Source organism: Crassostrea angulata, chromosome 7 (assembly GCF_025612915.1).
Source record: "Crassostrea angulata isolate pt1a10 chromosome 7, ASM2561291v2, whole genome shotgun sequence".
NCBI lineage: Eukaryota > Metazoa > Mollusca > Bivalvia > Ostreida > Ostreidae > Magallana > Magallana angulata.
In genome coordinates this window covers 38,281,799-38,407,340 of record NC_069117.1, presented here as the reverse complement: position 1 = coordinate 38,407,340, position 125,542 = coordinate 38,281,799, and the positions used below count along the sequence as shown (strand labels likewise).

Sequence of the window (125,542 nt, the reverse complement as noted above, 5' to 3'; positions counted from 1 at the left end):
CTTGCAGTATGAAATTGATTAATTGTTAAAACTAAGTTTGTTGATACATGTTTTTAAGGAATAAGGAATCAATCTTTGAGTATTATCACGTGATCATAATGGTCGAAACGTGATCAAATCCAATAAAGTTCGAAGGGGACTTGAACACGCCAAGACCGTATATTGATCATCCCATAATATTAAAAGGATGGTTCTTTATTACTTATATTTATATAGTTTTTAACAAATGCATGATTGAATATTAAATTAATGGGATTTTTACATTATTTTCATTTCGTATAGTTAGGCAAACCCTGATTGAGCCCCTACGTTATGGATGGATTCATTATTATACTATACTATTTAATACTATACGTTACAAATTTAATCCATGTCGTTAACTGGAAGATGTAAACGAATCCATTTAAACACTTCAATAGCTTTCAACAAATGAAAAGTTTACTGTAACTTGAGTTTTTGACTTTTTACTGTAGTATGACTTTCAAACTGCTGTTGTGTCTAACTGGTAAATAAAAATCTAATATTACTCGGCTCTAAATTGTAATTCATCTATTAGAGAATTCTACTGTAAATCGATTGCTAGACTTCTGCTGTAACTCGATGGCTAGACTTCTGCTGTAAATCGATGGCTAGACTTCTGTTGTAAATCGATGGCTAGACTACTGCTGTAAATCGATGGCAAGACTTCCACTGTAAATCGATGGCTAGACTTCTGCTGTAAATCAATTGCTAGACTTCTGCTGTAAATTGATGGCTAGACTTTTGCTGTAACTCGATGGCTAGACTTCTGCTGTAAATCGATGGCTAGACTTCTGCTGTAACTAGATGGCTAGACTTCTGCTGTAACTCGATGGCTAGACTTCTGCTGTAAATCGATGGCTAGACTTCTGCTGTAACTAGATGGCTAGACTTCTGCTGTAAATCGATGGCTAGACTTCTGTTGTAAATCGATGGCAAGACTTCCACTGTAAATCGATGGCTAGACTTCTGCTGTAAATCGATGGCTAGACTTCTGCTGTAAATCGATTGCTAGACTTCTGCTGTAAATTGATGGCTAGACTTTTGCTGTAACTCGATGGCTAGACTTCTGCTGTAAATCGATGGCTAGACTTCTGCTGTAACTAGATGGCTAGACTTCTGCTGTAACTCGATGGCTAGACTTCTGCTGTAAATCGATGGCTAGACTTCTGCTGTAACTAGATGGCTAGACTTCTGCTGTAACTAGATGGCTAGAACTCTACTTTAGCCAGACGAATACATTTCTACTGTGATTCGACCACAAGACATCTAATGTAATTTGGCTGATGTGCTTTTAGACATCCATACGTATACATATACTATTCTAAACTTCTACTGTACATGTAATCGACTGCTAGACTTTTACTGTAACTCGACTATTATACTCTAACATGTCTTCTAGACTTCAACTGTAACTCGACTGCTAGACTTCAACTGTAACTCTACTGTTACACTGTTATTCGACTGATAGACTTCTGCTGTAACTCAACTGGTAGACATCTACTGTAACTCGACTGTTATACTGTACCTTAACTGCTAGACTTCAACTATAACTCGACTGATAGACTTCAACTGTACCTCGACTGCTAGACTGTAACTTGACTGTTATACTTTAACTCGACTGCAAGACTTCTACCGTAACTCAAATGTTATACTGTAACCTGACTGTTAAACTGTAACTCGACTGCTAGACTTCTACTGTAACTCGGCTGTTATACTTTAACTTGACTTCTAGACTTCTACCTAAACTTGACTGCTAGACTTCTACTGTAATTCGACTGCTAGAATTCTACTGTAACTAGACAGTTATACTGTAACTTGACTGCTAGACACTTACTTTAACTCGACTGCTAGACTTTTACAGTAACTCCACTGCTAGACTTCTACTGTAACTCGACTACTTAACTTTTACTGTAACTCGACTGTTAAACTGTAACTTGACTGCTAGACTTCTAATGTAACTCGACTGCTAGACTTCTACTTTAACTCGACTCCTAGACTGCTACTGTAACTCGACTGTTATACTGTTACTTGACCTCTAGACTTCTACTGTAACTTGACAGTTAGACGTCTACTGTAACTTGACTGTTAGACTTCAGTTGTAACTCGACTGCTATATCTACATGTTACTTGATTGCTAGACGTCAACCGTGACTTCACTGATATTCTCTAAATTGACAGCTATATACTTTTACTGTAACTCGATGGCTATACTTCTACTGTAACTCAACTACTAGAATTCTACCGTAACAAAACTCTAATGCTTCCAATTTATCTCAGCTTTCCTGCTTTTATTGTAGGGGAAATGCATGTGATCAGATCAACCTTATAAAAATATGATTCTTCTAACGAATGCTATTTTGTGGTAACTTTAATGTTCTCAGATTTCTACTCAAACAAAACCCCCAAAACCTCAACTGTGACTAATGCATGGTAGGTTAGTATAAATAAACTGTAACGGTTTAATTTAACCTAAGTATAATATAGAAATTTACCTTCAGATTTCGGTTACACAACCAAAATAATATTACGGCATTTTCTTCCGCAAGTCTCTTACCTTGTACATGTAATTACTGTTATTTGACTCATTGATTTTTAACCTGATTAACTTGACTCTCAAGGTTATGATTGTATAATTTTACCATTTTTTATATTTGGTTACTTGAATTTGGATATTTCTTATTTATATAACGCGATTTTCTCTACTTTGACCGATCGGTTTAAAAATCGGTCAGTGGCCCTTTTTATAACTAAAGAGCCCTGACATGCATTTTATCAACCGTATTTGTTGATATTAGAAATCTTGGTTTCGCTACTCATGTCCTTGAACGTAACAGATATAATAGGTCAACCTATGTATTCAGGCCTTGAAGGAGGTGGGCCATATGATATGATTTTTAAAAATGTGAAATTATAAAAAGAAATATTTTATATAGGAATTTTTTGTAAAATGTAATATTCTTTTTCCGGACTCAATTAGTTCAGATGTATGATGTGCAATTTGTGAGAAGGTATATATTGTGTTACCAAAATCATATAAATATCATTATAAGATATACGTGTATTGAATTTTTTTGGGGGCCTGATTGTGACACCAAAAGAAAAAAAACCTCGGTTCAAAATTGGTCCAATATCCAGACATTCGACACGTGGACAATATACATGTATGTATGTGGGTTTTTAGGTCAGGGTAATTTCACATTTCTATTAACAACAATGTTATCCGGGATAGTTTTATCTGGAATTGTCCAATATTGACAATGATTGAACGGCGTACTCCATCTTAATCCGCTCGTACTTTTATGAGAATCAAGACTTTGTGTCTGCCAAATTTATTAAGGAAAATATCTAAGTTTTCGACAGCAGATAAATCTGCTTTGAGTAAAAGGGATCAAAAGTTTAAAGCGAGTATCAGTTTTAAACAATGACATGTTTTTGCAATCTCAATGGATGTACATTTGTATCTTTGAGGAGACATGTTCCATCTCCCTAATTTTTTACTTCGCAATTCTTAAAATTAAAGTTAGGGGTTTGTTTTTTTTTGTAACAATTTTGAATAAGTCGTATCTAAACGTAATACGAAATGTTCACGATGTTAGATATATACACGTATTATCTTTATGGTGTTTTATGAAATATAGTAATATAAAATAAATTGTTTAAAATACCTTGAAGCGTGCATTGATATGTTCGTCGAATTAGTATTTTCTGTGTTATATTTTTGCAATTAACATCTTATTACATTCAGTGCCTGATATTTTTACTTTTTTCAGATTTCAGATTTTCTGTCTTGTCATTCTATTTTAGCGAAAAGTATTTTTGTTTTATACGTACGTACTTTGTAAAATATGAACAAATAATGTAGATAACTAGATTTTCTTTGGGAAAAAAACACTAATGTACAAATTGCCACAATTATTTATTATTGGAAGTTTTAAAGATATATCAGACATAACACACGCGATCACTAAGGTATTTTATGTAAACTGAACAAACAGAAAATATGGACAAACAAAAAATAAAATTAAATTCGTCTTCTATAAAGTTTTTTATTTCATTTTAAAAAACCGTTTCATTTTGTTCCCGTGTATTTTATTTTCTAGATACCATTACTAAATGATTTTTTGTGTTCATTAAATACTGAGGATAAAAATCCATCAGTTAAAGTAATATGAGCTGTATTTTTTGGAATTTTTTTTTGTTGTTGCAAAAACCTGCTATTATGATAAGTCTGCATGAAACGTAAACTGTTATGATAAAATAAGATTTGAAAAATCATTAATTTTTGTCAGAAGAAAGATTTCTCTTCTTAAGAATAAATAGCAGATCAATTTTTGTACAGGGCGACAATAATTAAATTTTGCTTAAATTAATGCTTTTTAACGGCTTTTCCCATAAAAATATGGCTTACATAAATTTAAAAACCATATTATATTTATTGCCATTTTAGTAGAAAATATTCTAAATAACATTTTCGGGAAAAAAAAATTCAGCATGATAATTGCAGCTCATATCGCTTTAAATATTTTAAAAAGTACATATATAAACAATTATTTCTGTGATATCTCTATTTTAACAAATGTAACGTGTTTGGCCAGATCTGAAATTCTTTGTTTGCTGGGTTTTGAACCAGTGAAATTTTATAAACTGAAGTTCACATATAATTCAAACGTGTGGGATGGCAAAACAAAGAAAGAAGTTAGAATTTAATACAATACCCCAACGAAACGATGTCGAGGCACGTTTTACAATTAATACATGTATATTCTTTTTGTTTAGTGCAAAAGTACCGTTGGTGTCGACCCTTTACATGCAGATCTTTCACCTTGTTCACCCTAATGTTTATCTGGTTCATCTGGGTCAATAACGTGCATGACCATATTTCACACATCATGGAGCTTGCTCACTTGTGGTACTCCGATTCCTCAAGATGCTGTGTTGTTTACGTGATATCGATAAAGTCTTTTATCAGCTGTTTATGTAAATGCAATAGATATTGTGAATCAAACATGATCAGTAAAAACTTCGAATATAACTTCTCTCTCTCTCTCTCTCTCTCTCTCTCTCTCTCTCTCTCTCTCTCTCTCTCTCTCTCTCTCTCTGAATTTGTGGACGCTAACGATCTTATTAGAGAAATAAGTGGTGAATGTTTAAACCCAATCTTTGTCACTCAAAATCCTTTGATATGAAAATGCTACGGATTTGAGAAGAGTATTATGGTAACAGCATGTCAGAAGGTCAACATGCCGTTAAGAATGGGTAGATTTATCTTTGAGATCCCAGGTTCTACATCATGATGTGATTCAATAAATCTCCACAAAGAAAATACGTTAGCATGATAAGTGACACAGCTCCGATAAAACATTAAATCGTGACAATTTCTATAAAAATTATTTATTTACAATCATGAAAAGTCATTAAAGTTTTGCGCTTTTTCCCTACTTTCCTTTGGAAGATTTTTGCAACACTTTTTTTAACTATGATATATCATCTCTCTCTCTCTCTCTCTCTCTCTCTCTCTCTCTCTCTCTCTCTCTCTCTCTCTCTCTCTCTCTCTCTCTCTCTCTCTGATGCATACTGATCGGGTTCGGCATTCAAACTATTCATTATACTCTGGCGGCGAGGGGTGAATGTACTTTCACACATCTTTATTTTAATTATTTTTCATCGAATATTAGGTATTGTGACCCTAGTAAAGGTAATTGCTGTAAATGGGTACTTATATATAATTTTATAATGCCCGACACAGTTAGGTTTAACATAGATTATTGCATAAACATATTTATTGTCTTATGCTTGTAGAGATACTCTTTGTCGGTTAAAATTAGATTGAGAATATTAAGGTGCCTCACTACACCTTGAAAAAGTTTCTCAAATCAGCAGAAAATTACTTGATTATGATAGAAAGCATGATGGATAAGAAGTATATATGTCAAATAGGCGAAAAAATGTGCAACTTTAGTTAAAAAATGATATTTTCAAAAAATTCATTCAGTAAACATAAACAAAAGCCCCAGGTGGATTCGAACTCATGACCTGCGGTTCACATGCCTGATACTTTAACCACTGAGCTATGACGATATACATCTGAATCGATTGATACAAACAGTTTAACAAAACATTTAAATCGCCATCTTGTGACGTAGTGTCTTAAAAAGTATAAGTCTCGGTGTAGTGAAGTACCTTAATTATTTTAAAGTTTTGAATGGTTTAAAATTTCATATCAAGTTTTATAATCACAATTTTCCATCGAATCATTCATATTTAAGTTAAGCTAGTTTCAAATTATATAGTATAACGTGAGAGTCAATGTCTCCAATTTAAATCTTGTTCATAATACTAATATGTCTATACATTAGCAATGCTAAATAACAGCAGCAAATGCAACCTTACATAGATTTCTGCACATCAAACCTTTAAACGGTATCCTTTATTTCAGCGTATTTATGCTTAAAAACATTTAATTATTGCATACACAAGTTAATTTCAAAATTGTGAACACGTTTATCTCGAATACAATGGATATGTCGTAGTAATATGTAAGTCCCTACCACTTATTCTTTAAGTATTTTACCCTTAATATCTCAAAAACGAATATCTTAAAGTTTTAAACAGCCCCATCTAGTTCGAAATAACGCACTTTGACTGTACTGCTATATTACGTGCAGATAGCTGGGTTAGATTCATGTATATTTCTAAAGTCGGCTGAATTTTTCTGATCAAGCTACAAAACATTTAAAGTTATAAATAAGTACCCCTTTACACACAAAGCTACTTTAAAGGGTTATCTTGATACAAATTTATAGCAAGATGATTATTCTATTTGGCAATTCACAGCTTTTCATACGACTGTTTGTGTAACTAAACAAGTATTGGAAGGTCATGTTTCAAACATAAGTGATTTTTTTCCAGTGTCTCGAGTTAGAATTGGAGAAAAATGGTGGAATTTAGTGAGAAATTTAAAATACTGTACAAATTTTTGTATTTTATGAATTTTGGTGTCCTGCAGGGATTTGGTAAAAAAAAAAACATACATTTTGCATACTGCCGATACATATTTTATTATTGATTATTTTGAATTTAAGTAATACCATATTATACAATGAACTTGTACATTTATGAATAGAGAAAGAAATTAAATATATTTAATAAACCAGGACATGAAAACTATATATTGTTTTAGTGGTTGTTAGATATATATGTAGTATGCATTATGGTACATGTATTTTGTTTTATTTCATAAGGAAAATTTTAAGTATGTATAAAAAGATCTATATATTTATCAGATATCTCTAATACCTGATTAAGAAAAAAAGTTTGCTATTCAACATGCGCATCTTCAAATGCCATCTATAAAGGGAATTTCATTGTAAAAATGGTATATTGAGACAGAATATCTTTATCAAAATACATAATATTATTTAATTTTCTACAGAGTTCATGGACGTTGAAGATAGTAAGTCCACTTTGTTGCACCTCACCCAGTCAGGGGAGGATGTGGAAATGCAGATCAAGGAGGAGGGGTCAGTGAGTGACAGTGGGGGGAAGTACTCCATTGACTGGAAAAAACGGGTCAAATCAGAGTTTATGAGGATAAAGCATTTGAAGAAGTACAAAAAGACAGACGAATTAAAGGTATGAGGTTCAGCAGGCTTTCTAACGTAGGAGAATTCTGTACAAAGCTTTTAATTTTACCCTTCTTTATTGTACTTTTCGTAAAGCATTAAAGGAAAATTTGGATTCATTTCAGCTTAGGGTCTTGCACTCCATTTTGATACAGATTAGGACACAAATTTTGGGGAATATTGAGAAAACCAAATTTTTTTACTCTTCCTATTTTGGGGCTTCTGCATGTTTTGTTGTGAACTTAAAACATGTATATGTTTTGTTATTTAAAAATGAAAAAAAAAAAGATTGGGTAGCAAGTTTAAATGTGTTATATCCATATATATATGATCTTTTTTTTTTGAGGGGACAAGGATAATGAACTAACACATTTATTGGAGAGTAAAAAGGTACATTTTTTAAGGCAATGGCCCGATTGATAGACAATCAAAAGCCCTGCATCTTCAGGTGTTGCTTGCATTGAACTATGCTAATTTAAAGGAAGATTTGATAATGATTTACTTTTTCTCCAGGCAGCTTTTGCAGCAAACAGAAAAACCATCAACGAGCAACTGACCAATCAGAAGGAGTTTCTGGATTCCCAGCCGTCCTATACCCTCCCTCCCCCCGAGACCCTCAGTCACATTCCTGTCACAAAGAAGGTACATTACCAGGTCTTCATAAGAACATAACCCCAGAAAAATGATTTCTCAGAGCCTTATATAGCTAGCAAGATTTAGTCTTTTGGAATGATGTATAAACTATCGAGCTCACTCATCAAAACAAATTAAAAATGATGCTGACCAATTAGTGAAATACACTGATTACATACCTACAGCTTAGAATTGCATGAACTTTGTTTTTGTTTTTAATGAGTCATGAATACTGTAATTGATAATGAAACATCACATTACTGTTTGAAACAACTTCTCAAAGTCCATGGTCTTATTAAAATAGCTGTGTGATAAGTCAGTAAATGTGTGATAAGTCAGTAAATTAATTTGCTTACCAAGGTAAATTAAAACACTCCATAGTCTTGCTGTTCAGTAATTGTAATTAAGTTGTGTTTTTTGTTGTGTATAATAGGCCGCTTAGTTTGTTTATAATGTCTTGCTGTTGTTGTAGTGTGATGTAAAAAGTAACTTAATGCCAGTCCAGACAACTCTTCTGCGAGTTTTAAACAGCCTTCAGTCCATTCCAACCATGTACTGTTGGGCAGGGCTCCAGCAAAACTTTATGGTAATCACACTTTTGAATTAACATGCTACTTGCTAAAAAAAACTTGTGTCAGATAGAGCTGTATTTGTGGTAGAAAAAATTCAGCAAACTTTATGATGACTCAATCTTTATTCAAAAGTTTAAGTCATTGGAACAGTTAAGAATTGCTGAGATCAACTGTTAAAAAATAATTTGAATATTTTTCTATTACACTCCATTGGCTGTATGAAAATCACAAAATCAATCCTGTTGGATTGTCCGTGCATGACAATGAAGAAGAAATATGTAACACTTGAACCAGTTTATATTTTATTTTGCCTCTTTTACAAAGGTGGAAGATGAAACTGTACTGCATAATATTCCATATATGGGGGACGATGTCCTTGACAAAGACGTAACCTTCATCGAGGAACTGCTGAAGAACTACGACGGCAAAGTCCACGGAGAGAAGCACTGCAACGTGATGGACAACGACACGTTTGTCGAGCTCGTCAACTCTCTCTGGCTCAACTACCCTGATCCTGATGTGGATGGGGGTATGTGTATTGGGCTAACTTAAAAACTTTAAAACTGTTAGCTTGCTTTATTCTCTAATGACGGCAACAACAAAAATCACAACTTTGATATTTTTATTCATATTTTAAGCAAATTCTTCTTTAATTTTTTCCAAAATGAAGTAGTTTGCAGATTCATGCATGTATTTTGTTTCATAGCAAGATTGCTCATTTAAATTTTATATTCACTTCAATGAAATCTTGGTAATGTGTGTCACTGTATGATTAAGCAGATGGAAGATAGGTATTCTATGTGTTCCTCATACTTTTCTTCATACTAATAATTTCAAGTATCTGTTGACACAGAGGAGGGCATTGAACACTGTAACCAAGACGAACAGAAGTCACCATTCCCCAGTGATGCCATATTCGAAGCCATTTCTGCAGAATTCCCAGAAAAAGGGTCAGGGGACGATCTAAAAGAAAAGTATGAGCATATCAAATTATTTCTGCTGATTAACAATATTTATTTATTTAAAAGTGTTCAATCTGTAATAAAATTTAAAAGTTTAAAAGGTTGATTTCATAGGTAAAAAAGGAATTCTATTACGCTTACCACAGTCCTGATTATATTTACTCATAATATTCAGCAAATTCTATGACATTTGTGTTCCTCATTTTAAAAGTCAGCCTATACTTTTGCAGGTACAAGGATCTGATAGAAGTAAAAGAAACCACTGGTAACATGCCCCCTGAGTGTACCCCCAATATCGATGGAGCGGGCGCCCAGTCCGTGCCTCGTGACCAGACCATGCACTCATTTCACACGCTGTTCTGTCGACGCTGCTTCAAGTACGACTGCTTCCTACATCGTAAGTTATTACATATAATACTGGTTTATATTAAAATGTGAATATTCACCTTGAAGGGTTCTTTTGCACTTCATGTACTATGTTATTATTTATCAATTTAATAGGAAGATTTTTTAAAGTTACATTTTATCAGTTAAAAAAAGATTTTATATTTCTCCCATTTTATACTGATTCTAGTACATGATAAAGTCAACCTTAAAGGATTTTTGCTCTTCAAGTTTTTCCCATTTTTAATCACTGAAAGAGCTATAATGCCATTTTAGTGAAATGTTGGAATTTTTTGTAGCCTATCACCCCACTCCAAGTATGTTGACCAGAAAAATGCCAGAAACCAAACAGGAAACAGAGCCTTGTGGACCACACTGTTATTTACATTTGGTAATGTTACTAAATAGCTGAAAGTTGGTATTACACATTATAGTATATTTTAAAGGGGCATGGTCACGATTTTGGTCAAAAATTACTTTTCTGATTAATGTTTACAATGCTTTAGCAAGGCATTTTTAAGAGGCAACCAAAAATTTGAGTGTCGTTTGTTGGGTTATAAGCGAGTTACAGAGCTTACAATTCTTTGCTATGTAAACAAAGCTTTTGTTAACATTTTGAATTTTGAAGTGAAAATTCCAAATTTAGACCTAAAATGAATGTGTTAAACGTTAGGAACTGATTATTTATGCTTCAAATTGATAAGAAGATAAACAAATCAGCCTGAAAAAGAATTTACTTTATTGAACCTATGGAAACAAAAACAGGGCACGAGCTTTGTTACATGACAAAGAATTGTAAGCTCTGTATCTTGCTTTTAACTTAACGACTGACCCTCAAATATCATTTAATCATTAGAAATGCATTCCTCAAGCATTGTAAGTAATAAAAACAGAAAAGTAGAATTTGACTAAAATCGAAATTCATGTACATAATCATTATTGTCTTAGTCCAATTTATTGATAATTTTGTAAGATATGTATTTTTCATGAATTTTATTTGCAGATGATATTTCACTTGTTGAATTTGAGAGCACTGTTGGTGATTTATGGTTGACATAATGACATCAATGTGTTGATTATTTAAGGTTGGTCTACCAGATGAAAAGGGGGAGCACTGTGAAGTGAAAAAAGAAGAAAAGATAGAACCTAGTAAGTATACTGATGTTTTAATACAGATACAACACAGTGTGAATGTGCACTATACTACACACAACATACCATCACAGGATGCAGGGTTTGGTTTGGGAATTGGGGAAGGTTTAAGTCTTGTATGCTCAAGATATAAATGAATTTGAGGGAAAAAAAATTAAGTTGACTGAGGGAATTTTTTTATGAATTGAACATGCATTGTTTTGGATTTCATCGTGTATACAAATCAGAATTATAAGCCATTCAATAATTAAAAAAATTCCGAAATACATTATGTATCTTTAGCTAATCAACCTTGATATTCATAAGATAAAGAAAAGACAGGGCTTGGTTGAAAGGATTTAAAGTGCATTCACATACAAAAAAAGATGGACATTTATAAGTGTATTTATGATAATTGTGGACATTTAAATTAATGGATTTTGTGTTGTAAGTAGTTGCAGCTGTTGCTTGTCTTATTTCAGGTAAAAAATGTAAAACTAGATTGCAAAATAAGCGCAAAAGTAAGTACAGTCTCAAAAAAAATTAGACACACATCGTTCATAGTTTTTTTAAAAAACATTTTCATTCATATCTTTTTCAGACATCAGAAATAGTCATTTTAGAAGATACACATTCTCTAGCTCCATATTCATGGTGCATGAAAGTCAGAAATTTTGCTTTATTGACTTTTCAGTTTCATTTGCTTCCATTTACATGTAATCCTTATTGTGTTTTTTCTTATTGAAATTTTATATTTATGATTTATATACATATCATATACATGTACCTTTCATGAATTGTTTTGGTGTGAGCTTTGCATGATATTCATAAATTTGATCTCCACCCAATTCTTTTGACTTTTAAATTGGTATTTTTATTGAATTCAAACTGACAATAAGTAATATTATCATAATTTTGAAAGCCCAAAAATACATTCATAAATAAATTTCCTATTTTTTTTCTTCAAGAATTGCACTCAAGTCATGTGTATAAAAATATGAATAATTATTTAATTTTCTTGGTAAAGATATTTATATTTGATAGGGTGACGATTTATGCATCTACTACATGCATACGTGTATGTAGAAAGTGCAGATGTTAAAATTGTACTTGGTACGTTGAATGTAGTGCCAGATTGAATGCTGCTTAAAAATATGGGAGACTTATTCAAATGAAAGTCCCACTTTTAATCTATGTACAAAAAGTTTTAAGATACTTATGATATATACCATTTATATTGATAGAAATATACAATATAACCATGTTTCATAAGTATTGTAATTATACCCGCACTTTCTAAAGAAAGTTCGGGTATATTGTTGTTACCCTGTTCCGTCCGTCCGTCCGTCTGTCCGTCCATCCGTCCGTCCGTCTGTCACGTTTTACTTTCTCAAACTGCTCTTACATCTTATAAACCAGCAAACTGAACTCTTGGAGTTTGATTTGGGGTATCATGTTGTTTTGTAAAAAGGTTTCAAAAATTCTCTGTTAGTCCTGGGGGTCAAATAATTGGTAAAAAATGACGTTTTTTCACAAAAAACCTTCTTCCTTGAACTCCTCCTACATTTTCAAAAGTAGACAAATCATCTTTTGGAATATGTTTTAGGGTATCCTATAGATGCGCAATAAGGTTTCGGAATTTTCAATTTTGTCCTGGGGGTCATTTAATGGCTAAAAAATGACGTTTTTTTACAAAAAAACTGGTTTAAAAAACGTCATTTTTTTTAAGCAGTAGCCAAATGATCTTCTAGAATATGATTGGGGGTGTCATATTGAGGCATGATCATGTTCCAGAATTTTTTTTTTAATTAAGGGGATCAGTGGGCAACAAAAAATGACGTTTTTTGGCAAAAAAAATATGGTTCCCAGAACTCCTCTTACAACTTTTGGAGTAGCTACGTCATCTCTTGGGATATAATTGGGGCTGTCCTATAGATGTGCAATAAGGTTTTAAAAATTTAAATTTCATCCTGGGAGTCAAATAGTAGCAGAAAATTGACGTTTATCACTAAAAAAACAAACATTGATCCAAGAACTCCTCTTATGATTTAATGGATAGACAATCATATCTTGGGATATGATAGGGACTGTTCTATAGATGTGCAGTAAGGTTTTCAAAATTTAAATTTCATCCAGGGAGTCAAAATGTAGCAGAAAATTGACGTTTATCACTTAAAAAAACATAGATCCTAGAACTCCTTTTATGATTTAATGGATAGACACATCATATCTTGGGATATGAAAGGAACTGTTCCATAGATGTGCATTACGGTTTTGAAAAATTAAATTTAACCCTGAGGCCCATTACCTACCGGTACATACCTTTTGATGCCCTTTAAGGATCAAGAATATATATGGTTAAGGGGTGGGGATCTCAACCGTTTTCGAGATATTCGTGCACTTCCTGTTCAAGGGGGGTCATGACCACCCCCGGGGCCCATGACCTACATACCGTTTGATGCCCCTTGACACAAGGAACAAGAATATATATGGTGTAAGGGTGGGGATCTCAACTGTTTTGAAGATATTAAGGGACTTGCTGTTTGAGGGCGTCAGGACCACCCACAGGGCCCATGACCTACATAACATTTGATGCCCCTTGACATCAGAAACATGAATATATATGGTTTAGGGGTCATGATTATAACAGTTTCTGAGATATATGGTAATTTCAAATTCCTGGGGGGTGGGGATGACCCCAGGGGTCAGATCTAATAAACCCTATATATTGCCAGTAACAGCCAATATATGATTATGAAAACCCTATATTATTATCTTTGTCCGTTTTCAAGTTACCATTTACAATAGAGTCTATGATTCTTCCTACAAGGTTCAATGTTAGACCCCACACCCTTTTGACACCCCCCTCCCCCCCCCCCCTCCCCCAAAAAGTGGTTGTCTAACCTAAAATGAGAAAAATCAAACCAGGGTGCACAACTAGATTTGCAGGCCTATCATATCCTAGAGTTTTGTACAATTATGTTCAGCCATCTCTGAGAAACAAGTTCAGAGCGGGAAAGAAGAAAAAGAAGACGAAGAATATATACATGTATTAAGAACCGTACAAAAACAGTAAGTCTCCAAACTTCATTCAGGAGACTTAATAATTAATAAAGATTAAATAGAGATAGGATCATCAAACATCAATAATTTAAAGATAATTGACAATTTCTGATTCTAAGGGGGCCAGGATGACCCCTTAGGGTCATGACTTACATGCCATAATGATCTGATGCGCCTGCATGACCTAAGGAGGAATAATATCTTTGGATTAAGGTGGGGATCTCAATGGTTTTTATGATATTTGATAATTTCAGGAAGAGCACTTGGGATCATGACCTACATACCATCTTAAATGCCTTGAACAAAGAAACAATAATATAATATGTACATGATATATGATTCAATTTGAGAACCCAGATATAGATCAATCATCTGTTTTGTAATACTTCCTATGTATATATACATGTACATGTATTAGTTTGTGTTATGTTCTATACTATTCATGTTCATGACTGTAGTATGGCTTAGTCTTATTTTAAATTACATTAATATATGACTTGGAACCCCCACTCCCAAACAAACTCAAATATAAACTGTTCTCTCTCCCCCCCCCCCCCACCCCCCCCCCCCCCTTCCTTGTCGAATAATCTATTAAAATCAAAATATAATTTGGGTGTCTAAAAACTTTTATAAACTGGTAAAAAATGTTATTCTTAAAAAAAATTACATTACACCTTGCATAATTGACAAATGATCTATTGAGATACGATCAGAGGTCATATTTCTACCTTGGGATCAATAAGTAGTATTCATTGACAAGTTAAAATTAATTAATAACAATAAATGATTCAAATTATAAATGTTTATACTCCACATTCATCCCCCCCCCCAATCTAACCTGCTTATAAAGATTCAGTCTTCTTAATACATTCTTGCATGTGTACAGTAGCAAATTTTAAATCATTTCTTGACTGCTTTTTCTCTCGTGATTCACATTAACATTTTGGAAATTGCTTAATTCAATTTTTAAGATCTATAAACAAAATGTTATATGCATCACTGCCATGTGTATTCACCTATTTGGGGCAATTGTAAAGTCTCCTAAACAAAGCAGTGACATCATTAGGCTAGGAATTACCCACATGGATCAAACACTACTGTATAACATATGAATAAGATAAAATACATTATTATTTCTAGTTCTAAAATGTCAGGGTGTCTCCAAGGGGGCATAATCTTACAATACAATTTTACGCGCAATGACACAAAGAGCAAAAATAAATTAAACGGTTTAGGGATGAGGATCTCAGATCTCAGAAGTTAACAAAATATACAGTGTATCATATCATTTCCTATTTCATAAAGGCGGGGGGGATGGGGGGGGGGGGGGGTTTAAAGACAACACCTGGGGGTCATTAATGTACTTTACACCAGTTGATGCATCATAATGACTTTAGAAGATATTTTGTATTTTCCTGTTTCGTGGGGTCAGAACAGTCCCATTAGGTCATGACCTACATTGTATTTGATGCATTATAATACATTAAGAAAGAAATACTCCTTCCTTCCTATTATTACTCATATAAAAAATATAAGTGTCTACACTTACTTACATATGTAATACACAAATTTAATAAGAAATTGTTTATACAGGGTCAATATGGGGTCAACTCAACAGTGCATGCAGTCTGACAAATGAAAAAAATAACTTTTGCAACTAAAATGACAGAAACTTTACAAATGCGATAGGATAGGTAACAATGATAAGCTTATTTAAATATTAAAAGATGATGATACAGTATGCTGTCAAAGAGAGATTACATTTAGAAAGTGAAAGTAGAACTTATATACATGTGTATGTATGCTGGCAGGAATCCCATGCTGGCATCTTATTATATTGTGCTACTGCTACTACATGTATTATGCTTACCTAAATTGGTCAACATCATAATGATAATCCAATTAAAACACAATAATGAATTCCTTTAGCTGATCTTAACTACCGTAATCCTTTTCTGCATACGGAAAACACAGACATGTACATGTATGTATGGGTGTTGCTAAAACGCGGAACGGAAAACGGAACGGAATGGAAAATATCATCACGTTTATCGCTTAAAAAGGGTATAGACTGGCCAGAAACGATTTACTTTGTACCTTTTATTTATATCTAATGAATGATTATCAACATGTTGCTATCTTATTAATATTCATATGAATGTCTCTCAATTATAGCATTGTATTCATTCGGCTTTAGTTGAGTACGAAACGGAAAAATCAAATGTATACGAATTGTGAAACATTAACATGATTAAACGAGCAAATTAGCTATAACTTTTTACTTATTTCTCTTATTATAGCATTGAATGATTTATTTTTGACGTCGTCGTGTCAATAACTGCCGTCAGGTGAGCAGACAAATTGAATAACGCGCGTTAGCGCGTTATGATAATTTGTCTGCTCACCTGACGGCAGTTATTGACACGACGACGTCAAAAATAAATCATTTAATGCTTATATTTACATTCCCTTACTGATGAAATTAATTATTTACTTAAATAAATCGATATAAATTGCAGATAACGGAGGGAGTAAATTAGTAACAGCAAGAACAGCTGTTTATAAAACCGGTTTAAACTGGTTATCTAAAAGACTGTTGTGATGAGATCGACGAGCATGAAAATATTATCCATGAAAAATAACTCTTAAAATTTTGCTTTTAATAAAAAAGTCAATTTTTTTAAGAATAACTGTAAAACATGATGTTTTTGACAACATTTATAAAATGTATTTTACACCGATAACATAGAAATCACTGTTTGAGAACTACTTATGTAAATTACTTGTAAATTCATACGTAGTGAATAGGTGTTGCATTTAGAGGCATTTAAACGTCACTGAATTTAATGGAAAAATAAAGTAGAATGTAAATATATGGTATTGCTGGCATATTAGCGTAATTAACGTACTCAGTTAGTGAAAGCGTTTTATGCGTGTTTTGAGTATTTTTATACTATTTTCAAATATGATGTACATGTATATACTTACATCAAAATTGAATTTTCGGTGTTCTAGACGATCTTTTATCATACAGACGATACAGTATCATTGAGATGGAAGAAAAAAACTGTAGGACTGACGACATTAAAAAATTAAAATACAGTAAACATTAAAATACCCGGTAATTTGCGAAACTAGTAATTTGTGAAACTAGTATTTTTAGCAATGCAATTTTGTTTATGTTTGCATTACAAAGCATGCAGTTGTTTATTCCAGCAGCTATATACATATGATCCAAATAGAGAGCTCTAGACGTGGCCTGGTTTGATTTTCCGATTATATATTGGGACTATAGTCTGTCGATCCCAAAATATTCATGCAGCACATTTGGACGATTTATAATGGAAAATGTTGACTTCTTTTCTCCATTTGGAAGTCACTCAGAAGACCTTGCACAATTTTTCAACACTATCATCCGGGTCTGTTAAAATGCAAAACCCCGTAGACTTCTTTATTTTTAGCCGTGTATTTATACCAGCTGATAAGCTAGAGAGGACGTTTTAAAGAAAGAATAATGAGAATGTTAAATGCTTCTAAAAGAGAATCGCTTGAACCCTGAGGTATGTATAAATATACAGCAAAAAGTGAATCGAGGATATTTTGGGACAGAATATAGTGGTCAATGCATGTACTGTTAATTTTGAGGAAATAAATATTCTTGAATAAATAATCTAATATTGCTAATCTTTCAAAAAAAATTAAAAAGGTACATAAAGTATATCGTTTTAGCATACTTAACAAATCTATGAGGTAAATAACATTAGAAAAGATTTTCCGTTTTCCTTCCGTTCCGTTTTCCGTTCCGCGTTTTAGCAACACCCATGTATGTATACACGTGAACCCATCTAATCGAAGAGCTGGGTAAAACTAGTACCCGCTAATGAGATATGCAGACCTGTGTTGTGTACGTAACTTCAGACAAAGATCAGTCATTTGTAACATGCATGTATTTTTATGACCTATTCTTCAAATCCACTTGCACTATTTTATTAGGCTTTAAGGTGGTGCAGGACACCTGCATATTGTGATGTACATGTATACATGTACTTCCTATTGAGATTGTTACCTAACATTGAAGCGCAATGGGTTAGAGCGTTTACATGTCTGTAAGAGCATTGGGGTCCAAGGTGTATTTTTGGTAATTTACGAATTTTCATGGGGAGGGGGGGTCTGGACCCCTCACCCCTTCTCTAAATCTGTGCACACGATGATGTTCATGTAGGCACACAGAAGCAAATCTAAAACCGGCAACCGCCACGGGGAGGGGGCATAATTTAATTTTTAATTTTGTTTGTAATAATTATATAGACCATTATACTTCCTATGACATAAAATGTTAAGATTATTGATTAACTGAAAATTCACTGCAAACAGTTCTACCCCAAATTGCACATAAAGTGCTGCTCATGTCACGATGTGTATTATCATATGGGCAGGGATCTCATCCTTCAGTTATGAAAATTATAATTTTTAAATGTATTACCGGAGTTTGCATGTAGCCTTCATTTTTAATTAAACTGGTACAAAACAGTGTTATTTAGGGGCAAACACATGGTGCGGGTATTACTGTCTAATGACAGCATCTAGTTTTACTATGTATCTGTTTTGCACTTGAGTTGATTAAGTTTTTGTATACGTAGTCTACTCAGATATAACGCCTTTTATTAAATTTAAGACTGGGCGAATTTCAATGTCTCAATTATTTTTTAAAAACACAACTGTGTATGGGTGAATTCAAGACGGGGCAAAACTTTGCAATTGTAGAAGGGGGGGAATTACATGGGGCAAAATAACCCTGTATACAGTAGTTCATGGGATAGAAAAAACTGCATCACTTATCATTAAATAAAGACAGCCAATACAGAATGGAATATTATAAGGGGCTTGTTGAATAATCGTATTGTACATGATATATGTTAAAATGGTATGACAATTTGGTCTTTACATGAGCAACGGGGGTTTATACTGTATAAACTTAATTACATAGCCCAGTGTCATTCGTTGTTTGAATCTAAAATAACAACCCAAGCAAAATTTTTTAGATTGTTTTTCTCAAGGAAATGGGCTTTCTTTGCATCTTTTCATATGTATACCAGCATCCATCAGTGAAAATCAATTTTAAAAAAGACAAATTAAACTAACTTTTAAACTTTTTACTAATTTAGTGTCCCATTTTTGATAATGTTGGTTTTAATAATTGAAGAATCATTTCTTTTATGGGAAAAGGGGTTAAAAAGTGAAATGATAACTGCTTTATACGATCGTCACAGAATCTGTCACAGACGTGAAGCAGGAGAAGACGAGGATAGACGACTGGATGCCGGGGGAGGAGTCGTTGTTCAGGGTGATACAGGACATGCACCGCACCAACTACTGCGCCATGGCCAAGCTGATCAAAACCAAGACCTGTGTTCAGGTACACTGTCATTCTAAATTTATCATTATCACTGCATTAAATTGTCTCCAGGTACACTGTCATTGTGTCTGGTGATATATGTATCATCACTGTAAAAATGTGTCCAGGTACACTGTCATTGTGTCTGGTGATATATGTATCATCACTGTAAAAATGTGTCCAGGCACACTGTCATTTTGTCTAGTGATATATTTATCAACACTGTAAAAATGTGTTCAGGCACACTGTCATTTTGTCTGGGGATACATGTTTGTGTGATCATCACTGTAAAAGGTGCTCAGGTACTCTTCAGTTCTTCTGACCAATGTCACTGTGAAGTGTGTGTGTGGTAGCATCTGGTATGTCTGTGTAAGTGTGCAATGACATCCGCCATAAATGTGTGCACAAACATCAACTGGGTACTAAAGTATGTTTAGTTGTTTACTTTGAAGGATTTGTGCACATAAATATGACTTTTCTGTTGTATAAACAGTCTTTTGGGAAGAATATTAATGTATGATGAACATCTGTAATGTGTCTGAATATTTATACATGTATCTATACATTCACTTTGAAATATACATGTCTCTATATGTTCTTTAGATTTTAGAAATGTGTGTATACTTGAATTCAATATTACCTCTAGGATGAGAGCTCTCATTATAGAAGAGCACAACTTTTCTTATGTGGTTAGTGTTCATTGGTTATTTTTGTTTTTAGGTGTATAGTTTTGCACTTAAAGAGGCAGCCCACATTCCAGACATCACAGAGGATAAGAAGCTGACTCCACCCAGAAAGAAGGCCAAGAAAAAGCACAAGTAAGGGGTTTGTTACTCAGGTGGCAAGGCAGTTAGAACAGAGACTGCCGCTTAACAGAACAGAAACTGCCGTTAAATTACATTATATCATATTCCCATAATGACATAAAAAAAAAATCATTTCAAATGAAATACATGTATGCAACAAGGCCATTTTCATATCTTTTTAATTACATTTACTAGATTTTTAAATGTATGACAGCAGTTGGACAAAATCTGGTGTTAAAACACAGTTAATGTACCTAACAAATATAAAACTTTGTTATTATAGTAAAAATAAAATGAATACATGTTTTTTAATTAAAAGAATTGGTAGTCTGGTGCATGCAATTTAAATTATCTTTGACATGGGTAATAATTCCAATTCTATGAGGTTCACACCTTTGACATGTAACTAACTGACTTGTTTTTATTGACAGGTTGTGGTCCATGCACTGCCGTAAGATTCAGCTGAAGAAAGACAACAACAGCAGTAAGATGGTGCACAATTACCAGCCGTGCGACCACCCGGGGCTACGGTGTGACGAGAACTGTCCCTGTATCATGTCCCAGAACTTCTGTGAAAAGTTCTGCCAGTGCAGTGGCGATTGTATGTATATACCAAACTTGCTTGTTTTAAATACAAATTCATCAATTTTTTTATAAAAGTATGTTACACACTTGTTGGGTGAAATTAAGTCTCATTGAAATGCAAGAAATGCTAATTTGCTGAATATTCTTTGCATTTTTTTTAATATACATGTGCTTTTAAAACCAACCATCACAATTTAAAAAAAAACATCTTCAGAATGAACCTCTTACATGTAATCCTCAATTTTTCATACACATTTAGAACATGTACTAATTTATTGGTATCTGTTTATACCAGTACTTGTTCATAAATGCTGCAGAATAATATATTCATGATCAGTAAAAAGACATGAGCGTAGTACACATATTGTAATAGTCTTGGTAAAACAATTAAGACAAGCTTTCCAGTGACAGAGAATTGCAGCATATGATGTTCTTGGATATGGGCCTGATTGTCAGTGATTACACCCTAACTATCTGATGCTGCACATACATGTAATGAATGCTCCATTTTCCTTTAGGGATGATCTGCCTTGTATAGACCTTATTTTTTGACCTATGATTTGTTTGTTTGCAGGTGAGAACAGGTTCCCTGGGTGTCGGTGTAAGGCCCAGTGTAACACCAAACAGTGTCCATGTTTCCTGGCAGTGCGCGAATGTGACCCTGACCTTTGTCAGATGTGTGGGGCAGGTAAGTGACCGACCATTTATATACTGTATAACACTCTTAAAGCATGTTACCAAAGACTAACAATTCTGATTCTTCAGTTTTGAAAATTATTTGTTTTATACTCAAATTTCAAGACCTTGGAAAATAAAATTGACATTGCTGTAAGCATAAATTCATAAAAAGCATGTTGACTATAATTGTGTCTAACTGTATCTGTGATTTGCTCACTTACAAATGAGTAAAAGGAAAATGGTTTTCATGAAATTTTATTTTGTTTGGGTTTATTACAGATCAGTTTACGACTGACAAAATTTCCTGCAAGAATGTCAGTGTCCAAAGAGGAATGAAAAAGGTATGTCAAGATTTATGGATCAACTTAAAAAATATTAGAGCAGATATTTAGATTTTTGATGTGACATTGTAACAGTGTAATAAACTTTGAGTTTTCTTTTTTTAGCATCTCCTTCTAGCACCCTCGGATATTGCAGGATGGGGAATTTTTCTCAAAGTACCAGCAGAGAAAAATGAGTTCATATCAGAATATTGTGGAGAGGTAAATTTCCAGAAGTTGCCTTTATTAAAAATAATGGATGTTCATGTATAAAATTTTCAAATTGATAAATGTTGTTCAGATAGTTTTATTGTAAACAATTTGATATTCTTACACTATAGATAATATCACAAGATGAAGCAGACAGGAGAGGGAAAGTATATGACAAATACATGTGTAGCTTCCTTTTTAATCTCAACAATGGTAAGTTGGCTTCCAAATATTTAAATCCATTGATAGATATTGTGAATCAGAAATAATTCATCTGTTAATCTTTAAAAGAATTAATTCAAAATTTACACACTTGCATTTATAAACCTTAAAAAATTGTATGTTTAAAGCGATTTTGTTTGTATCGTTCAGATTTTGTTGTGGATGCCACAAGGAAAGGGAACAAAATTCGCTTTGCCAACCACTCTGTTAATCCCAACTGTTACGCCAAAGTCATGATGGTAAACGGGGACCACAGGATTGGGATATTTGCCAAGCGACCTATACAGGCAGGAGAGGAGCTCTTCTTTGATTATCGGTGAGTACTGTGCTTGTTGTTTTTATTGATGTACACATACAAGTGTGGAACTTATCAGAAATCTTGAAGACAGCCTAAGTCACTTCAGACTGTGTTTTGAATGAGATTCACAAATGAATTTCATTCAAACGTTTGGAATAAATTATCTGCACTGGCAGATCGATACCTGTAACCTGATAAATAAATTTTGTTAATTTTTAGTGTATTTTTGGTCATACATGTGTATATACTAAAATCAAAGTTCCTAACATCATATATATCAAGTGTAAATTTTATGAATTCTTTTTCTCAAATGATATTGAACTTATATGATACTCTGAGATAATCATGTGTAATAATGGATACAGACTACTATTAGGTAAAATACTGACCAAACTTGAGAATTTAACCAGTAAATACAATAATTATCATTGTATTTAGTCAATAATTTAAGAATATTTTGTGATTTTAATTTCTGTGGATTTTTCATACCCGTAAAATAAGGCAGAAAATAAACATTATATGGTATATCAATGACATGCAATATCAGCCAGTATGCTTGGAAGATATTTGAATTTGGTGTTAATTATTTTTTCAGTTATGGTCCAACAGAACAATTGAGATTTGTGGGCATTGAGAGAGACACTGAAATGATTTGATCTGAGAGGAAGTAGCAAGCTTAACTGATGTGAAATTTTCCAGGTGCTTAAAGTAATATTCTTTTCTTCACTGTGCAATATCTTCAATTTTACAATCTCAAAGCAAATCAACAGGATAATTCAGATCAGGAGACTCAAAACAGAACTGAAGAGTTTTGTAAGTTTATTAAGAGTTTTACAGTACAAAAACAAAATAATGCAAAACCTTTTGTTCCGCTTGATTTTAATCAACTTTATGAACAATATTGAACACCAACACCAAATTGAGTTTTTATTCATGTTGTTGTAAATTTGTATGTACATTTTCTATTAAAACATTTCTTATGTCAAAGTTTGTTACTTGTTGAATTCATGTATTGTCAAATGTTGAAGACTTAAGTCCATTAGGTTAGTAGATTTTTCTTCTGCATTTAAACTTGAATATCCTTTTAGAGTGTACCAGTTTATAAGTAACTTTAACAACCATAAAACTGATTTTCAAGCTGTTATGGATACTTTGAATTTAATCAGAGTGTAAAATGGGCAAACAATGCTGTATAACTTTGAACAATGCACTAGACAGATGTTCACGACGTCTGTTGTAGTCCCATATGTTTGAGCTGTTCAGCAGTCAGCACCTCAGCAGCATGTTCCGCCTGCCAGGCTGCCACGTTAGCTTTCCCTAACTCTGCGTGAAGTTTTGCAAGTTTCTGCTCTGATTTTGCCACCTCTGTGTTCATTCTGATAACAACAAACAATAGTTTATAATATTTCAGTGCAAAACCTATAGATATCAAATTCCAATATTTTCTGTACCGGTATATATTAAATATTTATATACAAATATAGAAAAGCAAACATACCTCCTACTCTCAGTCATTGCTCGAGAAAAGAAGTCCAATGCTCTTTTGTCATCAATCTCCTCAGTTGCATCCATTTTGCCATCTTTCTGTATAATGTATTTAAACATCCCATTGCATTGTTGAAAACCATTTTACATATATTATACTTAAAAAACCTCAGAGAAACCAAAACATTTCAATAAATTATTTTTTAACTCTTTAATCCGACAGATTTTTAAGGACAGGTAATTTTATGTTTCTTCTGACTACAGTAAAAACAGTTCAAAGAATATTTCAAGAGTGTGTCTTATGTATATAGTTCTGCAGAACGGAGAAAGATTGAGGTATTAAAAGTATGCTTACAGATGAAAGGCATAAATTGTATTTCTGTATTAGAACATTTTGACAGCCATGCTTTCAAACTAAATATTAAGGTATCCGATCCATAATTGCCTCAGATTCAATGAATCTGGGTGCATAACAGATATGTAAGGGCTTAATACTCAGTATACTTGGACATAATTTTCCTGCAAGTGCACAGGGGCTCGTCACGAAGTTTTTTCAATCTTTTATATATACCACCTCTATACTATAAAATACACAAGGGAGGAATCAAAACTCGAAAAAATCGCTACCTCCCGATTTCAGTCGCCTCGTATTAATTCTTCTCGGACGTTAAACCCTGCACTCTAGGTATCATTAGATCGGGAAAGGACCATAGTTTTTAGGAATACCTGCAAAATTTAAACATCGGCAACAATTTTAGAAGTTTTCACGCATTTTCTTCCAGTTTACTCTCCGGTGACACTTTCTTCGATCAGATGTCGCGCACCAAATTTATTCATGCGCTCTCATTGGTTAATTTTGTTGATCAAGATAAATCGTACGTTGACTCGTATTTTAGAGGGATATTCAAATGATGAGTGAAGAAGTTCTTATTACGTGGTGAGTATATGTATTAATTTTCATATTTATGTAGAAATATTTTAACTATACTTCGGACATTCGGTAGGACGTGACTATGTATTTCTAGCATCAAAGCAAGTTTGAATATCGTTTGAAAATCCTTCTAAAATACAAGTCCGCGTACGAGTTATCTTGAGCAACATTGAATTGACCAATGAGAGCGCGACATCTGATCGAAGAAAGTGTCACCGGAGAGTAAACTGGAAGAAAATGCGTGAAAACTTCTAAAATTGTTGCCGATGTTTAAATTTTGCAGGTATTCCTAAAAACTATGGTGTATTTTATAGTATAGAGGTGGTATATATAAAAGATTGAAAAAACTTCGTGACGAGCCCCTGTGGCAAGTGTGGAATGTGTCCTAATTAATGAAATCGAATATCTATGCAAAAAAAAAAGTCGGGAAAGTATGAGTAAATAAACTCTCTACCTTTTGTTTGTTGTAATGTTCGGTTACAAAATCCTCTAAACTTTTCGCAGGTTCGTTTCCTTCTCCTTTATCGTGATCCTTTGGTTCGTCCGCCATTTGTAAACAACACAAATTTTTCAATAAAGAGCTAGCACCAGTCTTATTTTCGAATTAAAGATTGAGAAGTAATGTGTACACTAGCGTGCTTAAAAATATCTTATTTAAAGAGAATAAATAAATATATTAAAAAGGAAAGTTTATCATTTTACAAGGATTATTTAGGTTTTAACCATATTTTCTGTTTTTGCGTTGTCATGGAGCTGTATACATAGTTTTTCGGAATACCTCATAAATGTTCATGTAATGTCTGCATGATATTAGAGAGGTTCCGACTCAGCAGGTGCCCGTTGTAAATTATACTTGGTAACGGTAGGAATTAACTTATTAATCCGTTTAACGGGTTTATCGTGCAGTAATCCAAGTATATACATATTAATTAATTATGCCACGAAGAGGAGGAAGTGACAATGGTTCAGAAAACCAGGAACTGGTGGGAACATTCGAAACACTTCGTGATGAGGGCGAGCACTTTGTCCATGTCAAGCTATGGCAAAAAGCAATTGACAGCTTCACACGGGTATATTTTATGTAATATTTTGTTAATTGCAACGGATTACCCTAATACTAATCTCTTTAAAATCAGCTGACTTATTGAATAAAAGAGATTACGGTATCAGGAAAGTTATCAAAATGTTTTTCTTGACTTATAATCTCGATATGTACATGTAGAAATATCCTTATTGAAATTAGTCTGTAACACAAATGTAAAATCCCAAAATATGACAGGAGAACAATTTAAATAAGTAATTTTTAGATATTCATTTAATTGATACCTTTAATATAGGCCATTGAAATGAGCCCGGAGGAGAAGAAGTGCTTTGTCACAAGATCAAAGTGTTGGTTACAACTAGGCAATGCTGAGAATGCACTCACTGATGCAGAGGAAGCTCTCAGACTTGACAAAGAATATATTCCTGTAAGTGGCATTTAAAAAAAATCCCTTATTTACTATTAAACTTGATTTTTAATTTAATCTATGGTGTATTAATTGTGTGATTCTGTACATGTAGTTATTATATATCATACTTGTTTTTTTGCAAGATGTTTTTTTATATTTTGTAATGTCTTGTAAACAGTTTTTAAATCATATTTAAACATCACATAATAATATTAAATAATATCACAAGATGAACCATCTTGTGATATTATTATGTGATGTTTAACGGAAAGGTCTGGAAAGATGACTAAAAGACAGAGCTATGCCATTCAGTCATCTTTTAGTTACCTCTTAGTCACATTCAGGTGACTGAATAACAGAAATTCATCCTAGCTGTGTTTTATACATATCAATGTTATCAATTGATTAAAGATTTTTTTAATTTTTTCAGGGATTGTATCAGAAAGCTGAAGCAATGTACCAGTTAGGGGATTTTGAAACAGCACTGGTATTCTTCCACAGAGGGCACAAGCTAAGACCAGAGCTCCAGGAATTCCGACTGGGTATACAGAAAGCCCAGGAGGCCATCAATAACAGTATCGGAAGTAAGTGTTCTTGTAAATCCAGAATCTAGCTCTGCATCTTGGCTAGTTAAAAGTTTTTGTTCCACTCCGATCCTCATGACGCAGAGTGTCCAGTGGACTAATTGAAAAAAATATAGGTTGCCGTTGGAATAATTTAAATTAGTCTAATTATGAATGATTAATCCACTTTAATCATTATTTTTTTTATGAAGTAAGATTCAGATAACAAATATGTCAGTTTATAAGCTAGCTATCAGTCTACCTTATGACTTTGATTCATTTTTTCTCTTCAACACAGAGCCTGATTCTGTCAAACTGACTGCAGAGGGAGACCTTACTTACTTCTACAAACAGGAAGAGGTAAACAACTCATCAAAATCTCACATTTCTCGTTTTTATCTGTTGTTTTTTTTTTTCTCCTGAGCATGAATACATTTTGCTAGAATTTTTCTGAAGATCTTTTTATATACTGTGAAAATATATATGTAAACAGATGAATTTGCTTCAATGTTATTGTACTTGATATCAATACAGAAACTTGTTTCCGAAAGTTTGTTGATCAAAGGAAATTTTTCCAGAACTTTTAAATTGCAATTATCATTTTTTGGATGGTCATTAGTACCCATATTTGACAGAAATTCATTATGATTTTCAATTCTCTTAATTTTATTGAATAAAGTAAATTATAGATATTTGAATGAGTTTCTATATTCATACATATGAAATTAAATTTCAACAGTTATTTCCAGTGGTAAATAATTTTAATATTACATTGGAGAAGGGGACTTGAAATTAATGAATGTTCTTTCATCGCAAATATCTTTTTTCTTGAGGCAAAAAAAAATGTCCAATAAACTCATCAAAGTTTTTGTAATATGAAATGATAAATAAAATTTATTAAAAATGCTGTGAAAGAACATGGATATAATTATAATGATCAATGACTAAATGACTTGCTGTGAAACAATACAGTATATGTGTGAATATTTATGATCTTAAAAAATGGAATCAAAGTACTGACACAACTTAAAGTTATATTATATCATTATTGATGCATGGGAATCCAATAGCCAAAATCTTATGCTGCTTATTGTTAGATATTGAATGCACCATTGTAATGCAATGCATAGTCAGTCATGCATAGATATTTGATTCACTAATGCCCCTGCAATATAAAACCCCATTTTTTAATAATTTTTTTCATATTTTGCATGTACCGTAATCCGGTGAATATAATACGCACTTTTTTCCCACGATTTTTTACCATGAGAAAGGGGTGCGTATTATACATCCCTATAGGATTTTGACATATTTTTTCCCTAGATGAAGCACGGAGTATCATACTACCGTATTACCTATGCTGTTCACAGGCAGGACCGATACCCCGCTATACATCGTAACATTACTTCATTATCACATTTATATTATTATTTAACCCTTAGGAAATGATTGTCATAGTATAAAAGAAAATGTATACTTAAAGTCTGTTAATAAATAAACTGTTTCAAAATGGCCTTTAAAAATTAATTTGAACTGCCTATTTTTTTATCTCCGTGTACGCCGCCATTACAGCTGCTATTAATAGAATGCGGGCTTGGATGGCCACGTGCTATTTGTAACCGATCTTTGAAAACAGCTTACACATCATTTTGCTCATTTTTAACCATTTTCATGTAATGCTAAATGATTTATTGCAAATAATTATGAATATAAATAATTCTATAATCTATTCCGTTAATTGTAGCCATTGTTGTGCTCCCCTCCGCTAACACTTGACACCTTGGGTATCTCAGACACTCCCCTTAGGCTATGTGTACTATACACAACACAACTATTTGTGCACATATTTTATTATGTTCAAGGCCTCTAATTGATCACTTTGATCGGCGTCAAATAAGAATTTAATTAGGTCCGTTATCTATATACCTGTACACCGTCCGTTTTTCACTACACAGGGGTTGTAATGACTAAACAATTATATAACACTTTTTAAAAGTAGCTGATTTTATTTACGGTAGAATATTTAATTCTAGGTCTATTTAAAACATTGATTAGGAAATAAAGATATTACCGCGATGTATTAGTTACGATAAATCCGTATCTAAGAAAATATTGTGTTTTTCTTATTTCCGGTTGCGTATTCCCGTGATGATGTTGAGCGTGCATACAAAGTATAACTGCTTTGTTGATACTCAAGATTACCGTTTGGTGAATTTTTTTGATGCGTATTATACATCCCAACAAGTTTTTTTTCACAACTTTCAGGCCCAAAGTGGGGGGTGCGTATTGTACACTACTGCGTATTATATTCACCGGATTACGGTATATATGTGTGAATATTAGATATAAGGAATTTTAGCAATATATACATGTATAAAGACTTGCTGTGTTTCACAGGAATTGCTTTTACATATATACTTATTTACTTCCATCATTACAAATACAGTATAAAGATACGACATCTATTTGCTTGCATGTTGTATTGCTGTTTGTGTGTTCGTTTGCATGTTGTTTGCATTACGTATATATACAGAAGTATACATATAACCATGTATGTATTGTATAGGATGAGAAGGCCAAGGTAAACCACCTGTATTTCGTAGAAGTTCATACCAAAATTTTTAAATATACTATTCTGCTTCCTCATCATTTCTGCAAAATCTATTATATTATTATAGATATATAGCTGTAATCTGTATTCTTTTATAGATTTAGACTCAATATTTCAACCCAACCCCCCCCCCCCCCAAAAAAAAAAAAAAAAAATTTTTTTTTTACTTAATATTGATAAAAAACCACATTATCCATGTTCATGTACTATACCATATTTCAATTTTTTGTACATATACATTTACACATAGATGTTTATTTCATAAATGATACACTTCATGACAATAATATTAAAAGCTAGATGTATATACAGGCAAAATAGTGTATAAATACCGGTGATAACATTTTAATTTACACTAGTTGTGTATATGTAAAATCAAGTTTATTCAGAGAGCCAGAATGGGGTAATTCCTATCAGGAAGGCAAGAAAATGGTCACACGAAATCTGTATGTGATATTTTTATTTGATTTTGAAGCTGTTGCTTGAGATTTTTTTTTCAGTTACTTGTTTTATTTGAAAGCAAACGATTTCTTAAATCTGTTCATATTCTGCAATTTTAATTTTAGGATTTTTTTTAAAATTATTTTTAACCACTGTTAGTATTTTTGTAATACCTTTAGATTAACAGAGTGATTTTTATTTCTAATTATAAAATGATTATATTTCCTATGGTAGATTTATCAAATTTAGTTCAGACCTGTTTTGGAAAATTTTATATTTATTTAGTAAACTTGTTGAAATATTCTAACTTGCAATAAACTTTTATCAATGTTAGGTAACTATGATCTTTAAGAATTTGAAATTTCACGTTGTCCAGCATGATTTTCATAGCCAAACATCGGCATCATTTCAGTCACAAGAAGAATTATCTTTTTTTCCATGCATCTTGTTATTATTGTATAACTTTTTGAGATTGTCTTATTCTTTCTTTTTCCTCACAGGCCAAGAAGGTACATTATATTTCTCAATTCTAGACACATAGGTGGATTTTGGGTGTACTTTTCATAATTTTAATTTAGTCTGGTTATCCCAGATAAGTATTCATCATTAATCACTAAAATACAGTTGTACATCAATATGTTGGACATTGTGGACATTTGGAATGAAGTAAGCTGGGAGGTAAACAAATTAACCATTGGATCTACCTTAAACTTTTTATGTATGATTTGTTAAGCTATAAACTATAATCAAGAAAAGAAAAATTCCATAAATTTAATATACAATTTAATTTTCAATATTATTTTATATCTTTATATAGAGCTCTTCTTCTATTAAAGAAGATCAATACAGTCTAAAAATGGCCACAACCACCCAGCCCTTTTAATTAAATCCCAAATCTGGTTCTTTTTATATTTTGAACTCTAAATTAATATATTTATATATATACACACCAGTATATATCTCGAATTTTTGAATAACTTAATTAAAGTTGTAGGTTTTTTTTTAAAGTTCAATCAAGTCTGAGATATATATTGAGGTTTGACTATTGCACCAGACTGAATTAAAATTGAGAGTACCTGTAGATGATCCCCTTGGTTCACTCAGTTCTTTACCTCTGTTGGTGATTTGGTTTTATCCGGTTCTATCCGGTGCTTGTTTCAGGAGCATGGTGGTCAAGTTATTGAACCTTTATTTCAGTTACAGATTTGTAGCTCCATGAAATTCACAAATCACACATTTTTGTTTGTTTGTTGGTTTGTTCATTTATGGTATCTAATTATTGACACTTATTCCCCAAATTTGCACATTTTAATCCCACATGGTATTCATTTTAACTTTTTGGTTGTGTTTTGAGGTATATAATTATATATTTGTTCAAAATGTCAACAACAAAAGTATGCACTATTTCACTGATTAATTGATATGCACTTTTAACATAGGTTTTGTAGTAAAATAATGGTTATACCCGTATAATACAATGTAATGATATAGAGAAAGCCTGATATAGGTGCTTGTGCCTATGACTATATAGTTTTAGATATGTAGGGATTTGTATAGAGAAATACTCACAGCATTATGATGCCAATTATAAGCAAATTTTTTTTTTACTCTAAATAGAATATATTTCACAATTATTCCATATAGCTATACAATGCAATATATGTACTCTTGCACATATGATACATGTATCTTTGTTGAAAGAGAGGAAATGAGAGAGAACTGAGATAATGCCTGTTTATCTTGAACATTGAAGGCAAAAGCAAAGAAGACAGGAGGAACCTATGGAAAACCAGGGGCTAAGAAAGAGGCTGCCAAGGAGAGACAGAAGCCCCAGGCTAGCGGGGACCAGAAGACCATCAAACAGCTCCTTGGGGAACTCTACGGGGACAAAGACTTCCTGGAAAAACTCCTCAGTGAGGACAGTACGTATTCAGTGGTCTATTTTATGCTTCATCCCTTTTGGTTGGTCGAAGTCATGCAGTCATGTGCTTTTTTACTTATTTTTGCGAAAGACAAGAAAAAAATCATTTCATTTATTTCATTTCTTATTTATTGTGTTATGAATAATTGTAGTATTAGCTGAAAGAAGGATTGAATAGAAAAAGCAGAAGACAAAGTAATTCATCAACATGTGCTTTAGTTATAAAAAAAAAAGCAAACAAATTAACTCAGACACTGTAAAAGGGTTGTAATAATTACTTTACAAAATAACATCTCAATTCAGACCCCAAAATCTGAGTTTTGAATATAATCATTTCCACCATTTTTTGAGACTTAGTAAATATTGATTGACAGGTATGACAAGTGACAACAACCCAACAAACAAAGACATCCGAGAGAAGATCTACGACGGACTGGAGTACCTTCACTCCCGAGCGGACTTCTGGAGGCAGCAGAAGCCGATGTATGCACGGAAACGGGACAAGGCTAAACAGAGACAGAGCGCCAAGGCCAGGAACCAGGACCCGACCAGCTACCTGCTTCGCTGTCTGGAGGACATTGATGATGGTGAGAACCAGTTTATGGATGCCTAATTTAGCTAGCTCTGATTATGTATATGATAACACTCACTCATTGTTGATTTTGATTGTTGATAAGACAACAATGCTGTTGTTTTTTTGGTTTCAAACATCTACTCTTCTACTAAAAAACAGTTGGTTTGACAGTGTTGATAGAGATAAGTGCTTCAAACCACTGCAATCCTTCAGAATATTTTTCAGGTCAAAAATTACACTGAAAAAAAGAGGGGTCCTTGAAGAATTAAAATGAGGATGAGTTTTATTCATTTATGACACTGGTGTGAATTATTTTTTTTTATATTGATTTTTGACTTATAGCCCAGGTAAGTCTGTTTTCTCAGCTTATGAGCTGGGCTTATATACTGTGGAATCATTAAAATTCGTGGTGGCTCAATTTTCGTGGTATTCGTGGGTAGCCCTTGGCCACGAATTTACATCCTCAACAAAATTTAATAATAAAAGAATAAGTCTACCATCTGAAACTAAAAACTGATGCATCCACGAAATTACACCCCCACGAATATGCAAAAAAACACACAATCCACAAAAATTGGCCCCCACGGAATTAAATGACTCCACAGTAGTAGTAAAATAACATACTTTTGCAGATCAATCCAAGGAGAGATATGAAGAAAGTTTACAGAAAGCCAAGAAAACACTGAAGACAGTTGAAAACATGAACGAAGACCAGCTCCAAAACAAAGCCGAGATCCTGGCCAACATTCACAGCCAGATAGGAAACGCCTACCTCGAACTCGGCAAATACAACGACTCTCTCAAACATCACGAAGAGGACCTCAAAATCTCCAAAGAAAAGTACCTATGTTTATCCATTTTTCTAATATTATGTAAAAACATTTGTTGTGTAAGATATTTAGAAAGTATGATTTGTATGTTCTGTGTTTGTAGTGGTTTGGAAGATGCCAGATCAAGAGCCCTGGATAACCTCGGAAGAGTTCATGCTCGTAAAGGAAACTACGATAAGGCCATCTCAGTGTAAGTAGTAAATAATTAGAGTAACAGACATATCTGCAGCATACATTTTACCCATTTTTGAGAATCTCCATTTTAAATATTGAATAACTTTGACAGAAATTTGATAATGTTCATGTTTAGTAGTGGTAAACCATTCTGCTTTTGTTGTAGTATTCTTGAAGCGTGGGTAAAATAAGCATGATCTAAAACTACAATATTATATGAGCGAGTGTACGAAAACTTTTTAAAAAATGACCAATTATTAGCTCATGTTCCCTGTGACTTCCAGTAGACCATAATGACCTTGACAGTCATTTTTGACACAGAATGTGAACAAAATTCTTATTTAATGTTTGTAATGAAATATGTAATTGTTTGAATAAAGGTATTTTTATTAAAAGAAATTACCAATTTAAATACTTTAATGCATATTTACACCTTGTTATCATAATACCTTGCTGCACGTTTGAATCGTTTCTGAAAAAAAAGTTCAGAAATCTTAATTTATATCAGTTTTAAATGTCAGAAATACATATTTTAGATATCACTTCATTTCTCTACTTAATTTTGACAGAGATACATGTAGTCAATATATTCCTTTCAATTTTATAGCTGGGCTTTTTTTTTTCCTCCGTTAGTTTTTATGCAGCCAAATGCAAAAGCCTGGTTTTCTATGAGACAGTACATGTACATGTTTGAGATGAATTATGAATGGTCCCTTATATGTGTCTATCCATTTGTGTATCCATTGGTAATGATGTTGGAATCTGTGATATCAGATTATTCATCTGCTCTGGTTTAGTCCTTTCTTGTTTATGCAGATTTAAAATCATCATTTTTTTAATTTCTGCACTGAGTTGAAGAGTTGAATTATGAAGGGTTTTCGTATACTCTAATGAGAGATGCATGTTACATAAAATATTAAGTAATTTACTTAATATCCTGATAGTTAAAAAAATGATGAAATAACGGGTAATAGTCATGCAAAACATTAACTAAAAATTCCCAAAGATAAATATTCCATTAATAATAGAAACTATATATATAATATATACAAATTCATATTTAATATTTAACTCAAGCTTTATTCATCAACACAATAAGCTCTGTGTATGTCCACAATATGTCTTGCAATAATATACTCTTGAATTTCTTGTTTTTCTTTAATGCTTTAAAACAATTAGAAAAATTATTCAATTTTAAGAATTTCATTCTATAATTAAAAAAATTCCCTTTTTTGAAAATAAATACAGTATACTTAACAGAATTTACTGTCAATTTATAGATGGGAGGAGAAACTTCCAATGAGCAAGTCTCCGCTAGAAAGCACCTGGTTATACCATGAGATTGGTCGCTGTTACCTGGAGTTACAGAGATACCAAGACGCCAGAGACTTTGGGGAGAAGGCGATACAGGCAGCAAAGGAAGCAGAGGATGATGGGTGGCAGCTACACGCTAGCGTCCTTGTCGCCCAATCAGAGGGTAAGAGTTCCTATAGAGTTAAACTTAACGAAATCCTCACTTTGCAAAAGTATACTCAGAGAGAAGGTGTGTATTTGGCAATTAGTACTCTTTTGTAAAGATTTTATTCAGAAAGGTAGAATAGATGTGTATTAGACTATCTTAGGCTTTATGATAGAATGTAACATCACAATTATTGTACAGACGGACTTTTATTTCTATACAAATTGTTCTCTTCAATTCCACAATTTTCCAGAAAAAAAGGTTATTCAACATGTGTATTGTCTGTACACACTTAATTGTTTGTGTGGACATTAAAAATAACGATTAAATAGAAATGTTGGAATGATCCGTTAAACTATCACATGTATACACATAGTTATAATATTGTTTTAAACATAATAAATAATTAATTTTGATTGAAACATAAATTATACCTGATATTCTTCGCTTTTGATATTGTGCATAATTATTAGGAAAAAGATGTTGATATATTTAATATAATTGTTACAGTTAAACTAGGAGATTTACAATCAGCATCAGAATCCTTCGAAAGATCATTAGATATAGCCAAAAAACTGAACGATGGACCAGCAGAGGCAGCTATTAAAAAAGCCATGGAGGAGGTGAACAACCGGATAGTGCAGGGGGTGAAAGAAGGGGATGGAAAAGACGACGACGACAGAGAATCCGTGAAGTCCGACAAAGACAGGAAGGGGGCCACCAGTCAAGCATCAGGTAACCAGTTTCTTTAATTTCTTCAGTTTAAATTTTGCAAGTCAGCTATTTAGAATTTTTTAGGCCAAGCAAAAAATAATTAGGTAAACTAGAATTAAATGATGTAAATTATATTAGGTATTCAATTTCACCAGAACCATATTTTTGTTCATTGAAAAACTTTAAGATATGTACAGTTTTAACTTAAAATTGAATTACATGATTATCATTGCATTGCCCAAGTTGTTTGCACAATACATGTAATAGAAGGTGCAGGTCTGAGGAGGAAATCATTTTACAATTAGTTGTAAACATTGCTTGTTTTAAAATTATTAAGACAAGGGAAACCAAAGTGATCAGGAAGACAAGAGAAGTCGACATAGCAATGAGGGGGAAGATAAAGGTATAAGACAGGGGGCGGTTCTATATCCCACTTTGTGTTGTTCTTGCATGTACCACATACTCCTCTCTTTGTTACTTGGTACCATTGATCTATGGATCACTATTTATTTCTATCTTACTTTTGCACTGGAATGCATTTATATATATAGTATTATACAAGGATGTCTGATAATGGAAGGGGAAAATCTTGCTTGAAATTTATATATCTGCTTATATATAGCACAATTTTTGATGTGGTAAAAGGTTTTGTATTTTTTATATTTCTTTGTATGAATTCATGTACATATATAATTCATATATAATATATGCGTATAACTTGAAATTAACTTTTGGTCAAAAGTATATAAATTAAAGAATCTAACCAATTTCCTATGTTATGAATACCATTTGAATTTAATACAATCAAATTAGGGAAATTTATTACAGTTAATTGAGTATATATTTTTCAGATATAGTTCTGAAAATAGATATTGCGCAAGCATTCTAAACCATTTTATAAAAAAAATTCATTAAAAGGGATAATGCCATTTTATTAACATTTCTGATATTATCAAACTGCAAAAATTACCCTTTCTAATTGTTGTTATATTGTGTTTACTACATATTATTGTTTACTTTGAATGGTTTACATATATAAGCTTAATCTATAATATCTTTGAGTCTTCAGACAAACGTACCTGAATGTGATCACCATTTTCATATTACATCATAAATAAGAAGAGAAAATCACTCATACTACATGATTTTATTGATGTTGCTTGCATTGGTTGTCAAAAGAATCAGTTTATTACAATTGTTACAATCAAACCTTGCATCGCATTTTACGTCAATGACCGTTGTCCTCATTTTAATCAAGACAACAGATACGATGATTATCCGGACGACTTTGAACAGGACCAGCAAGGTGAACTTTCATGTTGTAGCTCTGTTGTTCTCTTTTATTTCATTATTTCTTTCATTTTTACATTTTTATCATTAATAAATGGGTGCATTATTTGGTTTCATTTTTTCAATAACCAGAAAATTGATTATTTCTTTAGAGGAAACTTCTTCTATGTATATCAGCTCAACAGAAAACAGATACCATTAGATTTTATTACTTTAATTTTCTGTGGTTGGTTGGTCTTTTTCATAAACTTTATTCCAATATGGCATTAGAAAAAGGTAGTAAGCAAGGGTCAAGGCCAAATTCTCAACCTGAAGAGGTTTCAAAGAAGGAGAGCAATGAATCCAAGCCAAGGGACAGTCCAAGTAAAGATGCAGAAGAAAGTACAGACAAACCAACAAAGTCACCAAGTCCCGCACAGCCACAGTCTCCTTCAACGGTCAAGGCCACAACTAGTACAGGAAAGGATAGCAAGAAAGGATCAGAAAGTAGGAAAACAAGCAAAGAGTCTCAGAAGTCAACTAAAAGTGTCCAAGGTACCAAGAGTGAGCAGCAGAAGAAGACATCAAAGACTTCCAGTAAAGGAAAGTCCAGTCCTCCAATGAAGAGAAAATCGACTCAAGAAAAGAAACAGTCAAGTGAAAAGAAACAGTCAGTTGGGAAGAAGGAGACAGAGGAGAAGAAACAGTCAGGAGGGAAGAAAGATTCTACAGACAGCAAGGGCATGGGTGAGGGATCAAAGAAAGCAGAAGAGACCGATGATGAAAATGATGAAATAAGAAAGGTTTCAGAGGCAAACTCCAAAGTAGACATGTTTGAAAAAGATGAAGATAAGAAAGAGGACAAAAGAGAGGAATCTGAAACCAAACCATCTAAACCACAGAAGAAGTCTTCAGGAGAAGGTCCAACTAAAAAGAAGTCATCTCAGAGTCCTTATGTTAAGACTACTAAAAAGGCATCTAACAGTAGTATAAAAAGCAAGACCTCGACTACCAGCAGTGGTAAAGGGGAGGAGAAATCTAAACAGGAGAAGGATAGCAGAGAAGATCAATCCAGTAGCAAAGATGAGGTAAAGGTTGAGGACCAAGAGAAAAAAGAAAATCAGAATACAGAACAGAAAAAATCAAGTGATGATGATATAGAAGAAAAACCTGCAGAGAAGAGAGACTCTTTAGAGGAAACTGAACAAAATGAAAGCAACGCTGTGGAGACACAACAAAATGAAAGTGATACCAAAGAGACTCAACAAAATGAAAGTAAAAGCGATACCAAAGGGACTCAACAAAATGAAAGTAAAACAAAGACAGAAAATAAGAACATCTCACAAGATGGTGAGTCCCAGCACCCACAAGCATGGGATGTTGTGACTCCGGAGCATGCCTGTTCTAGTAGATTAGTATGTGTTGTGGACATCACATGAATGCACAGTGTTTAGATGGCTGTTTACATTGGTTTGGCCAGTTCTTGTTATTGGTATCATTTAGCATGCCCAGTTTCAGTGCCCTCTTGTATTAGATTATATACAGTATTACAAGTAGCGTAAATGTTTTGGTTTTTTATTCTTTGTTGTAAACTGTCCATTACTAGGTGTAGCAAACAGATATAGATAGAAATTTCACGTTAATCAAAAATAAGGGGTTGATTATTGTTTAGAATATTAAGAAATGTGGAATACAATAAACAAAGGTTTCTTATGTGTTTAAAAAATTCCTTATTAGCGGTAGACTTCAAGCTGAGCACTGCCAATCGGTCAAGCCCAAGACCTGTGGCCAAAAGTCCCCGCCCCCGCTCTGTCAGCATCAGGGACCCCAGGGACTCAGCAGGGGGCTCCAAGGGAGGGCAGGGTGAAACAGGATCCAGGGGCACCGGTGATGGTCACTTGTCTCCAGCCATGAAGAAGAAAACCCCCTCCCCTAAGGCCAGAAAAGAAGCAGCTCCAGGATATATGGAGACCATCAGTCCATCTGCCAGTGCTAAGGGCAGTGCCAAGGGCAGTAAAGCGGGATCAGAGAACAGCAAAACTGAAGGTCCAATATGAAGTGTGATCTAACCAGCCATTGGCTCACTCCTTTAATAAATCTGTTGTTGTGGTTGACTTAACAGCAAACAGTTGAATGATTTGATGAATGAATGTGGTTGTATAACAGGCATGATGTTTGATTTCTTTACTCTAGCATTTGGTTATAGGCAGTGATGCCAAGAACAGTCCTAGAACCAATAATTGCATGGACATCATTTCTTTTAAGTTTTCTATTAACCGCTGTTGTCTGGCTTATATAAATCATATTGCTCTTTGTATACTGCTCTCTGTTAATAGTAATGTTAAATATGAAGTTTTTCAGATCTAATATTTGTCATCATTTGAAGTCTTTTTGCATGTGAATTTTTCTTAATAATATTAATATTCATATGTTTCATGTATTTAGGTATTCCATATAATACTTCTTTTATAAACTTGTTACTAAATTTATGTATAGAGACAAATGTACAAATGGTTAGTGAGGAGGATTCGGCCGTGCCTCTAGAGACAACAGAGAAGGACTCTAAAGTAGAGGTTGAACCTTATGATACAGAAGCCGCAGAGAAAGGTCCATATAGTACCCATTGTCTTATCTCTCTGTATCGCTGCATGATCTGAACCAAGCCCTGTTTAAAACAGCTGAAATCAGAGAATGTCCATTTCATATATATCCCTGGCTGTTCTGTCTCTGTGTAGCGGCGCATGATATAAGTGTAGTCCCAAACAGAAAATTGTCAAGCATATCCCTGTACTTTGTCTCTGTCTTCAGTATCAATGCATGATATGACTTTAAGAAAAACGCTAATCAGAGAATGATCAGATATATCCCTTCTCCTTGTCTCTGTAATGATGCATGTTATGCACCTGTATATTGGTGTCCAATAAGAGAATTCTGGATATATTCCTTGTCCATCTTTATCTTGATGCATGATATGTATGCCAGAACTATATCTAAGAAAAAAGGTTCAACATTTTCCTGTAGTATACTGTATTGTCTGTGCTGCCTCTCAGTGTATCAGTGGTTAATTTACCTTGCTCTCCCTACTTTCCTGTATCAATTTATGATCCAAATTATTTAACCAAGAAAAGAGCAAAAAAGCCTACAATGATGTCGCTTCTGTGTACCCTTCTGTTATATTGTGCTTTAAAGTAAAAGAATATCGTACATCAGATATTGATATTGCCAATAGTTTAACTATGTACAAGATTATAAACTTTTTTAACTGCATTAACTATATTTTAAAGTACTTCAGATATAAAATAATATTTCCGGAATGAACTCTACAAACCAACAAATAATGGAATTTATTCTTATTGAGTGTTCATGTATTAATAAATATTAATACAATTGTACCACAACAATATCATTTTAACTAATGATTTACAGATATAATAGTGTGAATGGTTTAACGAAAATGTGTTTGCTACATCAACAACTATACAATGAAATTTAATTGATATGTTGTTCTATCTGCATATGACTTTTCTCAAGTTGATCACAGAAGTTTATGAACATTTATACATGTATTCAATCACATGACTTTTGTATGACTTTGTATTGGTTTATCTTTTCCAGGATTAGGTTACAACCACCCATTTGAAATCAAGAGTTAGTTGGGTTCATTATGTATCTGCATGAATAATTCATAGCAAAGCATGGCAAAATAAATACTTAACTGGTTCAAAAATCCAATAAAACAGGGCAATCATTTTAATATGTTAACCCAATTTACTTGTGAATATCCAACAAAGGCAATACTCAAACAAAGTGTATACAATCCCCACTTCTTCATTGCAGAGTAACATATATAGATACATGTTACTTGTATTCAGTAACAAAAAAAATCATATACATTGTACACATTCTTAATTATTTCTCCTCTGTGCTTTTTTGTTGCAGATTATACTACGCTTTTATTGACAGAATCAAATCTTTCATCTTAAGCATAACATTCTGTATCAATATTGACCATGAGTAACATGACTTAAAGTTATGACTTAAAGTTAAAGACATGAAGTATAAGTTACCTTTGATAAAAAAAAAGGCAAATATTTGCTGAAATATCACTTTATTATCAAATTCTGAAATATTACATGTAGTTAATGTTAACAAGATATATCTAGTTGAATGTACATTACATTTCTTTTGTAATAAAATGTTGATGTGGATGTTGTTACATGTGTTATAACAATGGTTTGTGTAATTACAGGAAAAGAAAAAGAGGAGGAGGGACAGAAATCATGAAGCCATTACTGACTGTAAACAAAGTGAATTGAACATCAAACTACTCAGCTGTATGATGATACATATAATGAACAATTTTTTATCAAACTACGCATGTTTTGGCCCAATGACAAATCTTTATTGCTTTATATTGGACCCTAGGCTTGTTTAGATACTGTATGCAGCAAGTACTTTCAGTACTTTGATTCGATGAAGCGCATGTCTAACGTGCTAATTCAGCAACTGTTTTAAATTGTATACTCTCATTTTATATATTTATAATTATACATATACATTTTACATATATGTTTAAGAAGTTATTGATATATTTTGTACTGAACTAGACCAAGTGCGCACAAGTCTACGCAAAATGTTAATAAACTGGACTAATTTTTCTCTTTTTCCTTTTTGATGTCTGCAAATCTGTTAGTAAAACCTCGGAATTCTCTGTTTTTGTGGACACTGGTTTGGAGGGATTTTCTCAAACAATGTTTGACTTCCATCTGAAATGGAAATTCAGACAAATCCGAATTACTTAGATCTGCTGATATTATACAGTATTATGCACTAGAGATATTCATTCGCAAGATTCCAGAAGTTTCATGGACTGCTACTTTTTTCTAAACTCTTCAGTATTTTCAGCAATCGATTCAACGTTTGAATTAATAAAATTAAATATTTTTAACTAAAAAACTTACACCACTGAGATCCGTAATACACGGGACAGATCCCAACTTGAGCCTTGATTTCGGCAAACACAACGTTACCCTGGGGTTAAAAACAGCAACATTGTTTTAATAAACCACATGTACACTATATCAATTTAGAATTAATAAGAACGGATGAATTAAAGAATAGGGAAAACGCCATTCATTTCATAAAGCGTTTTTAATATAACGATTGAATACTTAGTACTTACCTTAGTTACTGGTATCTTGATCCTGGACATGGGGAACACTAGCTCACCACCTACCGTAGGGTCCGTAAACTGTTGGGAATAAGAATGGTGAGGTCGGAGTTTGGAAATTTTGCGTCCAATTTCAGATATCACTACTATTCGTAACGTGTTCACGTTTTGATTTTTTTTTTTGGGGGGGGGGGGGGGGGGGTTGCGTACCACCCCTTTGCATCAAACCGTCGGTTACCTGATCTGCAGCTTGGTTCCTTCCTAATTCCGGAATTCAATTGATAACTGATTAATTAATATTTGCATTTGATAAAATGGAGTTGTTATAATGATCTTGGGCACCGTTTCTCACGGGGTAAATTGGGTACTACATGTACTTAGCAAGTAACGATCGACTTTAACTAAAGTACTACGTAAGCACTTGGTTAAGACAAACTAAATAGTCTTAACTATGGTCATTAACGGTGGAAGATATTTACAACCTCTCTTACTTTACAATTAATTAGGTCGTCAGCACATTTAAGACGTTTCAATAATTGTTATAATAATAATTTTAACGCCAGCTTTCCGTTATAAAATAATGGTGATATTGATACATTTAACTGCAGCAGAAACTTACAAATGCGTAAAAATTCCCGACGACAGCACTCTGGCCCTGGAAGTAGAAATTGGTCCAATTAATTCTATAGGTAAATCGTCAAATTATCGATACAAGATTATACACGTGATCAAGATGGTGTATGAACTACTCACCCCAATTTCTGGGTTTCTTAGTTGCCCTTCTGTTCCAATATTGAAAGTCTGTAACGATCAGAACAAGAGGCCCATGGGCCACATCGCTCACCTGAGGAACAATAGGTATGATAAAATCAGCTTAATGGAGTCATAATACAAACTATCTGGACAATGTACAATAATACATGTTGATCCTGTATAAATAAAATCCATTTTTCCCCTGGATATTCTTATGTTTATAATCATCTTTTCTAACAGGATGATTTTATAGTCATATCATATGTTGAGTATTGCAGTTCTCAAAAAGATCCTTAACAATTGTTTATATATGGGATATAAACGTACATAAACTCTGAACCTTCTTGTGAGGCCAAAGAATTGTCCTTGGGCCAAAGTTTTAACAATTATAAAGAATCATCTGGCTGATTAGTTTCTGAGAAGAAGATTTTTAAAGATTTACCATATATATTCCTTTGTTAAATTTTGACCCCCCATTGTGGCCCCAGCCTACCCCTGGGGATCATGATTTTCACAACTTTGAATTTACACTACCTGAGGACGCTTCCACACAAGTTTAAGCTTTCCTGGCTGATTAGTTTCTGAGAAGAAGATTTTTAAAGATTTACTCTATATATTCCAATGTAAAACTTTGACCTTCCATTGTGGCCCCACCCTACCCTCGGGGGTCATGATTTTCACAACTATGAATCTACACTACCTGATGATGCTTCCACACAAGTGTCAGCTTTCCTGGCTGATTAGTTTCTGAGAAGAAGATTTTTAAAGATTTACTCTATATATTCCTATGTAAAACTTAGATCCCCCATTGTGGCCCAACCCTACCCCCGGGGGTCATGATTTTCACAACTTTGTATCTACACTACCTGAGGATGCTTCCACACAAGTTTCAGCTTTCCTGGCTGATTAGTTTCTGAGAAGAAGATTTTTAAAGATTTACTCTATATATTCCTATGTAAAACTTCGATCCCCCATTGTGGCCCCACCCTACCCTCGGGGATCATGATTTTCACAACTTTGAATCTACACTACCTGAGGATGCTTCCACACAAGTGTCAGCTTTTCTGACTGATTAGTTTCTGAGAAGAAGATTTTTAAAGATTTACTCTGTATATTCCTATGTAAAATTTCGACCCCATATTGTGGCCCCACCCTACCCCCGGGGGTCATGATTTTCACAACTTTGTATCTACACTACCTGAGGATGCTTTCACAAAGTGTCAGCTTTCCTGGCTGATTAGTTTCTGAGAAGAAGATTTTTAAAGATTTACTCTATAATTTATATGTTAAACTTCGACCACCCATTGTGGCCCCACCCTACCCCCAGGGGGTCATGATTTTCACAACTTTGAATCTACACTACCTGAGGATGCTTCCACTCAAGTTTCAGCTTTTCTGGCTGATTAGTTTCTGAGAAAAAGATTTTTAGATATATATTCCTATGTTAAACTTCGACCACCCATTGTGGCCCCACCCTACCCCCAGGGGGTCATGATTTTCACAACTACCTGAGGATGCTTCCACTCAAGTTTCAGCTTTTCTGGCTGATTAGTTTCTGAGAAAAAGATTTTTAGATATATATTCCTATGTTAAACTTCAACCACCCATTAAGGCCCCACCCTACCCTCGGGGGTCATGATTTTCACAACTATGAATCTACACTACCTGAGGATGCTTCCACACAAGTTTCAGCTTTCCTGGTCTTATGGTTCATGAGAAGAAGATTTTTAAAGATTTACTCTATATATTCCTATGTTAAATTTCGACCCCCCATTGTGGCCCCACCCTACCCTCGGGGGTCATGATTTTCACAAATTAGAATCTACACTACCTGAGGATGCTTCCACACAAGTTTCAGCTTTCCTGGTCTTATGGTTCATGAGAAGAAGATTTTTAAAGATTTACTCTATATATTCCTATGTTAAATTTCGACCCCCCATTGTGGCCCCACCCTACCCTCGGGGGTCATGATTTTCACAAATTAGAATCTACACTACCTGAGGATGCTTCCACACAAGTTTCAGCTTTCCTGGTCTTATGGTTCATGAGAAGAAGATTTTTGAAAATTTACTCTATATATTCCTATGTTAAACTTAGATCCCCCTTTGTGCCAAGTTTGGTTGAAATTGGCCCAGTGGTTCTTGAGAAGATGTTGAAAATGTGAAAAGTTTACAGACAGACGGACAGACGGACGGACGACATAAAAAATGTGATCAGAATAGCTCACTTGAGCTTTCAGCTCAGGTGAGCTAAAAACAGAATAAACTGTAATCTGTAGCAACTGTTAAGTGTAACGCAAAAAATGTAATTTTCTTATTATGAATGGCAATATATAATTCATGTTACATGTAATATTGAATAAGAGCAAAAGGACATAAACTAGCATTTTTTAAAAATATTATGTGGGTACATTGTAAATGAAACCACTATTCAAAGTTGATTAAAAATCGATTGAGTCCAACACGTACTCTTAAAGAGAAGAACAGACGAGTAAAGTGGCTGAGTTTCGGTTCTGAAAGCTTGGCCTGTAGGTTAGGGATCCATTTCCAGTTAGTCGTGTCGTAAACAGCAGCGCTAAAAGCAGACGACAGTAACAAATTAATTAGTATATTTCAGTAATGATAGCAAAATAAAGAATTCGCTGTTTAAAGCTGTTATTAAAAGATAATTTTTAATGCTAGCATACTTATGTCTAACTTCAGAGTATCTTCTGACTGTGGATGATTCCATCAACTAAAAGCATAAATACTAATTTAAAACTGGTTATACAACAGTGTCATAATTCGTAGGTGTGGATTTTTTGTTTGAATGCAATGATGGATCTAGATGTTATTAAAAACCAAATCTCTCTATTAACATACATTGCATGTGAAAAAATTTTAATTAATTCAAGGAGTTGCCCGTGTTACTTTTTTGTATCCCATGTAGGAGATGGCCATGGCAGTTCCATTGTCGAACATATCATACATCTCAATTATTAGAGGGCGCCCATTTACCACTTCCGCTTTGATGTCGGACTTCATATAAGGAATGCCATTCCTTAATGGGAAGTATAGACACCTCAGTTTGGACGACTTTGAAATAATCTTTTTAAAAAAACAGAAATGAAACACAAGATCATCTAGATCAAATGCGCTCTTGAATACGTTTTTAAATTATTTATCGTATTGCCAGCTGTGGTAATTTGCTTAATACAATGGAGCAAGGAAAATCAACTAATCAAACATATTAGATTGTAAATGAGGTTAAAATGAACAGCATACTCTTTTCTCTGGCGACCCACATAGTTCCTCGTACAATCGTCTGCTTTTCTTTGATGGTGATTTAGGTTTAAGGTCAGAGAGTTTGCCCGATGCTTTGCTGTTCTCCAAATATTCCAGGTTTCTTTTGGCGGCTACATTCTTGGGATCTACATTGTAAATGCAATCAAAAACTCCGATTACTAGTAATTGCTTTGTTCATGATAATCATAATCTCTTTTGTACCTAAAAGAAATGAGAGAGAGAGAGAGAGAGAGAGAGAGATAGCATACCAAGTCTTAGTAAGTCTGCTAACACTGTTTGGGCTTCTTTGACAAGACCAGCCTGTATTTATCGAAAATAAATTTTAGGTATTATATTATAGATTTCTCAAATATAACCAGTATACTTAAATTTAACCATGAATGACGTAATATGTTGATCTAGTCATTACTTACCCGAAAATAAGCATTAGACAACATGTGGAAAATCGCCGAGGATGATACCTTGTCATCTATGTCTGATATACGGTGTGTTTTTACTTCCTCTATGATATATTTCAACCATTCAATCGCGTAAAACATATCGTCTTTCTCATAAGCTGTTTGTGCAATGGCGAAGGCGTCCGCCAGGGTGAGTTTCTGTAAGGGCTCCACTTCTGTTATATCGCCCCGCATTATTTGTTCCACAGTGAGCCCTTTATACAGCTGCAGTGCAGATATCGTGCTTGCTATCGTGCTGAACACGTTCTTATCTGGGACATTGTCCTCTATGTTTTGTAATTTGACTTTCAGAGCTGTGAAAAAAATACCCAGAAAGGTCTTCAACTATATTTTCTAGTATTTATGAATATATATCACTACATGAACGTATGCAAGGCTTTGAATATAAAAGAATATACATGTATAATTAAATTTAGTCATCATCAGGCTGGCGATGATGATGCTGTCTACAAAACAGTGTGATCATTCTTATTATTACTATTTGGTAAAATGTCTATATAGGGATTTTTTGGTTTACCTTTGACACAGGTATCACTATTTAGAATACGTTGTAAGACCTCCCGCCACTGATGGTAAAGTCTCCTGGTTAAGTGGAACTGGTTGATGGGGTGGCTGATGTAGCCTGCTACATTTCGACCAATGTCCCTGTGTATTGCTTTAACGTCTTCTAGAACACTGTAAAACGAATAAAAAAACAGGCAGTTACATATGTATGTACAATGCCAAGTATATAGAAGGAAAAAATTGGTTAAAATAAAAATATAGTACACATGTAAGTTATGCATATACTGACCTAGTTATATTAGCAAATTGATGAACGTCTTCATCATGACTTCGTAACTCTTGCTTCACGATCAAATCCGATAGAGTCAGAAGTTCCTCTTCCATTCGGAAAAACTTCTCAAAGTTCATTACGGAAGTCGTGTCTTGGGAAGTTCCAAACGACAAACACGACAAAAAGAAAATCACGGCCACACGAGCCATGTTTGCTGGTGAGGATTGAGCGGGTCCCTCGCCACGTGAGCATCTGGTGTGGCTGAGTCTTCTCCTCAAGATGTCACTACAAACACGTGTTACGTATTGTGTGTGGACATCGATTTGGAAGAGTCAATCTTTATATTAAGGTGATGCGCAACTTAAATCGATTGGCTGTCGTATCGATGTTGCACGGATATTTATGATTCGACATTTCATCTAATCAGTGCAATGTTAATTATATCTTATTTTGTTGTTGTTTTCGTTGTTTGTTGTCATTGCCATTATTATGCAATTCCATCAAACCTACATTTTTACTGATAATTAGTTCCTTTTAAGAGGCGTGTTTTGGAGGGGGGGGGAGGATAACTTAATCAATTGTAGAGGATTTGTCGTTTTCTTCCTTTAATTCAATAATTCCGTCTGCGATAATTTCAACGGTATCTGTATAAAACTTTTATGCTTAAATTCATCTAATGAAAAAGACAATTGATATTTATACATGACTGAATATTATTACATTACAGATGTTTGGTTGATGTATAAGACATGTATATTTCTTATATATCTATACACCATACAATAGTATATACTTGGCCGGCCAACACAGCAATCTCGTGAAACGTCACGATACAAATGTATCACATGATACACACCACGTTACTGTTCTAGAAAATGGACAATCTTTGGTACTGTAAGTGTATAGAAAAAGAGCTTTTACTTTTATTGCACACATTTCGAACTTTATATTTCGATCTCGGAGAAAAACACAAAAGAGAACTGAAATTTAAATTCCAAATCTCTTAAAAGGTTAAATGGTTATTCTTTATGCTATGTCAGAGACGTCGCTAACTAAACTTGTTTCATTTTCACACATTTCTTTTAAATCCCTTTTATTTTTCTGTCCGTACAAACAAGACAACAAAACAAATCCATTATGCATTAAACAAATTGAAATTTCCTAGCGCCAATCCAAGTTACTGCCCAAATTTTATTTCGACTGTCTGTTGAAAAAGTTAAAACTCTTTTACTTTGTTAAACTATAACAATGTGTTTTGGATTTGTTGTCTTTTCTCTCTATCCAATTCTAGTCTTTTCTGCATATACAGGTAAGATTTCATAATTTACAACTAAAATAAATACAAAACTGTTTAATGATATTAAATTTCAGAGAACCGCATTTTTCTTTATAATTTTCATTTTACTAATATCATGAATAATAGCCCTTTCTTACATTACGGAAGTATAATGGCTAGTTTTTACCCATGCAGTCATAAAAAAAAATATACGAACTTCGGTCCACTTTCTGTTCATTTCTCATTTAACAAAAGTAAAACTGTCTATTCCGCATTACATTAAAATGGATTTCTTATTTATATATCAAAATCATGATATCTTCACAAAGCATCAAACATGAATGTCATTAAGACCCGGGTGATATTTACACGCATACACGTCTGCGAAACACAATTTCATTATTTCGATAATGCCCGCGAATAGAGACCCGCTTTCCTCAATGATTTTTCTTTGAATTGCTCCTGTTGACATTTTCAGAAATGTATTCAAAAGATACAATAGACAAAGTTAAAACCAAATATGTAGTGGGGAATTTCAAGTTGGCACTGTCTGCAATAACTTCAAATAAAAATTTAAACTCAATAACTTTGCCTAATCATCAGGAAGGGTGTGGTTAAAGAATCATCGACATGTGATATTAATTAATTAATTGATTATACATTATGTCATACATATAAACGTGGACCATTAGTTTTTTCTGTACCCCTGGGATGTATCCGTGGAGGCTTATATTGATTCTTTTGGGAATATCACCTGTTCTATGTGTATACAAAGGTATAGTAGTTCAAAAAGTGTGTACTTCCTTGAAAATAATTTTTTTTCGTTTTTTACTTCTTAAATTTTTTTAAATAAATCAAATTACGAATAATATTCAAATTAAACAATGTACATTTATAAATTATGAATTTATAAAAGGAAGGTCCCTGTAATTTAGATTGAATATCTTGGACTTTACTTATATTCGATACAAATGGAAACAAGATTACTCAAAGTGAAACTTACCAGAGCCGTTAGAAACATTTCATTTAATATATAAACCCCATTTCATTTTTTTTTATATGATAGTTTCATATTTCTTAGTTATTAGTTACATAGATTATGTGTATCTTTAAAAACTATTTTAAAATATTAACAAAAACGTGTTTTATTTTCATAAATAATTATTAAAAGCAACATTATTAATATAAAACTAAATTTTGTGTGAACATTGTAATTTCCCGATACAATCATATATTCATGTAGTTTAGGAATTTTTTTTACACCATTGGAAAAAAAATCTTCAAATTTGAGGAACAAGGTAATTTTAAAATGACTTAGCAATAAAATAGGTATACGTACATGTATTTGAAAGCAATGAAAGAATTTCAGTGATTCGTATATAAGCACGAAACACAAAAACATTTTACTTCCTTTTAAAAAAGAAAATGGAGTTACGCTATTTGTATTGTGTATGTAGGGAGGGTCATGTTAGATCTTATTTTTATTTATTATAACAATTACATTTTTTCAGATGTTGTCTTCATGGTCGACAAATCCACATCCCTAAACAGCACAGAATTTGACAAGTCTCTCCAGTTTGTTCATGACGTCATACAATTGTTAGATATAGGACTATCGGACACCCTAGCCTCTCTGGTGACGGTTTCTACCCCACCCACCGAAATATTCGACTTGAAGGATCACACTGACAAGTCGGATTATTTACAAGCCATCAATGACCTTATGGGAAAGGGAACGTCAGGCGACGGCAACATTAAACGCGGTCTTAACTTTGTGTGGGAAAACTCCTTTAAAACCAGTCCCATCAATCGGACCAACCCGGAACCGGAAAGAGTGGTCATATTGCTGTCAAGCACTGTCACAACAGACAATGCGGCTGGCACTGTTGCTGTCGCGGACAAGATTCGAACCGACTACAATGCCAGCATTTTCACCCTTGGTGTCGGACCTGAGGTCTATGCACAAAACACAGAACTGAGAGGCGTTGCTAATGACCCGGATGCCAATTTCACGCACTTTGTGGATACCTTTGATGATCTTTGGTGTGTTGTTCCAATCATCGTAGCTAAAATAGGTTATGTTATTATTATTTTCATAGGTTAAATATAGTATTATTTTAATAGGTTATGTTATTTATTTTAACTTAATCAATTATCTGCAGTGCAATTATATGTTCTTTGTAAAATTATTATGCAGAATTTACACCTTAAACTCTTCGTACACATGAAAAGGTTCTATATCATAAAATATGCTAAATTAAATACTTTGGCTACGTTTAATTTGATAAGACATTTATTCGTACCATTCAACAAAATGTACTATTTCTGATAACGTTATAAATTCTTTTTCTTTTATTTAGACCCCTCTACATCACTAATTCCGTACACAAACTGTACACTGAAACCACTGCCCCCGTTCCCATCAGCCACGACAGAACCACTATCTACCACAACATCTCAAACGTCAACAACATCCAATGAAATAACAAGTTCAACCTCTATAACAACAACAGCTACAACAGGAGTTACAGCTTCTACAACGTCCCAGGCCAGCACAGCAACCCCATCAACACTGTCGTTGTCTACGTCATCACTCAGCAGAACATCGTCATCCACAGCATCTTCATCAGCGACCACGCAACACGCTTCAACAACGCCTACTATTCTGGGACCTGCGGAGTCGGCCGCCTCCACTTCGGAGTCTTCCGGTGGTTCTGGTACTTTTTAAAAACTTTAATAAGTGTTTCTATGGTTCGGTTTCATATAAAATGACTGCATTTTGGCATTAAAACTATTTTGATCTTACATGTATATAAAAATCTATGTGGAATATTTTGATTAATTCTAATACATTTAATTGAAAATGAACCTTTAAGGATAAAATTCACAGAACAAATACGATTTAGTTATTTGCTGGAATCCTCCTCACAGCCTTCGTTTATATAATTAAACCGGTATACTGTCTTAACTTCTCCATAGAAGCATTTACATATCTAAAGAGGTATACTTACTTTTAACAGGTACCGCAACCATCGCCGGTGCAGTGGTTGCCATTTTAGCTGCTGCTGTTGCAGGCGCGATTCTTCTGATATTATTTATCAGAAAAAGGTAATTCATTATGCAACCTTTTTTAGTATGTTTAAATCTATGCAATTTCTTTCAATCTTCTGATGTTTAACTGCCTGCGTTTGCGTTTTAGACGTTCCTCTCCCGGTAGAGAAGAAGGGTCCATCTTGGCCATTGTTCGACAGTATAAATCTGCGCCGATTGGTCCCTCAAAGGCAACCTTCTCGTATCACAGATTCTAGATCAGCCACCGTTGAACGTGAATAACGTAAATAACGTTCAGAGATACGGCCTATCTTTGTTGGAAATGGAACTTTTGTCCCTCATGCTGTGTTATATCATAGCAGGGATAACATTTTCGTTAAAAGTATTAGTACATGTGTGTATAAATCTATGATTAAAATATCATAAATGAAAATGAAACAGGGGACCAGGCGACTGTATGAGGGTTCGATGTTCGATATATGGATGCGCAGCATGATTTGGTTAGATTACAAGCAAATGGCGCTTATTCAATGCCGTGTGAGATTTACAAGTACCTGTAACTGGAACACTAAATTTTCTTTATAATACAAGAAACAGTGTACTTTGTATTTTTTACAAAAATATCCTAAATATCCCGAATATCCTAGCACTACATTGACGAATGACGTATGTACGGATGTTACGTATGAAGACGAGTAAATGAGTTCATCAGTCCATAGACATTAACAGAATTCCAATGATTATGTTGTGATTATGTTTTTGTTTAAATTTTCAGCTCAAATCAAACGTTTTTCGTAATACTGTGCGCTGTTGTATACTGAATAAATTTTTGTTATTTTTTTCATTTTTTTTTTATTTCTAGTTGAAAAAAGTTGTTTTTTAAAGCTTAAAGTTGTTCCCATTTGAAGAGACATACAAGGGCTAACAGACAACGCCTCTGTAATCGGTTTATACTTTATAACTATGCAAGGAACGGTCTCAGTTCTTTAAATGTCCCAATAGGTCAGTTTATTTTGACGCTTTGTGAAATTGACCATTGTGCTTTCAATAGATGGAGTATATATATATATATATATATATATATATATATATATATATATATATATATATATATATATATATATTCATTACTTTGACACGGTGGTTCAATCGGAATTTCCTTTAGTATCGGAAGTGTAACATGATTTCCTCCATTAACGAGTGAAATGAAGTTTGAGGGGACAGTTTTCGTGGGTTGTTTTGTTCTAATCTGTGTCTCGGCAGTATATAAAGGTAAGTCTACACTCAGAATTCCAAATTTATCCAAGTCTTAAAATATTGTTCATGTCCTTCTTATTTTTCTTTATTTTATTGTTAATGTATAAAATCAATTAACTCTAGAATACTTATGAGAGGCTTGAAGAGGATTAACGTAAAATGTCCATGTCATAAATTCATTTAGTATTTAATTTCAAAGTTTATATAGAATATAAATTGGCTATTTTTCTTTTGATTTTTTTTATTAAAAGTTATACATATATATATGTAAGTTGTATCATCAATTAAATGCTCCCCTACCGATAATTGTAAAATAGATATTTCCAATAGGAAATACGGTATGAAAAAAAAAACACACGAGAAAAGATTCTTTTAACAACGCAAAGTTGTTAATCACGGACTGAAATTGTCAAGATTTTTTGCGCTTTGGAATAACTTTTTTTTCGGGGGGGGGGGGGGGGGCGATTTTTGTTTTGAATTTTTATAACAAGTTTTGAAATGTGCAATCAATGTGTTTATATCTTGCTGTAACCAAGAATTGGTTGAAACGAAATCGCTACAGATTTTGTTAAACGATCACTTAATTTATTTTGTTATCCATCAACTATTAGTATATGACTTGCGTCCTTTTTCAATTCATGTGAGGGTCCCACCAAAGCCAACATAATTCAAGTTTGATAAGAGCTGCATTAACGTCATAGGCTTTACATTATGCCAGTGCATGTTTCAGGGATATCAATTCGGATATAAAGTGTTATACATCGTGCACAATGAAAGGATCGTTTATAATCTGTGCATACAAAAATTAATCGATTTTGGGTACTGAGCATTTGCTCGAAGCGATGCACACATTTTTTTTTTACCATTTTTTTTAAATTAATGAACAAAAAAGAACACATAAGGATAATTATTTCTACATCTCAATTCAAAATACGACATTGGTCCAGTATTTCTTCATCCATGTTTCACTTAATATCTTTTTTGTTCACTTCTACACGAGTTTTAAAAATGAACAATTAAACAAGTCGACTACATGTATATTTAAAGGGTGTGAGAATAAAATCGCTACAGACTTTAAAAAAAATGTCTAAGTAAAATAAACGGAAGATCAAAAGAAATAATTGACCGTTCATTCAGTTTTAAAACCTACACAAAACAATCAATGCTTAGAATGAAATCATAGAATATGGTCATGTGTTGATTACTTATTTGAATTAACGTCTTCGCTTGGTCACGAAGTTTGAATACGTTTTTTCAGTGCCAAAAGGCCGACTTGTAAAAATAATGATCAACCGTGACTAACAATGTACATAAAGCTATTCATAAGACCATATATAAGTTAAAAAGGCATGACTCGTGCGGATTTACATTTCCTATGAAAATAATTTAATGTGGGCAAACAAAGAAGGCATGACTCGTGAAGATTGATATTCCCTTGAATAACACGTAGGAAACTCAAAGACACTCTTAAATAAAGGTTACACTAAACAAAAAATAGACAAAAATTTATCGATTCTTAAATATTTTTTTTATTTCAGATGTAGTGTATGTTATGGACCGCTCCGGAAGTGTTAAGGAGGCTGACTTTGACGAGTCTGTGGACTTTGTGTACAACGTCACCGAGTACCTCGCGATCGGGACGTCAGAGATGCAGGTCAGCATCGTCATCTTCTCAAGCTCCCACTCCGAGGAATTCGATCTTAATGACTTCACGAGCAAAGCCGACCTGCTGAACGCCATTAAAAATCTACGGGGCACAAGAACCACAGGCAAGACGTACACATATGACGCAATTGACTACGTCAAAGACAACTCTTTTACGTCTGCAAAAGGTGGAAGAAGCGGAGCGAATCGGACGGTGGTCATTCTCACGGATGGGCTTTCAAATAACTTTACACGAACGGTTACTGCAGCAGACGAACTTCGCGCTGGATTGGGAGCGGAAGTATTCGCGATTGGAATCGGCTCAACGGTCTCCAAATCAAATGACGAACTGAAAGGAATCGCCAGTGATCCCGACTCTTACTATGTTCACTATATTGATACATTTGTGTATCTCTGCAATCTGATTCCAGCATTAGTTCCAAAGCTTGGTACTACAAATATGTATCTTTTATATTTGCATACATGTAGATACAATATGTAATTAAAAAAAACATTGACATTTAAAGTTAAAAAGGATTAAGTGAATAAACCATATAGTTGTTGCAAAACCAACCAAATAGTTGTATCTAATGATGTTTTGAAATATTGCTGTCAAGATTAAGTAAGTTCTATGCTCTTTGAATTCCAGACAGCACAGTGACCCCTTCTTTACTAGCCGACTGTCCCACCCCACCTTCTTCCACGCAAGAAAGTACAACAGCAGCAGCAACAACAACAGGAAGTACAAGTGGCAACACAGACCTGGCAACAGCAACAACGACAGTGACAACTTCAGAGACAACATCAAAGAGCACAGAAACCAGTACATCCAGCATCACAACAGACAGCGCGACAACTGTTATACAGACAACTAGAGTCGGCACAACACTTGCAGCAATAGGAACAACACAAATTATACAAAAAACAGGTACTTCAATATCTATAAAAACAACCTTTTATAATGAGTGGTATAGATTGATAACATTCTTTACAAACATTTTTGTTGTTGTCAAGTATCTATTAATAATTATAGAAGACCCTTTTCTGATATCAAATTGTACTTCTGGCCAACCCCCAAGATAAATGAAAGTTGGGTATACAAGTATATGATTTTCATTTTTCTTTAAGGCGATCAGTCACCCTCGTCTCAACCGAGTGGATCTTCAAGTAAGTTGTTGTTAAGTACATCATAAAATGACAAGTTGATCTGATGTTTGCACATATTTTGGTGGCCATTTCTGACTAGAGACTTTGCCCGTGTCTCGTTCCAGGTAACACGGCAGCCATTGCGGCAGGGGCTGCCTTGGGAGCGCTAGCGGCAGCTGCTACTCTCATTGTGTCCGCCAGTCTTCTTCGCCGATGGTAAGTCACCAGGAAAAATCATTTTTTTTTTCATTTCAAAAATGATTACTCGGTAATGTAATCATATTTGATAAGTTGATTTCCGCCACTCACCCACTCTCAACGCTAACTTTGTGTTATCCATTGCAGTTGCCACCTTCATTGAAACGTACCATAGCATAACCATTAACTTTTAATCAGCATAGCCTTAACCTATAGTTTATAACCGTGATAACTTTTCTTTGCATTGCAGGCACTTATCAACCAAAGAGGATCCGATGGTGTTGGCAGCTGTTAACCAGTACCAGCAAGCACCCATAGGACCGTCCAAAGCTTCGTTTAGTTTTGCCTGATTTTAGGATGAATTTCAAAGATGTTAAGAGTGCAATACGTGGTCGGCTGGTGCTTCGCAATTACGCAATTTTAAAAATTTCAATCCAAGGATTTCATATGAAGTGCTAATTCACTTGGAATGTAGAATGTCGAGATATAGACTGTATATATGTTTTAACAGTTTTAACGGTGCATTTGCATTACTTTTTTCGGGTTCACAATCCCTGATTTATTTCGAGTCGTCAGATTGAATTTGTGTGCATTTCCCATGAACTTCAAAAAGCTCAAAATATTAAATCTAAAAGTTATAACAGGTAATTCCATTCAAGACTAAAATTAACTCAATCATAATATCAATCTACTGAACTAAAATCTGATTTTGAGAGAAATGAAACCGGACACTTTGGTCTATAGACAGTAAACTTTATACGAGTACATGTACTGATATCGTGATGATCCAAGTACTGGTACATGTGCCTTTTATTGTTTATACATGTATTTCCCAGTGTCTTTGCCAGTGATAACACCAAGAATCGATTGTGTAATGTATGGTTCAATACATTTCATCAATGACTATTTTAAAATATTTAATCGTACTATAATTGCTGAAATTACATAGAAATAAGTTTTGAAATTTATCACCTTATAATACTAAAAGAACGATTCCTTAATTAATGAAAATCCTCCAGATTTGTGGCCTTGACAGTATTTTTTTTATATTTGTGTAGAGCTTGTTATCCGTTATTCGTGTATAAATGTACGTGTACGTTTTATAAATACTGTTATTGGACTTCTTTGCTTTGTTTTGATTTCAATAAAGGATATACATGTATGATTATATTTGCATGTCCGAGATTTTTACGATTTCACGAGTGGACAGAGAAAACATTGTAAAACACTTCCAATTTAACTGCAACATTCCTGTAAATGAATGATAAAGTTACTTACAGATCATTGGGGCATTCTGTTATGTGCAGATTCAGCATTTTTCCCAAACAGAAAGGGGGGAGGGGTCCATCTTTTCTTGATAAATTTAATGTTTGAATTTTAAAACAGATTGAATCTCCTGGGAAACCCTCAGTTCTAGGTCCACGCATGTCTTTCATATAATCAATGCATGTAAAAGATTGCAAAACACACATGTACAGACTGCGTGGCTAACCCCCCACCCCCAAAAAACAATAAAATCATTTGATGTGTTTTGACTATTTTTATTCAATTGGAGATATAATCCATGAGAAAATACTTAAATCTGGCCTCAAAATCTGTGTAACCTTATCCAATCTGTTTATCAACAACGTATTTTTCCTCTGATACAAAACAAAATGATAGCATTTGAATATGGTGAATACAATATCAAACTGAAACAGAATATCGTGAACATAATCAAAAATGAAGGGTGGCTTTGATTACAATTAACCTTTTCAAAATACACAGATGAATTGAAAGCTTTTAAAATGTTTCTTTTTTTCTCACAATGACAAAATTAAACAAGATTTTTGTAATATTAATTATTGCAATTTATTTTCCCATGTAAAAAAAAAAAATACATACTATAGACATTTTCTCTTATGCCGACTGGTTTTTATTTTTAATGGTTATTGATACAGATTATCTTTTTTAAGGGGGTGTATTTTTCATGTAATTAACCATCCTTTTGTTCTCTACAGATAAATGGGTAGCACCAGTATAAATATATTTTAATAAATAAAAATGATTTCTAAAAATCAATAAATTAAAGAGATGTAGCCTCATCATATTATTTTGCATTATTTTTTGTTATAATATTAAAACGGTATGAGACAGCTAAGTCAATGAAATAAAGATCTAAGTCCAATATTCATGAAATATCGATATCATAAATGTACAATAATTACACATTCAATGCAGATGTGAAAATTTTGATAATAATAAAACACTCACATATAACATACACACTGTAATATAATCACTATCAATTCACTTATAAAAAGTACAAACAGGACTATAAAAAAGATAGCAATTTCATTTTCAAAAAATGGCTTGCATAATAAAAATGGGCGATCCATCAACAATGCAATGGGCCCCAAAAATTCCTCAAAAAATGACACGTGATATAGATAAATGATATATATACAGGCGTGTACAGAAGAATATCAAACACTCATTTTGCAGTTGCTTTTGGAATTTTCGATTCTACTTTGGGCTTTGTAGATTTGTTTTTCGTTGGAATTAACTTCCTAGGCAATTTGGACAGGATTTTCTTGTCTTCTTTGTTTTTGATAGCACTTTTTTCATTGGTCGAATTTGAGTTAGCACTCTCCAATCCCTGAGCCTGTTTCTTGTTGTCCTCAGTTCCCTGAGACTGTTTTCGGAACATGCGGAACCTGCCGAGCTGAGACGTCGCCTTGGGCTGGGATTTTGATTTGTTCGGTGTTGTCTTGCTGGTAGAGTTATCTTTCTTTGAAGATCCCTCTTCTGATTTCTGACTGGCCGTTTTCGAAGCTCCAGACGATACTGCTTTTCCAGTACCATTTTCTTTAACAGGTATCAATTTCTGCTTTAGCGAAGATTCTGTTGACTTGTTCAGTTTAAGATCTCTGGCATTACTGGCACTGGTACCATCCTTGCCTGGTTCGCTGTCCTTGGTGACCTTTACCTTGACATGTATTCTGTTCTGGAGGTCGTCGGGAGAGGAGGGTTCCTCGTCCAAGAAATCAAAGGCTGCTACAGCTTCCTTCTCTCTTTCTCCGAAATGCGAAAAATACTGAGAAAGATCGACAGCTGGTCTGCTGACAGGGGTACATCTCACTGCTCCATGACCTTTTTCTGCGGACAAGTAGAAAAATAGACATTTGAAGAAAACTGTATTTCTCAACCATGCTTTTTGCTTTATACTATATTTATTTACATCTTCAACAGCCAAGGGTGTTGTTTTATTTCTGCTCTGTACACACGAAAAAAGATAAGGAGTAGACTGTCACCCTTTTTTGATAGCGAAGATGCAATTATTTATTGCCACAGCAGTAAAGTTGAAGCTATTACATATGTACATTTATGAATATGTTTTTGTCAGTTATTGATAAGATTTACCTCCCCTCCCAATCAGTCTGGAACACATGACATGGTCCACTCCGATATTGTCGTCTAAACTCTCCATGCTCTCCCCGCTCAGATGAACCATGGCATCAAGGCTTGAAGATCCAAGCTAAAAAAAAATCATTATAAGGTTATACAAGTTTTCAAAATATTAATTATTCAATTAACAGTATTTGAAAATTAGGAATTCTGTTTCTAAATCTAGTACCTTTTGCTTTCTAGTTTCTAATTTTCGAGGAGGTTTCTCCACCAACTTCTTTGGAATTTTCTCCTCTGGAATCCTGGCCTCCCCATTTCCTGTATTGGAAGCTGGATTGAGGTCATCTTCCATGATGGATTCACATAGAGATTTGAAATCATATTTCCCGTTGGCGTTGGAGGACTGCAGATTCCCATAGTACTCAAACTCATCATTACAAGATGTGTCGTCCATGTACTCATTCACCCAGTCGGCGCAGGCTCCTGTCTCCGAGAAAGGAGATCCACCCATTATGATTTCTCCTCCACAAGGGGTCAAGTAGAATTCATCCTCCACCCACTGATACCCATCGTTGTCTCGGAAATTCTCCGCTGTTGAGGGGAAGAGCTGAATTTGTTCCTCGTTGGACTCTGTGTCTGAGTCGTGACTATTCAGACTTGTCAGACTTTTATGTAAGGCATTGACGGTTTTTGAAAGACTTGCAAGCTGGCGTGAAATCTCATCAAATTCCTGAGTGTTCCTGGCACTGATGCAGCCCTGGCAGTTTTTCTTGTCGTTGGTCTCCTTGCATGTGTGCTGAGGAGCTTGTTCTGCCTTAAACTGCTCATTGTCCCCATCATTACTCCCGCTAAACAAGCTTCCCTTGGAACCCACCATACAAAGGCTGTAGTAGTCGCTGCGAAATTTGGAATCGACTTCCTGACAGGAGCTGTCACTTGAAGGGGTTCCCTGCCGAACTAACCTCTGCTCCATTATCAGACTCTCTGAGTACTGGGCAGCAGACAGCTTCTGAAGTGAGTCACTTCCCATGGTCGGAAGCTGGGAGAGGTCGGTGTAGGGAGACATCTGACTCAACAGCTGCTGGTACCTCTGCTCCTTCTTCTGTTTGTTGGCCAAGATCTGGGTGTAGCTGAGGCTCTGGAGGTCATCTTCTGACTCACTCTCAATAGACAGCTACAAATGAAGAAAGTACATTGTATTTGTTACTGTATAACAACTATACATATGAATATAGTCATATACCCCCCAAAAAAGTGATTTTGCAAGTGAAAAAAAAAATATTCATGATATGAAAAAATATTCAACCTACCTGATGATAAATATGGGCCTTAATAATTTCTTGAACTTGTCCTATGACCTTGACCTCATCAATTATCACCCTGTGACCTTGTCTGCTCAAAGGTGGAGTGGCTTTAAGGACACACTTCACCTTCTTTGTCTTCTTCAGATCACTGAGAGAAGTTGAGCGTTCCAAAGAGAGGTTGCCTCCCTTGGCACTGTTCAGAATTTGTTCCAATTCATTGTCAGACGTAGATCCCCCACATTTGTGTAAATCTGAATCTGAGAGCGCTCTTGAAAGGCCTTGAAAAGAAGACCAAACGGTTTTATGCTTCCTCACTTTGAACATGTGTAAATGATCAAGATGTTTCACAAGAGGCTGGTGATATTTGGAGATACAGTCTAATCGATTCACACTCGAGGCTGTCGACATTTCACACTCATCTTTCTCTTCAGGAATATCAGACAAGAAATTCTCTTCACTCAGATGAAGAGGTTGAAAACTTGGGGGTGTTTCAGGTATGACTGGCTTGAGTATTGGTTTGGCAGATGGGAGAAAAGGTTCAAACTTTGTCTCCGAAACAAAGGTCTTTGCTACTTGTGTAGTCTTGATCTCCACAATAGGATCCTGGGTTTTCTTTAGTTCTGATTGAGTATTTTGAAATAATGCACTGTCATCCCCTAAGGAGTGCCTTTTCAGGATGGCCTCGGGGTGGGAACACTTAGAACTGAGAGTACTGTCCACAGACGGAGACTTCCGGAGGGGAAAGCGGGAAATTTTAGTCTCCGTGGATTTCTGACACTCGGCTTCAAACATCAGCTTCATGGCCCTCACTCGGCCCAGGGACCCATAGGCTGGGGACTGGGGAGAGGGGCTGTCCGAAAGGTGAGGGGAAGAAACACTGGAGGAAGTCACTTCATCACTTCCACTGGCATGCCCTATCATGGAGTCCCCCTCACTTCCTGTGCTGGATTTACTGCTCTTGGCTGGGGTCGTTGGACACGAGTCCTTACCAGCCAACTTATTCCGGTCTATTGAGTCTGCGTTTACTTGCACATTGTCGTTGTATTTATCCTGCAGCTCTGGTTGAATATCGCTCGACATTGTGGAATATCCATCGTCTTTGCTCCCAGATCTTTCTACCCTGTCACTCTTATTGCTCTCAAAACTAGAGTCCGACGTTGCCACATATTTCGGATTGAGTTTAGAAATTTCTTGAGTACTTATAATATGATGCTGTTGTAAAGACACTGCAGAATTAGTGTAGTTCATTTTAAATTCATGCGGTTTGGGCAGGGCTATGTTTTCCTTTGACAATGTTGGAACCAATGCCGGTTTATTTTGTCTGAATCCTGGAGACTGAATCCCCATCCTAATTCCAGGGGATTTCTTATTGCTAGCACTGGGCTTCTTGGGCACAGGAGGGGGAGGTCCTTTTCGGGGGAGAGAGTTCAAGTTCAGACTCTCGTTACTCTCTGACCCATGACAGGAACTGGTCCCCTCTGATTTCTGCAACGTTTCTAAGGACACTGAATTGGTGTTTGGCAGTTTTGGCACTTCGGTGGCTACAGGGGTGAGTTCTTGAGATGATTTCAATGACTGTTTATCGGAGACGGATGAGGAATGATATGAGGAACGATTTGATGAGGAACTACTTTTTCGTTTCGGCTTGTGATGGGGTCTGATTTTACGCTCCATTTTCGGAGACCACGTCTCATCACTGTCCGTACTACTGAGACTAGATGAGCTATACCCATGGTACATGAATTGTTTTTCTTTGGGTGTGAGAACAAGAGAATTTGGCCTTTGACTTTGATGTTTGCGTTTGCTTGGATGTTGCATAGATTTTCTACGATTCGTGAGTGGACTTTTGCTTGGAACACAGTTCAGGGTATCTTTCACAATATCAGGCTTGCTTCCCAAACTAGAGGATTTCTCTTTCCTCATTTGAATCTCCTTAGATGAGAAACTTTTCGAGTCCCCATGTGAATTTTTGTTCGCAAACGTAGGCGAATCAAAGAATGCGAATGTTTCTGCGGTGAATTCCTCGTCCAGGAGAGTATCGGTATCCTCCTCTTCCAGTAGTTCGTTCAGGGACACCGTGGAAGTAGTACTGAAATCAGCCGACACTGGACGGTTAAAGTCACTGTCTTCATCACTGTACTCATAAAAGTACTGGGCTTTGGGGAGCAAGGAGACACTGGGTGGGTTCCCAAGATTCTCCTTGATGGCATCCATTCTCTTGTCAGAGCTTGACCTATCAAGCTGCGAAGAATACACTGAATGCATTGTGGAAGTATTTGACTTTATTGCAGAGGAAAAGTTTGTCCTTTTTGAATATGCCACATCAGCAGACGATGATTTCTGACCGACTTCTGAATCCTTCACTGATCTGTCCTGTTTGTTCAATGGCTTTATGATTGCCTTTGAAGCTTGAGGTAGAGATGGTTGTGATTTTGAAGTGTGTTTGATTGGAATACTTGTTCTGTTTTGGACTGATTTTCCTGAGGAGACACTTGATTGTACTTTTACTGACCTTGTGGACAACGTCTGCTTGTTCACCCTGTTAATGTTATCCGGCTGTGACACGCTCTTCTTCGAATTCACATCCAGATGATCCGCTGAAGTTGACATCACGCGAGAGCTATTCACATCCGAGATACTCTTGGATTGCACAGTTTGAGAAATTCGGGATTTGGGCAACGCACTTGTCGAGTTGGTTCTGCTGGGTTTGACCGGGCCTTGTAGAGATGACACGGAGGAACTCCTCTTTGTTTGGACACGCTCCGCCATACTGATGTGTTTGACCTTCGGACTAGAGGGAGTGGCCGGGAATTCCGTTTCTATTTTGGTGTGAGGTGCGGCATCCTCACCCTGGGTAGATGGCACGTAGCTTGAGGTAGATACAGATCTTGGTCGTTGTTCTTCCGTTGGCTGTAAAAAGTGATAAAATATTGTTATTATTTAATGACCCGCACAATAGTTGTGTATGGCAGATATGTCTGAAAAATTTAAAAGTATGAAGCACAAATTTTTGGTTTTCAACAATAAATGCTTTGGGACATGTAAATCCATGACACCTTTTTGCTCATAATTCGAAATGTATTTGACTGTTTTCTATTTGCTAGAATAGAATATACATGAATATAACGTATCAGATTGTCAAATACATACAAAGTCAGATGAGAAGCCGTGAAGAGACTCAGTGCTGTCAGGAATGAAGTGCTGAAGACATTTCTGTGCCACCGTATTTTGTAAAATATATTGTGACATAGGCGACAGGTGCTGAAAATACATAGTAAATGCAAGTGTCATTTAAGTGCAAGTGTGCTTTAATAATCTAAAAGGTTTAACACACCAAAAAAAAATTTCCCTAGAAAAAATTTCATTCAAAACTCTCTAAATTGCCATTGCATCTTAAAATTCTGTTTAAAAAATACTAGCTAGATAGCTTGCTATCAAAGTATGAATGGAAAAAAGGTGTGGTTGAATGTTTTAAGATATCTGAAAGATAACATGCGTAGATACATGTACTACAGAAACACGTATCTAAACTTCTAAATCCAAAAAATAATTTACACAACCAGTTTGTATTACATATTTCTTTTTCTCTCATTGTTTTTTACCTTCAAATATTTATTTGATATTCTAGATTAGATTTCCCTCTGATAGACATCAACCAGAATATTTTATACTTGGTAAAGCATATCCTGATAAAGGCTCGTACGCAACACTCAATACAGCAAGAAACAAATCTCTTGTGTGGTATATGAAAATTAAATGATGCATATTGGTGGGGGTAACCTTCATTAAAGCTTACCATAGTCTGTGAACAGAGGGAGATGGCCGAGGAGAATTGAGCAGGAAGACTGGTGACACTGTTGGAACAACTCTGGGGGTCACAGAGTGTGGACGATGACATGCTCTGACTGGACGACTGAAATTCCAAAAAAAAAAATCTTATTGTCTTGCAAAGGTCTGCTAGTGAATGGTGAATTAATTAATTTATTAGATTAGTTTGATTTTTTTTTTATTGTTAAAAATGCAGGTTTTGGGGGCGTAGTTTATTTGGTTGAATATCTCAAATGCGGGTTTGGGAGGGCAACATATCCACTCCTTGTTATTGAGTTATTTAAAAAACAATGGACTATCATCATCAAGGATATGGGTGGGATGTATCATGTTCCCCGTGTTTTAGAAGTATACCTGAATGAGGGCCTGGGAGGAGAACTGACTCTTCTGCTGAAACATGTGGCTCAGCTCCATGTTCTGATGTTCAAGGTCGTTCACCTTTTTCTGAAGTTTTACACATTCTTCTCTCAAGGTCTGTCAACAAAACATACCAAAAACAAATTAGTTGTCTAATTAACTAGATGATTCATTGCATTAGAAATTTAGAATTGCATGGTCTTTTAAAACTTCTAAAAAAACTCAAATAACCCTACAAAATCAACAGTTAATCTTTCCCGTAAAATTCTCAAGATTTACGATCTTTTATCTTATCTATTTCCTATTTAATGCAGTCTGCATGTGCAGTCGCCTTCTCAATGAAAAGATCTAGGATTTAAGAAGTATTTCCTGTTTCCTCTAACTTAACGATAAGTTATTATGACTCTTGGAGCACCCCATACCTTCTGAGCTAGCAAGGCTTGGACCACTTGGTTGGCAATTTCGTCCAGACATTTCTCATACTGCTGTCTCTGCTGTTCGTTCTCCAGAACCAACGAGGAATTCTCAGCTTCCAGCATTTTTAGCCTCTCCAACAGAAGTTTGGATCGCTCATCTGTTTTCCCATCCATCTGCGATTAATTTTTTATTTTCAAAAAAGAATCAGCTAAAAATAATCCCTATATTTTTGCCATCAATCACAGTTGAGGTATGTCCCACAAAAATGATTATTTTTCAACAAAGAAAGCTCTAAAGTAACACATTTCCTCTCTAATCAATCCGAAAAATCAGCGCATTATTTTAAAAATGTAGCTGAATTCGCCTCTAGGTTTTTTTTTCACTAGTCTCAGTATTCAAGTAGGTCTATCTAATATGTAATCTACACTTTAAATGAGGGTTTAGCAACATTTATATATGCACGCATGCAATACCTGAACTGCAAAATTAAGCGCTTGCAGAAAATTTCACGTTTCCCCCAAGTCAAATTTTAATCAAACACTTGATGGCAGGGAGCCTTGCCAAAAGTGCTTTATATTGAAAATGATTACGTTTGATATTTCTGCTTTCACACTGACATTTTGGCAGAAAATGGCAAATAAATCTGAGGGACATTATAGATCAAATCTTTTGATTTTTCTTGAGAGAAAGCAACCATTTGAACAGCTTTGAAGGCATAAATCTTCAAAAACCACAAGATCAGAAGTAATTGCACAGCCATGACTCTTTGGGCCAGAGTGCTAGCTAGAATGTGGTTTAATAATACAGAAAGGTCTTGAGATCAAGTTTACATAAACAAATAAAACCTCAAGCAGGTGTAAAATGTCTTACCTGTGTCTCGAATCTCTTGACATCATTTAGAAGCATCATATTCTCTCTCTCCAAATTGCTGATGTAACTTCTGTATTTCTGGAGGTTGCTCTGTTGAAATAAATCAAGAGATTACCCAAGATAAGATTACAGTTCCTTCTGTATATATATCTCTCTCACAGATATCAGTTGGATCACACCTGTGGACTAAGCCCACATGACAGATATATACCTCATACGTGATGGAGAGACTCGACTTCTCTTGCTTTAGCTGCTCGATCTTTGTCTTATACTGCATCATACTTTTTACCATCTCCTCCATTCTTGAAAAAAAGAAGAGAGAGAAAGAAAAGTCAAAAGTCTGCTGTGATAAAGAATATATATCTGAATTAGTGGCAGGGCTCGTCAGGAAATGCCCCATACAGAGAACACTCGTCTACTCCTCTCTCCCGATCTCGATCTCAGTACCAGAGACATCTGCTCCCATCGTATCTCGATCATCTCGAGAAAACCCTTATTGAACAAAGACCCATCTTTATATAAATTCCTTGCATTGCTGAAAATCTCATACCCTTCCATGTCACCAGTGTAGTGATAGGAAGTCTTGCAGAATAAACAATGGTATAGTTTGTGAACAGATAAACAAACACATAAATATGTAAAGGCAGTAAAAACGTTGCAAACCTGTCTGATAGCAGCGAAATACTCCCACAAAACGAATAAATCAAAAGTTGGGTGCAGATATATATCAGGTAGCCATTAAACTGTTTACACAAGTCCAAGATGATGAATACATGCTGTATTTTAAATTTTCAAAGCGATTAGAATTCTTAGTTCCAGTCGAGAGACCAGACAATATCAAATCCTTCCAGTGGTCAAGCACTCAAAACCCACACTCATATGTAATGAAAACAAGATTAAATCTATCCGGTCCCCAAAATTAATATATGCCAAACTTTGAAGTACCATCTGGAATGCCAGGACAAACTAGTAGAGAGAGCACACCTGTCAAATTATAATCCGCGATAATGTCTGTGTTATTAAAAAGTCTCAAAAGATTTTTTTAATAAGTTTCCCCAAATGTGTTGACACAAGGGTTTCATGTAAATTAGATATATACCTTTTAAATTAAGAGAGTAAAATCCCCCAATCCTCATACAATACAGCTAGGTTCCATTCACAAAAACTGTGTTTTTTTGATAGGACACTCCTAATACACTATTGAATCTATACCTTCGTTAGATTGTTACAAGCACACAAAATGTCACATAGTGGTGGATCAAGTAAATTAACACGTGTCACCAAGACCTATATTTACTGACAGACTTCTATAGCTAGCACAATGAGGTGAGGTGTTATTCAAAATGTGTCCTTCTGAATGTCAATCAATCACCCCCACACGCACATATATCCCACTGACACACTTTGACATTGAAAAGACTCTTTTCAACGATTAACACAACACAGTAAAAAGAAAGCCTTAAAATTGGAATCGGGAGTTCCCTCGATCTTCCTCTCACATTTTTATCTCAACTTTTCCATGCGGTTTATATATACGCAATGTTACGAAAGCTTTTTCGGGTCTGGAAGCATTTATTGGGTCCTCCCTTCACTGGTTGGCTGTGTACAGCGTGAAGTCGTGATATAAATACACTTTTCTTTTAACAGAATTTATTGATAAAACGTTTTATGTATTTGCCTCTTGAACCTGGGATAAATCTTCTATTGAGAGACCCCGATTGATTCCAGTATACCTTACAAACACTAGCTCCGCTATCAGACTGGAGATAATGTCGGAGATCCTTCCGAGATGCACAACCCAAAGTGACTCATATAATTCACCGACTGTCTTACTGTGCAGTATATACACCTCTGTTTACTTCTAATTCATGCTTTTTCAATTACACTTCCAACTGCTTTAATTAAATCTAAACATGCAGAAGAAATTGTCTGATTTAAACCTTCTGTGTCCCACGGCATTCACAATCTCTTATAGCTTAGCTCAATATCAATTCATGATGAATTTCAGACTGATTTACTTTACCTTGGTGGACTAGAGTTCCGCGACATCTCATCTGTATTAACATCTGGATTAATATCCATATTTACATCTGGATTAATATCCATATTAACATCTAGATTAATATCCATATTAACATCTGGATTAACATCCGTATCAACATCCATCTCGGTCGGATTATATATAAATTGTGTCACACAGTTTTTCCACTGTTTACAAAGGTGTAATACATATCCATTGGGCTGAAGGTTTATAAGCACAGCTAGGTTTTTTATAAAGGTGAAAACTAAATAACCCAATAGCAATTCAAGAAAATTTTTTAGAAAAAAGGAGGACAAAGAGATTGTGAGCCTTGAAACACGATATCCGTAAATATCCACTTGCCATTGTTGACAATTTGCAAGAATATTCCACTTCAGGCACCTCGATGTTTCCTACCATAACACATTACTTCAAACAAAACGGAATGTAATGTATTTGCTTTGTTCTTTCATTTATACACAGATACCTCTGAGAATTAATGGAGTGGATTTGTTTACATCAGAAAATATCAAACCAACAATAGCTTCGGTAGCCATAACATAACATTCAATAAGAAAAATGCATGATCGAGATCTCCACTAACAAAGCACACAAGAAATGTACAAAGTATATCCTACAGACAGTGGGACTATGGAAGTCAAGTAAAGAACAAAGCAATTGGCACCTATTCCAGAATGAAACATTTCAAGTGTATTTAGTTCCCTTGACTATCTACTGCCCTGCGGATAAAATCTATAGATAAAGTGCATCAGATGCCGCCCAAAGATTGCGACAGAGACAATGCATGTGTATAAGTTCTGGAGATTATGCAAACTGTAAATGTAGTGTTCCAAATTACATAACAAAAAACCTCAGCACTTCGGCTTTTGGGAGGAATAAACAAAAAAAAAACCGAATTCCGCTCTGGCCTTGCTGATAGCAGTAGTTTACAAGAGGAAGGTCATCTTGTTCCAAAGGGAACACCTATATCTTAAGTAGTCATAAGATACACAAATATTATCATCATCGAACAGTTCCGATTGCAATTCAACCCAGCTGCCATGGAAAAAAAAGAAAGAAGTCTCACTGACCAAGTCATGCAGCTATAAATAAGTTGAATCTGCCTCATAAAACAAACACTACATCATCTAAAGAGTATTTTGTGTATATACTCCATGCCGACTGATCATCACTGGAGACTTGATAATGGCCACTAAAACTTCCCAGGGAAAAATGCAAGTCCGCCTCCTTGGAGCCAGAGAATCTTGACACAAGCCATTTCTCCGCCAGAAACACAAGAAGGGTAAGGAATTCTATAGCACTACAGAGGAGATGTGGTCATTCATTCAGCTTTCTCAAATCCATCAAATCTTATTCATCCAAGAGCCTTAATATATCTTTACAATTAGATTTGGCTTTCAAGGACAGAGTAATAAAATTGCTGATTTTTCTGTCATTCTATATCACACACTGTTGGCCAATCTGCTGACATTCCAAATAATACACTTAATTTGGGATAATCTGTTTTGCGTGCAGATAACCAGCTCTTCCCCCCAATGACTATGTAATTTTTATTTATTACAATCAGTTAAGGGGCAATAGTGCACAGAGATCTACGCTGACAATTTTCTCCAGCAAATGCTTTTGTGGCAACAGAATCACAACAGCAGAAAAAACCCCATTAATTCTCTATATGTCTTTCAGAGTTCCAGATTTTGAAAGATGATATGTAAATTTTTCACGGTTTTCACCTGTATGCACTTAGTTAATGTGTTTTATATAAGGTAACAACTGTTAATTCGACTTCTGAAAGAATCAATGGAAATGACTACGAATCCCACAATCAGGCCGAGATCTCCAAGTCAAACAACATTACAATTCAATGTATTCCACTTTGGGAATGTTACTGGCTTGGCACCAACTACTGTTATACAGTGATGACTCTATAATGCAGTTAGAAATCCCTTGTAGTTACTGCTATGCATCTTGAAGGGGCTGATGTTGAGTTTTATTCACTTGAACTTGCTAAACTGCACAGTTTTACCGTAGTACTGTGAATGCACCCAGATCAGTCTGAATCACGGTAGACCATGCAACACATTTTCTTTAGTTCAGACTTTCTGATGTCCTCCATAAAATAGTTATGCATTGAAATCTCCCATGCCCTTAACAATTAACCCCTGTCTGAGAGTTAAGCCTCTGAACTTGTGTTTCTGAGTATACTCACTTTTTAAACTCGCCCTGCAGGGACTGGAGCCGAGCCTGACAGTTTTCGCTCTCGGAGGTCATGTCTTTCAGCCTTTTTTCCGCTTCATGCCTTAACATTCTCTCCTGCTCCACCTCCTTCAAAAAGGGAGCTTCCTTCTAAAAAAAAAACAGAAAAAAAATATTTTCAAACCTTTTGGAACCATAAAATGAAAGCCTTCATCCATACACCCTCCCCCGCTTATCCCCCCATAAATATACAAGATAACCATAAAAAAGATTCGAACTAATGATCATGCAGATGATCTGATGTAAAGATTGATCAACTCTACGGATGTCATCTGAGTTGTGACTCAGTGTAAATTTTTATTCCAGAGAGCTCAAAATATTGCAATTATTTCAGTAATGCTGCATGGTTTGTAAGTTATGTTTTATTAATGCATCAGGATGCAACAAGCCAGAAAACTGATAGGATCAGTGTTTTGCAGAACATCAGAACACGATCAACTTGTATTTGGTAGGAGCTCTTCACTGCGCCGATTTCTTTTTTTTGGGGGGGGGGGGGGGCCTAATTGTGTGCGGCAGATGCTCTTACAAACAACGATAAACTTGGACTGACAGACAAGTGTAGCAGCCCCAGCTGATGATCTTGACTCAGGGATTCAATAATCCTCATGCATCTCGCTATTGTAGTATGCTGTGGCTTGTTTGATGGGTATCGACTTGGTTATGAAATAATGTTTACTTTTATACAATATACATTGATTTTTTTGTCCCTTGTGATCAGTTGGAAAGTTGACCCGTGATTAGAGAGCAGAGATGGGATTACAGTTAATTAACAATTTGTGTACGCCACAAAATTAAATCAAGAGCTCCCAATATTCCCATATACTTGTGCTGGTAAAAGAATTAATTAGCAATAAAAAAGCAGTTACGTTGAAAATGATTCAAACTGAGGAATATTAAGTTTACATAACTACATTGGGACCGTTCTGAGCATTTGCCCAGAATTCCTAAAACCAAAGAATGTAATTCTTAAGGTCAGCATTTATTGAGCTTATACATGTTGCCAATCTTTAATAACAAACAAAGCAATTAATTTGCAAACAATGGTACAATAGATTTTTCCCACAATTAATCCTGTAAAAACACAACCAATTAAAAAAAAAAAAACCCAAACCCAACAAACAAAATACCAAAAGAATCCCAAGACCATTGACTTTATTAACCCCCATAAAATGACAATAACCAGTCGTTTGCTGTGAATGTTTCGAAGATTAAGAATCTGTTTACCTCTTCTTTAGCCAGATGATGTACATTTTTGTAAGATGAGCATAAAATTTAACACAAACATCCCTGGATGAAGTTGTGGGATCATTAACAAACTTGGCCCATTTACACTCCAGCGGCAGCAGCCAAATTGATGATTGATCTGTGGGTACCACACACACGGTGTAAGGACATTGTCTCAACACAACCCTTGCGCTGGAATCTCAGAAATCCTCACACTCCGATCATCAACAAGTCACAAAAGTAGCCCTGTGATCGAATGTTTATTTTTTTCTTGCCAAAATCTAGAATTCTTCATCCATCATGTTAAGCAGGTTTTCCTATATTGTTCAGCAAAACGAAACTTTTAACTCCAATAAGTATTACAAGGATCCATCTTTGACCAGGAAAACAGCATCTTAATCGGTGGCTTTTTTCTTACAGTTATTAAGAAGTGCAATTTGCTTTTGATGACTGAAAGAGAATATGGTGCTAAATGTTTCCTTTAGTGTTGACCACACACAGATATTGCTTTCATATAACCAATCTCTTGTCATTATTCCAAAACCATTCAGAGAAGAAAAAAAATGTCTTTTGCAAAATGAAGACCTTTGAACTGCCTTCTAATTGGTGACAGTGAGGGAAATGATCCTAATTGCCTCCAAATGTTTGTATAAACATCTCGGTTTGAGTTTCCTTGTTTGCCTTTAGCGCCTTGTGGCGAAATTTTTTTTACTAGAAATCAAACAAAGGCAGAATGTGCTTTATCTTTGATAAAATAAATAGCAGTGAAAAGCGATTCCGACCCATTCAGCTGCCATAGGAAGCTATATAGTATGTCCAATTTATCTGATAACCTCGAAAAATCTGAAGTTCTCTTGATGTAATGGAATACAAATAGACAGGGACACGAGACAAATATTTTCCCCCGATCTCAGTGAACTATTGGAAAGAATCAAGCTTGCGCAGATAAGGTACTCAAGGAGGCCAAACGAAAAGGGCTTGAAGGAAATGCAGTTGTTTGAACTAATACTGACAAATTGCAATGTTAGATCTTTGTTTGAGATAAAATGAATGCATAAAGTGGAGCATACCACAAAACTGTTTAACTATAGTCTGATAATTTCTTGTTTGATACCTGCAATTATAAGCAACAAGCCATCTGCATAATCTCAACAATGCATCTTCTGTTCAGTAATTTCAAAAAACAAGCAAATTCATTTCCTCTGGGAAAACTTTTCCTGTGCAGTTGTTTCTACAACAATATGCATGTACTTGTACCTGCATATACCACAGTGACCAAATTTTCCCCAGACAAAGACATTCATAACATTTGACAGATATTGGTCATTAGCATGTTATCGTTCCATATTTAAAGTTCATTCAAAGTGTATTTATGCTATTATCTTGCATACAACACAGGGTTTGAACAATACAAGTGGTCATTTACAGACTAAATATTGGCAGAAAAAAGACCTGAAGATACATTCCTCCCTCAGTTCATTTCCGAAAAAATCCAATTTTTGACACGGTCAACTTGCTGAATACAAAAATTTGATGTATTTTTAATGTCAAATTATCGACATTTCCCTCTGATCATTTAGCTCTCCGTATTTATGACATTGTGAATCTCTGATGAATAAATTATAGGTGATAAATTACAAGAAATCTAATATCAAACACTAACTAAAAGGCCCGAAGCTTATAAGCGGCTTTATACTGATTTCTAAACTGTGCCTGTTGATCAAATAATTCGATCTGCTCCAGGTTAATTAAGGTCAAAAGTTTATCTTCATCTTCTGATTCCATTGAAAGTTTATTGTTTCTAATCATGATTCTGAATAATTTATTCATAAGATATGAAAAAACTTTGAAGATAAAAATCCTAAAACAATGAAAAATAATTTTAAAGGAAAAAGTTGTGATAAAATTATATCTATACGTGAGCAAACTAAATAATGTTATGCAAGCATCAAATCAATGACAGCTGTTAAAAAATCGAACCTTAATGAACATAAATAAGATATTCTGCCTGAGAGAGGTTCGTATAGCCCTTTATTAGAATTCAACAACTTTTGTGTTTCATTCCAATCAATTATCCCCAAAATGACAACCTCCATTTCAAATCTAATCTCCTGGCTAATCCCACTTAAATACTAGTACATGTATTTATCTGTCATACAGAAAATATGCTTTCATCAAGTTCATTACTCACAATGAAATTTCAAAAATATATACATATTCTAACATTTTCTTGATCCGGGATATGCCATGATATTTGATTGAGTACTCGGGATCAGAGCTTTCATAAAATGATATTTTGGATTACTCATAGGCTCAGACAAACCTTATCATAGCATACCATCAGATGATGACGATTGCTCTGTATGGATGCTTCGCAAGTTATCACATAAAGTCTTGCAGATGCAACTCACTCCTACGTTTTTCTGGTAGCAATATCACCAAAAAAAAAAAAAAGGAGACAGAAAAGAGAATATTGATTTCCTATAATGATAGAATTTTCTTTTTTTTAAGTTAAAAAAATCATTTTAAAATTTGTTACTTTTTTTTCCGCTCATTGTAAACGTTTATAAAAAAAGTTAATTTGAATGTGCACAGCAATGGGTTCTCTGTATGCAATTATCAGTGTTAAAATATGATCGTAAAAAAAACCAATAATGAAAATATCTCACAAATTCATTATTAAATTTCATCAGTTGCATCTGTTGGATTTGAAATTGCATGAAGATGAAGATAAAAGCAAACAGAGCTGGCTGCTAGGAGTGATTCACCAGGTAGGCATTATCTGGCTATGCTTGAAAGCATCAGTCCCCTTTGTCACGCGTAGTCAGGCCAAGCCTATTGTTAAAAATGACATCACCCGACTACATCGTAACCATAGCGTCTGCAGAAAAATCCTCCCATAATACTTTCTAATGCAACATGGAAATGATTTAAAAGAAAGAAACAAAATGTCACATGCCAAGTGCATGAATTGTAAAATTTTACCAAGTTTGAACAAATGATAAGAATGTAAAGAAATTAATTGGTGACCCCAAGAGCAGTCTGTCAAATATTGTAAGACCTACACATTTAAAAATAACTTTAGGAACCAGTCATCTGATAACAATGTATGATACTGCTATCATCTCTCACTGTTTCGATTTATATATTCTTAAGATATGAGCTGCATCTGAAACATATCACAAACTTGGCTTGGCCTGAGGTAGCTGGAAGGAGGGAATGGGTATCGAGCATAATCTGAGGTGATGATTCATCCCCGTTACCTGCATCATCAATTACGCTTTAATGTGGCCGGCAGAAATCTCACTTTAATTAAGCCCTACCATAATTAGCGCTGAATGTGATCTTAGGTCCACACAATAAAGCACCCTTCCCTTCTTACCCTGTGGCTCTGTGCTACAGATAGAAAAAAGAGGAGGTATTCTTCTTTTTCCTCCCTGTTACCTTATCTTAATCTAATATACTTCTGGTCTTTCAAGTGGTCTCCCTCCATTAATGTTATCGGGGGTTTCTAAGAAAATATCTACTTTCCATCAAATTGTAGAGACGTGTTTTGAAGGTGATTAACAAAATACACTAATCTGTAGATCAATGCCCGCTTCCTGTGTCTTCTTTAACTGTTTCATTACATATATCAGATTGATGCTCATTCTAACTAATTTTCTCAAAGTAAAATAAACAAAAAATTATACAAAAGGTTCTTTGCAACTGGAATCAAAGCTATAAAAATATTAAGAGTCACTTATTAAGATAAATTCACCTGTAAAAGCGTTATATATAGACCCTATTTTGAGATTAACAACAGTCTCAGCTAATCGAGCTATTGATTGGCAATATGATGCTTTAAACAATCATAAATTTGGAATTTAAAATATACAATAAACCTAAAAATATTCAATTCCTAAAACAACATGATTGTTTTCTATAAAATTCACCGATTAAAAGGTTAAATTGTAAGCTTATAATATATGCTTACAAGTAAATAGCAAGTTGAACAGAAAGAGACAACATGCACACATATGATTATCAAAGATATATAATAATTGAATAACTGATAAATAACAACATATGCATGCTGATTTGAAAAGTTGATGTGTAAAAAATGATAAGAATCACTAGACCTGATGACTTAGCTTAAAATTGGAAAAATTTTAAGACTGTAATTCAGAATGAAGATTAAAACTGAATAAACGAAATAATCCCAAATGCAAATTAAGCCTTAAAAAAACCTGATGATTTTAAATAATAAAGCAGGGTTTACACAACATTTAATGAGGAACCATAGTACCTGATTTGGTTCAGAGCATTCCTATATATACACCAAATCTTCTAGTACTGCTGGCATGAAATACAAAGACAGACAAGAAAATAATCACACAGTACAAACTTTATTTAATTAAGATACACGTTGCACAGAGCTTGTGTTTAACATAAATTGTTTCCTGGTCAGCTTTGAAAGCAATCTGAGGGCGACATAGCTTTCAGTGTGTAGCTGTATAGCTTCTGTCAGTTGAAACACATTTTATTCTAGGAAACCATTACAAGAAATGAAGTGTCAGAAACTGACAGGTGATCTTAGCTGTTAGATGCCTCAAACTGATACTGATGTCAGAGTTTAGGTCAGAGTCACCAGAACTCTTCTTCCTCTTGACGGAGTCAAGCTCTCTATTAAAATCCCGTACTTTACATGTATACAGAATATCGATAAGTTCTAATTATCTGGCATAAGTCGTCATTAGCAAGACTGTCAGGATATTTCGAACGAGCCTTGACCATCCAAGTCAAAGCGAAATGTCTGACAAACTCAACATATTGACTCGATCTTCACGCATTTTATGCTGCACAAATGCATGTTTGCATGCATGCACAATGCTTGCACATGTCATTTCAAGAACAAAGACAACTTTGACATTAGTATTGAGCGAAAATTCCCTGTCACATTACTGAAATTAGAATTAACTAATGCTGCAAATGAATCATTGTTGACTTTGAAATTATCTTTAAACATCCAAGTCATTACTGTAATAGGCAACTCAATTAAAAAACCCGACATGCTATTAAATATTGAAAATGAGAACTTCTTTTATTGTGTAATGTAGGGGGTTACTATCCCCATTTACAGATGTGAATTGCATCAAAGTGCCTAACCTGTAGGAAATAAATGTTTAAGTGAATGATTTTCATGTGTTCCTGCAATAATACTTACCTTTTTACGTGAATTATTGGATTTTATTATCCATAAAAATTGTGTAATAACTCGGTCCGCAAAGAAATAATCACAAGTCAGGCATTGTTTTCAATGTCTGCCGGTTCTAAGTCATTAATTATTAATCCAATTCTCCAAATGTTCAACAAATGTCATTCACAGCATCTTATAACACACTGGGAATTTTTTTTTAGATCACAGTTCAAATCTTGGCTATCGAAAGCGAGAATCAATTTGCCCTTAGATCTCCAACCAATACTCATTTAAGGGTCTGCTCTAAAGACAAATAGCATCGTTAACCATGGAAAGCTTATCATAACAAGCTCCATTAACCCAACAATTAACAAAATGCAATCACTTTACACCAAGTGCCTTTTTTTTGTTTCATCCCCTCTCCGGGCGAGAAGCAAAGCAAATTGCTCCATCCATTGGTCAGCGTAAGACAGGTTTATAAGGCCCATTAAAGTCTGGTCAGCATCAATGCTTTCTCCCTTCCCTCCCTAGGCAACACTTTCCCCACTGTCAGTTTTTTTCTCATGCATGCACAACTAACCTCCAGCCAGCTACAGCAAGCACATGGTCGTTTGGGGGGAGTCACAGAAGCAGTGCAGAAATTATTAATCCTTCTTTAACAGTTAATGTGTCCCTTGTCAAGAGGCTGACATTGACAGCTTGTTCTAATCATCAGCATGTCTTCTCATGTATACACTTTATACCCTGGCTATGGCTGCTCTATACTCATACTGTACTAGCTTAACACAAAAAAAAAAAATGTGCATACTCATCTAGAATGACAAACAAAATATCCCCAACACTCACAACTCTTGTGAGAAAAAAAAATCTTACAACAAAGGATTATAATACCTCTATATCAAAAACAGATTGAAGTCATCCATCATACATGTGAAGTGCATACAGAGCTTATACAAGAATGTTAAAAATGGCAGATGGCTTGGGAAGACATTAAAAAAAAATGTGTTGATATTTGTTACAGTAATTACAAATGATTAATAAAACTTGTGAATCTCTAAGAACGTAGCACACACAAACATGTTGCAGTGGCTGATTTTAGATTTATTGATCGCAAGGTGTTGGGTGTACTCTACCAACTGAGTTAGACCCTTATTTCACATGAGTGACTCTGGTTGAGTCAAGCTCTCAACAAAGACTTCTCTGGGTAGAAACTCTTTCTGCTTATTGATTATGCAAAATACAGGGAGAGAGAGAGAGAGAGAAAGAGAGAGAAAAAAACTGCCGCTGGCTTCCTCAAATGAAAGCTTCCTCCTCCAATGATACAGTTTCCTGTCATTAGGATAACAAAATTGCCATAAAATAATTTTTGCAAAAGTAGTAACCTAATTATCTGGAACACTGCACCAGGAAATCTGAATAGCATACTTTGTAGGCAGTAAAATTTCTATAAATGTTTGGAAGATGGTGAATTGAATTGTAAAACAGCAACATTATGCTAAAGTGTAACTATTACCTGGAGAAATCACTTCAGAAAATCACCAACCATCAAAAAGAATGTACGGAAATTCCTGTTGGAGGGCCAGCAGTTGCAGCTAGGGTACTCATCACTTGATCGTGCTAAGATGATCAGATATCCAATTATTTCACCAATTTCTCTCAGCTCCCTCCAAATCTCGCACATGAAATCTTATTGCTCTCAGAAAGACAAAGACAGTTCAGTACAAATTTATCTTCTTAGAGGTACATACATGTACCATGCCAAGCAATATGCCCTGGTTCATAACCCACTTTTGCAGAAGTAAATATATTTTTTTTCTTTCGAATCTCCATACATGAAGTCAATATACATGTATTCATAAGATTGGTTTCCTCTGTCCACTCTATGCATTGGGAGGGTGATTCAATGAATGGCTGGCTAATCCTTACACGGAATATCAGTCGCATCGAGACCAGCCAGAGAGAGAGAGAAACAATTGTTAATGGAATATCTGTGTCTCTACAAGCCTTGAGCTTGTAGGAACTATATTGTTATATTGTCCGGTACAAATGTTTTGTCACTAGTGCAATGGGGTAGAGGCGTCAACTGGAAATGGCCCCAGAGCAGGAAGTCCCGAAAGGTGTTGGGACAACCCAGATCATAAAGGTCATAGACTAGCCAGGTGTTGTGGAACAATTTTCACCTGGTGTTTTGTCACCATGATGGACTTCCATATGATTAAAGATATTTCTGAATGAGACAAAAAAATATATTGACTCAAATGATTGAAGAGAGCTTTGCGCATAAAAAATATTCAAAAATATGATTAATAACAAACACTTGGCATGACCCTCAAAGTGAAGCAACACTTTGTTTCTGCACGCATGAGAAAGAGCAGAAACCCAAACAGAGCACAAACGTGCATAAAAATGCACAGGAAAGTGAGTTTTGTTTTCTTCAGAGTGCATGTCGATTTCCTGATTTTACCCTGTTTTTCTGAACCTTTGATTTCCAACAAAAATAAAAAAAACCTTGGCAGAGTTTTGACATAAACATCAACATTATTTATAATATACTGTACGTTTCTGAGTCATATAAACAAAGAACATTCGGAAAAAAGAAAGATCGAGAGGAGGAAGCACTGGGAAGCCTTGAGGAATGGTATATGGCCGATGGATGCTGGAGTTCACTTGACCTTCATCATCAGAAATGGTAAGTATCCAGCAATTACCTGGGAACAAGTGACCACTCAATTAACAGAGGGTGGAGTGGGTTAACTCCTGTCCAAATTCCACAGATATCTTCCCTGATCCCTCAGGCTTATCTGTCCAGGACAAGTGCTGAAAAGAATTCCCCTATTTAGCTCCTCCAAACAGCAAGACCACTGTCTCAGTGCATCCCAGGCATGCCTTAGAATTCTTCCTGATTGGCCATTAAATGCATTCAAACTGGCATCTACTCAATAGTGTTATTCTTTTTCATTACCCTATAGTTGCTTTTACAAGCTTTGCATATGTGAGTCCCATTCCTCTGGTTTTATGGTCTCTTTATATATTTGCTATCCTTACAGCCTTTAACTCTTTGCAAAAGAGTGGTGCAAAAGCAGAGAGAGAGAGAAAGAGAGAGAGAGAGAGAGAGAGAGAGAGAGAGAGAGAGACAAGCAAGCTCACATAGCTAACGCATAGTGAAAGAGGGAGTCTTAAGAGTATTTGCCAAATCAAAATATGGATTCTTATTACTTGTTTATTAATACAATCTAAGACCTCTTTGCCAAACTTCCATTCAATTACTAAAGCTAATAACCATCCATAACACCGACTGCCTCTTTACATGTACGCAAAGGCACATTCCAACAAGAGGCAATATATTGCAAGCAATCACTCTGATATCCTAGAACAGTGCCATTTTTTTGTTGTTGTTGCAGAAATGAAGGACCCCACAGAAGGAGCAAAAGTAGCAGATTTGGTCAGATAGACTTGGTCATTGCAAACAAACTTATCTGTCACTGAAGGGCAGCTTAATCAAGGTAAAGCACCCTTCCCTGCCAGATCCTGATTGTATAGGGAACATCAATGGCAGTTTATCATGGCTTTCCCCCCTTCCTGCAGCACTTCTCTGTGATAAAAAGATGACCAATTTCTACAACATCTGTATCAATATGATAAACTACACTTATAGTGCCAGATAAAGGACAAGCAAAATGCCAAGTGTGAAGGTATATGTGCCCTCATAATGCACATATTCTCTTGTACCCTGAGATAGAATGCGATAGAATTTCCTTGGGTCTTCCTTTCTAGTAACCTTCTTTGTATCTATTGGCCGTTATAAAAAAAAAAATCCAGAAAAGTTGATCAAAGCCTCTTCTTAATTGCAATTGAAATAAAAAGGTTTCTTGTAGGTGAAAGTGCATCCCTCATCTAAACACTAGCTGGATACACAATATTCTTTGACACTTATAATCCTATCTTTTTGCTCTGCATTTCATAAGCCCCCGAAAACTAATATAGAATCTCAGTGGCATAAATCAGAGAGGAATTTTGATGGCAAAATCTACATGAAAAAGTAATTAAATATAAACAGGAAAGCTGACAAAATCCCCAGAAACCTTTCACATCAGAGGGTGGAAGACGGCACTCCAAAGAGGATTAATTATCAGCCATGATTTAATGTTGGCCCAGAAACTTCGGGGATCCGATTCAAACTTTCTCTATATTTACCATCTGTTCTTTTTGCCTCTTCATTCAAAAGCTGATGATCAGTATTAACTTTTCATGACAAAAATATCTCTATGTTCATCAATGGATTTTGCTTTTCATTTTTAAATCAATAAATTTTCATGATAATGTTTACAAAATAATACCCACCTACCTAAGAGGTATTAGCCCATGCACAAGCTTTAAAGCAATCCCAAATTTCTATAATTCACAGGAAACCAATATACACTTTATCTGCAGGATTCAATTTGGTCTTATCCCCCTTAATTACAAAGACACTGAGCATTTTTTCCCTTTTGGATAAAATCAGGAGAAGAAAAAATTGTCTATCATCTCCTAAGCTAACACAAAGAGACTGCATGCAAACGTTTCTGCCATTACAGAACTTCAGGACATGGTGCTCCCTACAGAGTTCAAAGAGTGTCCAAATACCTGCAGGAGGGCCTTGTGTTAATACAACATAAACAATTTACACATTATTTCAAACAAAAAAAACTGATATGCTTCCCATCTCTCAGTAAGATTGATGTGCACATAAAAAGCATTAGCAACATTGCTGCTTGCCAGCCAAAACCTTGCACATCATGTCCCCCTGGACTTGATTTAAAATAATCAAAGCCCTCACGACGTTCATATACTCCACATGACCAGATAAAAATCTCTCGTTGGCTCAAATGTAGAGACAGATTAATAATTCAAAATATTTATCAGTTAATTTTTCATAACCTGATTTACAAATTTGAGGATGGCAAACAAAAACTCGCAATAATCTTCTTGTATAAAAAATACGAAAAAAATAAAAATGAAATTCTCTCAAAAGTTTTGAAATGAAAGCTTTTAAAAGCTTGAGCAAAGAAGACCGAAGTTTGTTTGATACTGGATCAATACAATGTATCAGTGAGAGACGAAAATAAATCTCTTCACGGAGTTTGGCAAACAAAAACTTAAGTAAGTCTCTCCACACGCCTTTCAATTTCATCCGAGGGAAAGTGATAAGCCCAAACAGGTCAGCTGATTGATGAATTTAATAATCAATTAATGGAATCTTAATTAAAATCCAATGAGAGTTACTTTTCACAAGTGCATGTAACCATTTAAAAACTTCTCTGCAGAAACATGTTTATAAACCATTGGGGAGGGGGGGGGGTAGGTTATAGGTACCCATAGACTTTCACAATATCTACAAGACCTATAAATCTATAGAGATACATGTACCAGTAATTAATTGCATATACAATATACATTTGTAATATGAACTGAAATTTCTGACATATATATGCATATCAAATTAACTAAAAATTATCTTGTCTAAAACTCCTTAATTTACCTCTTCATTTCACGAAATGATACGTACATATCACCATTTTGCAAAGCGAGAAAAAAGTTTTGGGACAATCTGCACATCAATACGCGGCATCGTGCACCTGCCTCTGTATTTGATTAAGACTAATTGTGCTTACGCTGCCGGGGTTATTTTCACTGGCAGGTACAAATTGTCTACCCTTTTAACAGTAGCAGTCAGGAATGGAAACACAAAAGCATTCCAGCTTCACCACACACGCAAGAAAAACAAAGAAGAAAAACCCAGTGGTCCTGACCACCACGAGATGAGGCGGAGACAACAGTTTGGCTCAGTCTGTCTGTGCGTCTGTAAGCGAAACCTTCCCATCCTCAGACGGCTGAGAGAGTTATAGCTCTGATCCACGCACCATATGTTTGTGCAAGGAAAAAACAGAATAGGGTCAAAAGGACAGCTTGTCACACCAGACGGAGGACAAAAGTTCACAATTTTATACATCAAAATCAAGCAGAAAAAAAGAAAAAAAAAGAAGCTGAGTATTATCAACTGGAATTCAAATCTGTTGCAATATGATACAAAATGCATTAGCCATACTGAATGCACGTTTGGTTGATTTATAATTGCTTTGAATAGAAAGCTTGTAATAGCCATTTTTACACCGAGTACATAAAAAGAAAACGGGAAATTAAATGAACGAATTGACAGCATACAAAGCGCAGGACAGATAAAATTGTTTGAAATGAAGTATGAACAACTTCTATTGATTTTTACCCCCTCTTAATTTGATTAACAGGTGTCCCTCTCTGCCTAAGTGTCTGAAAGTTTTTTTTTTCTCCCTCTTTCATTCCTGTACTTAACAATAAGAAATGCCATCTCTAATACTTCAATAACAATAAGCTTGTTATACTAAATTGCCTTATATTCCGATAAAAAGCATTATTATATTGAAATACCAGAAAAACCATTTGGTGAATGTGAGTAATTGAAATCGGCAGAATATCTCTTTAGGACCCCATGAAGATGCAATCAGGCATTGATGATGGGGAGGACATGCAAAACCCATATAGTCCTACCCCTGGGAAAGATCAATAACTAATAAATCAAGGAGAAAAAACAAACAGCTGCTGTTTTTTATTTCCTTGGTGAGTACTAGGAATAGCCCCAGGGAAAGTATATGGTAATTGTTAAAGCTGGGTTTTTATGTTCGTGCCACACCTTTTATTTTTTTTTTTTCATTTTTTAAGGGAGGAGGGGGGTTTCAATATTTAGAAATCCCAATCAACTGGAAAGTGGAATGGAAAAATATTCTAAACAACATATCACCAGCTTTTGTGTGTTAATACCAATTTGATTTTTCACCAATTAGAGTTATCTCTCTTTGATGGTTATCTATTTTCTAAGTCGTTAATTTTCTTTATAAATTAACACTCACTGTCAAAAACTTCTGGCTGTCACTTTTCGCTCTGGTGAGTTCTCGTTGCAGTTTAGCAACTTGCTGTTTCTCTCTTCTGTGCTGTTGTTTCTCATTGGTCAGCTGTCGACTTAGGTCTTCAATTTTCTTCTCCAGGACATCCTAAAAATACCATAAATAAATTTATACAATCAAGCACGTGTCTCTTCAGTTTTAATTGTAATCCTAGCTTTGTATAAATTACCCATTTACTTTATGGCATGACAAAATACAGTCGGACCTTAATTATTAAGCAAGCACTGTACATTTTAAGAGAGAGAGAGAGTTAGAGAGAGAGAGAGAGAGAGAGAGAGAGGATATTACTAAGAGTGATTTTCATTACTCTACATGAAAAGAATGATTACATGAGAATATTAAAAGAATGCTTACATCCAAGGCATCTAAGCTTTCTTTATTACAAATAATAGAAATGTTTTAAATCTTAATCCTAAGTATCTGAGAGATATTCAGTCAAATTACCCATAAAGTTAATGCAAAATCAAATCAAAAAATGTACATCGGATATATACAATGTACATGAACTTATTTGAGTTCTAATATTTGCACTAATAGACCTTAAAAAAAAAGACAGGTGTATATTGGCAGCAGATTTATAATGGAGGCATTGTTTGAGGATCGAATCTCAGACAACATGCTTGCCAAATATCAGAGGAATGGTGCTGATCATTGCTGCGTTTATTTATCTTCGTAAAACCTGCATGCAAAAAACACACACGTACAAGGTGCAAAAAGTCTACAGACATTTGTTTGATTCAGTCACGACCATGTTAGCGTGTTTGTTTGTATGCTGATTAGGCGATGCCCTTTTGCCAGCGAAAAGTGTTAAAAGAGGTTCTTTGTGATCGCTGATATCTTGAAAGTACATCGATCCAAAGTCTCAAAATCTCCTCCAAGCTGAACATAATGGGACATCTGACGGATTCTTATTTTATCCTCTCTTCCATTTCATAAAATACTTTCAATTTTTTTTCTCAATGGGGGTTTCTAGCTGCCTAATAACATGAATAAATAAAGTTTAATTTCATCTTGATAATAAAAAGTTAAAGCACTGAAGTACTAGATTATGGTAATATTTTATAAATACATGGTTGACCTGACTTTACCAAAATCCCCAGTCAAACACTTCACAACCTTAATTATGTAAGTGGATCCAACTGAATTTTTTTCATAAAGCTTTAATTATCTGTAAAACAAATCATGAAAATGGGCTCAAACTGAGATTCAAATCATAATTATCACATGTTTCCATCTTATCAATCTGTTAGGAAGACAAAATCTGACACCTATTTCAAAATAAACCAGACAATTTTCAGAATTCTTCACCATCTATAAAACAATCTCTACTGATAATCTATACACAAAATTAATAGCCAACTGCAGTTCTACAAAGAATATACGAAATCTTGAAATCTAGCCATGAGCTGATATTTACCCTTCTACAATGCTGTCTGACAAGGCGATCAAACGCTTAAATTTGAGTAAATTAGGTAAATATTAGCTAAATGCATGAAAGCAGGTACATTGAATCTACCAGATTTAGATTTCAAGATGAAAGGCTTTTGAAAGTTTGTAAATCCAGACACAATTTTTTTCTCTCTTGATCGAGGCTTTAAAAAAAATTTGGAAACAGAATATCTTAAATATTTGGACCATTTAAAATGCAAGGTGACAAAATAAACTCTAATGCGATCAAAACCCAACAACACCCATCCCCACCCCCGCCCCAAATTGGACATGGGTGGGGAACAGGGTATATAAGAGGATGGAGGGGGTAATTAATGGTCCAGGTGGTACTTGAATCACTCGATCCTTACCTCCCAGTCTGTGCTAGAATCAGTAGAGGAGAAGAAATCAAAATCATCAAACTCGGCAGGGTAGGTTTTTCTGGGGGGCAATGTCTTAGATTTGAGAACTTTTTTATCCTTTTTCCTCTCCATTGAATCGTATATAATGATTAATGGCCAAAGTTGTTCTGTCACGTACGTTGTACGCGTCGACGACAGATAAACTTATCCTGGAACAGTTGGCTCCTGTTCATCGCATTACAGTTCTTGGGTTTCTAAGTCATTTCACACACTTCTTATACATATACAGAAGCTGCTAGCTCACTGCCAGCACGGAAAATATCCAAACTCATAATACAATTGTCATAATTAAAAAGCCCTGCCAATCGGGAAAAAAATCTATACCAGATTCAAAACATTTTACACATTTTCTCCAAGAAATTGACATCCATTTTTAAGACAAAGATGCCAGCTAGAGATTCTTGCAGTTGCCCCTCTAACGTAGTGACCATGCATGCATGGTGCCACCAGAGCCTCGATCAACAACTAGATACCTCCGAAATGCATCTCTGAATGGGTCGCGCTATAGTTTAGAGCTGGTATGAGGCGAGGGGAGTAGTACAGATGTTTCGCTGTGAGGGAGGTTTTGATTCATGTTTACAGAATATACCTGCCTGAGCTACAAAGGCTCTCTATAATTACTAAATGTAATATAATGTTCCTTAAAAGCATTAAGCATGTTCACAAGCTTTCACCTAGTGGGAGAGAGAGAAAGAGAAAGTGAGCACATGTGAGGTCTAAAATTATTGTTTTTTAGTTGGGAAAAATGCAAGGGTTATGAAATGTTATCAAATTGAAGAAGAAAATGCTGAAAGACTTTTATTCAAATTTTCAATTTAAATGAGAAATAATAAAATGAATGTGACTTTAAATCTCATGTTATCATTACAGACGTATATAAAGTGTATCATAATAGTCAGGCATTGAATGATATACATGCACTTCCAAACATTGATCCCACATAGGTTACGCATTCATCAGATATGAAATGACAGTTATTAATATTTTTCAAGCCGTGCTTCATGTCAAGTTAATCAAACGTTATGGTACATCGCGTAAATTTCTGATTGATCTCTTTGATAATGTCATGTTTATATTCGAACTGTTTTTTTTTTTTTCATTAATATCTCTGAAACATCAAACTTATAGGAGATGTATCTGCGATTGTCATACAAGTTGTGGGGTTAACACTAGCTGTTACAAGGAAGAAAAAACCTTTGTTACATTCAACAATGTCTTCATGACTGATCAATCAATTTAACATACAAAAGAAAAGTCCTTGGATTATTATTCGCTGTTTAGTTTCATTAATAAAAACAAAAAAAAGGCCATCAATGCTACAAGCTTATTTTTTGCTCAGTTAAATTTATTAAACAAACAATAAACGAGAGAGAGAGAGAAGACAGAGAGAGAGAGATGCAATATTGACCAACTTTTTCACAGTTTTTGCTTGCCCTTTAGAGCAGACTTTAACTATAATATGAAATTTTTCTCTAATTTTCTGCACATGAAGAAAAAAAAAAATGCAGCAAGGATCTTTTTTGCCTTCATTTTCATTAAGAGACAGTGAGAGATCTTGCATCAAAGGGCACTTCACCATACTAATCTCAAAACGTCTCCCCCACAGCATGAGCCAGTGCTCTTAACGAGTTTTACTAATTAAGCCGAGCCTCATCAGTCTCTGAGTCATCATGTTTCCACATTCATTGCCTATACCTATATTGTATACCTTTATATACTGTGCACATATCCTTCATATTCTTCTGTTTTTTTTGTAATTTGGTTAATAAGAAAATAAGAGCGTGAGAAAACCTTACAATTAAGGGGGAATAACTCTAGTATATACCTGGCGAACCACAATTGGATATTTGTATTGCTGACAATTTCACACTTGATAAGATTGTAATGTTATCACAATCTGCTTTTCATTATTTTTTTATCATAAATATCTATATATACTTTAACACTAAAGAAACTCAATTTGTGTGTTAATCTGCTGGAAATCCAAAGGATTTCAATTTAATTCAACCTTTAAATTAAGTCAGGTATTTTGCGATTAACTTGAGTGGATCACCGGCTAATTTTTGTCTAACATACAGATTGAGATTTAATTGATCCAGATGTTATAAGCTTAATAAGTACAATAATCACAGTCGTGTAAAAAAATAATCTGTCTTATAAGGTGAACAAGTATCAAACTCATTGCAATATACATTAATTTAGAATTATGACTGGCACCATTTTTTCAATTGACCTCAGACTTCGATACCAGGCGAGTATTTCCAGAGATCAAAAGGCTTGTAAGAAATATTCGTTAGTGCTGGCTGGAAACACAATCCAATGAAAACTCCATTTTTGACTCTGTTACCTAAGGCTGGGTACCGCTTTAAGCTTAAGCCACCACACAAATTACGCAACATCTAAAATATGTACCGGTAGGTGCATTTTTTCAAAGTCATATTATAGAATTAGAATATATGTATAAATTAGGATTATTCTGCGCTTGAACGAAGTTTCCATTTACCGTATAATATGTACCAACAACAACAAAAGAGAGATCGAGTCAATAAATAATTCGATCTTTAATAAAATTGAATAAATTTAACATTCATGTTTCATGACATTTCTTTAAAGGGACCATAATCTCTATAGAGCAAAAAAAAAGAAGTTACCGTTGTGAAAGGTGTATATTTTTTCTAACACATACTATCATCTGGTGAATCGTACCAACATGTGCCACACATAAAACAGCTGTAGAGCAGACATTCACTAGCAGCATGCTTTATTGTGGGAAAAGATGTTGAACAAATAATCATCCATAAAACAATTAATTCTATGTCCAAGTATACTTGTTTATTGAATATTTACACCTCACCCTCCTTAAAAAAAACACAAAAAACCCCCCAAAAAACTACCCCCCCCCCCCCCCTTTCCACCAAAAGTAGTAAATTTGTATTTTCAAGTATCTAATTCTAGCTGCATTAAGTTTAAACATATATGCTGATCTGGCAAAAACCAAACTGCTGGGATGAAATCTGGAATCATTTAACAAACCTTTTCACAAGTGAGAATTAATATTGAAGTCTTTTAATTAAATTCCATGTAAATACAGACAACTCATTGTCTGGATCACGTTTAAAAAAAAAGAGAAAAAGACCAATTTTTTTTTCATAATATCCTACGCTTACAATGTGACAGCACTTAACTGGCAACTTGAGTAAATATTGAACGAGAGAGAATTAAAACTTGTTTAATTCTTAACGTCTTTTTATCAAGTGCTCAATCTGGCAGTGACATCTGAATATTCAATGCAGCTGAGATGACATCAAAATCGGAGCATTGATGTACGCATAACAAATGCAATTAACGCAAGGAAAATATTACAATGAAACAGGTTTACATGCACTCTTATATTGATCCTAGTGTAACATATATACATGTATACAATATGGGTATAGCACTTCAGTCGCTAACTTTGATCAGGTTTCCAGAACGAGAGATAATGGTTTGTTAATCTAGATGGATTGTAGCCTGCCACCAAGCAGGGTCACCTCAATTAGGACTTAAAAAGCTAATCTTTTTAATGATTTTCTGATTAGTTTGTCTCTACATTTCAAGGTTTAGAGATTAAAGTTTAACGTCGGATGCATCAAATTTTAGGAATGCAACAAGTGTTCTGTTCGGACGGGGATTCAGAGACAATTTGTCGCCAATTTTAACTCATATTATCTGAAATTAGTATGTGTATGCAAGACCTTATATCCTATGTATGGAATTAATTTCATCTTTATCACATACACATCAAAATGAATTATAATAAACTAGAAGTATTTTTCAGGACAAGTTTCCTTTTTATATTATGTATAATTATATATAATATATATACAGTTGCATAGATTTGGGAGTTCCATTTCAAGTCAAAAGACCATACATATAACTCACGTTTAGCAAAATTACCAATATGATCATAGAATCATTAAGGATTTGATCCGTAACTCTTGTTGAGATAAGATATCAATCTCACTATTTCATTGAAATTTCTACAAACTAAGCAGATAGACGTACCTTTTTAAAAAAAAAATAAGTACATAATATCAAAATAGAAACAAGCAAAAAAACCTAAACGACCTCCAGATCTTCAAAGGACAAACTTTTTGTGTTAACAAACGTCTGGTAAAATGCACAATATTTGATGTAAATTTCAATGTCTGCTGAATTAAAGTCAAGCAATTTACACCTCTCCAGATGTAACAACACATTAACATGGCGCATGTCGCCGAAATGTCCATCAACTTCATGTCACTGAGGCTTTATTGCATATACGTTTTAGGAAATGGCATTAAACAATTTTTTTTTTCAAAAACAGCTAGAGACAAACAATTCATTTCAGGTCATGCACTGCCTATCAGGTCTGTCAATTGTAGCATCAATGATTTACATCAAATAATGTTACTGTAAAGACAACATCTATATAACTTCCCGTACAAATAGAGAAAGAAAAACCAACGATTTTATTTACCAATAAACAAGCATTTCACCTGAGTTGCGTGATTTTTACCTCATTTTAATGTCACTTGTGATTTTTCAGTCCTCTCCAGTTCGCTTTTTTTTCCCTAAGTCTAGAAATGGTGACTTAACAGGCGGTTAGTTTCCTAAAGAGGTAATATATTCACAGGATGACCATCCCTCGCTAATTAATCGGTCAGTGGTCACCGCACCATTAAAGGTGGCACTTTTGTGAATGGTAAAACACAACTCTGGGAATTAACGGCTACCTATAACCTTGACGACCGTCGGAGGTACTGTCAACAAGATGATTGACATTAACGAGAATATCAATTTCCTGAAAAGTGACAGTTCTTACTGACAGCTAAACAAGTCCATTACAATGCAGAAAGACCGCCGTGTACTATATATAATTATCCTCATTACCATCCATTTACTTGGTACACAGACTTATATATCTAAAGCACCGACAGAAATAGTTCTTTTCGACTCTTCTTTGCCTTGGTACACGTCTTCCCTCTAAGTACTTCTATGATTATAAGTACTTGAATGTACACAAATCATCCTATCTCTTTTGTATATATACTTGAAAAATGAAGAGCTTTTATAATAGTAAAAATAATATGCTTGCATGCACAGTTTATGTATTGCAAGAGACCATATGAGGAAATTTCTTCAGTTGATAAAGACTTAAATACAAAGACAGAGCAATTGAGAAAAATTCAAGGAATAAAAAACTCACCATTAGTCCCATGATGATTTAGAACTGTTTTTAAATATCCATACAACTACTTGAGGTTGCTATAGTCCTATCATGACACAGTCACCAGAGGGGCTAGCTATCTTAAACAGATAATTTCCTCCATAAGTACCTCCATATTACGTGAATAGAAACAATGGGTTTAGTCAGGCAGTCCATTATTATCTTTGTTTCAGACTTTAACAAAAATTAAAGAACCAATAACTAGGACAATTCATGTGTCCAAAGATCACTTTCATAATCTGTCATAAAACCTCACACCTTGAAAAATAGAACTGTCATGGTTATAATCCAGACCCTTTAGAAAAGGACTCTATAGCTATTATGAACAATTCTCTTGTTAAATCTCGAAGAACAAACAGGGGTGCATCATGGTCTTTGAGCAGGCCCTGCCCCCCAGGTGTCGAGTTTCACGGAACTGCAATACAATTTTTCGATTTCTATTGCCGACAACAACTGACTAAAGAAATACATACATCATGCATTAGCAAAATTCGCATTGCTAACAAAGAAAGTAAAATAGAAACCAATATTTAATTGTCCATTTTGGCACACATCTGTCAAAGACTCATATCATTCTGACCTAATTAAGAAAAATACTTATTTATGGAAACCATTTAACTTAATGTGTATTAAATATAATGGTAAGTAGCTCGAGTTTCTCACTAATGGCCTTGAAAGTAAACCTTCTTAATTAAGCAAAGTATCAAATGAATAACCTTAATTAATATTCCAAACAAAGACTTGTCATTTAGACAAACAAATAGAAGGCAGGGGAGGTTTTTTCTTTTTTTTCTATCACCTTTCCAAATCCCCAAGCCAAAGACAAGAAATGAACTGTGAAATGTTCTTTAATTAATTAAGGCCAAAACTTTCATGATTTATGACATAAGCGGACATGATCTGTACAAAGGTTTGATCTACACCTTTATTACATGAAAACGAACACTGGATTGTTTGCCGCTGTATACCTGACAACAAGTGAAGTCATTTACATCAAAACCCCGAAATTGATTGTTTGAAAGTCAAAATACAAATCTGGAAGATCCAAGGCTCAACCATAATGAAACTGTATACGAGACTCTAGTGCCAACAAAAGTTAATCGCTGTTTCGTCCTTCAAGAAGGTTGCACATGCAGTTATTCATATTGCATAATTATGAAAATAACTTTGAATGCGTTTGATAGCAGTGCATTCCTAATGCAAGTAAAGAGAGGCAGCATTTCACAAAATGAAACAATGTATACTGATATATTTATCAAGGAAAAAACCCCCAGCTATTTACGTGAGTGACAGAAAGATATTCCATTCAAAAAAATAAACTTATTAAAAAAACCAACCCGAATTCTGACAGTGATGTAATGACAGTTGCGAGAGATCTGTTTCGTTGTAATGAAAGTTTGACATCTTACTTATCATTCTGCTAAGATTTAAAAAAAATTTTTTATTAGTTCATTCAGGGTTCTTAAAAGAATTTGATTCATAATTTAAAAGGTGAAATTGGTGTTTAAATGCTCTGTGGGCGTTCTATAACACCCAAGGTAAACACTAGAAACTTGATGTCTTTTGATGGAGATTATCAAAATGTATCAATCAATTTATTCTGGGTGTATAATATCCCCTTACAAAGAAACTAAACAACGATATGCTATGTGAATAAAATAATGTATCAGACAATTGTTACTTAAGAAATAAACAAGAAGGAAAGAAAGAAAAAATTAAAACAAAAAGATAGAAAGAGCTAGAAGTCTCGGACCCTTACCATTATAGAGCTCAGACCAATCAATGGCTGATCAAGGAAACTTTCTTATAATAGCCTTGATATGAAACAAATAAGAATAAACTCCCTTTTTTTGAAGCAACCCAACTATACTTAATTCAGAATATATGCATCAATAAATCAGTCGTGATGGGTAACGATATAATGGACCTCTCTCCGAAGTCAGGAGCACACGCCTGATTAAACAAATAAAGACTTTAAATACTGAAATAATCACCCCCCTCCCACCATCTTGCTTTCATAAACCACCAGGCGAGTAAATAATGAAGCTGTCCAATGAAATTGAATTAAAAAAGTTCACAAATTGAACAATTGTCTGTCTCTTGGAGCCATGTCGCAGTCTCTTTAATTGTCATCATTATCATAGATTATCATTTACTGTCAGTCGTTAGAAACATGAACCCCTCACACTGGTGACTCTCGGTGAATATGTCGCTAATTGTTTCGGTAATTATTGCGTGAACTTGACATTCTACACAGTCCTGTGTGTTCTCCCCATGTCATCTTGACAAGACATAAAAGGTGTCAAGACCATGATAGACTTATCTGGGATTTATCCTTCAAAAATGATAATATGATTACTTTCGCCTAATGTATTTAAGGACTCTCTTGTATAACTGTTGTCTAAGATCCGTCCATTCATGTGGTCTAGACCTTTAATAACAATTTTAATGTTTAGCAGTGCTAATCAATTATCTTAATTCCTCAAAAATTATCCATTCAGTTTACAGTTTCAATGGAAAAGGAATCGGCCAAGGATAGTATGGGTCCATCATGTATGCACTTGCTAAAAGCAAGTTAATATTCTTATTATCTATTCACCTAAGTTGTTTGTTACTCCAAAGAAGGGGATTTGTTCTTTAAGAATGCAAATACTAGGAGTGACATTATACCAGTATATAAGTTCTTTTAGGATGGGTACAGACCAATCAAAGACAACAGGCAAACATTACATCCATATAGAGAGCAATTACATGTAATCCAATAACAATGATCATTTCATTAAATTTTCATTTTCGTTACTGATATAGATCAACAGATAATAGGATACACTTATTTGGAAATTGATATTACCGGTGATTTGAACACATTTGGTATCAATTTTCTATATCCCTATTTTGCAAAAACCCTTCCTTAAACACCAGGACTTTTATTGCAACCATGCATACAGCATGCACTTAAGAAGCTAAATTTCTACATGTCATTCTCTTTAACAAATCATAGCAGAGAAAATTTCATTTATAGTTGGGGAGTTATATATTGCTGATATTTCTGCATGCAGATAAGCTAGAAGAGCTAAAATTCACAAAGAGAAAAAGTTTCTGAATTCTGACCCGATTCCTTGCAGCTAGGATAAGTGGCCAAGAAATTCAGCTCCCCATGCCATGATCTGTTTATCATCAATAACACTTATAATTAGCAGTTATGAAGATAGAAATCAAAGAAGATGTCTGGAGGACAAAAAATTCTCACTCATGTTTTTGGAACACCTTCGTACAAGTAGTAATAATATATATATCTTTGGAGAGGCAGGAGAAATATGTCTTCTGCGACATTCAAAACAACCAGATACTAAGGCAGCCCCATAAACACGCCTGTATATATATATAGTTATATACCTCCCCTCCCTTCTTTTATCTTTTTAGAGAATTCCTCTCTAAAGTCACAGCAGGCATACATAATCTCATAATCTGGCATTTAAACCAAGAACTTCACCTACTTGCACTTCTGGTATTCTTAAATGCTGCTGGCAACTTTAAACAAAAAAAAAGTTAACATCTCCCAAAATTTTGTGCTTTTTTTTTTTTTTGTTAGAAAATTTCATTAGTATGATCTATTTTTGTTTAATCATAATTCATTTACAGATAATAAGCCAATTAACCTCTTCCAAATCCAATCAACACTTTTAGTCCTCTAAATAATCACCCTTGTTATTAAACTAAAATCTTCTTCTGATACTAAATTGGCATTCGAAAATCTTCTCAATTTTGACTTAGTATAGCTAATAGAATTTTTCTTCCCACTTAAATAAAGTTTTAATTCTGCATAACCTCATACAGCAAAACTCGGTTATAACGAAGTCACTGGGACCTAAGAAATTACTTCATTATATCTGTAATTCGTTATAACCGTATAAGAAATTCATTAAATTTACAAAGCTGGGGATCCAAGATGACTTCGCTATATCCGTGAATTCGCAATATCCGTGTTCGTACTAAACGAGTTTTACTGTATCATCAAATATAATTTTGTCAATTCTTTAAACAATGGACCTCATTGATTATTTATTTTTTGTCCTAACTTAACCTTAACTTCTATACGACATATTACACTTCTTGCAAACTATTACAACATCAATTTTATAGGCCATTACATGAATATATAGATTCTCTACACATTTAGTAAAGAACTAAAATTGTGTGAGATTATTATTATTCTAAAAATCTTTTTAAGTACCGGTACCCCAGTTTACCCTTCCCAAACTTTCTCATGGTTCTTTTCCGTGTTACATCATAAGCACTCTACACCCCCAAGTCAGTGACTTGATTTTTACGATTTAGTTTTAATGAGATTAAGCCATCAAAAGAATGAAATGATTAATACTGAAATCCAAAGAACGCCCTGAGTGTTGTATTATGTAATGTACAATTAGTAAAACTACAATTCATTTTTTAAACCTTTCGCTTCAGCAATTTTCACTTGAGTATTGATGGCCGGGTAAGTTCTTTAGCTTAATCTCTTATCCCTTTGAAGTGCACTTAAAAATTCTTTTTTTTTTGCTTTTTCATACCAACATTAAAATAAAAAACCCAGCAAAATTTGATATTCCTGATATTAAATTCAATGTTATAGAAATTATTATAAAATGTATATTTTTCGTCACTTTTTAAAAAAATTAAATAGAGTAAATTATGCAGAATTATGCCTTATCAGATTCACTAAAATTGTTTGCTCCATAGACCCAGAGAAGAACTGGATAACAAAACCATAATGTTCAAAGCCAGACGTGCTCTAGATGACACCTATTTACCACCAACTTTATTACCTTAGAGTATACAGGTTTACAAAAAGGAATAATAGCTAGAATATCAACTGGGTTTCTGACAAACATAATTGATAAAAGATGTGGGATTTCTTTCCTGTGCGTTCCAGCGCAATCTCTTTCAAAACACCTACAATTTTATATGAATCGCTTTAATTGCATTAGCATATGATGAAAAAAAAAATTGAATTACATGTACCTGGGTACACCAATGTACTTTACAAGAGAAGTGGGTGTTCTTTGCCAAAGACAACAAAATTTGGCACCCAGGTAACAGAGAATTATATCTTTATCACAGAGACTGCAGTACTTTATCAGACCACACTCCACAGGGACATGCAGTATCTTACAGGGAGACACTCTGTACAGATAAATTTTGTCTATCTCTCTGCTGGTGTAAGCCGGGGTCTTTGTAAATTTTGATGATGTGACATGGCTTGATCGAGGTATAACCACTGATTCAAATATACGTATCACCAAACTTTGAGTTGGTTGTCCATGTTGTTAGGGCTCTAGACTGAATCCCACACAGGGAGATACCCGTTTATTGCCCACCAGAAATTGAGAAATTCTGTCAAAACTGTCACATCTTACTACAGATAATGTGAAGCAGATAGGCTTGAAGTTAAGTCACAGGGGATTAAGTTCCCCCCAAAACAAGTACCTAACCAGCAACAGACCAATGTGCACCCTCCAATATAGGCAAGTGTTAAGAGTCACAAAGACAACATTGTGAAATTAAGGTATAATTACAATGAAACTCTCTTATTATGACCCCTTATTCTTTCACCTTTCCCCCTGTGATTTCCTTGCATGTTAGGCACCTTTAGAGAGAGAACAACACTTAATGTACCCAGAGACCAAAAGAAAAAAAATACCAGACCTAGAGTTCACAGACCATGGGCGTCTGGCTGATCAATCATACAGCCTCATTATCAGACATGGAGACAACTGCCACAGAAAGACAAAGCCTACCAATGCCTGATTTCCCTATTTATCCCAAGTCTTCTACAACATTAGGCAATCTTTTTGTGCCTTTCTGCACCCAGACAGAGCCAGTTAACAAGGGTATCCAAAATCTCACCTGTCCATCCATTCAAACACAACACGTCGCACGTCTGGTCAGGGCCTGCACTGCGATCTAGGCTCAATAGCAGCTCTGTGATAAATGATGACATTGATAATATTCACACCTTTGTTCTCTTGAGGTATTTTCTACAGAGAGGGATTTCCGCTTGGTAGTGGAGAGGAATTATTTCAAAGACTCTCCAAAATTCCAAAAGAAAACTTGACAACTTTTAAGCTTCTACAGATCCTACAGGTAAATGAACTGTGTGTACACTGTACATCACAGAATCTTACAGATGTGTTTGGTTAGTTGGCAGAGTAAAACAATACCAAACTGAATGTATACAGGGGTATTTAAGCCAGAAGAAAAATATGCTTGACAAGCGTTAAACCGCAAGAAACATATCTGATTTTTTTTTCAAAATTATGAACTTTGGTTGAAATACGAGATAGAAAAAAAATTGATTTCCTCCATTTTCACAGGTCACGACTTAGAACAAAACACCATTTAAAAGGTCACTAAATGTGAACCAATATAACCTCCAAACTTTGATATGCAAGACGAGGAGGATATGATTCTGTCAGCACAACGGAAGGACAAAGGAAGACCCGCATTCTTTAGGTTCATCTGATCCAGTGTCATTGAATCTCCTGTATTTAAACCAGGCAGGACCATTCAAAGGGTATCCCTATAAAAATCACTGCTCCGATATGTAAACGAGAATTTAATTTGATTTCTTATTTTAAAGTTATCAACCAAATATCTTAGATCTGATTGCTAAGCAATGGTGTCTTTTCTGCCATGAAATTTGTTTGACAAAGTTGGCAAACAAATCTAAACCAGGGTATATACTCTAAGCTATACCACAAGCCATCTGATGGAAGCATATTGCCTGTAGTGGCTTGTATCTGGTGTGCCAATGCCACAAAGTGGTTTGAACTTTGAACAAATGGTTCAAAATTCCATGACACTCAAATGGCCACACACATTCATCATAACACACCTCATGAATGAAGAAAAAAAAAAATTAACAAATTTTAATGATCAAAAATTACACATGCCCCATTGACGATTTTAAAGAAAGTTTCTCCCATGACCAATAAATTTTTTGCTGACTTTCTGTGTTTGAGCAGTCAGGTGGTGTACTTAGACACCCCTAACAAACCTTCATTTACAGGACAGCCCTGAGGTCTGTTACTACGCTAACAAGGTCTTCCGTGTGACTCCATCGTACCCAGTAATTAGCAGACGTCAGGATTCATCCCTTCCCCCCAGACCCTCTCATCAGCTGTGGAACAAGAGAAACGGAGTGCATTCTCTTTCAAGTCTCACCTAACCTTGGATAGCTCCGATAGACACAATTTTTGTTGGCCAGATGTTTTGAATATGATGGGAAATTATTTAATGATAACTATGGAAGTAAATGGCCTTTTTAGCTACATGCTTTACTAATGAGGGTTAAATTCTTTCCACAACAAACATTTAGGTGATGCATGAATTAAGGCATGTAAAAATTAGTCATCATACTTGTATTTTACAAGGTACCTAATAACCATGTTGTATGCTGGTACTTCATGTTGCATTGGTATCAATAAGTGGTGGTAGATTTCAAACTCTGGTTTGTGTAATAATGCTTTACGCATCATTTGGACTTGGACAAGGGCTACACATATGGCACACAATGGGCCAAGTTTTACCAGCTGCTATTTGTGGTGCATTCCAATAGGGCCCTGGTGGTCTAAGCTGCTATATCAGGCTACGTAATACAGTGTCAATCACCTACTGTGATGGGATAAGTCAGACAGGTAAATCATTCACACACCTAATGGGGCCAGCTAATTAGTCATATTAATACAGGTGTAATATATACACATATTTCTGTGACATATGATTCTGCAACACCCCCCCCCCCACCCCCCCACCACAAGTTTCTCCATATTAGTGCAATTGTGGAAATAAGGGCTTAAGAAAGCATTAAACACTCATATTGTGAAGTACATTTACACTGAATATACGGAACTCCAAAGTGCTTAATTGTGTTCAAAAAGAACATTCGGACGATTAAATCTGAAAAAGAATAAATAGCATTAAGCAAAACAACTATTTACTTAGAGCTCACTTACCAGTATGTCGTTTAAGTACTATACATTTGAGTACCAGTTCTAATTAAGAAACGGTACAAAGAGGAGAAGTGACTTTTCCCTTTCACAAATCTCAACAAAAGGGTCCCGCTACATTATAGAACATGGTCTGAAGTGGCCCGAGCGCCCTGTGGTCACAATGACTTGGCTCGATACCTTTCTACCTGTCAAAAGATATACATCAAGGGACCCGAGATTTCCGACAGGTATAACAGGATCAGTACAATAGGTCCAAATCTTCTTTATTCATTTCCCTTTTTTCATTAAAACAAGACCCACAGAACTCCTTTAGAATTTACCCAGACTTTTATCTATGTTTTTCTATTTAATCTTTACTATTTTTTGCCTATATATGATTTCAAGACAAGGCCATTTTGATGAATGGATGAGGACAGCTATAGGGTTCCCCATTAAGTGCGGAGGCCTCGGCTTTGTGGGGGTATCCTTGCAGTCTGATTTACAGAAGTATGCCACCTACATTTAGATATCTATCGCAAAGGAAATTTAACTATATTAGGTGAAGTGACCCCAGAACTGTCCTATTGAAATAAATTGTGGTTTCTTTCAATCATGACACACTTAGTGATTGGCTAACCTAGCATTATCTGGTTCAATTTTATTACAGGCCTTCTCTCTCTTGGAGTTTGTCATCAAATTCCCATATATTTTATTAGACATCTTTGTAATACACCTTCAACTGAAGAAGGGGGGGTTATGACATCAAAAGGATGAGTTAACCAGGTGTGAACAGGTAAACTGTCCTACCGGAACACCTGAGTCGTAAACATTTCTTGTTTCTGCCTCTGTAATCTTGACTTATCTGATTAAGGCCTGAAACACTTCAGAGGTATCCTAGACAGCAGACCCTCGCTTATATTAAAGCGGTCTAACCGTCTTTCAGAAATCTAAACTTGTGGTTCACCTGGTTAGTAAAAGATTATAGGCATGGACAGGCAACACTGTCAACTCATTAATTCAGCAATCAGGCAATCCACCTGTTTTGCGGAATATAACACATCAACAATCTGCCTACAAAATCACTGTATCAAAATTAAAACTTTTTTTTCATAATTCTATGCTTGTATGAGAAATATACCCCTAAACCTCTGAGCGACAAAGATGACAGTATTCAAAAATATTAAATTATGTACACAAGTGAATCTTAATTGTACTGCAGGTATGAAAATGCACTAGAGCACAAGCAAAAGATACATTATGTCTATGACATTCAAAATGAAAATTTTAAATGCTTCGAAACCGGCCCAAGGTCACAGAAAATGCATACAAAAGGACATCACGAATCCTAAAGCAGGGGCTGAATAGGTCTGGCTTAGGGTATGAATTCAACCAAAATAAAGACTACACAGTAGCTATAGAAGATATTGCAAGGTTATTCTGTGTTTTGTGGCCTGTCGCTCATTCAGATGACACTTTTATTTAAAACAAACTCTATTCACAGTAGGCAAAAAAAAAAAATCTTTAACTTGATCTCTCATGGAAAAAGACCATGCAACCTCCAGCTAACTTGTTTACTTTCCATAGAAAAAAATAATACAAACTCTTAATTCGAACAGTAAAGTTGGAATGCGGAGCTCAGAACTAGGTCACCAATATCAGGTCGGTACCACCCTGGACCATGAAAACTGTCATTTTTGATTCAATATTTCATTTTTTTTTACCTCTTCCTCTTCAGTGAGCCTTGTGATGAAGATATCAATCTCCTTAATTTATAAATAAGATACCGCTTTATGAAATAATGACACGGGCAAAAAACATGAAGTGTGGCAAGATCAAACTACTGCCTTATAAAGCCGTAATTGTTTTATTTTTCCTACAGGCTTTAAATAAATGTACCAAGGTTTTTACGAGACATATTTTATCATAAAAATCAGAGATTTATCATTTTCCATCTGATGTATATTATGACAAATTTGAGAAACGTTTCACCCCCCATTAGCAGTGTGCCTGAGAAGTCTCAAAAATAGGTTACATTTGATTTGTGAATCACCAGACTTTATCAGGTTATTTTATTGGCATTAGTCCCCTCCACGTCACAAGTACCTGTCTGAAATGTGCACTGGTGACCCTTTATCATTTACCGGTTATCTCCCTTTTTGATATTTCAGGGGGCTACTTGTTCTGTATTTGTAACCTTTCACGCAGGTTAAGCTAGTCTGTCCCGTACCTCAAGTTAAAGTGATAATGAATTATCCATTACAACATTTAAGGGTAATTACATATGTAATTCATATATATAAATGGTTTAACCTAAAACTCTAAATCTTTATCAAAACATACCTTAACATAGTGCAATAAAGTCCAAGCTATACATTTTTTTTTACATAAATTCACGTGGCATTTTATGCAAATTCTCTACATCTTAATAGAGTATTCAAAATTTAAAGTACTTAACCGTAATTTAAAAAAGTTACACCTTTTAAAAATACTACATGTGCATTAAGGGCAAAGTAGTTTTGTTGCTCCAGATTGAACCCATATGGCCTTGATGACTTTAAGTTCATGACCTTACCAAACTTTATGACTGAACCCCCCTACAGTTTATCACACAGAATATATATAAAAAGAAAACATTAAATAAATCCAGCTCTCAAAAAAGTAAGCCTTTTCAAATTTGATTTACGATTGGATGATATAGTATAAGCTTTTAAAAATACCATTGCATACAAGAGGTGCACACCTTTATAGTTAATTTACTGTCCATTTGAAATGTTTTTCAGACTGAAATTAGCTTAACAAACATCTGTTCAAAACATACTTACCAAATCCAAATAGCATTAAAAGTAATTAATGTTCATGCATATAGTTACATACATGGTATGTGTAGTGGGATTAAACTTTGGGGGTGCAGTCTTTAATTAATAGTCTATTGACATAGCAATGTTATTATGAAGGAGAGACTTATATGAGTAATATAATAAGTGACATATTGATGGTGACTGGCTAACAGAGTTATTGTATACCTATATACAGTAAAAAGGGCACCCATTGATTAGGGACATTTCCTTTCACAAAGGGCAAGGCACAATGTGAATTAAGGCATCCAAATATCAGTTAAAACTTTTGATACACACAAGCTTTTTAATTTCAAATCTGCTGACACATCTGTTATTGAATATAAATATTTTCAATGGTTGCCTCCAACCCCCCCCCCCTCCAAACACCTCCCCCTCCCCCTTATTCTTTGTTAGTAGATGACAAACATGTTTAAAATTTTTGGCCACAATTTTTGTGAATGAAAGACAAAGAGATTGAGTAAACTTCACACATCAAAGAGGCTTGCCTATCTTTTCAGGCACTATGGGGTGCTGGATATTTTCAATATTTACCCGGTTCAATATGTTCCTCCGGTTTTATCAACAACTCTCTAAACCAATGATATTGACGAGCTCCATGTACCTGACGCCACTCGGCAAAAATCCTCTTTCAGCAATTTATTTACCCTCCGATCTGGATACAAATATTTATAGTCTGTTCGCTCCTTCTCTGTCAAACAAGTGACCTCAATGTTTTCTCAATTCCTTTTTTTTTTTATAGAATTTTTACCATAATAAACCCAGCATGCATTGAACTCATTTTTGATTCCCACTCAATATCAAATTACATGTAACATTTTCATTGTCACACCTAATAGAATTCAGTCAGTTTAATAAGAGATTATAGTATATTTATAAGTACTCTTATACTGCTGTTAGTACCAGATTCAAAGTACCGGTACCCATTCACTGACATAACACAAGACTTGACTGAGTAATACAGGTCTGAAGTGTGAGTTTTGTCAAGTAGACCCCTACTAATTAATCTCCCTCCTATTTACAAGCTTAAGTACAGACTGCAACTCTTTTTCCTTTTCTACTTCGAATGATGCATTTCAATGCACCTCTAAAAAATGAACAACATTCATAATTTCACCTCTCTCCCTCTTATTTACAGACTTAAGTACAAACTGCAACTTGATCATTTCCTTTTTCTACTTTTAAAGAATTAAAGGATGCAGATAAATGCACCTCTAGAAAAAGAACGATATTTATAATTTCACCTCTCATTGTTTCGACACTTTATTTCATATAATTTAAATTCTCTATCTTCATTCATTAAAAGATATAAGTTAAAGCACATGCATTCAAGACTCTAAATCCAACCAATACTTATACCAAATGTTGATAATATAATAGATAAAGAGGGTTTAACTTTATTTTAAAGCACTTAAAAGTCAGAGAAAAAACACTCTTAAAAAACCCTCCCTATGGCGATCTATTGAGATCAATAACCAAACTTCTTATCTCGAGGACAACTCTACTGTACATTGCTCAATATAATGTTTGTCTCGTACGTATAGAAACGGCCCAGGCCCGGCACTTTGCTATCAGAGGGAGAGAAAAAGAACCCTCTTTGAATTCTGAACCCTGTTCTGTCTGGAAAGACATCTCAAGTACTGCTTCAACCTCTCAAGTGTCAGGTTGCAAGGATCAATCATTCGATATGCAACCATCTTTTTTAAGTATTTATACAAATTACAGTTTTGTCTTTTCTCAATCAAATTTACAACCTGGGTTTCTTTCACGATTGCTTTTATCTATGGAATTGCTCAGTCAGTAGCTCTTCAAGTTAAACTACACAGAGAAAATTTGCTGCATATGCAATATTTCTAGTTGCTTACGGACCAACTTCTTGAATTGTATGTTCGAAATGATTCTGATAATATAAATTTCTAGCATGATGGCAGGTGTTTTCTTATTTGTAACACCTGAACCCTAATCACTCTTACGTACAGCCCCCCTCCCCCTCAACCCTTACCTCCCCCCCCCCCCCCCCAAAAAAAAATAAAATTAAGAAAACCTTCTTCAGTGTACCTACAAACTACAGGCATTAGAAATCTGCATGTAAATGTGATCTTACTTTTAATTCATTTCCAGCTCTCCCGTTCCTGTTTCTTTCTCCTGGGTGCCTTAAACTCATATCTGTTCCTCTTCATGTGAAAATTTCCCCCTGCAAAATATTGTCCTCACTAATCATACTCCTGTCAAAATTCTATATTTTTGGACCAGCAAGTTCCAGGGCCCTTGAAGATGTCAAATTATGTGCCTCTCTCTCAAGAGCCATACTCTGCTCCTCTGTATCTCTTTCACAGGTACATATTAATCCAAGCATTCACACCCCAGTTCTCATTCATGTATGCTCAAGTGGGCTTTTTTTCGTTTTCCTTTTATATATGTAATTCTAGTTTAAACAAGCAATTCAATCAGTCACTTAAAAGTCCCACTGCGCTAATCACCAGCTCGAGTCCGTAATGAATGAAAAATTGTCGTGTAGATTGTGAAAGTGGTGATGTCCCCTCTGGCGAGATATATTATCTCCCGAATATCATGTAGCTCTGACAGGGACCAATGATTGGCAGTGATAGCAATCACAGGTATACAGGGTCCTCTCCAATACACACACACTCACTCACAGGTTCACAACCAAATTAAAATACACAGTCCCTGCATACACCCAATATTTAAACCCAAGAAATAATTTTTTTTTTTTTTCGGCTGAGAAGAGGATTACCGACCAATCACACAATGTTGTGCGTGGTCAATAACTTTTAGCCCGAGAAGGAAGGGGCTACGGCACTTATAAAGATCTCCCGACAGAGTAAATCCTAGATACCCATCAAAAAGTTCCAGACCATGTCTGGGACGTACAACTTTCTATCAGTACTTGGAATCTACTCATATAGCGATATCAAATATTCTTTTTAAAAGCTCGATTAAGTTGAATAAATTTTGACATGCTTACATTAGGTAACCTTTTTGATGACCATGCCATCTTGAGATAATACAATGGTCCTTAATCCCTAGTTTACAAGGTCTTTATCACTCATTAAACATAACTTCCATGTCAGCCTATCAGTACGCAAAGACTAGTTAAAGCCTTTGTAAACACTGCAACTCAAACAAAAGAAAGAGAAATCCGTGCTACTCAAATTAGTCACCATGTCTCGATATATGCATTACTCTAACACTAACCTCAGTTTTCCTCGCTAAGTACATGTATATACGTGTATTTCCCATAAATTTCTTTTCTGATCAATATATATACAGCAGTTAAGTCAGAAATTGTGATCTTTTCATTACATAGTTTTATTTTTATTTTTATCTGAAGATGCTATATCCAACTGATTTCTATTAAAATTTATCCTATAGAGATGATCTATAAACAAAATCTTATGATTGGGTGGAGTGAGGTTTTTTATGATTGAAATACCTGTATCTATTTTTTCTGAATGATACGTACACCTCCCTAAATGTGGGAGAGAGATTATTCAATCAAACGGGAGCATTAAGGAAGAACAAATATGTTCAAACTTCTCCTCCACCTAACTTCTTTGTAGATCGAATTTCTATTTAAATTAAACTCATTTGTTATGATCAAAATGTGTTTCCGTCTTCAACCTTATTCTTGCAAAATGCCACCTTGATGAATTGACATTTGTTTTTATAGAATCATAAAAAAAATTTGAATATGATTGATTTGTATCAGTAAAATATGCGAATATATTTTTCTGAATATTAAATATCTGCTCCTACGCTGTATCATTACTCAAAACAGCTGTGTATATGCATAAATAACTCCATGTATATTGAATAGTTATTCGATTTTTAGACTTTTAAGTCATAAATAACCTTAAGCTGCTCATAAATTAGAAATAACTGCATGGAGCTAGGCTTCACATTTTACATAACAAAAGTGCAATACATAATTCTCATTCAGAAATATTACTCTCTTTCCTCCTGTCAACAATGAATTCTTTTCAAGGTATGTAAATATTATCACCTATTACCACAACTTCAAAGTCAAATATTCCACCAAGCTGTAGGAGAGTGGTTCAGTTCCCACATACCGCAGTGCCTTAGCCCTAATGATTAAAAAAACTTAACCCCAAAACCCGACCAAGGTGTCTGCAATACAATGGCATCATTGACGAAGCTGTTGCATAATCTATCATTGATACATTTTGGAAGCATGTTATCATGTGAATCAATAGACCCGAGAGATGGAAAGTTTAACTTGCATGGAAACCATGTCACAATTTATATATATAAACAACATGTATACCGGTATTTCTTTTTCAGGGCCAGAAGGGGCCGGTTTCAATTGTTCTGACACCTAGGGATCTGTGGGGGGATTGACCCATATTTAGCTATAATCACCAGAGTCTTAGACCACTGGGGTGATTGCTGAGGCACCCCAATCCTTCTGGACTCATTAACTAGATTCCCATTGAATCCATGGAATCGGGCAAAGTCTCTGAGTGACAGATAGACAACCCATTCCTGGGGTGAAATTACATCTGTGCTGATCAACAGTAAACCTAGTATGATAAAATAGACAAATCACCAATTGCTTCAAAATAAAAAAAATTGAGATACAATAGGAATATCTTGTACCATTAGTGTATCATTAATTTACAAAATAAAGGGGCACTAAGAAAGGTGTCCAACTGCTTCATTAAAACTAATAAACGAAGCATATTTATAATTTGATAAAAAACATTTTTTACAAAACTTAAATGCTGTACGCATTAGCAAAAAAAGTAAAATGTTTTAACACAACATTGGAATAAACTAATATACCAGACATATTATACATTAATATGTGTATATTTCCCAAAATAAAACCTAATACCCGGATTAAATTTGGCGACGGTGTACTTGCAACAAGCAATGCTCGAAACCAGTGTGAGAGACAAATGATCGCAGGGACATCTAGATACAGAAATATTGGGATAGATTTCAATTTGATGAATTTAGCATGGATCAGAGAAGTAATGGGATAAAATTTAGCCACATATTGCCAGGATTTTATCTCGGTGACCACTATTTACCTATTTATATACCCAGGGTAAATACACAAAAGATTGGGTCATTATAACACCAGCTGTCTGTCACGCTTATATATAAACGTAGGTGAAGACTTTGGTCGCTTTTTCACTTTCGTATACACTAACTTCAAGTATGTGCAAACAGTTTTGTTAAATTTACCTATCCATGTACACATTACGCCCCGCCCATCATCACCCGACTAGCTGTCTGTCTGTGACCCCTGTGTCCTGTGACTGCCATGACCTGGTAACCTTTGACCTCAATAAATTTTCATCACTGTAAAAAAAATCAACTATTAAATGAAAATCATTGATATAAACTAACATACAAAACAAAATATGTAACTCTCATCCTTTAAATAAATACAGTTATGATACAGCAACTCATATACATTGTATAATTTCTTGCACACTGCAACATTACATGACAATGCAATGTGAGGGTCAGAAGGATTCGACCTCAGGCGCGCCAGATAGCTCAGTAGGTAGAGCACCTGACCAGATTCAGGGGCCCAGGTCCGAATCCTGGTCTTCTCTGTCATTAATTCTCCCATCCAATTACATTTGGTATCTTGACCAAGTCCTGAAACGGACAGGTTAACTCCTGCAAGGGGAAAGAACCTTGGATGTTGATCTTCGAGAGCCAAGATCATTTATGGGGGAGGAATGTGACAGAATGGTGAGTGGTTCTTTCACTGATGCAAGAAAGCTCAGTTTGTAAAGCACCTGGTTCATAGTGACATATATTTAATGCAAATAATACCCCCCCCCCCCAAAAACAAAGAAAATTATTAAACCAATTTTTCTTGCAAAAATGCATATCTACATAATTTTTTTTTTTTTTATTGACTACAAAGTTTCAAGGGCAAACTGTTTCTGTAGTATATTCAATAATCTGTTCCTGTAGCATGTTCAATAATCTGTTTTTAGAGTATATATTCAATAATCTCTCGAACAGTTTAGGGGGAGTTAATTGTGCTGACCAAAAAAATATGATTGGTGAACTGACTGACGAAATGTGACACAGTTTACTTGTACATGTATAAAGACAAAAACATTAATTATACTTTCTCCAACTTGCTGCATAGGGTAAAATTATTTATTTCAAAATGAGTATTTGATTGCAAAACAATGTTTCTTTAATAGCATTATACTACAGTTGCTACTGAATGGAGTGTCACTTTCGAATTCTTACTCTTACTCTCATATCATCAACAAATGTTCCCTGCTTCTGAGTTTTATTTTTTACAGTACTCATGAGTCAGACTAATTTGAATACAGGACTATCTGAGATGGCTCAGTGGGTAGAGCACCTGACTAGATTTTCAAAAGGCCAAGGTTCGAACCCTAGTCTGGTCCGTCATTATTTCTTCCATCCCATTACAGGACAGTTTAATAATAAATGCCTAATCTTTTGGTCAAATTACAATAAATTATTGTATATATTTTTTATATGTTATTTTGTCAAAGATCTTATCTACTGCAAATTATACTTTGCTTAATTCTCATCTCAACTGTAGTTTGTGCCTGGAATTGTCTATTGAAAACAAATTATTACCGGTATTAAAATGGAGTACCCTATCTATAATAATAACATGCTATAAAACAACATTATATTGTGCAAAATATTCAGCACAAATTGATGTTTCAACAAGTAATTATAAAGCATACATTTTGTTCACAATTAGCTATATAAATTATTTACTTACAACATGCATAAGAAATTTAATTCAAGCAGTGTTCTTGACAGTCGAAAGTTCTGGTAACAAATGACAATGTTCTAGAAATTAAATATAAATGCATGTATTCAAAAAAAGCAAATCAAGACTTACAGAGTTGTCTTTCCTTGTATAGTTGAATCTGGTGCTGGATCCTGCTTTTATCTATGTGTCTCAGAATTGGTGTCAGTTGTTTTCTAACAAAATTCTATTCAATTTACTAATTAATTAATATTTTCAATGCAATTATCAATTAATTAATCATGACTGAGAGTGAAAAATCGATGTCCACTGAATTCAGACACATGAATATGTGGATTATAAAGTACTAGGGGATATGGATAATTTACTTTTAATTTAAAATCCTCATGCAATTTGTTACACTTTTAATTCAAATGATTTCTTTGATAAACCTATCAAAAGAGCACATTTTACTGATTTTATTAAGTCATGGTCCTCCCCCCAAAAAGCATTAGATATTACAGGTGCTTGAGGACAGGACCGATCTCCCACCCCTTTCCTACCTGGACTTCCCTGGAATTCCTCATTTTTTCTTTAAATTATCCTTTAATTATAATCTAATGGATACATTCATTGCACAAAATCATATCCCTCTAAAAAAAATTTTTTTTCAAAATGTTTGTTTTAAGTAATTTTGTGCAATGATATTTTGTTTGATATGAATTTGCCTATGTTTAACAATTTTCAACTTCTTTAACATGTTAATTAAAAGGCAATTTTGTTTCCATTGGGAAAGATGTAATTTTAAAAAATTCTGCATGCATTACTTTGCATTTTATAACCCATAAATACAGTACAGTAAAACATGGTTATAGCGAAAGCACTTATAATGAATTGACGCTTACAGCAAAAGTAATCTTCATTCCCGTGACTTTATTGCAGGTTGTAAACTTGAGGGATATAATGAATTATGCTTATAACAAAGCAAAATCGCCCATCCCTAGCTTTCGTTAAAACCGCTTGTTTTACTTATGCAGTGACTTCATAAAATTATCACTTTATCTTACCAAATAGTTAATATATTATGAAATTTCCTGCATTGTTTAACTATACTGTAGTATATAACTGGGAAAAAATCACCAGACTTATAAATAATCAGATTACTTTTGAAAACGACTCCAACTGAAATTAAGTTTAAGAAATTGACAGTCATCTTGGCTAACCAGGAGTTATTGGTCCACTCTTATTTCCACTAACAGAGTTTGTGGGGGAAGAGAGTGGACATGAAAGCCCTTGGCTAGCGAAGATGCATGGATGGCTGTCCTTTTATATCTAAAATATGTTATTTCATTTCAGGAACAGGTTCCAATTTTCATAGAATTTTATGAAGCAATCAAACCATATGGTTCATAGTCATGTTCATAATAAACATTTATGGAAAGAATTTAATTTATACATTTATCATACGATATAACATAACTTGGGGCAGTTAAGCTTTATAAATCGAAAAGCAGTTTATAAAAGAGTGTCACAGTCCCAAGTTATACTCGTATTTAAGCACTGAATCATTATTTTTTGAAAGATATAGTCTCATGACTGCAGCGGTGTATGCATACAAATTGAGTAACACGTGTTATGAAAATTGGTATGCACACATCGCTGCAGTTATGAGACTATATCTTTCCAAAAAAATTTTAATAATGATTTAATGCTTATACTTACATTTCTTAATTTTTTGCCTTGTCTGCAAATGTGATTTATACCTTAAAAATCCTATTTTATCTTAAGGGTAAGTTTTATATAAATGGAAGAGCCACTGTAACAGCCACAAGCGTGAACTTTGGTTTTTGCTTGTGACATTGCATTTTACAGCATTCAACGTTTGTGACGTCATAATAAATCTTGTCATTTTAACCTTTCAGTACCCTGTATGTGTTACAACGTTAGAACTGCAGTAGCCTTCCACACATTTTGCAAGCAAAAATATGTGGAATGTAAATATAATATAGATGGAAATTGAATTTATTTCTTACAATTTAATTTTCTACTACTAAAAAAAATAAAGCCCATTATTTAGTCAAATGACGTTAATTTGTACAAAATTTAAAAAGTAACATCAAGCAGATTTATATGTTTTGCGCATGCATCATATTGTGAGTGACGTGGTAAAGTTAAGTTATATGATATATACGAATTTGTTTAGCCAATCAAATGAGGGGTTCCAACAAGAATTAAATTATTACTATACATAGAAGAGGTGTTTAAAATTGATACATTATTCCTATTATTCAAACAATTTAAAGTCTAATATTAATATGATCTTTCTCTGTATCTAAGACTGTTCTTATTTTAATTAGAGAAAGTTACTTAACGTTCAGCTCAGGTGAGCTAAAATGAAAGATATAAAAAGCATTTATAAATAAAGCAAGCCAGCATGAAAACAAAACATCCAGTGCATGCAAACTTATAAAATAAATTCAAAGAAACAATAAAAAAAAAAAATAAAACCAATACCAATTCACACTTGCATACAGTTTAATTACTTTTGCCCCATTTTACAAACATGTTTAAAAAAATCCAATCACCAGGTAAAAATAAAATACAGTAAAAAATTAAATTTTATCACATCCAGTTAATGCATTTAGGGCCTTAGGATCTTCTTATCCATCTGCAAAAAAAAAAAAAAAAGATATCAAAACATATCAATTTTCAATCATCAAGTACATTACAAAAACTTCTTAAGCTTATCCAGTGAATAAATGAGAAATAGCATTTGATCTTAAACCATAGATGACTATAGATTCCTAATTAACCGCAAGGAATTAATTTTCTCGTAAAAACGCGAGAAGCACCCTTCGCCAATTTCAAAATTTCGCTATTATTTTCTAAGAGTTGAAAACTATGAGAAATAAGGATGAAAATTCCATGTTTGCGATTTTATATGCTCGCGATATGACCCAAAACCTCGAGATCGCGAAATTAAGTACCTGCGTAATATAAGGAATTTACAGTATTATAGACTACTAAAAAAAGCCATACAGAACTTTGATGACACTTTTACAAACTAAGACTTACAAATATTAAGGCAGACGTCATGTATAAGACTGACATACAACTTTTTCACCTACTTGTTGATTTCCATGTTGTAGAATAACTCCACTTCATTTTCATAGTAAGAGCTGGAGGGCTGCCCATTCTTTATTGCACTGTATCCCCCTTTCAGACAAACATTGCCCCCCTCAGCTGAGGTAGAGGCAGCAGCCCTGGGCTCAGGGAGTGCCTTCACAAAGAACCAACAATTGGTTCTAGGATTATAACACTCCACCGATGAAAGCAAGCTGAATTGAAAATAATTATAAAATGTTACTACTATCACCCAAAATTTTACATTTTCTGATAGACTTTTAAGATTTGATTATGTTTCTCTTGATGTCTTGAAATTGTGAAGACATACTGGTACATACCGATTGCCTTCACCTATTCCACCAATAGCAAATATATAGCCATCTACTTCACAAAGGGAATGCTCCATCCTGGCAACATTCAATGGAGCCACTGGCCTCCACTCTTTGGTCTCGTACGAGTACACCAATACTTTATTGGTGGGGGAGGGACACTCCGAATCTTTGTACCTGGCTCCACCTACAAGAAAAATCCACAGATATGAGATATACATTGTAATGGAAGTTAAAAACACATCTATAGAGAAACACTCAATTGTCTTCCAGTTGTCCATAGTTTTAAGAGAGTTATTGATAATCTATACAATGAGGTAGAACTGTATCTACTTACCAACCATGTACCACTGGTCTCCTCCCCAAACCATCGCCTTACGATAATCATCAGAGATGTCTATCGCCTTATGACAATCATCAGCGATGTCCTGTTTTTGATCTCGTTCACTCCTTTTCTTTTTGACATGTTTGTCTTTACTTTTTCCCTCCATTTTGGGAGCATGTTTTTGCTTTGGTTTTCTCCCCATCATGCAATCCATGCTTTGTAGTCCAGAGTACTCATCAAGTTTGGGATGATTATGATCCCTCAGCCATGCCAAAACTTTTTCATTGTCGTTCATCATAGACCCTAGGTATATATATAATTTACAATAATATAATAAGCTGTTTTAAGCATGTTCAATTACTGTATTACAAAATGATAAACTCTGGTCATCATATGTACATAATTAGGAAGCAAGTCCCTAGCTCTGTGTACCCCAATATCTACTGGTAACTGCATGATTAATGTTTCAACATTAGAATTTTAAAATATCAATTTCCACATTGATAATGAAAATCCCTTTCTTTGTAAAGAAATTTTTCTATATACTTTGTCCCAAGATAACCTTCATTTACATTTTGCTTATAAAATTATTCAATGTTTATAAATACCTTAATCAGGGTTCAAATGATGTTCATAGTTAGTATAAAAAATGTCAATGAAGAAATCTTGTAAAGCTTTGACAGGTGCGTATATTTTTGTTAAAATTTGTTAAAAGGGACGGAAATGGTAACTTAATACAGACCATAATGATAATATTTTCCAAATGAATTTCAAATCTATATATTGGAAGTGTCTAAAATTTAGTAGCATTCTTGCACTTCGATAAGGTTTAGCATTTAAACTGGTTAATCAACTTAAATTTTATTTGAAACTATCCATGGCCAACTGCATCAAGTGTAAAAAAGTGGCTTCACAGGATTTGATCATATGACCAACCAACTTCATATCCCAGTAAACTTTTTAAATTGCTGCATATTTCTTAAATAATCTTACTTATTGGGAAATAAAATTTCTTTATCCCAAGACATCTACATACATGTAAAGGAGTTTTACTGAATTTAAAAATGATAACTACTGAAAGTCAAACAATGGTACATGTACTTGTACAAGTCAATCTTAAATTTCTTATGATGAGCCTGGAAATATAAACATTTTTACTGTTTAATCTTCCTTAATTTTCATATTACTTTCACATCAATTTCTTTTTACTTTTTGATGTTATGTTGACAAGAAATTAAGCATTACATTTTGATTCCCTGTATTGCTTGACACAAGGTGCAGAAATGGTGGACCGGCTTTGACTTCGGGAACAGGCATGACGATTAAAATCCTCAACAGCATCTTCCGTCATTAGAACAATGTCATAAGTGACATCAGGTTCCTTGAACTCAGAGCTACAGTGTGTCTATACGGGCAACAGAAAGAAGAAAGACAGGAAAGGAATAGGTCAGAATGTGAAGCAGACATAGAATAGAATATGTTGCACTGAAATGTTGAAATAGTTAGAGCATGTTTAAAATGCACATTGAAACGTTGTTGAATGTAAATGCATCATGTAAAAAGGTAATGACATCATATATATTTATGATATCAGGCCACCTCTCAAAAAAGTTTTTGTTCTCTCCAAGTCAACTAATGAATAAGAATGTAATTGATGTATTCAGGTATATTTTTTTATAAAATTCTGGGAATCACATTAATCATATTAATTCTCATGCATGCATGCAACGTTGAAAAGAAAAATGAATTTCCCTTCCTAAGCCTATAAACATTGTGGGTCAACTCAGTCAAGAAGGGGCAAACAAATGAATTTCAAGGTTGTTAATAATCAATACGATTCATTCCAGCGTTGAGTTGAGTTTTTAACATTTATATACTGTACTTACCTTTGACGATACTTTATATGCAGACTGAGTGATGACCAATTTATCTAAGCAGGATTTGCTGCACATTTAGCAAACCTGATAATGCTGTCAATTCAGTCGTTTATCATTTATAGAAACATCATCTTTTAGTGTGAAAGTAAAATTAACTACCGGTAGTACCTGCCCATAATACTGTATTAAAATACTTAATTAAAAAACATAGCATAAATTAAGGTGGTAATTGGGACACTTCCACATTAATTGTAATGTAGTGTTTATCGAAATAAACATTAATAAAACCAAGAGTAATTATTTTCCAATATTGTCACCTAACAGCATAGCGCAGTGGGTTAGAGGGTTTACTACAAATCTGTACATCATGAGTTTGAATCCTGCTAGGGGTTTTACATTTTTTACCTCTCCAAATATTTTTAAAAGCTACATGTATTTTTTGGTTAATTGTTGTAAAATTTGAAAATTCTAAACCGGTGAAAGTATTTTAATGATGATGCATTCCAATCCACATTAATGTCAACAGATGTCCCATACCACCTCAATATAAAAGGAGAAACAATTTGGTACACTGTACTCAGGCTGTAAAGAAACATAACTATTCATGCACCTTTAGATATTGCTCAACACTCCCTCCACTGTTGGCAAGGCTCCGAGGTTCTTGAATCTCCAGATTCAGAGGGTCTTGCTGATTAAGGCTGATGGAGGTCTGAACCCTACAACAAGGTATAAAAGATGCATTGAATTCACATATTCTTTAATACACTGTCATTTTTTTTTACAACAAAAAAAAGTATAGATAATGTAAAATGCATGTTTTACATAACAAACTGTGAATATATGCATGCCTTTCTGTAAATTAACTTTTATTTGCTTGCAAGAAATTTTCAAGAAGTTTCTTAAGAGCCTATAATCGTCATGATTATTTGATTATTTCTCATCGCAAACCAGTCCTCAATGCCTCTTGTGAATTACTTTTAAAATTATATACATCGGATCTTTGTCGCAAAAATTAGTAGCCGCAAACCAGTTTGATTCCGGTAAATCGCAAAATAAAGGTGTTGCAAATAAAAGTCGGTTTACAGTACATGTATTAGATTTGATTGTTCATTGTTATAAACCTATGATTTATCTTTTTCATACCGGTATATATAAAAAGTAAGGTTAGATTGAGGAGTGCATGTACTAACCAGTTAGCCATAGTGATCAAGCCCACACAATAGGGGCTCTGCTTAAGGGCAGGACATTTAACGAAGCATTCCATCAATTGCTGGCTTGATAGGTGTGAGAACCTCACGATATCCATCACTCTCTCCAGATTCTTCAATCGATCCTCAGGATGGTGAAGCCAACTTACAGCACTCTCAAAAATGTCCATCTCTGAACTCACATTGAGCCTATCATTGGACAAAATCATACAGACCGTGTCCACATCTAAGCCACAGAAAGAGGAACTGTTCCTAATCTCCATAAAGTTTTTGGCTATCGCATCCATCAGAATGTCACAAAGTTGAACATCTTTACGCCTCCTCATCTTTTGCAATAGTTTCAGCATGTCGTGGTGACCAAGAGAGGAGATTTTCTGCAAACACATCTGTGTGATTTGCTGCACCTCAAACATCCGTGAGAGATCAATTACCTCATGCAGACAATTAGGCTTAATGATATTGATATCACCAGAATAAATGCAATTCAGGAAAGTCTTTAAAGAACCCTCTGACACTCCAGTAACCCTAATTTGCCTTGGTCTGATGGGTGGCTGAGTAAAGTCCTTGCTGTCAAACATCTTCTCAAACAAAGGACTCTGACTAGCAAGGACGACCTTATGCACTGGGTAAATGATGCTGCCCAGTTTGAATGAAATATCACATATCTGTTCTCTGTTATAGATTTCATTCAAATATTGGCCAATATTGGCATAGTGCTTCCTGTTTGAAGACTGTATATGGCCTGAGAGTGGTGCAATATCACTTTCATTTTCAGCCTTTGGAGATGACTTTTTTGGGTTTCTGGGGACTTCATAATCTGAGGCAGTTGATGAAACTGGACTTGGGAGAGAAACTGAACTTGGTGGAGAAGGTGTCTGGTTTTGGTTTCTGTCCACTATTGTATAAAAACATTTCTCAATTAAATGATAATTACCTTCTTAACAAAGTTTCAAAAACATTAGTTGAAATAAAAATGAATGTACTTTTGTAAATACCAAGTCCTTTAATAGCCCCCCCCCCCCAAATTAATCTTCAATAAATTTAATTAATCTCATGAATTCAGTGTTTTTACTCAATCAAATAGCTGCACCAAAAAGCTTAATTTTTTGACTATTTTAATCCAACAGAAAATAGATTTACTATAATAATTGTATTTCTAAAAACAAAAAGGAAAAAAGGATTGATAAAAATATTTTGAGTTAAATATGAGAAACCTTTTGTTATTTGGTCAGAGAAAGCAAGCAAACTTTAACAGGACTCAATAAATCTACAAAAAGTAAAATGCAAATACCCCTACCCTTCTGCTGAATATATCTCAATTTCAAGGACTCCAAGATCACAGACCCAGAGGAAGAAGTTGTAGATGTAGAAACTCTAGATGTTGAGGCTCCCATGGCAGCTTTTTCAGCCTTAAATAAAATGAATTTCAAATATTAACAAAAATTATCTGTATATAATGTTAACATTAATGTAACTACATGTAAAACATTACTTTCATATTAAGCATAAACTTACTTTTATCCTCTCTTGCCGCTTCCTCTCGAGCCAGCAGGCCTGAGGGTCGGCATCCTCTTTGCTCATGTAGCTGTACCAAACGTCCCGATTTACTACAATCGGTTCACGCTTGGGCAGGACTTCGGTTGTCACAACCATAGTGTCCTTCATCTTTGGACACGATGAATTTCAAAATAGCTTATATGGTTTTTCAAACTTCTGAACTTAATTCGATAATTAAAAAAAATCTACAGTTGATAAACTGTTCCAATTGAACGATGTATAACCACACACGAGCACCGGACACTCTCGACGAATCAATGGGCGAAGGCAAAGATTGATAGTATTCACAAACTATCAATCTTTGGGAGTCACGAAAACGCAGCTTCTCTCTAGCAATACTATTACGTAACTAAGGAAGTCTAAACATGCTCGCGCATATAACTTGAAATAGCAGGAAATAGCATAATATCTTGTCTTTTCGTTGAACAAGATATTTCCGGATTTTTTTCATAACAGGCAAATGAAAAGTCGATCAATGAATGTACAATGATGTAGCCTGTAATATTTAGCAAATTTTCATTTAAAACCTAAATAAAGGTAGACAAGTATTTCACTCAATTTGAAAAACGCAAATATTCTCAGCTACATATAACGTACATGTATGTATCTTCAATGACACACAAATGTTAATGTGGATAAATTTATAATTCAATTTTTACAATATTTGGCTCAAGGATAAATATTATGTTTTAAAAATGTTTGGAAAGGTAAAAATTATGAAAGGCCCAGTGTGATTCGAACTCACGACTTGCAGATTCCTAGTTAACACCGTGGGTCTAACCCGTTGTTCTATTATGTAACGATTTGGGGGCAAACATTAAGAATATGAATATTTTCAGCTACCGAGTGTATTATTCCCTCCATTTCTCACGCAAACTTATGGTTATTAATTCATAGCTCTATCGAAACAGCCAGGATGAAATCTACCTTTTATATCATACAATCTATCTATGGTGGTCAATTGCACGTCAACATAATTATGTTGCATGTTGACATCATAACTATCTTGCATGTCAACATATTTATCTTGCATGTCAACATAATTAATAGAAAAATAACTTGCACACAAGGGCGGCGCGTCTTTTAACCACAATGAAACTACAATGAACCACAATGAACTTTATTAAGGTAATAAATGTTTTTAAAAAGGTATAAAATTTCATTGAAGTTTAATTTTAAGGTCAGATGCGACCTATAATCAATTATTTTCAACTTTTTCGTATCTCCGCAATGTGAAGATTCCCATTTCTGTAAATCCAAAGTTACATTTGATGTTATTTTATATTTTTTCTATATGGATATATAGTTTCTGTTGAAAATGTCTATTACTACATTATCAATAAGCATTCAATTGCATTTTGCGTGCTATTAAAAGACAAAATCAAAATATCTTACTCCAAAAATGGCCTGGTAATGCACTCCGAATATTAGGCATTAACATGTTTAAATGCGAATAAAGAAGATATGTTATATTAAAGGAAAATTGTCTTAAAATGAGGAACGTCACGTGTATCCATAATATATCTCAAAAAATTTCTGACGGCATGTTATGTTACAGACTTAATGCATTTTCAATTAATCATAGAACCATTTTAACAAGAGCTTGGACTTTGGGTAGTTGTGTCAAACAGCAATGTGACGTAGGCCTGTCTATTTCATTGCTGGCCACTCAGCCAATGCTCTTTGAAATCAAGATTTGTCTGGCTTTTGAGCTAAGACTACGCAATCGGTGCATATTTCGCTGGAAACCGTATCACTTTTTAACTTGTTTTGAGGCAAGAAATAGATAGCTACGTCCAACCGAAAGTCCAAGGTCTTGTTAAAATGGTTCTAAGTAGGTTCAGGTACTCACGTCTTCTTTCATTAATTCAGAATTTAATTATTTTAGTGCATGTGACGCTTAGATGGTGGTTTATTATAGATGTGTAAAGCATGAATATAACAATATCTATATACATGTACATGTGTAAAGTAAATTTTGATATATGAATATATAATATTATTATTATTTAATTAAAGCTTAATATAATGAGCTAAGTTTTCGTATTGTTTAAATTTTTTTTTAAAATCAGCCACTTTACATGACATTTGAAAATGTTTGATTAAGTGTTAAAAATAAGATAATTTTGCGTGCTTAAGATGTGCAGTGCATTGGTACAAATAAACGCTCATTCTAATTTATCGAGAGAAAAAAAAAACCAACAGAAGAGATCAATTCTCAATATTACCAATGTCCATAGAATCTAGATCGGCAAAGGGAATAAAAGTATGTACGAAATTTAAAAAAAAAAAGATTGTCATCTAGATTTGTTTGATAAGTCAAGATTGTACCATCCATTTTTTTTACAGTTGTAAACTATAGGGATTTTCAAATAACGCTATCATAGCGAGGGCTCTACTAAAATTTGTAAACTTTTTCTTCATATAACACAATCCACTCCAGATTTTACAGTATATGGTACGTGGCATGGGGTGGGGTGGGGGATATTCCCCTCTACCCCCCCCCCTTTCCCCCACCTCCACTTTTTTGGGAACTTGTAAAAAAAATTGAGGAAATAAAGTTAAAGGCACATTACGCACCCCCCCTTTACGGATTATAATTTTAAAGATATATAGGAAAATTCCTTTTTTCTTTTTATTTGCGTGTTAAGATTTTTTGGATGAGTCTGCCCTCACACCCCCCCCCCCTCCCCCCCCCCCCCGCTCACACTTTTAAAACGATCACACGTGCCTGAACTTTGAATTTATTATTTAATTAACAATTCAAATCTAAACACGTTTATTAACATACTCGTCCAATTTATAGGTGGAGAGGAATAGAAAATTCCAAACTACTGTACAGACTAGATAATATTGTTATAAATACAGCCAGGGAAAATTTGAAAATTGAACTTGCAATAAATGTTATAGGCGAAGAAGAATAGTTTAGATGCCTTAAGAATTTTACAAATTTTTTGTTCATAATTACACCTTGATTTGTGAATGCTTCCCAAATATTGAATAAAGTTATGGTAAGAATCCCTTCACAATAATGATGACATCCCCTTTGTGTATTGTTGTTAGTATACACACGCCAACAGTAACTTTCGTGGTAATGATGTTTCTAAATAATATTGTAAGCAGAAATTATCAACTAAATGCTTGTAAATAAATCATTTTGTTTCTATTTGCATCTTGCCCTGCAACGTTTGAATAAAGTTGTCTTTAAGTTTTTTCTGAATAATTGGTAAACAAATACGACTGTTTAAAGCAATATGAGCTGCAATTTTCATGCTGAAATTTTTTTTAAAGAAAATGTTATATTTCTACTAAAATGACAAAAAGTATCATAATTTAGTTTTTAAATTTCTGTTAGCTCTGTTTTTTGTGGGAAAAGCCATTAAGAAGCCTTAATTGGAGCAAAATTGAATTATTGTCGTGCTGTACAAAAATTGATCTGCTGTATTTATTCCCCGTAAGTGAAATCTTTCTCCTGACAAAAATTAATGATTTTTACAAATCTTATTTATCATGAAGGTTTAAGTTACATGCAGACTTAGTCCTATCACACTAGCAGGTTTTTGCAGCAAAATAAAATTCTGAAAAATTCAGCTCATATTGCTTTAAATTACTTTGACCAGTTAAATGACAGCAGGTGTAATGAAGCCTCCCAATATGTATTAGGGGTATCCTAAATTGGAGAGGGGACGGGATATACGATACACCTTGTTGTTAATTGGGGATCTCTCTCTCTCTCTCTCTCTCTCTCTCTCTCTCTCTCTCTCTGTGTTAAACTGAAGTTACCACTGTACATTGTAAATAACGTCTCTCTCTCTCTCTCTCTCTCTCTCTCTCTCTCTCTCTCTCTCTCTCTCTCTCTCTCTCTGTTAAACTGAAGTTACCACTGTACTTTGTAAATAACGACAGCATATTTTTTTTAAATTACAGTTTATATACACACATATAAACATGTTGATATACACGGTGCGCTGGTCAATGTAGAAATGCTACAACGTTTTACTTCAAGAACGTCTGCTTTTCCTGAGTCATTAACAAGTTATGCACGAGCGTGTATCTATAAATACGAATTCTGTACATGTCGCTATAATTTCTGTAACTCACAATTTAAAAAATCAGATCAATAATCAGACGATCATAAAAAACTATATTAATTGCATGTTTGATTGAAAACAAGAGGCCCATGGGCCACATCGCTCACCTGAGGAACAATAGGTATGATAAAATCAGCTTAATGGAGTCATAATACAAACTGTCTGGACAATGAACAATAATACATGTAGATCCTGTATAAATAAAATCCATTTTTCCCCCTGGATATTCTTATGTTTATAATCATTAGTCCCTTTTCTATCAAAATGATTTTATAGTCATATCACATGTTGAGTATTGCAGTTCTCAAAAAGATCCTGAACAATTGTTTATATATGGGATATAAAGCTACATCAAACTCTGAACCTTCTTGTGAGGCCGAAGAATTGTCCCGACGCAAAAGTCTTAACAATTATAAAGAATCATCTGGCTGATTAGTTTCTGAGAAGAAGATTTTTAAAGATTAACTCTATATATTCCTATGTAAAACTTTAACACAACACCCCCCCCCCCCCATTGTGACCTCACCCTACCCCAAGGGATCATGATTTTCACAACTTTGAATCTACACTACCTGAGGATGCTTCCACACAAGTTTCAGCTTTCCTGGCTGATTAGTTTCTGAGAAGAAGATTTTTAAAGATTTACTCTATATATTCTTATGTAAAAATTCGACCCCCCCCCCATTGTGGCCCCACCCTACCCCTGGGGGTCAAGATTTTCACAACTTTGAATCTACACTACCTGAGGATGCTTCCACACAAGTTTCAGCTTTCCTGGCTGATTAATTTCTGAGAAGAAGATTTTTAAAGATTTACTCTATATATTCCTATGTAAAACTTCAACCCCCATTGTGGTTTCACCCTACATCCAGGGATCAAGATTTTCACAACTTTGAATCTACACTACTTGAGGATGCTTCCACACAAGTTTCAGCTTTCCTGGCTGATTAGTTTCTGAGAAGAAGATTTTTAAAGATTTACTCTATATATTCTTATGTAAAAATTCGACCCCCCCCCATTGTGGCCCCACCCTACCCCTGGGGGTCAAGATTTTCACAACTTTGAATCTACACTACCTGAGGATGCTTCCACACAAGTTTCAGCTTTCCTGGCTGATTAATTTCTGAGAAGAAGATTTTTAAAGATTTACTCTATATATTCCTATGTAAAACTTCAACCCCCCATTGTGGTTTCACCCTACATCCAGGGATCAAGATTTTCACAACTTTGAATCTACACTACTTGAGGATGCTTCCACACAAGTTTCAGCTTTCCTGGCTGATTAGTTTCTGAGAAGAAGATTTTCAAAGATTTACTCTATATATTCTTATGTAAAAATTCGACCCCCCCCCCCATTGTGGCCCCACCCTACCCCTGGGGGTCAAGATTTTCACAACTTTGAATCTACACTACCTGAGGATGCTTCCACACAAGTTTCAGCTTTCCTGGCTGATTAATTTCTGAGAAGAAGATTTTTAAAGATTTACTCTATATATTCCTATGTAAAACTTCAACCCCCCATTGTGGTTTCACCCTACATCCAGGGATCAAGATTTTCACAACTTTGAATCTACACTACTTGAGGATGCTTCCACACAAGTTTCAGCTTTCCTGGCTGATTAGTTTCTGAGAAGAAGATTTTTAAAGATTTACTCTATATATTCCTATGTAAAACTTCGAGCCCCCATTGTGTCCCCACCCTACCCCTGGGGGTCATGAATTTCAAAACTTGGAATCTACACTACCTGAGAATGCTTCCACACAAGTGTCAGCTTTCCTGACTGATTAGTTTCTGAGAAGAAGATTTTTAAAGATTTACTCTATATATTCCTATGTTAAACTTCGACCCCCCATTGTGGCCCCACCCTACCCCTGGGGGTCATGAATTTCACAACTCTGAATTTACACTACCTGAAGATGCTTCCACACAAGTTTCAGCTTTCCTGGTTTTCTGGTTCTTGAGAAGAAGATTTTTGAAAATTTCTCGAAATTTTTCATTAATTTCTAATTATCTCCCCTTGAAAACGGGTGTGGCCCTTAATTTTCACAACTTTGAATCCCCTTTGCCTAAGGATGATTTGTGCCAAGTTTGGTTGAAATTGGCCCAGTAGTTCTTGAGAAGATGTTGAAAATGTGAAAAGTTTACGGACAGACGGACGGACGACAGACAAAATGTGATCAGAATAGCTCACTTGAGCTTTCAGCTCAGGTGAGCCAATAACCAAAACTATATATAGAGTTTTATATACATAAAAGATCCCTCATGATATTTGTGATAGAATACAATTTTTATCTAACGACCTCTAATCACATCTTTAATCAAATTTTGTTGGATTAAAAAGACATATTAGCTCGTATGTCAGTTACTTTAAAAGAAAAAAAAATGACTTAAGATTGCTAAAATTCGTCGAAGTCAAAGTCGATTTCGACTCTGGTTTGAAATCATTTTGTATACCACATGGTCTCGTGACATTTAAAAAAATCAGATATTTTATTCAAGATAACAAGCAAAATCGTCATTAAATCATGCTTGCTAGCAAATTAAATGATGAATAATACAATTTCTCTTTATCTATGAGTGTAAAATGGTAACTTTGAATTTGCAAACACTGTGAATCAAATGCAAATAAAAACACATACAAGTACATTGTCAATTACCTGTAAATTGTATATATATGACACTTTTTAGGTAGTTATACCAAATATATACTAAATGTATTAAATTCAACAGATGTCATGATTATTGTGGAAATAATTTACCTTCAATTTGATGAAAATTGTTTAATCATGCACAACATGCGGGGATCAAGAGGGGTCCCATGCATTAGAAAAGTAAAACTTATTAATTTCACAAAAAATTCCCCTAGAGCCCCCCCCCCCCCCCCCCCCCCCCCTCGGCAAGCAAAATTCGTAATCCTCGCAATGCCAACATATTTTACATTTGTCAAAGAACAGGCACGTACAAGGCGTTGTATATCCCCCACTCGGAGCAATGAAGCATAAGAATTTCAATTCAAGTTAGAATATTAATTTTTGACTTGTATGCAGTGTTTTCATGATAAATTTCACAATGGAATTCAATATTGTGCTTTCATTCTATAAATACGACAGGTATTGGTTTCTAAATTAAGCTGAACATCGTTTTTTGCCTAAATCTTGGGTCATTCACTGTTCTTAATTGCAAAATTAGGTTTGAATGGGTCCTGACCCCATCTTAAAAGTACTTTTATTTAAAGAATAAGTTTATTTTGATTTTTAATATTGATTTATTAAAATAGAGTCTAGACCCATAATGGGTCAAATTTGTGATTTTCGCCTTAAACGTTTTACTTTATTAATTATTGTCAAAAAAGTTAAATTTTTTTCACCCGTACTCTAATGTGTCAACGTAGCTCATTGTGATAGGCGGAGGCTCGTAGTCCATCGTTCTCCATGAAGAGGGTGTTTGAATCGTATAAACGGCCTTTTATTTTTAAAGCTGCTTGGTCTGATCTTATATCAAATTTTATGCACGCTTTTAAACGATGGCTATGCTTAGTATATGTATATTAATAGACATTGCAGTAGTTTTCCCAGTCAATTAAGCCAAATTTCAATGAAAAAAAAAATACGTACAAAATTTGTTAACAAAACAAACGACATTAAAGGTACGGCGTTATTTCGCCTCATGTTAAATTTCACCCCTGACGACGAGACGGGTATGGTTGTGATACGAATTTGACATCGCTTTAAATAAAGGTCGAAATGGTCAGACAAATTACAAATAAACATGTGTACGTTTTGTTCGCCAATATTTCTAAAGTCTGCTTTCTTTACAATCGATACATAGCATGCGGGTTGAATAACCCCAATCATTCGGGGGACGAAACCATGCGGTTTCCTTTTCTAAACATTCCCGTGATGCATTTTGGTTTGTTTTTTCGTTTGCCCAAAGAGAAATTATTTTTATTTACTTTGAATATTTCTAACTTTGAAAGGAGATTGATTCTGCTGGTGTAAATAGGAGAAAGTCCATAACTTTCTAAGATAAATGATTTGTATGAACAAAATTTTGATCTGTAATTACGAAAAAATCGGACCAAGCAGCTTTAATTACGTGTGATTCCGCAAATCCATAGGCCACATGTAGCTGTCTGGGATTTATTATCAGCTATAGTACATGT

At 34.6% G+C, this 125,542-nt stretch overlaps 8 protein-coding genes across 19 annotated transcripts; 4 read left to right on the top strand and 4 right to left on the bottom strand.

The window, feature by feature from the left end:
• The first annotated feature begins 5,616 nt into the window (after nucleotides 1-5,616).
• On the top strand, nucleotides 5,617-23,734 carry LOC128193017 (histone-lysine N-methyltransferase EZH2-like). 3 transcript variants are annotated; one of them, XM_052866183.1, is made up of 19 exons: nucleotides 5,617-5,716; nucleotides 7,454-7,653; nucleotides 8,157-8,285; nucleotides 8,749-8,862; nucleotides 9,173-9,377; nucleotides 9,702-9,822; nucleotides 10,041-10,207; nucleotides 10,494-10,585; nucleotides 11,280-11,343; nucleotides 11,808-11,846; nucleotides 19,659-19,804; nucleotides 20,504-20,601; nucleotides 21,021-21,190; nucleotides 21,749-21,862; nucleotides 22,132-22,193; nucleotides 22,299-22,394; nucleotides 22,514-22,595; nucleotides 22,755-22,920; nucleotides 23,498-23,734. In XM_052866183.1, exons 2-19 carry the CDS (start codon nucleotides 7,459-7,461, stop codon nucleotides 23,556-23,558), a joined length of 2,121 nt encoding a protein of 706 aa, XP_052722143.1. In that variant the 5' UTR covers nucleotides 5,617-5,716; nucleotides 7,454-7,458; the 3' UTR covers nucleotides 23,559-23,734. The 3 variants fall into 3 exon arrangements, with proteins under 3 accessions (XP_052722143.1, XP_052722145.1, XP_052722144.1); XM_052866184.1 differs by having other exon boundaries at nucleotides 5,648-5,696; XM_052866185.1 differs by lacking the exon at nucleotides 11,808-11,846.
• A 249-nt stretch (nucleotides 23,735-23,983) lies between these two features.
• LOC128193021 (uncharacterized) lies at nucleotides 23,984-25,972 on the bottom strand. The gene is made up of 3 exons (XM_052866189.1): nucleotides 25,773-25,972; nucleotides 24,401-24,486; nucleotides 23,984-24,278 (listed from the first exon to the last, which is right to left on the bottom strand). The coding sequence occupies exons 1-3, from the start codon at nucleotides 25,866-25,868 to the stop codon at nucleotides 24,125-24,127; spliced, it is 336 nt and encodes a 111-aa protein (XP_052722149.1). The 5' UTR covers nucleotides 25,869-25,972; the 3' UTR covers nucleotides 23,984-24,124.
• A 139-nt stretch (nucleotides 25,973-26,111) lies between these two features.
• Nucleotides 26,112-41,982, top strand: LOC128193016 (outer dynein arm-docking complex subunit 4-like). 6 transcript variants are annotated; one of them, XM_052866177.1, is made up of 17 exons: nucleotides 26,112-26,388; nucleotides 26,656-26,787; nucleotides 27,200-27,353; nucleotides 27,631-27,692; nucleotides 29,899-29,913; nucleotides 32,138-32,306; nucleotides 32,680-32,892; nucleotides 33,512-33,719; nucleotides 33,813-33,899; nucleotides 35,164-35,360; nucleotides 35,853-36,077; nucleotides 36,394-36,459; nucleotides 37,315-37,362; nucleotides 37,617-38,675; nucleotides 39,822-39,932; nucleotides 40,941-40,973; nucleotides 41,575-41,982. In XM_052866177.1, the coding sequence occupies exons 1-17, from the start codon at nucleotides 26,254-26,256 to the stop codon at nucleotides 41,607-41,609; spliced, it is 2,949 nt and encodes a 982-aa protein (XP_052722137.1). In that variant the 5' UTR covers nucleotides 26,112-26,253; the 3' UTR covers nucleotides 41,610-41,982. The 6 variants fall into 6 exon arrangements, with proteins under 6 accessions (XP_052722137.1, XP_052722138.1, XP_052722139.1 ...); XM_052866178.1 differs by lacking the exon at nucleotides 29,899-29,913 and adding an exon at nucleotides 28,072-28,083; XM_052866179.1 differs by lacking the exon at nucleotides 29,899-29,913.
• LOC128193018 (prolyl 4-hydroxylase subunit alpha-1-like) lies at nucleotides 41,781-48,048 on the bottom strand. The gene is made up of 13 exons (XM_052866186.1): nucleotides 47,784-48,048; nucleotides 47,508-47,665; nucleotides 46,946-47,283; nucleotides 46,781-46,832; nucleotides 46,512-46,657; nucleotides 46,158-46,334; nucleotides 45,935-45,981; nucleotides 45,717-45,822; nucleotides 43,249-43,296; nucleotides 43,115-43,150; nucleotides 42,508-42,576; nucleotides 42,287-42,356; nucleotides 41,781-42,091 (listed from the first exon to the last, which is right to left on the bottom strand). Exons 1-13 carry the CDS (start codon nucleotides 47,972-47,974, stop codon nucleotides 42,015-42,017), a joined length of 1,515 nt encoding a protein of 504 aa, XP_052722146.1. The 5' UTR covers nucleotides 47,975-48,048; the 3' UTR covers nucleotides 41,781-42,014.
• Nucleotides 48,049-49,653: 1,605 nt separating this feature from the next.
• Nucleotides 49,654-52,909, top strand: LOC128155991 (serine-rich adhesin for platelets-like). Its single transcript, XM_052817933.1, has 5 exons — nucleotides 49,654-49,816; nucleotides 50,553-51,116; nucleotides 51,402-51,758; nucleotides 52,062-52,149; nucleotides 52,241-52,909. Exons 1-5 carry the CDS (start codon nucleotides 49,753-49,755, stop codon nucleotides 52,347-52,349), a joined length of 1,182 nt encoding a protein of 393 aa, XP_052673893.1. The 5' UTR covers nucleotides 49,654-49,752; the 3' UTR covers nucleotides 52,350-52,909.
• A 373-nt stretch (nucleotides 52,910-53,282) lies between these two features.
• LOC128155624 (collagen alpha-1(XIV) chain-like) lies at nucleotides 53,283-57,499 on the top strand. The gene is made up of 6 exons (XM_052817435.1): nucleotides 53,283-53,364; nucleotides 54,888-55,442; nucleotides 55,643-55,921; nucleotides 56,122-56,160; nucleotides 56,265-56,355; nucleotides 56,588-57,499. The coding sequence occupies exons 1-6, from the start codon at nucleotides 53,298-53,300 to the stop codon at nucleotides 56,685-56,687; spliced, it is 1,131 nt and encodes a 376-aa protein (XP_052673395.1). The 5' UTR covers nucleotides 53,283-53,297; the 3' UTR covers nucleotides 56,688-57,499.
• A 358-nt stretch (nucleotides 57,500-57,857) lies between these two features.
• On the bottom strand, nucleotides 57,858-107,435 carry LOC128192684 (uncharacterized). Of its 5 annotated transcripts, none has more exons than XM_052865574.1 (13): nucleotides 107,348-107,435; nucleotides 104,220-104,309; nucleotides 84,121-84,261; nucleotides 70,748-70,884; nucleotides 66,712-66,802; nucleotides 66,501-66,590; nucleotides 65,636-65,803; nucleotides 65,211-65,330; nucleotides 64,825-64,941; nucleotides 61,035-63,938; nucleotides 59,954-60,898; nucleotides 59,740-59,854; nucleotides 57,858-59,475 (listed from the first exon to the last, which is right to left on the bottom strand). In XM_052865574.1, the coding sequence occupies exons 2-13, from the start codon at nucleotides 104,277-104,279 to the stop codon at nucleotides 58,811-58,813; spliced, it is 5,553 nt and encodes a 1,850-aa protein (XP_052721534.1). In that variant the 5' UTR covers nucleotides 104,280-104,309; nucleotides 107,348-107,435; the 3' UTR covers nucleotides 57,858-58,810. The 5 variants fall into 5 exon arrangements, with proteins under 5 accessions (XP_052721534.1, XP_052721532.1, XP_052721536.1 ...); XM_052865572.1 differs by lacking the exons at nucleotides 104,220-104,309; nucleotides 107,348-107,435 and adding exons at nucleotides 64,179-64,289; nucleotides 85,974-86,452; XM_052865576.1 differs by lacking the exons at nucleotides 104,220-104,309; nucleotides 107,348-107,435 and adding an exon at nucleotides 97,177-97,331.
• A 3,954-nt stretch (nucleotides 107,436-111,389) lies between these two features.
• LOC128155834 (kelch-like protein 2) lies at nucleotides 111,390-117,611 on the bottom strand. The gene is made up of 9 exons (XM_052817709.1): nucleotides 117,247-117,611; nucleotides 117,029-117,140; nucleotides 115,714-116,626; nucleotides 115,134-115,239; nucleotides 113,892-114,051; nucleotides 112,659-112,949; nucleotides 112,331-112,508; nucleotides 111,995-112,204; nucleotides 111,390-111,534 (listed from the first exon to the last, which is right to left on the bottom strand). The coding sequence occupies exons 1-9, from the start codon at nucleotides 117,394-117,396 to the stop codon at nucleotides 111,516-111,518; spliced, it is 2,139 nt and encodes a 712-aa protein (XP_052673669.1). The 5' UTR covers nucleotides 117,397-117,611; the 3' UTR covers nucleotides 111,390-111,515.
• Between the last annotated feature and the right edge of the window lie 7,931 nt (nucleotides 117,612-125,542).

Coding starts and splice junctions, on each gene's coding strand:
- LOC128193017 (XM_052866183.1), top strand. CDS start 7,459: ATGGACGTTGAAGATAGTAAGTCCACTTTGTTGCACCTCACCCAGTCA. Junction 11,847..19,658: donor ATTGCAAAATAAGCGCAAAA/GTAAGTACAGTC, acceptor CGATCGTCACAG/AATCTGTCACAGACGTGAAG. Junction 20,602..21,020: donor AAGGCCAAGAAAAAGCACAA/GTAAGGGGTTTG, acceptor TTTTATTGACAG/GTTGTGGTCCATGCACTGCC.
- LOC128193021 (XM_052866189.1), bottom strand. CDS start 25,868: ATGGCGGACGAACCAAAGGATCACGATAAAGGAGAAGGAAACGAACCT. Junction 24,487..25,772: donor AACATTACAACAAACAAAAG/GTAGAGAGTTTA, acceptor TACATTATACAG/AAAGATGGCAAAATGGATGC. Junction 24,279..24,400: donor GCAATGACTGAGAGTAGGAG/GTATGTTTGCTT, acceptor TGTTGTTATCAG/AATGAACACAGAGGTGGCAA.
- LOC128193016 (XM_052866177.1), top strand. CDS start 26,254: ATGCCACGAAGAGGAGGAAGTGACAATGGTTCAGAAAACCAGGAACTG. Junction 26,389..26,655: donor CAATTGACAGCTTCACACGG/GTATATTTTATG, acceptor CCTTTAATATAG/GCCATTGAAATGAGCCCGGA. Junction 39,933..40,940: donor TACAGAAGCCGCAGAGAAAG/GTCCATATAGTA, acceptor TATCTTTTCCAG/GATTAGGTTACAACCACCCA.
- LOC128193018 (XM_052866186.1), bottom strand. CDS start 47,974: ATGGCTCGTGTGGCCGTGATTTTCTTTTTGTCGTGTTTGTCGTTTGGA. Junction 46,658..46,780: donor AGCAGACTTACTAAGACTTG/GTATGCTATCTC, acceptor TTTACAATGTAG/ATCCCAAGAATGTAGCCGCC. Junction 43,297..45,716: donor GTCTGTTCTTCTCTTTAAGA/GTACGTGTTGGA, acceptor TGATCGTTACAG/ACTTTCAATATTGGAACAGA.
- LOC128155991 (XM_052817933.1), top strand. CDS start 49,753: ATGTATCCGTGGAGGCTTATATTGATTCTTTTGGGAATATCACCTGTT. Junction 51,117..51,401: donor AATCATCGTAGCTAAAATAG/GTTATGTTATTA, acceptor TCTTTTATTTAG/ACCCCTCTACATCACTAATT. Junction 51,759..52,061: donor GGAGTCTTCCGGTGGTTCTG/GTACTTTTTAAA, acceptor TACTTTTAACAG/GTACCGCAACCATCGCCGGT.
- LOC128155624 (XM_052817435.1), top strand. CDS start 53,298: ATGAAGTTTGAGGGGACAGTTTTCGTGGGTTGTTTTGTTCTAATCTGT. Junction 55,922..56,121: donor ACAAATTATACAAAAAACAG/GTACTTCAATAT, acceptor TTTTTCTTTAAG/GCGATCAGTCACCCTCGTCT. Junction 56,161..56,264: donor TCAACCGAGTGGATCTTCAA/GTAAGTTGTTGT, acceptor GTCTCGTTCCAG/GTAACACGGCAGCCATTGCG.
- LOC128192684 (XM_052865572.1), bottom strand. CDS start 86,096: ATGGAGAGGAAAAAGGATAAAAAAGTTCTCAAATCTAAGACATTGCCC. Junction 66,803..70,747: donor CTGCAGGGCGAGTTTAAAAA/GTGAGTATACTC, acceptor CTTTTTTTCAAG/AATGGAGGAGATGGTAAAAA. Junction 59,476..59,739: donor CAGACTGATTGGGAGGGGAG/GTAAATCTTATC, acceptor ACTTGTCCGCAG/AAAAAGGTCATGGAGCAGTG.
- LOC128155834 (XM_052817709.1), bottom strand. CDS start 117,396: ATGAAGGACACTATGGTTGTGACAACCGAAGTCCTGCCCAAGCGTGAA. Junction 116,627..117,028: donor GAGATATATTCAGCAGAAGG/GTAGGGGTATTT, acceptor TTTATACAATAG/TGGACAGAAACCAAAACCAG. Junction 112,205..112,330: donor GGAATAGGTGAAGGCAATCG/GTATGTACCAGT, acceptor TTTTCAATTCAG/CTTGCTTTCATCGGTGGAGT.